Source organism: Neomonachus schauinslandi, chromosome 3 (assembly GCF_002201575.2).
Source record: "Neomonachus schauinslandi chromosome 3, ASM220157v2, whole genome shotgun sequence".
NCBI classification, from domain to species: Eukaryota; Metazoa; Chordata; class Mammalia; order Carnivora; family Phocidae; genus Neomonachus; species Neomonachus schauinslandi.
This window is the reverse complement of record NC_058405.1, coordinates 136,163,766-136,307,944: the sequence shown is the minus strand read 5'-3', so window position 1 is coordinate 136,307,944 and position 144,179 is coordinate 136,163,766. Positions and strand designations below refer to the sequence as shown.

Sequence of the window (144,179 nt, the reverse complement as noted above, 5' to 3'; positions counted from 1 at the left end):
CATGACCTGAACCAAAGTCAGACAACTGACAGAGCCACCGAGGCGTCCCTCAATCTGCATGTGTCTTTAAGTCCAAAATGAGTCTCTGTAGGCAACATATAAATGGGTCTTGCTTTTTTTTAATTTTTTAATTTTTTAAAGATTTTATTTATTTATTTGACAGAGAGAGAGACAGCAAGAGGGAACACAAGCAGCGGGAGTGGTAGAGGAAGAAGCAGGCTTCCCGCAGAGCAGGGAGCCTGACGCGGGGCTCAATCCCAGGACCCTGGGATCATGACCTGGGCAGAAGGCAGACACTTAACAATTGAGCCACCCAGGCGCCCCTTGCTTTTTTTTTTTTTAAAGATTTTATTTATTTATTTATTTGAGAGAGAGAGAGAGAGAGAGAAACAGCATGAGAGGGGAGAGGGTCAGAGGGAGAAGCAGGCTCCCTGCCAAGCCAGGAGCCCAATGTGGGACTCGATCCCAGGACTCCAGGACCATGACCTGAGCGGAAGGCAGTCGCTCAACCAACTGAGCCACCCAGGCACCCTGGGTCTTGCTTTTTTATATATTCTATCACCCTTTGACTTTTGATTGGAGAGTTTAGCCCATTTACATTCAAAGTAATTATTGGTAGGTATGTACTGATTACTATTTTGTTACTTGTTATATGGTTGTTTTATAGTTCTTCTCTGTTCCTTTCTTCTCTTGCTCTCTTCTCTCACAAGGAATTGGCTTTCTTTAGTGAGACATTTGGATTCCTTTTTCTTTATTTTTGCATATCTATTTCTGGTTATTGATTTGTGGTTACCATTTGGTTTGTATATAACATCTCCTGCATACAGCAGTCTATATTAAGTTGCTGGTCACCTAAGTTTGAACCCATTTTTTTCTCCTCTCTCTCCCACGTTTTAGGTATATGGTGTCATACTGTACATCCTTTTCTTTTGTGAGTTCCTTGGCTGATTTTTAGTTAGTGCAATATTTAAACAGCTACTGCAGGAAGATTTGAATTCTAGACAACTTTGACCTGAATTTCAAGGGCGTGGGGGGGGAAGGAAATGATACTCTGAGATAAAGAATTTCAAGTACTCTTATGCCAAATATTTTAGCTATGACTAGAAAATGGAAGACTTACGCCTTTGTCGACATGAGGAAGTGTATTCAACACAAGGCAAATTAGGTATCAACTTTCCAAAAAGATTTTGATGAGGAAATTAAGACATTTAACTGATAATTTAAAAGATTCTTTTTATATTCATACCAATAAAGCCATGTTGTAGAGTAGCATGCAAAAATCAGCATGAATTTCGAAAGTGAAATACAACCCTTCAGAGAAATTTTGTTCTTGAGGAAAGAGCTTTAGATTTCATGCCCAGAACCCTTCTCTCACCCTGTCCCCTCACACAAAGGGTTGTAGACTATTCCTGGTCACTGGGGAACTTTAATGGAAAATTTGGAGAGAACTTGCTTTTCGGAAAGTGAATTCTCATCTTCCGACATGAAAAATATCACTTTTACTTTTGAGTCAGTGCACCAGAATTTATATTCAGACTTATTACTATGTATCATAACTTTTAACTAGCTTTGAGAAGTTTATTCCACTGATATGTGTGTAAGTGAACATTCAGAGTGGCCCAGATTTATAAATTCCCAGGTGTGCGTGTATCTTGTCCTGATGTTTCAATAAATCACTGTGGGTAGAATTCAAGCATTGTACATCAATAAAATTATCTTTATGTTCCATTCCAAGCAAGGGAGGCAGTGGTAGGAGGTGAGGAATGGAGTGGGAGATAAATAAGGAGGTTCTGCCCCTAACTCTCAGGTAACCTAAGTCAAACACAACATTGGGCCATGGTGTCTTTGTTGTGAATGAAAGGTTGGAACTAGAGGCAGGCCCACAGGTTCCAAAGGTGAAATTCTTAGTAAATTATAACTGGAATGAAAATGCTATTTGTATTATCTTCCACTCATGAACCTATTTCTGGCTGTTGTAAAAACTTACCATACCTTCTATATCTCCTAAATAGGAGTGAACATTACTATTATTTTATACTTACTCTAAGTCCTTTTAGGAAAGAGAACCTTAACAACATGACCAATACAGGTATCAGAAAAATAATTTGAACACAGTAAGTGAAAAAAAGAGAGAGATGATTACATATCTAAAGGAGCTGCCATAATGAGACTCAACAATAATAAGGCTTAAGAAACAAGGCAGTTTAATTCTCTCTCAGGTAATAGTCACAGGTAGGCAGGCAGCCCTGTTCCACCTGAGACTTTCCCAGTAGCTTCCAAGGTCACTTTGGTTGTCATTCCAGCCACCAGGAGGGCAGAGCCTAGAAGTCCAGGGCCAGGAATTTGTGAGAGACAAGTTGCTCTCATCACTTCCATCTACCTTCTGTTGGCATGAATTTCACCACACAGCCACACCTAGCAGAAAGAGGGGGCTGGGAAATGGGAAGGCTCATGCTAGCCTCATCTCCATTATTACGGAAGAAGAGGAAAATGGATTTGAAAGGACAGATAATCCTTATGACCATTGGGAATGAAAGAGGCCTAAAGAAGCAAGTTAGTCTGTAGCTCAATGTATAAAAGGTATGTACAGATATATACATTTTAATATTTAAATATTTAATATTAAAGATATGGATAAAAATTCTAATAATAATAAAACAAGGTAATGACACTCATCCCCGCATTAACAAATCTTAGAATTTATAAGTTGAAGACCATAATTCTCTGCCCTCCCTTACCAGAGGGAACACACTTGTCAATTTAGTGGGAAGCCTTCCCTTCTTGTTCTTTTTTAATTTGGCTACATTTTAAATCAATAAACAATGTAAAGGTTAATTCTGTGTTACATAACATGGTACCACACTGTATCTATCATAATACAAATTATGGTCTTTAGATTTATCCATGTTAGTGATAAAAACTCAATTCCTTTATTTTGAGTGCTTTATGGTATTTGCATGTGTGGATATGGCTTATTTCTGATTTATTATTACAAGTATTGCTGCAATGAGCTTCTTTGTGTACATGGGCATCTTTTTTTTTAATTCATTCTCCTTAATTTCCCCATTCTTTCTTTTTTCTCTTTTTTTATTTAAATTCAATTATTTAACATATAATGTATTATTTGTTTCAGGTGTACAGGTCTATGAATCATCAGTCTTACATAATACTCAGTGCTCATTACAACACATACCCTCCCCAATGTCCATCACCCAGTTACCCCATCCCTCCACCCCAGTCCCCTCCAGCAACCCTCAGTTTGTTTCCTCTGATTAAGAGTCTCTTATGGTTTGTCTCCCTCTCTGATTTCGTTGTTTCATTTTTTCCTGTCTTCCCCTATGATCCTCTGTTTTGTTTCTTAAATTCCACATATCAGTGAGATCATATGATAATTGTCTTTCTCTGATTGACTTATTTCACTCAGCATAATACCCTCTAGTTCCATATCATTGCAAATGGCAAGATTTCATTTTTTGATGGCTGCATAATATCCCATTGTATATATATACCACATCTTCTTTATCCATTCATCTGTCGATGGACATCTGGGCTCTTTCCATAGTTTGGATATTGTGGACATTGCTGCTATAAGAATTGGGGTGCAGGTGCCCCTTCAGATCATTACATTTGTATCTTTGGGATAAATACCCAGTAGTGCAATTGCTGGGTTGTAGGGTAGCTCTATTTTCAACTTTTGAGGAACCTCCTTACTGTTTTTCCAGAGGGGCTTCACCAGCTTTCATTCCCACCAACAGTGTAGGAGGGTTCTACATGGGAATCTTCTTTTCCTAGAGTTGTATTGTTTAATAAAGTAGCCACTAGCCACATGTGATTACTTACATTTAAATTAATTAGGGGCACCTGGGTGGCTCTGTTCGTTAAGCATCTGCCTTTGGCTCAGGTCATGATCCCAGGGTCCTGGGATAAAGCCCCGCATCGGGTTCCCAGCTCAGCGGAGAGCCCACTTCCCCCTCTCCCTCTGCTGCTCCCCCTGCTTGTGCTCTCTCTCTGTCAAGTAACTAAATAAAATCTTGTTAAAAATTAATTATTTAAATCATGGGGCGCCTGGGTGGCTCAGTCGTTAAGCGTCTGCCTTCAGCTCAGGTCATGATCCCAGGGTCCTGGGATCAAGCCCCGCGTCGGGCTCCCTGCTCGGCGGGGAGCCTGCTTCTCCCTCTCCCTCTGCTGCTCCCCTTCCTTGTGCTGTCTCTCTCTCTGTGTCAAATAAATAAAATCTTTTTTAAAAATTAATTATTTAAATCAATTAAAATTAATCAAATAAAATTAAATTTTTAACTTCTCAGCCAACTAGCCACATTTCAAGTGGTCAGTAGCCACATGTGGCTAGTGGCTAGCATATTGGATGGTATAACCATCATCATAAAAATTTCTAATGGACAATGCTGTTCTCCAGGATATATGCAGTAGAGGAATTGCTGAGTTGTAAGGTATGCATATCCTCTGTTTTAATAGATTTTGCCAAAGTGCTTTCCAAGTCTCTTAGTTGTAAGCAACAGAAAACCATTATGGATATTTAAACAAGGAAAGTATTTTTTTAAAGGATGTTAAATAGCTTACAGAATTTCAGGAAGGGCTTGAGAACCAACTTGAAAATAAACTATCTAGTATCACACCATGGAATTGACCTAAAGAGGACAATGGTACTCTGCTTAAAGGCACAGGTACTGCCCCCTTGTATTTCCAAAACGACACAAGCCGGATGCTGGTGCTGTTTCTTGATCTATAGTCACTGCTTCCTCCAAAAATTGTACATGGGTACCATCGCTGCTCCCACCTTAATTACAGAGGTTCCACTTGGTCCCTACTTTTTAACACCATTTTCAAAGTTTGGAGCTGATGCAGCTGTTTGGCAGACTAGATCAAACACCTGCATCCCATCTTTACAGAAGGCTAGGAAGGCAAGTGTCTTGCAATTTTTTACCTCTGGGAGATTATGCAAATTTTCAGACTTACTAGTACCCAATTGGTCTCCAAAATGGATATAAAAATTTTAAGCCCTACCATAGCAAAGGACAGTTTCCATTTCTCCATGTAGTTTCCAACATGTAGCATTGTCTAGCATTTTAACGTTTTCCAGTTTAATGGTTGTGCAAAGATATCTCAATGTGGCGTTAATTTGCTTTCTCTTAATTAATAGTAAAGTTGAGAACTAGAAAGAAGATGAAGGAGGAAGAAGATGCAAAGGAAAGGAGATATACTCTAGGTGTAGAGTTTGCCTATAGCCCCATCCTTAAATAATTTGTTCCTAATTCACAACCAGGAATCTTATCCAAAGCTTCCTAACCAAAAACACTTGAACCTGAGCGATGATAGACTCTGGTTCGCAAGTCAACCTGCGGATGTCCAGCTTTTTTTTTTTTTTAAGATTTTTTTTTTTTTAATTTGTTAGAGCGAGCGAGAGAGAGAACAAGCAGGAGGAGCGGCAGGCAGAGGGGGAGGCAGGCTCCCTGCTGAGCAAGGAGCCCAGTGTGGGACTCGATCCCAGGACCCTGGAATCATGACCGACTGAGCCACCAGGCGTCCCAGATGCCCAGCTTTAAATAAGTCTGCCCAACTATCTCTTATGGAACCTATTATAACACTTGTGCTCAAATGGGTACTATTCCTGTTGGATATTACAAGATACAAAAAGATTACACAATTGCATGATTTTGTCTAACTTTATGATGACATTTATGTGATTGCTTCTTGGCAGTGACCAAGGCCAGAGTCCCTCTGATAAATTAATTTCATTTTATACCCCCCTTAATCATTCTCTTCAGAGGCTCATGTACTTCGGAATTTACTTGTATTAATTCACCTCAATAAAAAAATCTTTCTTTTTTCTTTGGCTTCACATTTATTGTGCTTCTTAAAGTTAATTTTATCATCGGAACTTCTGAAATTACCGAAGTACAAGGATGAATGTCAGCGTGTCAAGGGTTTTTAAATGAATTCTGACAAGACAGAAAAGGTCAAAGCAGATTTCTTCAACATGTTCAAATGTGGTCCTGATTATAAAGATTTTTACAAAAAGTATTTAGGTTATTCCTTAAAATGACTGCAGTATTCTGCTATACTTGATGGATTAAATTTTGTCTGGAACACTCCTCTCTCTCGGGCCCCCAACTTCTGCCTTGCTCACTTGGCTTAGATGTCATCATTTGCAAGAAGTGTTTCCAGGTCCGCCAAGATACAGTCAGTTGCCCCTTCTAACATCCTGTCCATACTCAGTGGTTACCTCCATTATTTCATTTATTACACTGTATTATAATTGCCTATTAATTTGTGCATCTCTGTTCCTCTTCCCTAAAAGACCAGCTTCTTGGGGGCAAAGACTAAACCTAAAATATTCCAGAGACTAGCACAGTGCCTACCAGAAAGTATCTGCAATGCATTTATTAAATTAAGGGACATTCTTCAAAACCATTGCCCTATATTCCATAAAAAGTGTCATGGTCATGAAAGACTGAGACACTGTCCCAGAGTAGAGGAGATTAAGAAGGCATGACTCTGATCCTATACTGGATCCTAGACCAGAAAAGTAACCTTATTGGGACAAATGGCAAAATCTGAGTAAGGGTGGTAGGTTAGGGGCACCTGGGTGGCTCAGTCGGTTAAGCGTCCCACTCTTGATTTCAGCTCAGGTCATGACCTCAGGGTCATGGGATCGAGCCCCATGTCAAGCTGCGTGTCTGACTCCATGCTCAGCAGGGAGCCTGCTTCTCTCCTTCTTCTTCTCCCTCTGCCCTTCCACCCCACCCCTGCTCCCACGTGTGCTCTATCTCTCTCTCTAAAATAAGTAAATCTTTAAAAAAAAAAAAGGGTGGTAGGTTAGTTAATAGTATCGTATAAACATTAATTTCTTGGTTTTGACCATTGTACAGTGGTTTCCCAAGATGTTACATTTGGGAAGCTGGGTGAAGGGCATATGAGAATTCTTTGCATGATTTTTGCAATCTTTTTTTGGAAGCTGAAATTATCTCAAAGTGGAAAATTAAAAATTTTTTAATAGGAAAAAATATGAATATGTTGACTCATGAATAAAAAGGGGGGGGAGGGACTGGGGAGAGGAGGAGGAAAAAGGGAATGAAAGCTAAAAGCTAGCTGGCTTTTGGAAGTATAGCTAGGGTAATAGAATATATTTGAGAGCTTTATCACCATAGGTGCCTCAAATGCCAGGTTATTACAAATTCTTAGCAGTCTAATTAGGAGATGTTGTTCATGACCACAACCTATGGAATCCTTTCTTTACTGTTTACTCCTGAGCTTTGTTCCATATGCTTTCAAATTAATCAATTGGATTTAGCAAGCACTGAGTGCCTGCTATGTGCCAGGCACAGTGATAAGCACTGAGGATAGATACATTGTGGTAAGATGCCAGTGTTTCTCATCCTCAGACAGAAACACAATCTAGAGGAGAAATAGAAGCAAAAAGAAAACCAAGCGGCAATACAGTGAGAAATGCACAAGGACCAAATCAAGAGGCAACATCGTGAGGGCATTATTTTTTTTTTGAAGATTTTATTTATTTATTTATTTATTTATTTGACAGAGACAGCAAGAGAGGGAACACAAGCAGGGCAAGTGGGAGAGGGAGAAGAAGGGGCTCAATCCCAGGACCCTGGGACCATGACCTGAGCCGAAGGCAGATGCCTAATGACTGAGCCACCCAGGCGCCCCTCATGAGGGCATTATGCTAAGCGATATAAGTCAGACAACTACTGTATGATCTCACTTACATGTGGAATCTAAAACAAACAAATGCATACATACAGAGAACAGATTGGTGGCTGCCAGATGCAGAGAGTAGGGAGGTGGGCAAAATGGGTGAAGGTAGTCAAAAGGTACAAACCTCCAGTTATAAAATAAATAACTCCTGGGGGTGTAATATATAGCATGGTTACTATAATTAATAATACTGTATTGTATATTTGGAAGTTACAAAGAGGGGAGCCTGGGTGGCTCAGTTGGTTGAGTGTCCAACTCTTGATTTTGGCTCAGGTCATGATCTCAGGGCCATGCGATTGAGCCCCAAGTTGAACCTCGTGTCTGGCTCCATGCTCAGCAGGGAGTCTGCTTGACATTCTCTCTCTCCCTCTCCCTCTGCCCCTCTCCCTACTCGTGCGTGCACACATGTGCTCTCTCTCCCTCTCTAAAATACATCTTTTTTAACAAGTTACTAAGAGAGATCTTTTTTATTCTTTGTTTTTACTTAAATTCCAATTAGTTAATATACAGTGTAATATTAGTTACAGTGTACAATATAGTAATTCATCACTTCCATACAACACCTGGTGCTCATCACAAGTGCCCTCCTTAATGCCAATCACCTATTTCACCCAACCCACACCCACCTCCCCTCTGGTAACCAGCAGTTTGTTCTCTATAGTTAAGAGTCTGTTTCTTGGGGCGACTGGGTGGCTCAGTCGGCTGGGCATCTGCCTTCGCCTCAGGTCGTGATCTCAGGGTCCTGGGATTGAGTCCCGCATCGGGCTCTCTGCTCTGCGGGGAGCCTGTTTCTCCCTCTCCTACTCCCCCTGCTCTTCTCTCTCTCTCTCTCTCTGTCAAATAAATAAAATCTTTTAAAAAAAAAAGTCTGTTTCTTGGATTGCCCCTCTCTCCCTCTCTCTCTTTCCCTTTGCTCATTTGTTTCATTTCTTAAATTCTGCATATGAGTGAAATCATATGGTATTTGTCTTTTCCTGACTGACTTATTTCACTTAGCAGGATATTAAGAGAGTAGATCTTAAAACTCATCATGAGAAAAAAAAATGTAACCATAGGTGGTTTTTAACTAGACTTTGTGGTGATCATTTCACAACATAAACAAATACTGAATCATTATGTTCTACACCTGAAGCTAATATAATGTTAAATGTCAATCATATATCAATTAAAAACAAGAAGAGGCCATACAGAGAAGTGCTTACTTTCCTGGGGGGACAGACACTTCACAGAAGAGGTGATGCACAAGCTGGGCTTTGAAAAATAAATAGGGATTTGCCAGTAGATAAAATTGGAAAGAACATTCCAGGCACAGCACACATGAGATCTCAGACTCAGCAAAGTGAGTTCAGCACAGCTAAAATGAAAAGCACCCATAGAACAGATTCTTTTTTAGTAGCTTTATTAGGATATAATTCACATATCATAAAATTCGCCCATTTAAAGGGTACACTTGAGTGGGTTTTAGTATAGTCACAAAGTTGTATCTAATTTTAGAACATTTCATCAGCCTCCAATGAAACACCATACCCCTTAGCAGTCACTCCCCATTCCCCACCCCCAGCCCTAAGCAACCATTAATCTACTTTCTGCCTCCACGGATTTGCCTAGTCTGGACATTTCATATTACAGGAATCATATGGTATATGGTCTTTTGTGATTCTTTCATTTGGCCTAATGTTTTCAGGGTTCATCCATTTTGTAGCATGGCTCAGTACTTCATTCCTTTTCATTGCCAAATAACATTCCGGTATATGGATACATCACATTTTGTTAATCCAATCAACTGTTGATGGACATTTGGATTATTCCCAGTTTTTGACTATTATTAAGGATGCTGCTATAAACATTCATGTACTAGTTTTTATGTGGACATACGTTTTCATTTCTCTTGGATATATACTTAGAAAGTGGAATCGCTGGGTTAATTGGTAACTCTATATCGTTACTTTTTGAAGAACTGTAAACTGTTTTCTACAGTGGTTGCTCCATTTTACATTTCCGCTAGCAATATATGAGGGTTCCAATTTCTTCACAACTCCACAACGCTTGTATTGCCTATCTTTTTTATTGTAGCCATCCTAGTGGGAGTGAAGGAGTATATTAGCTTTCTAGGGCTGCTGCAACAAATTACCATAAACTGAGTGATCTAAAATAACATACATTTAGTCTTTCCCAGTTTGGGGGGCTAGAAGTCGGAAATCAAAATGTCAGCAAGGTCATGCTTTCTCTAAAAGCTTTAAGGGAAAGCTATTCCATAACCTTTCTCTTGGTTTCTTGTGTTGCCAGCCAACCTTAGCATTACTTGGCTTATAGATGCATCACTTCAGTCTCTGACTGTCATCACATGAAATTCTCCACTGTATCTCTGTGTCTCTTCCCTAATATTATTGGGACCTACCCTAATCCATTGTGACCTCATTCTGACTTGACTACGTCTGCAAAGACTCTATTTCCAAATAAAGTCATATTCCCAGGTACCAGAGTTAGGACTTCAACACATCTTTTTGGGGGACACAATTCAACCCACAACAAGTGGTATCTCACTGTGGTTTAGATTCACATTGCCCTAATGGCTAATGATGTTTTGCATCTTTTCATGTGCTTATTGGCCATTTGTATATCTCCTTTGGAGAAATGTCTATTCAAATCCTTTGCCAATTCTTAATTGAACTATTTGTATTTTTATTCTTGAGTTGTAAAAGTTCTTTATATATATTCCGGACGCTTATCAGATATATGATTTGCAAATATGTTCTTCCATTCTGTGGGCTATCTTTTCACTTTTTGATAGTGCCCTTTGAAACACAAAAGTTTTTAACTTTGATGAAGTCCAACTTGTCTATTTTTTCTTCTGTTCCTTGGGCCTTGGTGTAATAGTTAAGAAACTGTTGACTAATTCAAAGTCATGAATATCTATGACTATGTTTTATTCTAAGAGTTTTATAATTTTATTGCTTACATTTAGGTTTTTTTATTTAATTAGAGTTAAATTGTGTGTATGGCATGAGATATGCATCCAAATTCATTCTTTTCCATGTGAATATCCAGTTGTCCCAGCACCATTTGTTGAAAATAATATTCTTCTGCACAGAATTGTGTGGGCACCCTTGCCAAAACATGAAATGATCATAAATGTACAAATTTGTTTCTGGATTCTCAATTCTATTCCGTTGATCTATAGTCTATCCTTATGTTGGCAATACACTGGCTTGATTGCTGTAGCTTTGAAATCAGAAAGTGTGAATTGTCCAACTTTATTCCTATTTTTAAGAACTACTTTGGTTATTCTGAGTCTCTTTCATTTTCATATATCTCTTGAGATCAGATTGTCAGTTACTGCAAAAAGTTGGCTGGAATTTTTATTGGGATTGTGTTGAATCTGGAGATTAATTTGGGGAGTATTGTCTTCTTAACGATGCTAAGTCTTCCAATCCTCATGCATGGATGTCTTCCTATCTATTGCAATATTCTTTCATTTCTTTCAACAATATTTTGTGGTTTTCAATGTGCAAATTTGACATTTTTTTAAACTTATTTTAAGTATTTTAATTTTTGATGCCATTAAAAATGAAAATGTTTTCTTAATTTCATTTTCAGATTGTTCATTGCTAGTATATGAAATAAAATTGATTTGTATATTAATCTCATGTCTTGCAACTTGCTGAATTCATTTGTTATTTAGTGAATCCCATAGGAGTAGTCATTAGTTAGTTAGTGAATCCCATGGGATTTTCTATATACAAGATCATACTGCCTGCAAATTAAGATATTTTTACCTCTTCCTTTCCAGACTGGATGTCTTTTATTTCTTAATCTTGCCTAATTGTCTTAGCTAGAGCTTCTAGTACAATGTTAAATAGAAGTGGAGAGAGTAGACATTTTTGTCTTGTTTCTGCTCTTAGGGGGACAGCATTCAGTCTTTCACCAAGTATGACATTAATTGTGGATTTTTCATAGATTCCCTTTAACAGCTTGAGGAAGTTTTCTTCTATTCTTAGTTTGAGTGTTTTTGTCATGAAAGATTGTCAAGTTTTGTCAAATGCTTTTTTATGACTATTGAGATAGTCTTCTGGGTTTTGCCCTTTATTCTATTAATATAGTATATTATATTCATTGATTTTTATATATAAGCCAACCTTGCATGCCTGGGGTGAAACCGTGAAACAAGGTGACCCCACCCTCATCTGCCAATGAGATCAAGAGGAGGAGGAATCAGATCCCAACTGGGCCAATCAGGGTCTTGCCTCCTGGAATTTGCATCTTAAGCAGTGAAATTCAAAGCAGTGAGGGCTGAACTGCACTTATACCATGTCCCAAAGAAACTGTCCTCCTACCTAAAACCCAGAGCTGCCCCAGTTTTTATCCAACCAGAGCCAGCACCTGGACTAGAGTGAAATAAGTGAGGCACTCACCTGGCGTACAAAATTTAAGAGCACTCTAAAAGACTCAGTGATCTATTCTGAGGAAACTCTATACTGTTTTCCAGATTGGGTGCACCAGTTTACATTCTCACCAACAGTGTATGAGGGTTCCTTTTTCTCCACATCTTCACCAACATCTGTTATTTCTTATGTTGTTGATTTTAGACATTCTGACAGGTGTGGTTTTGATTGTGGTTTTGATTGGCATTTCCCTGATGATCAGTGATGCTGAGCATCTTTTCATGTGTCTGTTGGCCATCTGTATGTCTTCTTTGGAAAAATGTCTATTCTTCTGACCATTTTTTTATTTGGATTCTTTGTCTCTTGGGTGTCAAGTTGTATAAGTTCTTTATATATTTTGGATACTAACCCTTTATCGGATATGTCATTTGCAAACATCTTCTCCCATTCAGTAGGTTGCCTTTTGGTTTTGTTGATTATTTCCTTCACTGTGCAGAAGCTTTTTATTTTGATGAAATCCCAATAGTTTATTTTTGCCTTTGTTTTCCTTGCCTCAGGAGACATATCTAAAAGATGTTGCTACAACTGATGCCTAAAAAATTACTGCCTGTGTTCTCCTCTATGGTTTCTATGGTTTCCTGTCTCACATTTAGGTCTTTAATGCATTTTGAATTTATTTTTGTGTTTGGTGTAAGAAAGTGGTCCAGTTTCATTCTTTTGCATGTTGCTGTCCAGCTTTCCCAGCACCATTTGTTGAAGAGACTGTCCTTTTTCCCACTGGATATTCTTTGCTGCTTTTTTGAAGATTAGTTGACCATTAGTTGTGGGCTCATTTCTGGGGTTTCTATTCTGTTCTACTGATTTATGTGTTTAGTTTTGTGCCAGTACCATAATGTCTTGAACACTACAGCTTTGTAATATAACATAAAGTCTGGAATTGTGATGCCTCCAGCTTTGCTTTTCTTTTTTAAGATTGTTTTGGCTATTCAGGGTCTTTTGTGGTTCCACACAAATTTTAGGATTGTTTGTTCTAGCTCTGTGAAAAATGCTATTGGCATTTTTATAGGGATTGCATTAAATGTGTAGATTGCTTTGGGTAGTATAGACATTTTAACCATATCTGTTCTTCCAATCCATGAGCTTGGAATGTCTTTCCATTTCTTGGCATCATCTTCAATTTATTTCATCAGTTTTTGTTGTTGTTGTTGTTTGTTTATTTAAGTAGGCTCCATGCCCAGCATTGGGCCCAAGGTGGGGCTTGAACTCATGACCCTGATATCAAGACCTGAACTGAGATTCAGAGTCAGATGCTTAACCGACTGAGCCACCCAGGTGCTCCTCATCAGTGTTTTACAGTTTTCAGAGTATAGGTTTTTCACCCCTTTGGTTAGGTTTATTCCTAGGTATCTTATTGGTTTTGGTGCAATTATAAATGGGACTGATTCCTTAATTTCTCCTTCTGCTGCTCCATTATTAGTGTATAGAAATGCAACAGATTTCTGTACATTGATTTTATATCCTGGGACTTCACTGAATTCATTTATCGGTTCTAGCAGTTTTTTGATGGAGTTTTTTGGGTTTTCTATATAGAGTATCATGAGGTATTTACATACAATAGAGTATTACTCAGCCATAAAAAAAGAATGAAATCTTGCCATTTGCAATGACATGGATGGAGCTAGACAGTGTCATGCTAAGTGAAATAAGTCAGTCAGAGAAAGACATATGGAAAACCATATATCATGCCATATGATTTCACTCATATGTGGAATTTGAGAAACAAAGCAAATGAGCAAAGGGAAAAAAGAGAGATAGGCAATCCAAGAAACAAACTCTTAACTATAGACTTTCTGTATACAACATAGATTTATTCAGATAATTAGAAATTGTTCCAAGGAAACGTTTCTTTAAGGTTGTTGTGGGGGCGCCTGGGTGGCTCAGATGGTTAAGCGTCTGCCTTTGGCTCAGGTCATGATCCCACAGTCCTGGGATAGAGCCCTGCATCAGGCTCCCTGCTCAGCGGGGGGCCTGCTTCTCCCCCTCCCTCTGCTTCTCCCCCTGCTCATGTTCTCTCTCTCTCTGTATCTCTGTGTCTCGAATGAATAAATAAATAAATAATCTTTAAGGTGGTCATGGAATAGTAATTTAGTCTATGAACTGCGTACTAACCTGAGAAGTGTATGAAAAGCATATCTAGTGTGCTGGTTTCCTACTCATAAAACTCATGTGTAGATGATTCACAAGTTTTGAATAGATTGTCTTCCCAAGCTCTTCATCCATTTCTGAGCTGTGTGCTCGACTCTTGGATCATATTTTCTCAAAGCATGTTGTACATGCTATATGAGACCATAGGCTCATTCCCCAAATCCTATTTGAATAGGGTCACAAATCCAATCTTGAAGATAAAAAGGAATAAAAACATTTCTTGAAAAATAATTATTACTAATAAAGTAAATAACACTTAATTATAAAAAGTTTTTTTTCCTTTAATTTAATTACAAAACTTGCCTTCAAGAGAAAGTACTTGTATACAGATGTTGGAGAAATGGTCGATTTGGAATTTCTCTGGAAATTGTGAGAAAAACTTCTAGACACTTTCAAGGGCTTTAGTAGCTAATGAGGAATGTTAGCTGATTCTCATTTCTGAATTCACTTTTACCTGTGATTTTCCTCATCCAACCAAGTGGGGATAACTGATGAAAAGGGTTTTCCATAGTCACAATTCATTATTTAGCTCTGTTGTTTTAGATCTTACAGCCAGAGGTTCTTTCCCCTGGAATTTGGGGTACATAGTGCTTCAGACTCCTGACAACCCAATATAAAATCCAAACATAGTAAAGAGAGAGGGCTGTCTCTTCTCATTTTTCCTTGCCCATTCATTCTCCGAGCCATAGGTTCCCATGTCCAGTCCCAGCATAATCAGTATGCTTTCTTAAAAGAAAATAATATTTTTTCAGGTCTTGTAAATCAATGAGTTTCTTTCTCATGAGTCAATGGATTTCTTTCCTTAGTATTTTACTTTTTATTTATTTATTTTAAAAAGCTCAAACAAGGGGTGCCTGGGTGGCTCAGTTAGTTAAGCATCTGTCTTGGGCTCAAGTCATGATCCTGGAGTCCCGGGATCGAGCCCCACATCGGGCTCCCTGCTCAGTGGAGAGCCTACTTCTCCTTCTGCCCCTCTGCTCATGCTCTCTCGCTCTCTCACTCTCTCAAATAAGTAAATAAAATCCTTTAAAAAAAAAGTTCAAGCAATTTCCAACCTAAAAACCAATGTTTTAATCTAAAAGTGCTCAAAGATCTCATAGCCCAGGTTTTATGATGGGACAAATAAAATAATATATACACTTAGATTTATAATCAATGAAATTGATTTATAATGTAATTGGAACTCTGTGCAGGAACTTCCCCAGTACCAATCTAACTTTATAATAGGACTCTTCTATATTTTAAAAATCAAATCAGATACTTCAGAAAACTGGTGATAAAAGGGCGGGGGGGGGGGGACCAAGCTCAGAAATAGAGTGAAAACCTAAAAAAATAAAGAAAAAAAAACTAAAAAGAAATAAATTTAAACATTTAAATAAAGATAAATTTAAATAAATATAAAAAAGATCACGACATCTACAAACAAACAAATGCAGCCGATCCACGTTTTCCAGTTGTAAAGCACTGCAGGTGTAGAGTCCTTAGGAATGGCTTCCAGCTCACCAAAGAGAGTGCCTCGCTGCATGCCAAATTACAGCGCTAAGGCAGATTGAGGGAGAATTGTTGATTATTTTTTAATCATTTCCTCAAGCATCTACAGATGTAAGGAAGCATGTGGCCTCAGGCTGAAGCTGTTTGCAAACAGCAGGATTGCCTGGCCCAAGAAATGGCACTTGCTGTGTGATGAAAGCTGCCCCTCTACAACCGTGTTTGGTGAGCACCTATGCCCTGCTGAAATTGGCATAGCGCATTCTTCATGGGCTTGCTGCCAGCCTAACAGATGGGCATGAATGTAACCCTGCCAAAGAACCAGTGTGTGCAGTGAGCTCACAACTGTGGTTAGATTCCTTTCCAAGGATGTTGCATCTACTTAAGCTGCCCAGTGAAAAATTTACGACTTACAGGTCTTCAAATGGCATTAATGAATATGTAAATTAATTTTCCAAATTAGTAGTTCTCAAAGTGGGGTTCCCTGGACCAGCAGCATTGGCACCAGTTGGCTGACTCCTGGAAATTCAAGTTCTCAGGCCCCACCCCTGACTTTTTGAATCAGAAACTCTGGGGGTAGAGCCCAGCAATCTGGGGTTTAACAAGTCCTCCAGGGGATTCTAATGCACAACTCAAGTTTGAGAACTACTGCTCTAAACCATGTTCTCAAGTGTTTGAATTATTTGAGATTTTTTTTTTTTAAGATTTTATTTGACAGAGAGAGACACATCAAGAGAGGGAACATAAGCAGGGGGAGTGGGAGAGGGATGAGCAGGCTTCCCACTGAGCAGGGAACCCAATGCAGGGCTCGTTCCTGGGACCCTGGGATCATGACCTGAGCCGAAGGCAGACGCTTAACAACTGAGTGACCCAGGTGCCCCTACTTGAGATTTTTTTTTTTTTAAGATTTTATTTATTTGACAGAGAGAGCACAAGCAGAGGGAGAGAGAGGGAGAAGCAGGTTCCCTGCTGAGCAAGGAGCCCGATGTGGAATTCGATCCCAGGACCCTGGGATCATGACCTGGGCCGAAGGCAGCCGCTTAACCGACTGAGCCACCCAGGCGTCCCCCTACTTGAGATATTTTTAAAAATACTGATGCCTATGTCTTAGGCCCAGAGATTCTTATTTAATTGGGATAGGGTGCAGCCTGGGCCTCAGGAGTTTTTAAATCTCCCCAGGGGATTCTAATGTGCAGTAAGGTTTGAGAAGAGCTGTTCTAACTACTCAGAATACCTCACACAAGCTTTGAGGACAAGTACTTCAGACCTTACCAAATGCAGGTAAGTCTTTATTGAAAGAACATTTATATAAATCTTTACTTAAATAATACTTTGATTGGTCTACCACTTTATTTTAAGCCCCTAGATAAGATGAAGTTTATGTAATCTGTGGCTTTAGGCAAAGCCCTATGTGCTCTGTGAGTTACTTTCAAGATGACTCCCTCACAGCGCCATATTTGTTTGCTCCAGATTTCAGATTTCAGTGTGCTCTTTCAATCTCATTGACTTTGTCATCTTCTAATGTAGTATCTCAAAAGTCTCTTCTACTGGTAACTAACACTCTCTGTCTCTCAAATACTGAAACCTGGCCTTCTTCCCAGGTGGGAGGAGATCTGATACCCAAAAATGTAAGCTTCAGTCTAAACTGAGATTTAGAAAAAAAAAAAAAAGCCCCTTTAAGCTTCAAACTTACCCAGCATAGTTAGCATAGTTGTAATAGTGTAAGTATTTGACTGAGTAGAAGGGAAGGGAAGAGTAGAAAAACTTGAAATATCCACCAATTGTCTGTGCTTTCACTCCCTGTTTCACATGAAGGCACACATAGACATGATCATATTTGCACATCCCAGCAGGGCGAACGGGAGCGGCTGCTGACCACCTGGCCACTCTGAGGGCGAGAGATCAGGATCTCACACACACCAGATTCACTGTTGGGAAGCTCTGAATTGGTGACAATTCAGGGTCATGGATGAAATCTTAATGTAATTTGTGGAAAATGAGACAAATATTTGGTTTCCCTTCAATTTTTCAGCAACTCATCTATTGTAAGGTGACAATGATGGCCCTTTACACTACTATTGACTTTGTTGAGGTCCAACTGAACACTGAAAAGAAAGGGAGGTGATAGGTTGAGTGCACTCAGCTTCCTGTGGCAGCATCTCAGTTCTGGCCCCTGCCAGCTGTGGGACCTGGGCCAGTAACTCAATTGTGTTGTACTTCAGTTTCCCTACCCATCAAGTGGAGAAATGATAGTTCCTATCTCATAGGGTGGTTGTGAAAATTAAATGGGCTAATGTATGAAAGCCCAGTGTAAGCTGTGATTAAGCGGTCACTATTCTTATTAAGAGTGGTTATGCGTAATGATAATGTTGTGTGGACCTATTACTAGCCCTCAGCCTCATCTTCCTTGCCTTGGTCTCGCCTGGCTCCAACAGGTGGACCTAGTGGAGTGGCCATTCAACCATTCTAGCAGATGAACACAACAGGGCACAACAAAGTCCAGGGACATGGTGAGGCATGCTTTGCCCTCAGAGAACAAGGTTCCAGGCTGGGTTCAGCACAAAGTCTCTGGGTCCTGGAGCAATATTCTGACTTGGTGGTTTTTAATTGGGGTGTCTCAACAACCTAGGAGGTGTTTGGAAATGTTTGGAAACATTTCTGGCTGTACACAGCTCAAGAAAGCTACTAGCATTTAGCCAGTGTTGCTACATTTCCTCAAATGAATGCAAACCAAAATGGCAGTAGCACCCACATTGAGAACAAAGTCAGAGCAGGACCAGTGTGATGACTGGGGCATAAGGCAAGTCACCAGAAGAGAGACATAAGAACAAGAACTAAGAATGAGCAACAAAGTAAAACTGAGGCCTATGGCAAGGTTGTTTATAAAGGAATACCCTTCAGATGAAAATCTATGGAGGGAAGGGGACTATCTATTTGGGCTGTTATAACAAAACACCACCAACTGGGTAGCTTACAAACAAAAGAAATTTATTTCTCACAGTCCTGAAGTCTCGAAGTCCAAAATCAAGGCACCAGCATTGTCACCTGTTCTGGTGAGGAACCTCTTCCTGGTTCATAGCCAGCACCTTGTTGCTATGTCCTCACATGGTGGAAGGGGTGAGAGAGTTCTGTAGGATATCTTTTATAAGGCCACTATTCCCATTCATGATGCCTTTACCCTCATGACCTCGTCACCTCCCGAATACCCGCTACCAATACCATCGTCTTTGGGGGTTAGGATTTCAACATATGAATTTGGGGGAGACACAAACATTCAGACCACCAGAGACAGAAGCAAAATTGGGCAGAAATCAGCTGCCTCAACTGACTCTATGGAAGTGCTGGAGCTAGAATGGTCATTTTTTTTTTTAATTTATTTGACAGAGACACAGCGAGAGAGGGAACACAAGCAGGGGGAGTGGGAGAGGGAGAAGCAGGCTTCCCATGGAGCAGGAAGCCCGATGCGGGGCTTAATCCCAGGGCCCTGTGATCAGGACCTGAGCTGAAGGCAGCCGCTTAACGACTGAGCCACCCAGGCGCCCCTAGAATGGCCTTTCAAAGTTGTCTCAAGATGTCAGTGTGTTTATATTCCCCATTAATCAATCACTGGACATGGGCTACCCTGGAAAGGGTATAACCTTGGGCAAGGCCGTTCTTCTTGTTAGGTAATTGCTGAAGAGGCTGACAACTGAAGGTGTCTGCTGACAACACTCCTAATAGCTGGGCTAATAAGTTCCATTAAAAGAGGATCTGAATGGGGGCGCATGGGTGGCTCAGTTGGTTAAGCGACTGCCTTCGGCTCAGGTCATGATCCTGGAGTCCCGGGATCGAGTCCCGCATCGGGCTCCCTGCTCGGCAGGGAGTCTGCTTCTCCCTCTGACCCTCCTCCCTCTCATGCTCTCTGTCTCTCATTCTAAAAAAAAAAAAAAAAAAAAAGAGGATCTGAATGGCATGTAACAGGGATACAGAAAGTATGCAGAATAACATGGAATCCCAGTAGTAAGTGCCACAACGCTCTCTTACAGGTCAGCTTTCAGCATGAGTTCCCTGACCAAACATACTAGTCCCACATTCAGAGTTCGGTTGATGGTCTCTGATATAGGGAAGTTGCATTTTCTCAGGACGATGCCCACTTAGCCTTACTTGGAATGGTCTGAAAGAGGGGATTGGTCAATAAAGCCATGGAACTTTTCCAGACTCTGCAGCAAGACACTGGTTGTCACATTCTCTGTTCTTGCATGCTCAAGCCCAGAGTTGGACAGTTAATATGTTCAGCCTTCTGGCTCAGTTCCATCCCACTGGTGTGCTAAAGAGAACCTAACATGGCTATATTTGGGTGCCGCCTCTCTCTCCTCTCGTCAGTCTTGCCCAAAAGGGACAAACAGCAGCCTCTACATAAATCTGTCATAGAAATTCAGTTGGTAGGAATGGGCTTCGGACACCAGTTCTGGTTTATTCAGTGGTCCAGATCTGCCTTGAATGCATTTGTTTGGCTTGGACTCTATCAATCCACCCAGTCTTGGTCAATCTATTTTTTGCAGGGTCTGGACCATGTCCCTGATCCCCACATGCTCTCTTTAAAAAAAAATGGGTATAGAATTTGGGAAGATGATAAAGTTCTGGGGATGGATAGTGGTGTTAGTTGCACAACAGTGCAAATGGTCTTAATGCCCCTTACTCTATACTCAAAAATGGTTAAAGCAGTAACTTTTATGTTATGTACATTTTACCACAATTTTTTAAGACTCAAAGCAGTACTATTATTCTCTCATATTACTCCTATCCTAGTTAGTTTGGTTGCAGGGGGACAAATATTCCCTCAAGTTTCCACAAGTAATGGCTGTTTATTATAAGAGTCAGGATGGATCCAGGACCACATAGCAATCAATGAACAGAGACCTGACAGGTTCAGAAACCCAAGGGCCCTCAGGGGCAAGAGCTAGGACTCCTCTCAAGTACTCCATCACAAACATGCCTCAGCCTCCCCCTTCCCTGCTTCTCCTCACGTCTTGCTACTCCTTGCACTAAAAACTGGATCCTCCTTCTCTGTCTTTTCTCCTTCTCATAGCTTCTGCTTAATTATTGTCTCACTTTCTTCAAAGTGTGGCTTCCTTTTAACCCAGATTTGATCTTGGCCTCTATTCTACATTATACCCCCTCTATACATCCTTTCTTATCAGTTCCTTTTGATACCCAGCTCATATTTTGGTTCCCATGAGTAAGCCTGTGATTAGTCTGGTTGTCCCTCATCAAATATAGCTTTTTGAGCCAGGCCACCCCACAAGCTGTCCCCAGTTTATATTGTGGCTCTCTCCTAGTACATATGAGAAACAGACTCCTATGGTACAAAACACAGCCACCTTCAACTGCCTCTTTGGCAGAGGTGGTAGGCATAAAAGACTCTGTGACAGCCATGTCCAGTACAACCTCATTTTCTATACCTTCTTTCCTTATGTTCTAGAATAATAACCACTTCCAGGCAGCCAGACTGCATCTGGGTCAGTGACATCTCTGGCGTATATTTCAGGGGCCTCTCTCTACGTGATGCAGCTAAAGGCCACATGACTGACCTAGAGCTTACATTAGCAGCAATACCTGCAGAAGCCTCCCTTGCTCTAGAGATCACCAGTCGTACCCATATCAGAGAGCATGCCCTAGGTGAGTACCCATGCAAGATAAATTTAAAATACTTAGCTTGAGGGCACCTGGGTGGCTCAATCGTTAAGCGTCTGCCTTCGGCTCAGGTCATGATTCCAGGGTCCTGGGATGGAGCCCTTTAGCAGGAAGCCTGCTTCTCCCTCTCCCACTCCCCCTGCTTGTGTCCCCTCTCTTGCTGTGTCTCTCTCCGTCAAATAAATAAATAAAATCTTAAAAAAAAAGAAAATGTATGTGATCAGTTAAGACAGTGCTTATATTCATATATAAATATACATGTTACAAATAAATATGGAAGTATTTATATGTTTAAATGTCTATATTAAAAAAGGAGGACATCAGGGCGCCTGGGTGGCTCAGTTGGTTAAGCGACTGCCTTCGGCTCAGGTCATGATCCTGGAGTCCCAGGATCAAGTCCCGCATCGGGCTCCCTGCTCAGCGAGGAGCCTGCTTCTCCCTCTGACCCTCCCCCCTCTCATGTACTCTCTCTCATTCTCGCTCTCTCAAATAAATAAATAAATCTTTAAAAAAAAAAAAAAGGAGGACATCAAATCAAATTAAAAACCTAAGTTTAAGGGCGCCTGGGTGGCTCAGTCGTTAAGCGTCTGCCTTCAGCTCGGGTCATGATCACAGGGTCCTGGGATGGAGCCCCACATCGGTCTCCCTGCTCAGCGGGAAGCGTGCTTCTCCTTCTCCCACTCCCCCTGCTTGTGTTCCCTCTCTCGCTATGTCTCTATCTGTCAAATAAATAAATAAAATCTTTAAAATAAATAAATAAATAAATAAAATAAAATACTTAGCTTGATTTTATGGCACATTTTTACCCCGCTAGTTAATTATTATGTTCCTAATTTTGGCATGGCAATAATCCAAAAACTTCTTTGGACAAACATATCATTTTTAATCAATAAATTATGCTTAGTTCTTGGTTATTAAATCTTATTAACATATCTAGCACATTTGGGCTATAGCAAGTGCACTAATTATTAATGTTTTAAATAGCACATAATAGTTTATTGTGCGGGCAACATAGTAAGTAAGATATTCTCCAAACTTGGAGACATCAGATCTGGCTGGCTGAGTCCTGGAGAGCAGACTAAATTCATCCAGCTCTGCAGGGCTTGAAGCTTCTGGGCAGGAAAACAGGCAGAAAAGCTGCATTGTGGGTGCCCCCAAGTGGGTACATTTTGATGTGCATGCTGAGGATTTTCTGGTCAGCTCCTCTCTCATTAGGTTGTGTATGTGAAGTGTTTTTAAAGGTGAAGAAAGCTATTAAAGTATGTATGTTTTTCAGCATACATCTCTTATTACATATTATCAACTGAAGCAATACTTAATGATTCAGATTATCACAAGTCATTTGTTTTCAAGCAAATATCTTACAGGAAAGTTTTCAAGTTATGCTACCATTTAAAAGTGTGGAATAGAAAAGGGATGGACTTTAGTGTCAGACAAAACTTCACTTTGAACTCTTAGCCCCTAATGAATTGTGTATCCTTGGGCAATCCACTTAACCTCCATAATCCACAATTGTCTCATTATTAAAATGGGAGTTAAGAGTATTTGAAAGAGTACTTACCTAATAGAGCTGTGTTTTAGATAAGACAATACATGTAATGGGATAAGGACAGTGTCCAGCACATTATAAGTGCTTAATAAAGTATCATTTATCATTTTTTCTTATACACAATATTGTTTGATTTATATATGCAAAGTAAAATATTTTTATTGAGATTATTTGAAATTCTAGGAGCTCCCCAATTCCCTTTTTGATTAAATTCATCTCTTGCTTAAATTAGCAATTTATAACTTATGACTGAGAACTGAACAATGTGTATGATTATGGCAGTGAAAAAGAGTGAGGTTGACCTGTATTCCTCAAAACTGTTAATGTCATGAGAGACAAAGAAGGGCTAAGGAAATGTCCTAGATTATAACAGGCTATGAGACACAACAACTGAATGCAATATGTAATTTTGGACTGGATCCTGTATTAGAGGGAGAAAATTCTATAAGGACCTTACTGGGACAACTGATGAAATTGGAATGTGGACTGTAGATTGAATAAAAATATTTTATCAGAGTTAAATTTCCTGAAATTGATAAGTAAACTGTGATTGTATAAGAGAATATATTTTCATGGTTGTATAATTGACACATTATATTAGTTTTGGTATATAGCATAATGATTCAATATTTGTATATAGAGCATCTTCTTGTTCTTAAGAAATATACATAGAAATATTAAGGGGCATGATGCATGCAACCTACTCTCAAATGGTTTAGAAAAAATGTGTAATATGTCTGTGTGTATGTGTGTACAGATGATAGATGTCTATGAATATAGATAACTATACATATGCTCTGGGTGTGCATGTGTGTTTATCTACAGACAGAATAAGAAGGAGAATATGAAAAAGTATAGAAAATGGTAAAAATCGGTGAATCAGGACAAAGAGGAAACAGTAGTTCTCTGTACTCTAAATTTAGCTTTAAAATTTTTTATATAAAAATTTGAGAAGATAGTGAAGTAGTCCTCTCAAAAAATATCTAGTAGGGGCACCTGGGTGGTTCAGTCGGTTAAGCGTCTGACTCTTGATTTCAGCTCAGGTCATGATCTCAGGGTCATGATCTCAGGGTTGTGAGAATGAGCCCCAGTCAGGCTTGGCACTGGGCATGGAGGCTGCTTACGATTCTCTCTCTCTACTTCTCCCTCTGCTACTCCCCCCCCTTCCTCTCTTAAAAAAAAAAAATCTGGTAACTATCTAGTACTTTGAGACAAACCCACAAAATTATTGCAAATTATGCTATATGTTAAAGGAATGTCTACTCTCTAAAGACTACTGGACTATATTAACTAATTCTTTTTGAAACTGAGAATTAAGGCATAAATGTTTTTCATGAGGAAGAAAAATTACAAGCTATAAGAGCTCAACGGGACCTTAGAAATCACCTAGTCCATGCTTCTTTCAAAGACAGAAAATCATTCAGATTTCCTTAAAGACACATAACTCACTCTTAATCTACAGGATAAATCACTTGGTATTCATTTGTTGATGGTTTAAATTATATATAACTCATTATTCTGAAACCTGTAAATAAAGAGAAAAGAATCAACTATTTATTCTGTCTTTTCTGTCCTAACTGTAATATAAGGTGACAAAAATAGATGATATGGGAAAGTTCTTCTTTGTAGGATAATTCCAGCTAATAAATGAATAAGAAATGATAGAAAAAGAATATCACCATACTCCAAACCTAAGGAATAATGGATCTCAGAAATAATTATCAATGACTACTAAAATCATCAAGTAAAAAGCTGATGGGGAACTTTATAATAGATAAATCAGGCTGACCTCACTGATCAATTTTAATATCAGAAAAAAGACAGCCTGACATTATGTATCTCCTAAATGGTGCACATAGGAAGTACCCAACACCACCTGTAAAGGATATTTTAAGAAGAAAAAAAGCTGACCAAGCCTCTAGATCCATCTACCAATTTACAAGAAATATAGAATTCAGATGAGGGTGCCTGGATGGCTCAGTCGTTAAGCGTCTGCCTTCGGCTCAGGTCATGATCCCAGGGTCCTGGGATCGAGCCCCACATCGGGCTCCCTGCTCAGCGGGAAGCCTGCTTCTCCCTCTCCCGCTCCCCCTGCTTGTGTTCCCTCTTTCACTGTCTCTCTCTCTGTCAAATAAATAAATAAAATCTTAAAAAAAAAAGAATTCAGATGAACATGACACCATAAGGATAAAATTAGCAAAATCCAGAATGTGGAAAATTCTATATGATAAACAACCAAGTTTCTTCAACTAATAAATCTGAAAGAAGAGTGAAGGAGAATTTACAAGTTAAAACAGATTTAAAAGACATAGTATAACTAGAACTTGTATAGATTCTTCATTTCAACCAACCAAATTTTAATATTATGAGACAATCAGGGATATCTGAACACTGGCTGCATATTTAGTGATATTAAGAAATTATTGTTCGATACTTTAGGTATGATAATGGTATTGTGCCTATGTTTTTCAGGAAAGAGTCCTTATAGAAACTCATACTTAAGCATTCATAATTTAAATGTTATGCTTTCTGAAATCTGTTTCAAAATAACATGGAGTAGACGGAAAAGAAGTGGTTGAGAGGAAGAATAGATTGACCATGTGCTAATAACTGTTGAAGCTGGGTGATGGGTAGGAATCATCATACCATTCTCTTTACTTATGAATGTGTTTGAAATATCCATTATAAAATCTTAAACATTGTTTTTAAAAGATTGAAGTAGCTATGTGTTTACTGAAACTGAAATACTACTGATACATTCATTGAAAAAAATCAAAGTACAACTTGTTTTTTATTTTGGAAAAATATATATGTAATTTACCATTTTAATCATTTTATAAAGATTTTATTTATTTATTTGAGAGAGAGAGTGCGCACAATTCCCCCTTTCCCTTCCCCTCAGCTCCTGGTAGCCTCTATTCTATTTTCTGTCTCTATAAATTTGCCTATTCTAAATACAGCATAATGGGCGCCTGGGTGGCTCAGTCAGTTAAGCATCTGCCTTCAGTGCATGTCATGATCCCAGGGTCCTGGGACTGAGCCCCGACTCAGGCTCTCACTCAGTGGGGAGTCTGCTTCTCCCTCTTCCTCTGTGATCTTTCTCACTCTTGGTCTCTCTCAAATAAATAGATAAAATCTTAAACAAACAAATAAATAAAGCATATAAGCAGAATCATACAATATTTATCCTTTTGCATTATTTCACTTAGCATGTTTCCAAGATTCATCCTTGTTAGAGTATGTATCAGAATTTCATTCCGTGTTAAGGCTGAATGATATTCTGTTGTGTGTATACACCGCACTTTACTTATCCATTCATTTATTGGTGGACGTTTGTGTTGTTTCCTCCTTTGGCTACTGTGAATAATGCTGCTGTGAACACTAGTGTACAAGTGTCTGCTTGAGTACCTGCTTTCAATTCTTTTGAGCATATACCGAGAAGTGGAATTGCTGATCATATGGTAATTCTATGTTTAACTTTCTGAGCATCCATCCCACTGTCTTCAACAGCAACTGCACCAGGTCACATTCCTACCAGCAATGCACAAGGAGTCTGGTTTTTCTACATCTTCACCAACAGTTGTTATTTTCCTTTTTTTAAATAATGGCCATTCTAATGGGTATGAAGTACTATCTCATTTGATTTGCATTTCCCTCATAACTGGCGATGTTGTGCATCTTTTCATGTGCTTATTGACCATTTGTATATCTTGTTGGAGAAATGACAATTCCTTTGTCCATTTTTTAATTGGGTTGTTTGGGGTTTTTCATTGTGTAGTTGTAAGAGTTCTTTACATATTCTAAATATTAATCCCTTATCAAATATCTGATTTGTAAATATTTTCTCCCATTTTGTGGGGTATCTTTTCACTCTCTTGACATTGTCCTTTGATGCACAAAATTTTTAATTTTGATGAACTCCAATTTATCTATTTTTTTCTTTTGCTGCCTGTGCTTTTGGTGTCCTATCCAAGAAATCATTGCCAAATCCAGTGTCATAAAGACTGTCCCTTATATTTTCTCCTAAAAGTTTTATAGTTTTATATCTTACATTTAGATCTTTAATCCATTTTGAATTAATTTTTGTATATTATATAAGGTTAAAAGTCCAACTATTTTGCATGTAGTTATCCAATTTTCCCAGCACTATTTGTTAAAAAAAGAAGATATAAGTTTTTATTAAAATTTAAACTATATTCATACACTTCCATGTAAAAACATAGTGAAAGATCTGGCAAGATATACACATACTATCCTTTTTTTTTTAAGTAGGCTCCACACCCAATGTGGGGCTCAAACTCATGACCCTGAGGTCAAGAATCACATGTTCTGTGACACCTGGGTGGCTCAGTTGGTTGTCTGCCTTCGGCTGGGGTCATGATCCCAGGTTCCTGAGATCCCTGTGGCGGGCTCCCTGCTCAGTCGGGGGCCTGCTTCTCCCTCTTCTCCCTGCCTGTGCTCTCTCTCGCTATCTCTGTCTCTCTCTCTCAAATAAATAAATAAAATCTTAAAAAAGAATCACATATTCTACCAACTGAGCCAGCCTGTCACCCTTATACTATATTGTTAATAATGATTCCTTCTGGGAAGGAAAATAATTTGGGGAGGACAATATACAAGAGCTAGAGTTTTTGCTCTATATAATTTGATATTATTTAGATTACTTATAAGCCTGTGTTCATACATTACTTATATAATTTTTAAAAGGTAGCTCTGGTGCGGTATTTTTCCTGTGAAAAAGTTGATTGGATGTTGAAGCATGGGACAAGTAGGCCAAGTGTTGATATTCTGGCAAGCTAGAGGTCCAAATTAAATTTAAAAACCTCTGAAGCAGACTTGCAGCATGGGAAGGAATTAGCAGATCTCAAGGGTAATGCTGTTTGTCTAGATAATCTGGCAGTTGCAACAGCAAGCCAAGACAGTTAAGAAGACTTGGTCCTAATTCTTAACCTTCCACCTACCCCACAATCTCTCACCCTGATTTATTTTGTTTTTAAGCTTCAGCTGTATTTGGATAGCATATATTTTGCTGATATATGTAAGGGTGTAACTGAAGACTTCAGAGGTCTCTGTGAACTTTGCCAGAGCAAAGCAGCCAGAGGTACAAAGAGGTTTTCATGTGATGGTTTTTGGAGGCTGGGAAGTGGACCATTTTGGCCAGACCAGAGGGTTTTAGTAGCAGACTGGTAAGGGGACAGGGGGAAAAAAGACTTTTAATTTTACATTAATTAGTACGTATTTTATTATAGAGTTTCACCAAAGAAATATCTTTAGAAAACAGTCTCACAATTGTGTTTAATGAATGAATAAAATGTTTGTTGAATGAATGACACATGAATCTGAAGAAGAGATGAAGACAAGTAGACTAGGTACGAGTAGACTCATACTAGCAAGACATTGGCCTAAATAGAGTGGTTTCAGTGGGGGAAGAAAAGAGACGAATACATGGAGACTTGCTGCCCTGTAGGTCCCTGGACAAGACCCCTGAATAGTCAAGAGGTGTGAATACGGAAGCCTGTGACTTTTACCCTCTAGTAAGCTATCAGCAAAACTAACTCATCATTGGACTGACACTGCCTCACATTTCCTGGCCCTCCCTCTTCTCCCATTCTGGCCAACACCCTATCACTGATGACTCTCTTCTAGCTGACCTCTTCCTACAGGGTTTTGTATACCCTAAGAGCAATGTGGAGGCCAACCTAGAGAGAGATTCCTAGCTCTTCTTCTAGAAGTCAGTGTGGTTCCGAAAGTGTTCTGTTGCTTTATGCTCAACAGCATTTCAGCAACATTATATATCAGCTTCCTGTTTCTGCCTGCCTAGAGATATCAGTCTTCCATCTGATAGACTTGTGTCCATGTCTTGGATACCTGGCTCTTTTCCTATCCTCCCAAATTTTGGGTGCTCAGGATGGGCCGGGTCCTATGACCTAGCCAGCCAGCTGATATACCTTCTATGCTCTCAGAGATCATGCCATCATTTGTCAGAGCACACCCCTGCTGCTCATCTCCCTGGCCTTGTACTAAACTAATATCTATAATGAATGATGCATCCCATACAATGCCAGGCAGTTCAGCTGCCTGAATTCCAAAATTAAGTCCCCATGCATCTTTCATTTGATTGGCTGATAACCTGTGCCTGGAATCAGACAAAAATTTGACTATATGAGTTTCCTGTGGTTGCTGTAACAAACACAAATTAATTATTTTCTGTTTCTGAAGTGGGTCTTACCAGGCTCCACAGAGTCACGATAATCCAAAAGTAAAAAAAAAATAAAGTATCACTTAGCATGGTACACTCGTACCATATGGAAACCCTATAATTCCCAAAACTGATATAAGACCCTGTATATATCATACGGCTCTAGGGCTAGGAATATGGCCCTTAAAGACCTCACCAGGGCTAGAATAGCTGAAAAGTTTGATAAGCAAGAGTCCTCTCAAACGTCTCTCAAACATTTTGTTAGTGTTGTGAAACTTATCTCTTAACCCTAAGCTGTATATCTGGTTCCATTGAATATAGATGGATTTAACTTCTTGAAGGAGACTAGGACATATAATTGTAATTGATTGTCTTAAAAAAATAGGTGAAATTGACATAATGCCTTACAATCACATACAAAAAACTCCAGCCAAGATATAGATAAGGTATATACACACACATAGTGCTTTAAAACAAGGATAGCCTGGGGCATCTGGGCGCCTTAGTCGGTTAAGCGCCCAACTGGTGATTTTGGCGATTTTGGCTCAGGTCATGATCTCATGGATTGGGATACTGAGCCCCAGGCTCAGTGGAAAGTCTACTTGAGATTCTCTCCCTCTTTCCCTCCCCCCACTCACACACGCACTCTCTCTCTCTCAAATAAATAAATAAATCCTTTTAAAAAATAAAACCGGGATAGCCTTCCATAGACAGATTAAAGTTCAAGTATAATTTAAAAAGCATTGTGTAAGGCTACATCCAAGCCCATCACCAAGAACTGAAATTCAACATTTAATAATGCTTCCCTGGGTCACCTGGCTGGCTCAGTCAGTAGAGCATGTGATTTTTTTTTTTTAAGATTTTATTTATTTATTTGACAGAGAGAGAGACAGCGAGAGAGGGAGCACAAGCAGGGAGAGTGGGAGAGGGAGAAGCAGGCTTCCCGCTGAGCAGGGAACCCGATGTGGGGCTCGATCCTAGGACCCTGGGATCATGACCTGAGCCAAAGACAGATGCTTAATGACTGAGCCACCCAGGCGCCCTGAGCATGTGATTTTTGATCTCGGGGTTGTAGGTTCGAGTCCCATGTTGGGTATGGAGATTACTTAAAAATAAAATCTTTAAAAAATAATAATAATGCTTCCCTTTAGTTTAATTAATTCAAGTACCACAGAGGGGATAATGTAATAAATCTTATCAATGATTGTCTCCAACCCCATTGTACTTAGTGCCTATTAATGGGCCAAGCATGTTCTAGACTCTGTGTATACAGCAATGAACAAAACAAAGTCCTTGCTGTCATGGACTTACGGTCTAATGAGAGAGACAAACAAATAATGGCAGGTAGCAGTAAGTGTTATGGAGATAGATAAAGATATGTAAGGGGTTCAGGAAGGCCTTTCTTAAGAAGAGACTTGAGCAAAGGCTTGAAAAAAGCAGAGTTGTAAACCAAGTGAATATCCAGCAGAAAGGTGGTCTAAGCTAAAGGAACAAATGTGCAGCTCTATGAGGTGGAATATGGTTGGCGTGTTGGAAGAATAGCAAAGAGACCAGTGCACATGAAGCAGAGTGATCAAGGAGCTTTTTATCCATCTATAGAAACTCTCTGTATTTACCCTGTGTAGTTATGATACCAATTAGATGCAGTTAAATTCATTTGTTTCATTTACTTTCAATTTGGGGGGATTTTTTTAAACATTTACTTTCATAAATGGTTTGCATATTTCCAAAATCAAATCTACAAAGCAAAGTATAATTCAAAGAAGTTTAGCTTCTATTCTTATTCCCTCCAACCTATTTCTCTTCCCATGGGTAACCATCTGTGAACCTTCTAGTTTTTAAATATAGGAAATACGTTTGTAATTCCTTCCACTTCTTAGATGCATTAACATCCACCACCATCTCCCTGCCCTGCCTTCTGAGGTAAATGGTAGCGTACTATAAAAATATGGAATATTTGAGTTTGTGTGTTGTCCTTGCACAGGGACCATGCTAATCATCTCTATCATTATAATGCTGGTATATGTGCTGCTGAAGCAAGCACTAAGAGATGAATATTTTACATGGGTAAGAGTTCAGAAGCTGGACTCTGCTGGGAGAGAGATGGCTTCAGTAGGTGCCACCGTGGAGAAACTGGCATAGTCAGTAGTCACCATGAAGATACCAGGTGCCTGCAGAAAGAGCAAGTGGCTCGGGATGGACCAAAGGCATTGAAAAAAGAAGTGACAAGGGAACTGCAGATGGACATTGCCTACTTCACAACTCCAACTTGAGGCTGCTTCAGTTTATGAACCATTCCTGCCAATATTATGTTGTCTCAAAGAATGGATCAATAAAAGGTGCTAATGTTTTGGTTTTTCAATGAATTCATTAAGCACATGAAAGTATAAACCCAGAGTCCTTCATAAACACATAAAAATGTTTGAACAAACCCATGTCACAAACCAAAAAATGTTCCTCAGTTTCTCTTAGTTTGAATTTTGCAATACTAGAAAGAAAAAGCATTCTAGAGGTTATTCTAACTTGTCCAAAGAGACTAATATCTTAGTCAAAAGAGAAGAACAAAAAAATTATTGCAAATTTCTTTGTATATACTAAGCCCCTTATATATTATTGAGCAAAAATGTATTGAGTGACTACTATGTTTAATACTCTGTTAGGTGCTGTAGAAGACATAAATATGAATTAGACCTTATCCTTGCCCTTGAGAATCTTACCATCTGTGCCAGTTATTAACTTACGACTTCTCAGCTACAAATCCATCCTTCTTTGCCTTGCTTCATTATTCTAGAGCTGGACCCTGCAGGCATTTCTGCTTTGACAACTGGCAAAATGTTAGGCATTGCCAGGAGAGGGCTATGGAAAGACTCTGTGAGGCCAGAGCTGGAGGAACCGACTTTTCTTCCTTTTGGTGTGGAGCCCATGGGTTGGTTTGCAAGAGAGGCCTGGTTATGTGCACCTCAGCAGTCTTCCTGGTTCACTTGTGGCTGGGTACCTCCAGCAAGTTCCTTCACCACAAGTTGACTATAAGTTCCTGTGACAGCCATGCCCTCTTCTCTAAATTTCCAAGTTCCTCCTCTCTGTTCACTCTTCCTTAGCCAAGGGTAGTAGCTATTCTGACAGCTGCTACTTCTGCACCCCTTAGAATCCACTCTCTCCTTCTCAGTAGATACCTTTTATTGGTTAACAATCTTTACATTAAATTTTCTTTGTCAAATTACTAGAATGGTTTTGTCTCCTAGTTGGTCCCTATCAGATATACCAGATATACCATGAATATGGAAAAAAGACAGACCTAATTAATGTAAAGTCTGTGGGAGGAGGGCTATTTCTGCTGCAATCACAGACTAAAGACCAAAAAGCATCAGAGATGTAGACCCATTAGTCTGTGTTGTGTTCAGCTGCGCACAACAGAATACTGACCTCAGTGGCTTAAGCAAATAGAGGTTTTTTTTTCTTGTATAACATGAAGTCCATAAATAGACAGTTAATAGCAGCTCTAGTTACTTAAAAAAAAAAGTTAAGAACTCAATCTCCTTTTCATTTCCAACTTCTCCATCCTTAATGTTCGGTTTCTGTTCTCACGGGTACAAGATTGTTGCTTCTCCTCCAGACATTGGATCCATATTCCAAGCAGAAAAAAAAAAAGGGAAAGAAAAAAAGAAATGAGCCAGTTGAAGCTATACCCTTTGTATACATTCTTAGGGGCAATACCAGGTAACTTTAACTCACATATCACTGACCATTCTTAACTATAAGGAGACCTGGGAAATTCAGTATTTTTTAACTGAACAGCGTTCTATAACCAAGAAAGAAAAGGAGAACATATGTTGTATAGGCAACTAGCAATATACAGATTAAGTGAAATTAAGTGAAAAATGGGTAACTTACATACTCTTTTATCTATTATTGAAGTACAGTTGACATACAATGTTTTATTAGTTTCAGGTGTACAACATAGTGATTCGACAAGTCTATACATTCCTCAGGACTCACCACAATAAATGTATGTAACCATATGTTATTTTTTTTAAAGATTTTATTTATTTATTTTAGAGAGAGAGAGTGAGAAAGATCATGAGAGGGGAGACAGTCAGAGGGTGAAGCAGACTCCCCATTGAGCAGGAAGCCCGATGTGAGACTCGATCCCGGGACTCCAGGATCATGACCTGAGCCAAAGGCAGTTGCTTAACCAACTGAGCCACGCAGGCACCCTGTTACCATATGTTATTAAGATATTATTGACTATATTCCCTATGCTGCCTGATGGACAAGAGGCAAAAGAGGGACTTGATCCCATATCTACATACTTACTCATTTTCTTCTAACATAGTCTTTCTATATTAATTATCAACTGTGACATAAAATTGTTTTTTTTCCTCAATAACTAGCATATCTTACCAGAAAAAAAAGGATGGAATAATATTTAATATATTAGTGTGTCGTTTTCATGTAATTCTTTAATATAAATTTTAGCCTGGACCATCTGGACCTCTGAAAGGCCATAAAAAGATACATTTACTTTTAATTCCTTACTAAATTTTTGGAGTCATTTAGTAAATACTCTATTCCACTATATGGCATGAAAGTAGCTAAATAATTTGTAAAGGAGTCAAAAATGAAGATTAAGGACAAAAATTTCTGCACTAGAAAGTGATTAGTAGCCTAGACAGGCAGTGTTAGGTTGTATATAAAGGATACCAAGAAATGTTTTCTTTCTTTCTTTTTTTATTAAAAGATGTTATTTATTTATTTATTTGAGAGAGAGTGCGCGATAGAGCATGAACGTGGTGGGGGGAGGGTGGTGCAGAGGGAGAGGGAGAAGCAGGCTCCTTGATGAGGGGCTCAATCCCAGGACCCTGGTCATGACCTGAGCCGAAGGTAGACGCTCAACCAACTGAGCCATCCAGGCGCCCCCCAAGAAATGTTTTCTAAACAAATCAGCCCATCTCTCCCATCCGAGCTCAAGTCAGTCTCAATGAGGTACTTTCTAAGCAGGCCAATCTCTTTTCTGAAGGTGTTTCCCTTATCACACGCCACACAACATAGTCCTAAAACAGTTACTAATTTGTGTTTTTCTCCAATTTTTTATATACCAGTTCAATTTTTCATATACCCCAATTACAATGTAAACTCTTACATTTTCTTGTATACTCACTATGTTCAAAGAGGGGACACAGTATTTATTTGGAGCTCACCTTGACTGAATGATTCTATAGCATTAGCACAGGTTTAGAGGTTCATTTTCCTAAAAAAGATAAATTGATAGAAAATTAAGGCTAATAATATGAAACAAAATTTTAATAAGAAAAGCGAAATAGTTTTATAACAAAGCCCAGAATATTTTTAACTTACTTTTCTGATTTTCATTTCCACAAATAATATATATATATTTTTAAATCACACTAATGTGAGAAGGCTGGTGAAAACTTCACAGGCTATTAAAGTGGAAACTTTCAAAAGCAGATAATTTAAACATCTTTCCATGTGTCCAGGTTAAAGCTATCTTACAATAGTTTTAACAATAACAACCCTACTCCACCCCAGAATTTCAAGGAAAGGGGAGTCAGTGCACAAGACATGTGTTTCTATCTGATTTGCTCTGAGTTATGCCTGGAATTCTGAACTGAAATTGCCCACATTAAGATGCTGCTGCCTCCTGATTACTTAAAAAAAAAATTAATTTAAAAAGGGGCACCTGGCGGGGCGCCTGGGTGGCTCAGTTGGTTAAGCGACTGCCTTCGGCTCAGGTCATGATCCTGTACTCCCGGGATCGAGTCCCGCATCGGGCTCCCTGCTCGGCAGGGAGTCTGCTTCTCCCTCTGACCCTCCTCCCTCTCATGCTCTCTGTCTCTCATTCTCTCTGTCTCAAATAAATAAATAAAATCTTTAAAAAAAAAAAAAGGGGGGGCACCTGGCTGGCGCAGTGGGTGGAGTATGCAGCTCTTGATCTCAGGGTCCCGGGTTCGAGCCCCAGTTGGGTGTAGAGATTACCTTAAAAAAAAAAAAATGCTGCTGCCTCCACATGGATCTCAAAGGAGTGAATATTTTGAAGACAATATCTTCTGTTTCAGTTATCTCTTGCTGTGTAACAAACCACCCTGAAACTTCGTAGCTTCAAACAATAACCTTTTCATTGCTCTTGATTCTGTGGGTCAGGAATTTAGGCAAGGCTCATTTCTTTTCCATGTGGTATTGGCTGGGAAGGCTTGATTAAAGCTAGAAAACCCAACATGGCCTCACTCACATGTCCAGGGCACCTCAGTTCTCTTTTATGAGGCTTTTTTTCTGTCCAGAAGGTTTCTTATGTAGTAGTCTTATCTAGTAGTCTAACCCATGTTTCTTGATGTGATGGTTGGCTTCCAAAGAGAAAATGAAAGCTCTGAGACTTCTTACTAGTCCAGAAGTCATACCTAATCACTTCTCTGGGTCAAAGCAAGTCATAAGATTAGCCCAGATTTAAGGAGAAGGAAAACAGACTCCATTACTTGATGAGTGGCAAAGTCACATTGCAAAGGGGCATGCAGGATAGGAGGGATTATTGCACTTACATTGGGAAAAGGATTTTCTATACTTCTCTTTACCACCCCATTCCTTTCTTCTCCATGCCATCTTCACTCAGGTTTATCACATGATACCAAACTATGATGTCATCACTTAAGATGATCATCTCTAGGGCGCCTGGGTGACTCAGTCAGTTGAGCGCCCGACTCCTGATTTTGGCTTAGGTTGTGATCTCAGGGTCATGAGATCCAGCCCCCCCTCCGCCCCCGCCAATGGGCTCCCAGCTCAGTGTGGAGTCTGCTTGTCCCTCCCTCTGCCCCTCCCCCAGCTCGCACTCCTGCTGGCGCATGCACACATGTACTCTTTCTTTCTCTCTCTCTCAAATAAATGAATAAATAAAATCTTTAAAAAAAAAAGATGATCATCTCCACTATTTAAGAAAAAAATACAGAAAGAATTGAATACTTCAAAAGAAGTCCCCTCTGCATCTTTATGGTCTCACTTTACTCCTCTCAGAAGGTGCCATTTTTCTTCAACCTTCCTCAGTGCAAATATTCACGCTCTATCAACATGGGTTGGTATCACTGAAGATCCACTTTGTCACACACACACACACACTCACACACAAGCTGTTCTCACAGGTAGCACTATCTGTTCTTTGAACAACTAATATTCTTCATAAATAATTAAACTTCAATTGATCGAACTCATCAAGGACCTACCATCTCCTCTTCTAGGCCAGTTTGCCTGCTTACTGACATATTGACAGTCAGAGCCTGGACTTAGACCTAACCTCTCCCTGTCATAGGCACCTAGCCCATATGCACCCTGGAAGTGATCCTCTTAGGGATCCCAGCTTCTCTCCTGCCTCCTCTTCCTCTTCAACAGTTACTGCTACTGATTTATGGCTGAGGAGATAGGAACCTCCCTTAAACCATCTCTGTACACAAACCCATTTAGGAGAGTTTGTACCTTATGAGGATCTATTATTGAAGAATGGGATATGTGATGGTTAATTTTGGATCAATTTGACTGGCCATGGGGTGCCTAAATTAAATGTTCTCTCTGGGTGTGTCTGTGAAGGTGTTTCTGGATAAGATTAGCCTTTAAATCAGCAGGCTCATAAAGTAGACTGTCCTCCCCAATCTGGGTGGGCATCATCCAATCCATTTAGGGTCTGAATAGAACAAAAGGCAGAGGAAGAAAGAATTTGCCCCTTTCCCCCCATCTCACTATTGAGCTGGGACATCTCATCTCATCTCATTCAGACTGGGAATTAAAGTGGCCTCCCTGGTTCTCAGGCCTTCAGATTCTAACTGAATTATACCACTGGTTTTCCTGGGTCTCCAGCTTGGGGATGCAGATCATGGGACTTCTCAGCTTCCATAACCACACGTGCTAATTCTTCATAATAGATAAATAGATAAATAAAAAATTAATCAATTAATCTCCTACTGGTCTGGTTCTCCAGAGAACTCTGATGAATGCAGAGCATTGTTGATTCTACTTTAGACATCACAGGATACTACATCCTTCAGGTAAGAATTGAGTGCTTGAGAAAATAATCTCTCTTCAAACTGCACATGTGAATTCAAATGAATTATCTCTATTTTATCAGCTAAAGATTGAGCCTAAAATGATTAGCTTTCACATGATTTTGAATCATTTGCATTTGAAGTTGGGTCAGTGACAAATTCTTATTCATTCTTCATGTTTCAATTCTGAGGGCTTCTCCCTAGGGTTGCCACTAGATGATACCACACCTTTGTGCTAATTAGAAAAAGGGTGATCTTCTGGGTGGACATTGTCCCATGCCAAGGCTCTAGGCCAAGTGGGTGGGATTTCAGTCCCCCGCTATCCCTTCAACTGGGCATACTAGATGATTAATCTTTTATGTTGACTTGTATCACTTCCAGTAGAACTACTAAGTAAAATTTACAGAATTTGAGGATCTACTAGAAGTTCAGTAAGAGCCATTTTTTCTGAGACATTTCTGTATTCATCAAAGAAAATGATTTGTCCAATCATTTGCACAAAAGCAGGTGTTAAAGTTGGGTTGGTGTTGAAAATACTCGAACTTTCTTTAGTCCCATTAAATACATCACATCCCTTAATTCTTCCAAGCATACAGCTGGAAGAAAAATTACCTCCCTCACTTTACCAAGAAGCAACTTTGTGCCCAAAGTCACAAAACTCTTTGACCTATTCATGTGCTCATTCCTTTGTCCCAGTACTTCTCCGTCAGGTCCTCTGTCACTCAAAGGATTAGCCATATTTTTGGAATACTTTTCCAGATTCCTTCAAAGAAATGTGTTAGCTTTGCTGGGGACCCTAATTTCTTCTGTCAAGCAGTGCATGAACTCGTTCCCCACGCACACACAGAGTCCTATTTCACAGAGCGGGAGAATGACCAGGAAGGCGGTCCCTCTAGTAAAGAGAAGTAACAACTGATTAAAAGGCCAAATCTCACAAGGTGTCAACTGAAAGAAAAAGTCGCACCATCCTCTGGCCAGCTTAGATCAAAAGAGAAACAACCTGTTCAGTTCTCTCTGCCAGGGCCACTTTTCAATTTCCTCTTTTTGCCTCTCCTTTACCAGCCACCGCCCGCCAGCCCACCTCTGTGTGGCTGTCGTTGTCCTTCCCAACTAGTTGCCAATAAAGTTGTTACAAAGTGACCTTGAGTGTCTTCCCTACTGCCCCCGTTTCCCCGCCTTCTCCATCCGGGTGCCGCGGCGCGGATAAGAGGCGGACCGCGCCTGCGCGTCTAGCGCCACTCCTTCGACCTCTGCCGCCGTAGCTGCCGCCGTCACCTCCGGAGAAGGTAAGCGGAGGGCGCGAGAGCCGGGTCTGGCCGGGGCGGAGCAGCGCCCGGTCAGGACCCATTCATTCAGCTGGAGCCTCGCTGGACGAGGGCCCAAGCCGACGGCGCGCACGGGAGCCCGCGGGACCTGGGTAGGAAGGACAGGCCCGGGAGGGCACTTGACCTTAAGCCCCTTTACCTCCGCAGAAGGGAAGCGGGAGTGGACCCCACGTCGGCCGTCACCCAGGTCCTCCAACCGCCCTGCCCCGAAGATTGTAAGATGTTCGCCTGCGCCAAGCTCGCCTGCACCCCCGCTCTGGTGCGTAGTCCAGGCTGGGCCGGGGCGCTGAGGGCGGACCGCTTGGCCTGGAGCGTCCACGTTGTTGAATGGGGCACCTCTGGGCGGGGCACACCAACCTGTGGGGACGGCGCACCCCTCACCCTCTGTGTTCTCGTCTTCCTTTCCTACTAATCCTGGGGCAACTCACTTCGCTTCTCCCCTCCACTAGTGCGGTGGAGAGCAGCAGAGGCCTAGCTGTCAGGCCCCACTCTCTGTAGGGCAAACCCTCCTTGCCCCTAGTGCCGGAGCGGCCCCCTCCCCCACCTCCTAGTGTGCTCTGCGGGGTTGGGGTCGGCGCGAAGGTTCAGGTGCTCTTAAGCATGTAGAGGGCCTCTGAGGCCTAGTTCACCGCAACAGCGTTCTCCCTTGCCCATCTGTAGGTCAAAACTCGCTGCTGCAGAGGGAGGGACTTTGCCTCACCCTGTGTGGGCGGAGGAAGAGGTGGTGGAGGAGACGAAAGTCTTTCTTCCTGCCCCTGGCTGTTATTTCCATAACCATTTTGGAAGCTTTAGGTGAAGTAGGATGTGGGGGATTTGTCTTAGAGAATCAGGTCTAGGTTCTGAAGGGATTTTATGTGATCTCAGTGTAGTGGACACTCAAGGGCAGAGACGCTGGACTTCAGTATGTCCTTATGGTGAGATATTTCACCGATTATTCTTACACTGATACAGAATTGTTTAAACTGCTTTTGTATTTTATAATTAATGGACATATAGGAATATTTCGGAAGTTGTGGGCCTCATATTAAATGAGGGGCTAATTTAAACGACGTTTATAGCAACACTTGATAAACTTGTTGGTCCACTTAAACTTACCAAAGAACGTGGGATGTTTATTGCTCTTTTTCTGATCTGAATCGTGGCACTACAATAATTGAAATTTTAAGAATAATGCTTTCAGGGGCGCCTGGGTGGCTCAGTCGTTAGCGTCTGCCTTCAGCTCAGGTCATGATCCCAGGGTCCTGGGATTGAGCCCCGCATCGGGCTCTATGCTCGGCAGGAAGCCTGCTTCTCCCTCTCCCACTCCCCCTGCTTGTGTTCCCTCCTTCGCTGTCTCTCTCTGTCGAATAGAATAAATAAATTTAAAAATCTTTAAAAAAAAAAAAGTCATAAAAAATAAATTAAAATAATGCTTTCTTTTTAAGCATTTAGAAGTTTTATTCAGATTATTATTACAAATAGGGGCGCCTGGGTGGCTCAGTCGTTAAGCGTCTGCCTTCGGCTCAGGTCATGATCCCAGAGTCCTGGGATCGAGCCCTGCATTGGGCTCCCTGCTTGGTGGGAAGCCTGCTTCTCCCTTTCCCACTCCCCTTGCTTGTGTTCCTGCTTTTGCTATCTCTCTGTCAAAATAAAGAAAATCTTTAAAAAAAAAAAAAAAAAAGATTATTACAAATAGATTATGTAGCACACTTTTAACTTTAATTAGCAACTTTAAAATAAAATTCCCTTCATGGACTGAAAATAACCAGAGAGCAAGATAAGAGACAATACAGAAAAGTCATGAGCTTTCTGATATTTTTGCTTATGGCTTTTTTAGAACTCATGGTACAAGAAGAGTCATTGAAGTCTTATCTACTCTTAACTTAATATTTGGAATGTTTTTTTCTTTAATAGATCCGAGCTGGATCCAGAGTTGCCTACAGACCAATTTCTGCATCAGTGTTATCTCGACCAGAGGCTAGGACTGGAGAGGTAATAGCAGTAATAATAGAAATTAAGTAACCCACCAAGTAAGTCTTACGGTTTTAATTAAAGGGAGGGTAAAAAACAAAACAAAACACCTCATTAGTGAATGGTTTGAGGGCAGTCTTTTTCCACCCTTGTATGCAAAAAATAGTGCAGAGGATAAGCCAATGAAACTTGGCTGAGTTGGCTAAGAAATAAAGCCAGTATATTAAGTATATAGTCTTGAGTTGCCTATATTTAAGATCATACTAGCTACAGCTATTGAAAAGCCTACCCTATTAAAAAGCATATTGAAATACACTGTTTCATAATTTTCAACAACCTTGTGAGGTATATTGTTACCCCTATTCTACAACATTGGAATTACTCTAAGCTCTTGATTTTTCCACTGTGCCACACAATCTCCTATTTGAAATCACAAAATAGAGAAGTACTTACCATTTGACAGTGTAGTAATTAAAATAGCTAACTGTGATTACTGATTTAACCTTTGCCTTTATTTCCTTTTTTCTAGGGCTCTACGGTATTTAATGGGGCCCAGAATGGTGTGTCTCAGCTAATCCAAAGGGAGTTTCAGACCACTGCAATCAGCAGAGACATTGATACTGCTGCCAAATTTATTGGTGCAGGTGCTGCAACAGTGGGAGTGGCTGGTTCTGGTGCTGGTATTGGAACAGTCTTTGGCAGCCTTATCATTGGTTATGCCAGGTAATTTCTATCACCAAATAAGCTACTTTAAGAGCATGCTTGACATAGTTGGAAACCTAGAAAACTAGTGAAATAATAAGAGCTACTTTTTATTAAGTGCCAGCTCTGTGTCTTGAATTGTATTTTGAGGGCTTTGCATGCATGATCTCACTTAACCCTCATAATACCCCTTAGAGATATACCCTAGTTTACTTACGAAGGATGAGCTTGCAGAAATTATACTAATTGCCCAAGTAGCTAGTGTCAGAAATTTTAATTCTGACTTCAGAGTCTGCACTCTTGATTGTTAAGCTATATTGGGACTAGTTAACAGCACAGTCTTTAATAAAAGTATCAATTTCCATTTTATTTAAGACCTTATTTCTAAACTATCAGATCTTAAGAGGTATAGAATGTACTTTCATGGGAATAGCAAGTATGTCTGAACCCCTCAAAATGGATTAAGACTAACCGTTTATATCGACATACAGAGATCACTTCCTACCTTTTCTCCATATGATTAGGATTGAAAAGAAAGGAATATTGAACAAAGGCAGAAGCAAAAGAGATCTAGGCAAATACTTTTCCAGGACTTGCCAGTTTACAAAGATTGCATAGTAATCTGATTCTTAGTAATCTGATTCTTTAACGTTTACCAAACGTATTGGAATTCAGAAAATATTTCAGAGTAACAATTATATGTGTTGTGTCTCTTTTAGAAACCCTTCGCTGAAGCAGCAGCTGTTCTCATATGCTATCCTGGGATTTGCCTTGTCTGAAGCTATGGGTCTCTTTTGTTTGATGGTTGCTTTCTTGATTTTGTTTGCCATGTAACAGAAATTACTGCTTGAAATGTTGGCATTCATGTTAATTACGGATGTAATTCTGTGTATCTTCCTGTGACTCCGAAAACTGTGGTATTGGTGTCATGGAAATGTACGTTATTTCCAAGGTCATTTCATTAAAGATGAAAACTTTAATTTTTGCCGTGATTTGTACTTAACCTAAATTTAGATCATCACAAAGAAGACTATGCATTCAGGCAGATGCTATACAAGTCAGGAAACTAAGCAGTTGCACTGTGATGAAAATGAGTCAATTTTTATGAGGATTCTTTTATATAATATTCTGCACATTGTAATTCATAGGGCTTTTGGTTACTCATATAAAGAAGAAATACGTGTTTTCAGCTTCTATGAGATACAATTAGTTAAACTAAGATAGTAACAGGAATTATGATACCTGGGAGCAGAATTACCTTCCGAGACTAACTTGGCTGGTCTTACACAGCTGGATCTACAAATAAGTAGTGTCAGCTTTTTGAAGCTGAAGCCTTGTTAGACTAGGTTTGGGGGTGGTTTTTGCTTTTCAGTAAGTCTCATGTTAAGCAATTAAGTATCTATAACAAAGAGTTTCTAAGAAGAAAATCTCATTAGCAGCTACTTTCTTGCATGAACAAGGCTCTCATTAGAAACCAAATATCAAATAAAAAAATTTTAAAAGGTGGGGTGCCTGGGTGGTTCTGTTGGTTGAGTGTCTGCCTTCTGGTCAGGTCATGATTACAGGGTCCTGGGATTGAACCCTGCGGCAGGCTCCCTGCTCATCGGGGAGCCTGCTTCTTCTCCCTCTGCCATCCCCCCCACTTGCACTCTCTGGCTCTATCTCTTTGTCAAATAAATAAAAATCTTAAAAATTTAAAAGTAATAAAAACCAAATACCGAAAAGTAAACTTAATTGGCTATATTTTTAAAGCCAAAAATTGCTAAAGCATTGCTTATCACTAGCATCTCGGGATGCTAGTTGGTTCAACAACAGTTTGTTTCTAATACTAGAGTATGTTTTTAAAAATGCAAAAATATCTAGGATTTGATGTCTAGATCTTGGGAACCAGTTGGGGAAGGACAGGGGATGTGCATCACACAAGTGCCGCTACCTTTCCTAGGAATTTTATGTACTTTATGTAATTTAGTCCTCATGACAACCCTGCATAATTGGGGAGAAAAAATGGACAGAAAAATAGGCTTAAGAAGGGTTAATTCCCAAAATCAGATAACCATTAAGTGGCAAAGATGGGATCCAGATTCAGACCTTCCTTGATTCCAAAGACCATGCTTTGATTTTTTTTTTTTTTTTGTATGTTTATGTCAGGGATGACAAAGGAAAAGCTGATTTGGGAGAAGTTTTGTTAACAATTTAAAGCACAAAATTGAAGCATAATCTCAGCCTTGTGGGCTTGAAAAGAGGAAAGGTAACAGTGTGTGGTATGGAGTAGATATGAACAAAAGAAGTGCAGAACCCAGCTCCAAGTGAAGAGCAGCAGAAGTGCAGAAGAGCCCAGCTATGGGTGGTAACATGAACTTTTAAGTCTCAACCTAGTTTTATGACTCCCCAGCAATGTTGGCAAGTTTGTTAACACAACTGATAACAGAGCAGTGAGGGTTATCAAGGCTGGTTACTGACGAGAAGAAATGACAGGTCAAAGGAGCTCTAAGCAGACAGCAAGCAAGGACATTGTTTAACAGGCTAACCTCTGAGCTTCAAACCTGGTAAGGAATGAGTAAAGCCACAATAGGAGTGATAAGTTGGAATAAAAGAGGGAGGTCAAGGGTATTCTGGAAAGATGGAGTGGGAAGCACCAGGAATCTCTTCCCACCTAGACAACAATTGCACTGTCCAAATCTGTCTAATTTGACTATATTGGAACTCTAGTAAAGGCTTGCAACTTCCAGAGGAAGGCTTGAACTGTAAAGTAGGGTTAATTTCAATTTCAGGTCTTCATAGAGTAGCAGCTACCAGCCCTCAGCCCCAACCGCAGGGCAGGCTGCTATGCACATCTTGGAGCAGCTTCCACACAGCTTGCGGGAACCAGGGTAAGCAAAAAGAACCCTGTCCTCCAAATATTGGTTATCAATGCTTTCTTTGATCATTGATTGTTACTTCTGGTTACAAAGGTACAGATAAAGAGGAGGGTGGCCATTGTTGCTCCCCCTCCCCTCATTGTTGCAAGCTCCTTCCCTCCAGCTGAAGTGACTTCCAGGGGAAGGTATCCATTTCCCCCCTTGTTTTTTCTCTTTTTCCCCTTTTGGGAGCCAGATGCTAAAGACTAGGACATTCAAAAACACCTGCATTTACAGGGAAAATTAGAAAGTAACCACTCATGCCCAAGAAAAGGCACAGGCTCAGAGAAGACCTGACAAAACATTAAGTTTACACATCAAGCTAATCCTTCGCACAGAGACAGTATACAACAATCAAAAATAATAATAAAATAACAGAACAATGAACCCTAGGGAAAGAGGATAATCTGATTGCCAGAGATACCACATTATTCAGATGTCCAGTTTGCAACAACAACAAAAAATCAAAAGGCATTCAAAAAACAGGAAACTATGGCCCATTCAAAGGGAAAATAAATCTTGCAGAAAAGACCTGATGATAGATCTCCTAGGGGAAGACTAAAACAACCATATTAAAGGTGATCAAAGAACTAAATAGGTGGAGAAAGTTTAAAAAATGATGTATGCATGAACATCCTTATTTCAAAACTTACTACAAAGCTGCAGTAATTAAAACAGTGGCATAAAGACAAAAGACCAATGGAATAGAATAGAGAGCCCAGAAATAAATCCTTGCATATACAGTCCAATAATTTTTGACAGGAGTGTCAAGACCATTCAAGGGGAAAATGAGAGCCTTTTCAACAAATGGTGCCTGGAAAACTGGATATTAACATGCAAAAGAATGAAATTGGACCCTTACCTAACAACGTACACAAAAATTAACTCAAAATTGATCAAAGACTTAAAAAGACTAAAATTACAAAGCTCTTAGAAGAAAACAGGGCAAAAGCTTCAGGACACTGGATTTGGCAACGATTTCTTAGATACGACACCAAAGACACAGGCAACAAAAGAAAAAAACTAGATAAACTGAGTATCATGAAAGTTTTAAAATTTTGTGCGAAAAAAGACACTGTCAACAGAGTAAAAACCAACCCACAAAATGGGAGAGAATATTTGCAAATCCTGTATCTGATAAGGGATTAATACCACAATATGGAGAGAAGTCCTAAAACTCAACAACAAAAATACAATTTAGAAATGGTCAAAGGACTTAAATAGACATTTCTCTGAAGATAGTCAAATGGCTAATACATGAAAAGATGCTCACCATTGCTAATCATTAGGGAAATGCAAATCAAAGCTACAGTGAGATACCACCTCACACCCTGGAGTATGACAACTATGAAAAACAAAACAACAACAAAAAAGTGTTGGCGAGGATATGGGGGAATTGGAACCCTTGTGCACTGCTTGTAGGAATGTAAAAATGGTACAGCAGCTGTGGAAAACAGTATGGTGGTTCCTCAAAAAGTTAAAAATAGAATTGCCATATGATCCAACAATTCCACTTATGGGTATATACCCCAAAGAACTGAAAGCAAGGTTTTGTTTTTTGTCGTTTTTTAATTTTATTTGATTATGTTAGCCACCATACATTACATCATTAGTTTTTGATGTAGTGATCCATGATGCATTGTTTGCATATAACACGCAGTGCTCCGTGCAATACGTGCCCTCCTTAATACCCATTGCCGGACTAATCCATTCCCCCACCCATCTCCCCTCTAAAACCCTCAGTTTGTTGCTCAGAGTCCATAGTCTCTCATGGTTGTCTCCCCCTCCAATTTCCTCCCCTTCATTTTTCCCTTCCTACTATGTTCTCTTTTTTTTAACATACATTGTATTACTCGTTTCAGGGGTACAGGTCTGTGATTCATCAGTCTTATTTATTTATTTATTTATTTATTTATTTAAGAGAGACAGAGATAGTGAGAGAGAGCTTGAGCAGGAAGGAGGGGGAGAAGCAGGCTTCCCGCGGAGCAGGGAGCCCGATGCAGGGCTCGATCCCAGGACCCCGGGATCATGACCCGAGCCGAAGGCAGAGGCTCAACCATCTGAGCCACCCAGGTGCCCCAATTCATCAGTCTTACACAATTCACAGTCCTCACCATAGCACATACCCTTCCCAATGTCCATCACCCAGCCACCCTATCCCTCCCACCCCCCACCACTCCAGCAACCCTCAGTTTGTTTCCTATTAAGAGTGTCTTACGGTTTGTTTCCCTCTCTGCTTTCATCTTGTTTCATTTTTTCCTCCCTTCCCCTATGATCCTGTCTTGTTTCTCAAATTCCTCATATCAGTGAGATCATATGATACTTGTCTTTCTCTGATTGACATTTCACTTATCATAATACCCTCTAGTTCCATCCACGGTGTTGCAAATGGCAAGATTTCTTTTTTTTTTTTGATGGCTGCATAATATTCCATTGTGTGTGTATGTATATATACCACATCTTCTTTATCCATTCATCTGTTGATGGTCATCTTAGCTCTTTCCATAGTTTGGCTATTGTGGACATTGCTGTTATAAACATTGGAGTGCCCATGCCCCTTCGGATCACTAGATTTGTATCTTTGGGGTAAATACCTGGTAGTGCAATTGCTGGGTAATAGGGTAGCTCTATTTTCAACTTTTTGAGGAACCTCCATACTGTTTTCCAGAGTGGCTGCACCAGCTTGCATTCCCACCAACTGTGTAGGAGGGTTCCCCTAAAAGCAAGGTTTTGAAGAGATATTTGTACACTCATGTTCATAGCAGCATTATTCACTATTATAACTAAACTATGGAAGCAACCCAAGTGTCCATCAATGGATGGAGCAAAATGTGGTATATACATGCAATAGAATATTGTTTAGCCTTTAAAAGGAAAGAAATTCTGATAGATGCCACAATGTGGATGAACCCTGAGGACATTATTCTAAGTGAAACATACCTGTCACAAAGAGACAAACTACTGTATGATTCACTTAGGTAGTTAGAGTAGTCAAATCATAGAGACAAAAAGTAGAATTGTGGTTGCTAGGGGCTGGGGTGGGAACAATGGGGGAGGGGTCTAGTTTAACCGGCATGGAATTGCAGTTTTACAAAATGAAAAGAGTTATAGACATGGATGGTAATGATGGTTGTATAACACTATGAATGTATTTTTTTTTAAGTTTATTTTTAATTAATCTCTATACCCAATGTAGGGCTCAAATTCACAACCCTGTGATCAAGAATCGCATGCTCTTCCAACTAAGCCAGCCAGGCGCCCCTCATTATGAATGTATTTAATATCACTGAAATATATACTTAAAATGGTTAAGATGGTAAATTTTGTTATGTGTATTTTATGAAAATAAAATAGAATGGTGAAGGGTCCAGGGAGCACAATACGGTTGAAGATCCATTTCAGTAAGAGCCAACAAATAGACAAGAAATGTAAAGAACTTTGGAGTAAAAGCTCTTAGAGGTAAGGTAGGTCCAAGGAATGATAAAAATTTGCTGAGTAGCTAAAGTTAGGTAGAAATGAATGTCACTAAAGTTAAGTTTAAAGAAGGATTATAGATAAATGGGAAATATCATTTGAGAACCAAAAAAATATATACTCATGCTTCTGCTGTAAGTTTTAAATTCTATTTGGTAATTTAGTCAATGTGGTTTGGTTTGGGTGTTAAGTGTTTGGAAGAAGAAAATATCAGTACTATCCTCTGCATAGCCTTCTAAATATGTGATTTCTACACCTGAAATTATGAGTTGTTGAAGTCTCTACATGCTGAGCATATATTAATTTGGTAATTTCATGGTATTACTCTATTGAAAATATTATGGACATAAGACCTAAATACATAGTCCATCAATCCTTGCCAAATTCTTTACATTATTAGGACCAAAAATTATTTTTTTTCAGATCTAATACCATCCTCCTCTGCCTCAACAAACATGGCCATTGGACTCTGTCTCTGCCAATAGCAACATTATGCCTTAGCTTGCTTTGATATACATATAGTTAGTAAGTAGTAGTCAAAACTTGTGATGGTATAGGACTTACAAGTGGTATCATCATTTTTACAGATTTTTCAAAGGTAGATAGCCTGAGTTTATTTATACTCTTCTTTTCCCTCCACCCACCCTTATCCTACCCTCTTCTCCTACAACACATACATACAAGCTCACCTGTGCATTCTTTTATAGGCTTTCTGGTGATGTGTTTATTACAATATACTACATCATTGCTACTCAAAGTGAAGTCCAGGGATCTGCAGTGTCGGCATCACTTGGGACATTGTCACAGAGTCAGGTTCTAGAGCTTCACACCAGATCTTCTGAATCAGAATTTGAATTTTAAGAAGGATCCCAGGTGATTTGTATATACATTAAGCTTTTAAAACACTGTACTAAAATACTACAATTCCCCACATGCCTTGACTTAGACTCCTTATCTTTCAAAAAGCTATCAACTCATTAATTGGGCAGTTTCTTCCCCCCTTCCTTTTGGAATGTACTGCTAATCCAGTGATTCTCAAAGTGTGGTCTGAAAACTTCAGAGGGCCCTTAGAACCTTTCAGGGGGTTCACACGATCTTCCCTTTTCCACTAACACAGCTGTGTGAGGCTAGATTGTCATCAGAACTTCAACCAAAACAACATAATACAACAGATCAAATACAGAAATAGATACAAAAATGCAGCTACTATTAAGTGTGATGTAGTTATTTACAAAAGTGAATATGATGCCATTCTATTTTTGTTTTGGAAAATACAGTTATTATTTTTTTTTAATGTTATTTATGTTAACATGTTGTTATGGAGTGCAGGGTCCCAAATCAAAAATAGAACCACTGGTATAATCTGTCAGTGAGAAAACAGGCTCCAATATGACATTTCACTTACAACTTTATAGAAACAGTTATGTAAATTGAAGGTAACCCTATGTCCCTAGGTCACATCCTTTCAGCTATCAGTCTGTTTATAATCTCTAAAAATTGGCCCACATTCCTAGTAAGAATCTGCACTTCCTTCTCCTGAATGATGCAAGTAATCTATCTCCTCTTAGATGTTCAGTAACTTAGAGCTTCTTTTTCAAGGGAGCTTAAATACTGAAGAGAAGAATTGACCTAAGATAAGATAATAGGGACTCATAAATCCAAGGGCTTTTGATTGTTCTACCTATTAGCATGAGCTGGCATCCTACAACTGATCTTGGCAGAGACTCCTAAGAGGACCATGGTTGTTTTCAGTGGCTACTTTTCAACAAAAAGCATTTAGTTAGCATTTCCCAGCCATGGAGATTCCACGATCTGTTCCTCTTACAGCAGAGTCCCAGGGTTTGCTTTCTCAAATAGTTACATAGTTTGCCTGAGTCTCTCGATGCTGGACAGCTCAGTATTATTCCCTCAAGATTTCTGTCTAAAGGACAACTCAAAGTATTTATCTACCTCTCCAGAGATATCTAAAACATCTTCAGCTCTCAAGACCCCTAAAGTCGTACAAAAGGAGTAAGTTTATACTACTGTATGTTATCACATTTCTGCTTTATTTTCTCTACAGCACTTACTACTGTTTAAATTATATTGCTGATAAATGTGTTGTGACTCGCCTCCTCTCCCATGAAAGTCTCCTTAAGGGACTGTGTCTTGTTTATAGTTGTAGCTGCAGGGCCAGAAACGGTGCCTGGCATGTTCATGCTCAATAAATATTGATACTTTATGAATAGTAAACTATAGAGACAGAGCATTAGGTTTACAGTTAACATAAGAGGCTGTCTCCAAGGTGAGAATGTAACTAGAAAGAGCAAGGTATTAGTCTATGGCCTGGGAGGATCCATATGACCAGGTCTTTCTTGGTTCCTGGCATGAGGAATTCATGGCTTTGCTATTATGTGGTCCTTGGGTTGACAGACTAGTTATCGGGAGTCATGAAGGGTAGACACTGGAATGCCAGACAAAATTCTTTACCCTAGGAGTGGTTCTATCTACCTGTATTGGTAACTTTATAGTGTGTGGAAAGCTAAGTATAATGATGATAAACCCTCTTTCAAGTTAGTGGGATGAGAGAGAGGTAGGAGGAGGCATTGATACTAAGGATAGAAAGTAGGCCTTTAAATTCCATTCTCTCACTTTGGACTGGTCTCGCTGAGACTGGCATAAGCTAAAGTATGATTTGAGGATAAATACAGCCCTCTATTTTTTTCCCCACAATGCCACACTCAATTAATTACAAACTCTTTTGAGACCCAAAGACTGGGGGTGGGAAGTGGACAAGGACCCTCCTTATACTTGAAATGTTCTGAATGGAAATTCCCATAGTGAAAACAGATGCTGAAAGGTTAACTATTATGTAGGCCATTTCAGGGATGTGCAGGGAAACCCTGGGTTGCGGGGGGAAGGAAAGAAGATCTACCATGAGGTAGAAGCTACCAAAAAATCAACTAAAATGTCTCGGGCCATGCTGTCCTCATCTCATCACTCTGTACTGGGCTGCATCTTGAAGATACCCGTGAAAATGCAGAGGCTTTCTCTGAGTCCAAGGCAGACATAAGGGATGCCCTGGAATATGCTGTGTTTTATTTAGCTATAACAGAAACTTACAAATTAAATCTTCCTTTTCACTCTATTTGTCATATATACATATTTATATTTTAGTATATTTAAATACCTTATATAAATATATATACTTGAGTAGGGTTTTAGTTGAATTCTTAAGAACCATAGCAGATTAATGGATTAAGAACCACATAATAACTCTTCTCAACAAGGTGGAAATACACACTCTGTGGCACTTGGAAGGTTTTGAGAGCAATTAGAGGCCTCCATTGTTTCTTGCAGTATGTAATAATGGGCATTTCTGTGATAGAAATAGTGTTCTTCAAATAGCCTCTTGTATCTAAGGGATACCAATTTTATTCAGAAGTCATGCTGGGTTCTTAGAGGAGGTTTACCAGATCCTCACTAATTTTCTTAGGAGTAAGTTGGGTAGATGTACATATGGAATGATAAGACAGGCAAAGTAGGGGTCCAGAACAAATTTCCTGCATTTGCAAAAGAGAAGACTGTAGAGAATTTTAGGGCTGTTAGGGGATATTGAGGCATGACAAAGAGAAAAAAATTGAAAAGCAAAGTAGTTTTGTTTGTTTGTTTGTTTTTAAAGATTTTATTTATTTATTTGAGAGAGAGAGAATGAGAGAGAGCACATGAGAGAGGGGAGGGTCAGAGGGAGAAGCAGACTCCCTGCCGAGCAGGAAGCCCGATGCAGGACTCGATCCAGGGACTACAGGATCATGCATGACCTGAGCCGAAGGCAGTCGCTTAACCAACTGAGCCACCCAGGCACCCGAAAAGCAAAGTAGTTTTATTAAGATATGGAGAGTGAGACAAGTTCACGAGATCAGAACTGAAAATAATAACTACATTCGTTTTGTCTAAGCTGAATTTTTTCTCCATTTGTAGAAAAATTATAGTAAAGGAACTGTTGTGGAATTACAAATATATAAAGCAAGACATTTTCTAACTACCAGGTTGCCAACATGGTATGGAACAGATTTGCTGCCTTTCCACCTGTTTTTTCCCTGTGATCTCCTTTATTTTTTTCTCACTTTGTTTACTTTTTAAAAAAGAAAAGTAGCTAAAACTGCATTCTCACAACAGAGCATAGTACTATTAATATTACTAAATAATTCTTCTTTCTTCTTTGAGGGCTCCTGAAAGATGTTCTTTAAAATAACATGTTCCTCTGGGGCGTCTGGGTGGCTCAGTCGTTGAGTGTCTGCCTTCAGCTCAGGTCATGATCCCAGGGTCCTGGGTTCAAGCCCTGCATCGGGCTCCCTGCTCGGGGGGGGAAGCCTGCTTCTCCCTCTCCCACTCCCCCTGCTTGTGTTCCCTCTCTCGCTGTGTCTCTATCAAATAAATAAATAAAATATTGTAAATAAATAAATAAAATAACATGTTCCTCTACATGTGCATTATGTAGATATTTAACTACTTGACAACAGACTGGAGAAGTAGGGATGAGGAGGAGAAATTTAAAACCAAATCTATTGCCAACTGAAAATGAATCAAAAGTGGAGAAAAGAATTTTGAATTTTTGATATACGTGAATGGAAAATAATTGTTTTAAGAAAATCTAATTGATGCAAATTTCTTTTGCAATGCCATAACATTTATAGTTCTTTTCCTCACATTAGACATTTTCAGAGTTGGAGAGAAGCAGTTTTAGTGAATATATACTTGACCTAACAACTTGTGATTTGCCATTTGCACATCTTGTCCATCATCATATTCAGAATCAGTAATCTGAGCTGCTGAAGTTTAACTGATATAATTAGTCCTACATGACACAAACACTACTACAGTGTCACTGATATTAGATAGGAATAGTACTTTCATTTTAACTTGAGAAGTAAACAGTGTTAATATTCTGGCTTCTTTCTGGTCTTTTGAATAATGAAATTAGTTTTAAAAGAGTGAGTTGGCTCACATATATGTACACAGGCCAGAAATCTGGTAAAAGGTTCAGTGCCATCAGAATTTCACTTTTATGCCAGATACAATTATTGAACTGCACACTTACTAACTTTCAAATACAATACCTCACAATCTTCCAATAATTTCAGTTTCACTTTGATTTGGATGTTTGAGAGTGCATTTTATATTAACACATAAACTTTATTCATAATTTATAGTCACGTAATAAATGAAAAAACAAGGCACTGAAAAAAATGGCTTTTTAAAAAGTAGTTAAATTTTCGCAGGAGCCCTTGATCATACTTTTCATTGTGCATATTTATTGAACAATCAATATCCCCACACTTAACGTTGAAATATTTGTTATATAAAGAATCATAGAACAACATTAAAAAAATATTTTCAGCACTATTCTTCTGTGTTTTCAGGAGTATATCTGTTCAATTGCAGAACATTATATATGGTCTCTTTTGTCCCTCATGTTAATCAAACGGTCTTCCTTCGCCATCCTTTTTTAAACAGCTACTTTCAAAGCTTGACAGACATTTCTTTGTCATTGTAGTAACCCAGTGAGCAGTAGAATAGTATTATGGGAAGAGATCCATTTCTATTCCATATTCTAATTTGGTGTCCTTTGGTCCTTTGTAAATGTTAATAAGGAGTTGCTGATATTTTAAAAATTTGAAATTATCTCTATTAAAGTTGATATGTTTAAAATCTGTAACTACTAAGTAAAAGAAAACTGATAAAATAGAATACACCTTATTATGGAAGATTTTCTCCTATAAACAACTCCTTGCACTGTTTTAACTTACGGTTATATAGTGGAGGGCACTGTATTTCTTTTGGTAAGTTACTTAGAACATAATTATATGCTAATATCCTACACTGTACCAGGCGTTCAGGAGCCGGAAGAATCAGTTTCAGTTATAGCTAAGGAAAATTCGAACAAATACCATCCAAAGTAAAGGCTTTTCCTTTTCTTTTCAAAACCGACTTATCTTGCTTTCCCGCCTTAGGCGCGTAGAGGCCTTGGGGGTACTTTGCTGCAAATTCCACCTCTTCTCAACCTCAGCTTAACGAAAACTCCCCGTCTCAGGCTTCAGAGTGGCAGTAAAATGGGTTTAGGCGCGCGCCTGTCTAACGTTTTGCTCTCCTTCCTACCCAGGGCCAGGAAGCGACAGCAACAAAAATACCGGGCTCCTGTGGCAGAGCTCGGAGGACTCATCGCGCTTTCTCTCCCGCCACTCGCAGCCTTTTCCAGAGTTCACCTTACTTCTCCGCACACCGTCAAACCCTTTCCGCGACCCCAACATCCAGCTGTTACAGCGTCCCACACCCACGCCAGTCTCCAGCCCCTGCCAATCGCAGGTTTCAGCAGGGCTTACGGAGACTCTCCTCTTCTGGCTCTGCGGTCCCGCCTCCTTCCAGCACTGCTTCCCGCCCTCCGGGCTCTCTGTCCAATCGTCAGCTAGTGAGTGTCCTTTGGTTCCCGCCCCCTCCTTCCCCGCCCTCCTGAGGTACCGCCCCCTCCCCCTTAAAGCTGACGGAATCACCTGACCCGCAGGCGCTCCGACGGAGAGGAGGCAAGAAGGGGCGTGTGTGTGGAGGGGAGGGGCGCGAGAAGAAAGGGGGGATGCCGGGAGTGGGGCGGGGAGAAGGTGGGGGGGGGGGGGTGTCAGTCCGATCTCGCGAGAGAGGACGGAAGCCTGTGGGAGCCCGTGGCCTTTAAAGTGCGGTTCAGCCCTTTCCTCCCGGGGTAGTTTGTAAACACGGCTGAGCTTGGGCCTCCCTGGCGACCGAGAGAAGCATGAACTAGTGTCCTGGAAAGGTGAGTCGTGATGGGGAGAAGGCCGTAGGGATGGAGACTGTAGGGATATGGAGAAAGAAGGCACTAACATGGCGACGTCGCTCACCATAGTCCCCACCCCCCGCTTCCCATCACCTCGGGCGCTCCTGCCTCAGTGCCTAGCCCTCGGGGCGACTGAGGCTGTACTGCCACCTCAGCGGCTCGCGCGGCGTCTGCTTCGGGAGCCCGACCGGCCGGGCGGGACCGTTAGGTAACTGGCATTCGTTGTTCCGGCCCCTCCCCGCTCGCGCGCTTTCCTAACGAAGAGGAAAAAGGAATAACGGCTCCTCTTAGACCCCTCCCCCCGATTTATCTTCCCCTTTCTCTGGTTAGTTCAGAGGTCTCCGGGCTCCACGTCGCATCCGCGAGGGCGCAGGGAGACCCCCTTCAGCCCTTGGATTAGCAGGAAGAGGGCTGGCTCTGGTCTCCCCACCCAGGACGCAGTGGTTGGGGACTGTGTATAGGTGATGGTGGCCGGGATGAGGATCGGGAGGCGCAGCAGAAAATAGGGTCAGGGTCTCTGCCTGTGGTGGAACATGATGGAACAAATGGTATGGAGAACCTGTGAGCTGAAAGTCTCGGCCTTTTCTGTCCTTTCTGCCCCCTCACACTCCCGCCACCCCCCACTTTTTCCCGGTGGGGCGGGGCTGAGGTGTGGGTGCAGATTGATTCCGGTATTTTCCCCCATTTTTTACCTCCCTGCATGGACTGCAGGGCCTCTGTAGGGAAATAACCTGTGCTTTTTATTGATGCCCTAGGGAACAAGGCTGAGAGATTGTGTGTGTGTATGTGTGTATTTTCTGTGTTAGCTCGCTAGAGGAAGGAGAAGGCGGAGGAGCTAGGGACTATTTTGTGTCCTTAGGTAGTATAAAATTGCCTTTGCTTAAGGGAGAGTTTAAAACTGGTTGAGGCGAAGAGCAAAACTCCTGTGAATATGATGGAATGGAAGGGATTACACCTCATGGACCTTCACCCTATTGACTAATACCTAAATTATGTGAAAGTTATAATTTCTTAGGAATTTTAAATTATGGAGACTAACAATGCGTAAGTTTAATACACATATTTGAAATCAAAACAAAAACTATTCCTCTGAGTGCACTTTTGGTCCTTTTTGAAGAAACCACTGGCACTGTCAGTAATAGCCTTTCTGGGTGTAATTCTTAAATAGCCATGTAACCTTGGTCTATTGTACCAAAAGTATAAAGGTGATAAGCTTGTTTAAAATTCAGCCCTACAGGGTTAAGTGACCTGAAAGACAAATACAGTAGCAATTACATCTTGTAATTAAATTTGTTACATTGACTTTAGGAATCCACTTAAACACTTTTCAAAACTGCGGGAACATCTTTGTAAAGTGTGTTAAAAAAAAATAGAGATGCCCTTCTGCAGATAATTAGAGTTAAGGATGTTCTTGAATCTTTGGTCATCAATAATTGAATAACAAAAATCCTAGTCTTCGTAAAGTAATTTATAAGAATTTTACAAATTTGGGCGCCTGGGTGGCTCAGTTGGTTAAGCGACTGCCTTCGGCTCAGGTCATGATCCTGGAGTCCCGGGATCGAGTCCCGCATCGGGCTCCCTGCTCAGCAGGGAGTCTGCTTCACCCTCTGACCCTCCTCCCTCTCATGCTCTCTGTCTCTCATTCTCTCTCTCTCTCAAATAAATAAATAAAAACTTTAAAAAAAAAAAAAAAAAAAAAAAAAAAGAATTTTACAAATTTACGGTTGTTCGCATGCTGCTTTCCTAAGACCTGTTTTATCTTTTTTGAGAGGATTACTGCCATTAAATTTTCAGTTATTTGAACTATATTGTTAGCACATAGGTGTTTGTATTTGTCAGTAAGGAAGGCGCTTTCAGGAACTGTGTGTGTGTTTAAGGTACACATGCCTTCTGTAGATCTGATTGCATTTCCTGGAAATTCTTTTTAAAATAACCTTATTAGAATGTTTATTTCATCTTTGGGGCACTTTACCATAATCTATTAAATATGTAATCCAGAAATGCCTATATTTACTTGGAGTATTTGCTTCATATATTTAAACTAAAATAACAGTACATATTAAGGTTATTATGTCAGCTCTTTAACATAATTTGTAGCAATGCTTTTTCTTGGTATTCAGGATTTGAAAGCTATCAATATCATTTTTAAAAATGGTATGCTATACATCAAATGTCTACAGTAACTAGCATTAAGTCTGAAGAAATAGTCTACATTTTTCCTACCTAAATTTTTGTGTTTTGAAAAAGTTGGGTTTTAATGATTTAGATGTTCTCTGCTGGTAAATTGTTAGATCATGTTAGATCAAATGTGTAGATCTTATCTGTGTCATATTGAGCAGATAATACAATCTCTTTTCAAAAACCCATTTCAAAAACCCATTGAATAATAATTGGATAGTCAACTGATCCTTATAAAAATCAATACATTTAGTACTTGCTATACTATTCACTGTAATTAAAATGTACTCTAGGAAAGCAACAAATCTGCATTGTTGTAGTCAGTAGTTTAACTTAGTATTTCTGTGTTTATCCTTTAACTCACACCTATTCCGTGAGACTAAGGGACTTACCTAAAATACTGCATGTTTTCTTAATGTAATTCTTAAAAGGTATTAATGATAGTATTCACTATTTACGTCCAGGGGAAAACCCACAAAGCATTTTATTTCTTTTGCTCTGTTTCTTGAGCTCAAGATTAAAAAGTTAGAGTAAAATATAATTTCATAAAAATTTAAGGAAGTTTGTCGACCTTTATGGCCAACAATAATTGGAGTTATTTTACATATATTACTATAAATGTGTCCTGCATTATATAATTATAGATACACGTATTTATATATACTATTTTCATTTATTTTTGACACTCTTGAAATGTATATTCGTGTACACTTTTAAGTATGTTTAAGTGATGCTTTTTTTTTTCCCCCTTGGCATTTTGGCAGTGGTAGTAGAGTGATTAAAAACTTTTTTTTGTAACAAGAAGGGATGTAAATAGAATGCTTTTGGGGCAAGGCTTATTCACCCATGTCTGCATTCTCTACCTTAAAACAAAGATAGTGATTCTCGTTTTTTTCTGTCTTAATACCCAAGGAATAGAAACTCTCCTAACAGTAGTAGTAGCTTATTACCGCAGAGATTCTCAACAAGATTAGTAGGGAAAACAGGGTGGGAATGATTAAAATTGGCAAAAAGCCAGTTGGCAAAATACCAAGTATATTTTGGTTCTTTGGCTAGTAGTGTGTATCTTTATCTATAATACTACCTTAATTTACAAATTCCTTAAATGTTCTTTAGTTTGCTTACCTGAATCTAAACTTTTGTCGTTCCAACTTTATAGCTTTGTTCTTCCAATTTTATAGCTTTGTTTTTTCTAATTCTTGTGTGTGGGCTATGTTTCTATTTACTGAACACTTAAAATAGTGTTACTAGAAATCAACTACAAGTTTGCCCTACTGACAAATAACTTTTCATTATTTTTGTCACCTTCTAATTTCTGCATATATATTATAGCTTTGACAGAATTTTATCATTAAATACGTTAATGTTTTATTTTTACAGCTTTAGCATTTCCCCATATTGTCTAACCTTGGTGATCTATAATGGTTACATGATAGTTTACCAATTGACCATTAAAATTTCCTCAATTTTAAATGCCCAACAGGAAAATGATTGTTTTCAGTTTCCATTTTAACATTGAATTGAGCATCTCTGTGCGTGTATCTTTTTATTCATTTTGAATTATTTCTGTAGGATACTAATCTCAAATGACATTACTAGGTCAAAGGATATAAATGTTCCTATATTGCCAGATTTTTGCCTCTCCAAAGAGTTGATTGAGCAAGTCTATACTGTCAGAATCTGAGTGCACCAATTTTATCGTAATTTTACCAACTTTGGAGTTACGCTGATTAGTAAAGTAGGATTGCTTAATTAGGAATTATTAATGGGAATAAGTTGCATTATTTAGCAGTTTTATTTAGTAGACCGTATCAATCTGTAGTTATTTGCCTACCAGTGATCTGTGTGCTGGGACAGATAATGTATATTTTATATTTTCTTCATTTCACTGACTCTCATAAAGATTACTGAAACTTGACAGTGTAGTAACAGTAATCCTTAAATTTGATGTAGTTTTACATGGTTTACATGTTGGATGTTTTATGCTAGTTTACTTTTATATAAGAGCTACTTTTTGACTTACGGATTTATGAGTTATTAAAAATCATAATGACATTTGTTTACAAATAGATAATCCTTGAAATGAAGAATGTGTATGTTATAGCCACATTGAGTTTTCTTTGTGTTGTCTTCTGGTACATAGTATGTATATAATCAGTGTTTTAGGGTAGTTATCAGCCGGACTGTCATGGGTCTGCCACTTATCATCTGTATCACCTTGGGCAAATAATAACTTCTCTGTGCTTCAATTTCCTTATTTTTAAAGATAATACTTAATTCATAGCTTTGTTCAAATAATTAGTGTATATAGAACGCTTAAAACAGTGTCAGAACTAATGAATACTTAGTATATGGTGTGGTAATTATTGTTAAAGTACATTCAGAGGGCGCCTGGGTGGCTCAGTTGGTTAAGCGACTGCCTTCGGCTCAGGTCATGATCCTGGAGTCCCTGGATGGAGTCCTGCATCGGGCTCCCTGCTCGGCAGGGAGTCTGCTTCGCCCTCTGACCCTATCCCCTCTCATGTGTTCTCTCTCTCTCATTCTCTCTCTCTCAAATAAATAAATAAAATCTTTAAAAAAAAAAAAGTACATTCAGAAATGATAATAATCTACCATAGCCCTTCCAGGTATGTGTGATGTAGCTTGAAGGCAGGACATCAATCATCTCTTTAGTAGCTTTGGCAATAAAGTTGAGTTTTCCATAGGAATTTATAATTTCGGTGCAACTTACTATGTTAGAATTTCCATAAATCATGTGAGAGGGTATCTCCTATTTTTTTGTCCCCTTTCTCCCCAAGTCAGACTTTTTCTATATAAAATTCATGTAGTATAGCATTACTCATATTTTGAGATGATAAAATTGTGACAGTATGATTTCCATAAAATCTAATTATCATTTTCTTCTATTCCACCAATTCCACTAGAAACATTTCCGTGAAACCTTTCATTCCTTCCTTTTCATAATGGAAGAGATGATGATTAAATAAAATACCACATTTCTAATGTTTGTTCTTTTTTTAATTCTAATTAGTTAACATATAGTATTAGTTTCAGGTGTACTATATAGTGATTCATAACTTACATACATAACCCTGTGCTCATCACTACAAGTGCACTCCTTAAACCCCATCACCTATTTAATCCATCCCCCTACATACCCCCCGTAACCATCAGTTCTCTATAATTAAGAGTCTGTTTCTTGATTTGTCTCTCTCATTTTATTTTCCCTTTTCTTGTTTGTTTCTTAAATTGCACATGCAAGTGAAATCATACGGTATTTGTCTTTCTCTGACTTATTTCACTTAGCATAATACTCTCTAGTTCCATGCATGTCATTGCAAATGGCAAGATTTCATTCTTTTTTATGACTGAGTAATATTCCATTGAGTGAGTGAGTGTGTGTGGGTGTGTGTGTATCACATCATCTTTATCCATTCATTTATCAATGGACACTTGGGCTGCTTCCATTGTAAATAATGCCGCTATAAACATAGGGGTGCATGTATCTCTTTGAATTAGTGTTCTCGTATTCTTCAGGTAAATGCCCAGTAGTGCAATTGCTGGTTCATAAGGTAGTTCTGTTAGGTTTTTGAGGAACCTCCATACTGGTTTCTAGTTGCTGTACCAGTTTGCATTCGCATGAACAGTGCACAGGTGTTCCTTTTTCTCCACATCCTTGCCAACACCTGTTATTTCTTGTGTTGTTGATTTTAGCCCTTCTGATGGGTGTGAGGGTGGTACCTCCTTGTAGTTTTGATTTGCATTTGCCTGATAAGTGATGATGAGCATCTTTTCATTTGTCTGCTGGCCATCTGTATGTCTTCTTCTAATGTTCTTTTGAGTTCTTTATTGATTATGCAACTAATGTAACATCAGTTCTCAATCACAGTGTTGAGAGTCACTGTGTCTTTTATCATTTGTAAAGAAGGTTTTAATAATTATTGACATATGATGTTGGATTGAAGGTTATTTAGTAATATCTCTTTCACTTAATTTTGATATACTTTGAGAGGAAGAGAGGAGCTTACTAGTGTTGCAGTAGGAATTATACATAATCTATACCCTATCTTATTTGTACTTTATTCATAATGAGAAATTAGTATCAATATACTCTTAATAGCAGTGATAAGTAGGACTTACTGTAATTCTTGGTGAACTGTGAATTTCTATTTTCTTTTTACTTTTACAAAAGGTAAGTTTTTAGTAAGAATACAATAATAATAAAAGATACAAGAATACAATTAGAATAAAAACAATAATAGATATGTACATTTTTTACATCTATCTTTAGGAAAATAATGCTATGGGCATTATTTTATATAACAGATGTGATTACCAAATCTAAAATGATGTTATTAGTAAAAATTTGGATTAGCACTGTTCATATTCATAACCATTAATCTGTATGGTCTTTTTATTTGTGTATTTTTTTAGATTATTTTTTTAAGATTTTATTTATTTGTCAGAGAGAGAAAGTGCATGCACAAGCAGGGGGAGCGGCAGGCAGAGGGAGAAGCAGGCTCCCGCTGAGCAAGGAGCCTGATGTAGGACTCGATCTCAGGACCCTGGGATCATGACCTGAGCCAAAAGCAGATGCTTAACCAACTGAGCCTTCCAGGTATCCCTAGATTTATTTTATTTTATTTTAGAGACGGAGAGAGTGTGTGGTTGAGTAGGGGAGGGCAGAGGTAGAGGGAAGGAGAGAATCCTCAAGCAGACTTCCTGCTGAGCGTGGAGACTGACACAGTGCTGGATCCCAGTACCCATGAGAACACGACCTAAGCTGAAACCAAGAGCCAGACACCTAACTGAGCCACCTAGGTGCCCCTGTATTTCTATATTTCTAATGTTCTGTTGTAATTTTAGGCTATAAGACAAGAACTTGCTTACCTTATATCACCTAGGGATTAGAGGTCTGGGAATAATTAAGACTCACTTAAAAAATGAAGTTTAACTTAAAAACTTACATTTTTATTAAAGGATATTTGATATATTGGGTTGATCTCAATACTCACATAGTCATACTTTCATGAATACAATATTGGGAAAAGTCTGAGGTGTTCTTTGTGTGTGCCATCAACTTTGAGGAATTTCATCAAAATGCTTATATACTCTTGGGAATTGGGGATATGTGTGAAGAACATCTGTCGTGTCTGCTGTGAGTGGGGCAAAATTAAAAGCTGCTTTCCTCATTAAAGCTGGGCTTCTATTTTTCTCACTTCTGAGGTGTTTGATTTCCTTACACAGAACTAAACATTATATACCAAATAACCTTATGGGATAACATCAAATTCATGGGTTAAAGACTAAAAACCTTTTGTTTAAAAATTAAACATGTAGTTCTCAGTTTGGGGCTTTAAAGAAGGTAATAAGATTAGGATTGATTAAGCGTTAGGAAAATGTACATTTAACGTCCAAGTAAAATACAGTAAAAGTTGTAATAATAGATACCATGTAAGTGCCATGCACTATACTATGTATTTTGTATATATTATTATCCTTTATTCTTTTTGACAACACTGAAAGTGGTGTATTGTTTCTTACTGTTGAGGATCATAGTGAAATCATACCATTTAAAAGTTTTCTAATATAGAAACTCAAAGGTACCTTAACCTTGAAAAGGAGTTACTAGCTCATAGTTACAGGTTTTCAAACTCTTAGGTTCAAGTTTTGTTACTATGACCATACTGATGTTCTCAGGACCCCAGGATTGCTCTAGGATAACTTTTTGCATTTTGTGGCTCTTGACCAAGATATAAGAAGGAAATTAAAGCACAGAGTTCTTTGTCTATAAGGTATTGCTGCCCTTGAAGCCTTGTGACACAAGCCTATCCTCCTGGGTACCTTAACATTTTTGCTCACACTGTTAATGTCCTATTCCTGCATCACAAATTACCACATATTTTGCATCTTAAAACAACACAAATTTATCTCACAGTTTTTGTAGGTCAGAAGTCCAGGTGGGCTCAGCTGGGTCTTCTGCTTAGGGTCTTACAAACCCAGAATTTATTGTTGGCTGAGCTGTATTCCATGCTAGAGTGTCTGGGGGAAAAATCCACTTCCGGGTTCGTTCAGATTCTTGGCTGAATGCAGATTCCTTTTGGACTGATAACCACTTAGATGGTTATTCAGCTCTTAGAAGCTGAAAGGCTTTCAGTCCTGTCCCCTCCAGTAATGACAAGTCAGGTCTCCCTCATGCTTCTAATATTTTTGACTTATGCTACTACTGAATCTCTGAGACTCCAGACAGAAAGTTTTCTGTTCTTAAGGGCTCCAGTAATTAGATTGGGCCACCTGGATAACCCAGAATAATCTTCCTGTTTTAGGATTTGTAATCTTTTTACATCCTCAGAGTCCATTTTGCCATATAATATAACTATTCATAGTTTCCAGGGATTTGGGTGTGGACTACTTTGGGGGACCATTCTACCTACTACACTAATGGGCTCCTGAAAAGAAATTTGATAAACTTTGTACCCTTGCACATTTCTAAGTTGAATCCTAAAATTTTTCATCTTAAGTTTAAATAGTTGAAAAAAAGTACAATTTCTGGCTTTTCTAGATACTGACACTACTTTTTTTTATAAGTACCTAATTTCAGTAGTGATTTGATGCTATCATTGGTTTTAAAAAACAGACTAGAGGGGCGCCTGGGTGGCTCAGTCGTTAAAGCGTCTGCCTTCGGCTCAGGTCATGATCCCAGGGTCCTGGGATCGAGCCCCACATCAGGCTCCCTGCTCGGGGGGAAGCCTGCTTCTCCCTCTTCCCGCTCCCCCTGCTTGTGTTCCCTCTCTCGCTGTGTCTCTCTGTGTCAAATAAATAAAATCTTGAAAAAAAATAAAACTAAAAAACAGACTAGAATTAATTCATCTTTAACAGTTGGAAATTTTCATTATTCCTCTTATTAACCTATTTAACTTCCTCTTCTTCAACATAATTTTATTTGAATCCAGTGGATTTTAATGTGTTTTAAAGTATTGATCACTTTATCATACTTCTCTGCAATAAATATAAATTGAACTTTTCTCAGTTTCTTATTGATTTCTTCTCTTCATGGAGCTCTCTCGGGACAGTGCATTTTTGGACAATATTTTGAGAATGGAAGAAGCAATCATTAAATGAAAAGTTTTTATTGTTCCTGTCATCACACTAAACAATATATATGAATTCAGAACATTCCTAAACACAGGGCAAAATGCCATTCTTAAACACAATGCTTTAGTAGAAATACTTTTTTTTTTTTTAAAGATTTTTATTTATTTATTTGACAGAGAGAGAGAGAGCGAGAGCAGGAACACAAGCAGGGGGAGTGGGAGAGGGAGAAGCAGGCTTCCTGCCGAGCAGGGAGCCCGATGTGGGACTCGATCCCAGGACCCTGGGGTCATGACCTGAGCCGAAGGCAGACGCTTAACGACTGAGCCACCCAGGCGCCCAGTAGAAATACTTCTAAGACAGGCAAAGACACAAGCCTGAGGTTAAATGGTGCCTGGGTTAAGGGAGGCTTTAAGACACTTTTTATTTTTATTTTATTTATTTTTTTAAGAGCGATTTTGTGAGCTTTTTGGTTTTTTTTTTAAGATTTTATTTATTTTTCAACAGAGAGAGAGGGAACACAAGCAGTGGGAGAGGGAGAAGCAGGCTTCCCGCGGAACAGGGAGCCCGATGTGGTACTCGATCCTGACACCCTGGGATCATGACATGAGCTGAAGGCAGACACTTAATGACTGAGCCACCCAGGCGCCCTTTAAGACACTTTTTAAATAAATCCCTTGTTTTGTTCCATGAAGGTTTTACAACCTGGGGGCAGTGCATGGTAATGAGATTTGGTATGGGTGAGAAGTATGGGTTTCTTTTGAGCTGTGGAAGAATGAGGATTTAGGGAAAGTAGACCATTTTTAGGAAAGCAAACATAGGGAAATTAAAGATACAAAAATTTTCTTAAAACTTATCCTGCTCAGGTGTCCCTTGGAATGCATTAGTGTACCTTCAGTAATACATACACCTGTTTGAACACTGCCTTGAAAAGACTGTCCTCTTCCTGCCTAGCTCCTGTCCTCTGACAAGGCCAGAAACCCATAGACTCTTCTGAGTCTATGTCAAGTTCCTTTCTCACATGAATATCTACTTTCTGAGCCTTGTTTTTGTTTTTGTTTAAAGATTTTATTTGTCAGAGAGATAGATCACAAGCAGGAGGGAGCCGCAGGCAGAGGGAGAGGGAGAAGCAGACTCCCCACTGATCAGGGAGCCCAATGTGGGACTCGATCCCAGGATACTGAGATCGTGACCCAAGCCGAAGGCAGACGCTTAACCATCTGAGCCACCCAGGCGCCCCCTGAGCCTTGTTCTTTGACACAATATCTGCTTTCCAGAATATTTACCATTAGCAGTGTTTGCCTCCTTCCACAGAGCCCATACCCCTTAGCCACAGGTTAATTATATCCAAATACAGGCATACCTTAGAGATATGGCAGGTTAGGTTCCAGATGACCACAATAAAGCAAGAGGAATGAATTTTTTTGGTTTCCTAGTGCATTTAAAATTTATGTTTTCACTATGCTGTAGTCTTTTTTTTTTTTTAAAGATTTTATTTATTTGACAGAGACACAGCGAGAGAGGGAACACAAGCAGGGGGAGTGGGAGAGGGAGAAGCAGGTCCCCCGCAGAGCAGGGAGCCCGATGTGGGGCTCAGTCCCAGGACCCTGGGACCATGACCTGAGCCGAAGGCAGACACTTAACGACTGAGCCACCCAGGTGCCCCCACTATGCGGTAGTCTTTTAAGTGTGTGCTAATATTATATCTTAAAAAAACTGTACATATCTTAATTTAAAAATCCTTTATTGCTAAAAAAAAAAAAAAAACGCTAACCATCATCTGAGCTTTCAGCCAGTTGTAATCTTTTTGCTGGTGTAGGGTTTTGCCCATGGTGGCTCTTCACTGATCAGGTGGTGGTTGCTGAAGGTGGGGTGGCTATGGCAATTTCTTTAAACATCAATGAAGTTTACCCATGGTAGAACTTTCAAAGTTGGAGTCAATCCTCTCAAGCCCAATCACTGCTTTATCAACTAATTTTATGTAATATTCTAAATTCTTTGCTATCATTTTTTTTTTTTAAGATTTTATTTGTCAGAGCACAAAGCAGGGGGAGTGGCAGGCAGAGAGGGAGAAGCAGACTCCCCACTGAGCAGGGAGCCCGACGACGTGGGACTCAATCCCAGGACCCTGGGATCATGACCCGAGCCGAAGGCAGACACTCAACCGACTGAGCAACCCAGGCGTCCCTTTGCTATCATTTCAATAATCTTCAGAGCATCTTTACCAGGAGTAGATTCCATCTCAAGAAATCACTTTCTTTGCTCATGCATAAAGAGCAGCTCCTCATTTGTTCAAGTTTATCATGAGATTGCAGCAATTCAGTCACGTCTTTAGGTTCCACTTCTAGTTCTCTTGCTGTTTCCACCACATTTGTATTTACTTCCTCCACTGAAGTCTTGAACCCCTCAAAATCATCATGAGAGTTGGAATCAACTTCTTCCAGACTCCTCTGTTAATGTTGATATTTTGACTTCTTCCCATGAATCACAAATGCTCTTAATGGCATCTAGAACGGTGAATCTTCTTTAGAAGGTTTTCAGTTTTGTCTAGATCCATCAGAGGAATCACTATCTATAGTAGCTACAGTTTTATAAAATGTATTTCTTAAATAAGACTTGAAAGAATTACTCCTTGATCCATGGGCAGCAGAATAGATGTGTTTAGCAGGCATGAAAACATTAATCTTGTTACACATATCCATTAAAGTTTTTGGGTGTCAGGTGCATTGTCAGTGAGCAGTAACATTTTGAAAGGAATCTTTTTTTCTGAGCAGCATGCCTCAACAGTGGGCTTAAAATATTCACTAAACCATGTTGTAAACAGAGGTGCTGTCATTCAGACTTTGTTGTTCCATTTATAGAGCACAGACAGAGTAGATTGAGTGTAATTCTTAAGGGCTCTAAGATTTTCAGAATGATCAAGGAGCATTGGCTTCAACTTAAAGTTACCAGCTGTGTTAGCCCCTAACAAGAAAGCCTGTTCTTTGAAGCTTTGAAACGAGACATGAACTTTTTTTCTAGCTATGAAAGCCCTTGAGGGTATCTTCTTCCAATCTAAGGCTGTTTCATCTACATTGAAAATCTTTTGTTTAGTGTAGCCACCGTCATTAATGATCTTAGCTAGATATTCTATTTTTTTTTTTTTTTTTAAAGATTTTATTTATTTATTTGAGACAGAGAGAATGAGAGACAGAGAGCGTGAGAGGGAGGAGGGTCAGAGGGAGAAGCAGACTCCCCGCCGAGCAGGGAGCCCGATGCGGGACTCGATCCCGGGACTCCAGGATCATGACCCGAGCCGAAGGCAGTCGCTTAACCAACTGAGCCACCCAGGCGCCCCTTAGCTAGATATTCTAGATAACTTGTTGCAGTTTCTATATTAGCACTTGCTGCTTCACCTTGTACTTTTTAAAAAAAAATTTTAAGTAATCTCTACAGCCAGTGTGGGGCTCAAACTTAAGACCCTGAGATCAAGAGTTGCATGCTCTATTGACGGAGCTAGCCAGGGGCCCCCTCGTCTTACACTTTTATGTTATAAAGGTGGCTTCTTTCCTTAAACCTCATGAACCAGCTCTGCCAGCTTCCAACTTTTCTTCTGCAGCTGCTTCACCTCTCTCAGCCACCTTAGAATTAAGGAGAGTTAGGGCCTTAGTCTGGATTAGGTTTTAGCTTAAGGTAATGTATATCAATCAGAATAGTCATGACCTGAGCTGAAGGCAGATGCTTAACGACTGAGCCACCCAGGCGCCTTTAAGACACTTTTTAAATAACAGTTTTCTGTCATGTATAGCTGGTTTGATCTATTCATACCACCAAAAGTTTCAGTTGTAAGGCTGTTTTATTTATCATTTGCATGTTCACGAGAATAGCACTTTTGATTTCCATCAAGAAGTTTACCTTTGCATTCACAGCTTGGCTTCCTGTTTGGTCAAGAGGCCTAGCTTTTGGCCTATCTCGGCTTTCAACATGCTTTCCTCACTAAGCATAATCATTTCTAGCTTTTGGTTTAATGTGGGAGATGTGCCCCTCTTCCTTTCCCTTGAACATTTAGAGGCCATTGTAGGGTCATTAATTGGTCTAATTTCAATATTGTTGTGTCGCAGGGCACAGGGAAGCAGAAAGAGAGGGGGAGAGATGGGGGAGGAGCTGGTAGGTGGAACCGTTAGAACTTAAACAGCACTTATCGTTTAAGTTTGCTGTCTTATGTGGGTGTAGTCCGTGGCACCCTAAAACAATTATAATAGTAACATCAAAGATCACTGATCATAAATCACCATAACAAATATAATAATAGTGAAGAAGTTTGAAATTTGCAAGAATTACCAAAAGGTGACACAAAGACATGAAGTGAGCAAATGCTGTTGGAAAATTGGCACCAATAGAGTTGTTCCATGTAGTGAAGGTTGCCAAAAACCTTCAATTTATAAAAAATGCACTATCTGTGAGGCACAATAAAATAACATGCTTGTATAAGAAATACATATACAGTAGCTAGGGTAGGGTAGCAGTGGTAAAAGAGAAGTTCTTTACATCTGTGTGTTTCAGGTTACAAAAAAAACCCCAAAAAACCCAAAAACAAACAAACAAAAATAATTGTTTAATGTCTTTCAAAGTCTGGATGATAATCTTAACATTGCATGCATAAAACATAAGCTGTATAGGCCAGGCCAGGTACAGCTTGCTAGCCTTTCTCTTGAAGTGAAGACCAGAAGTCCATCTTGCTGTTTTCCAGGGTGTTAGTTCCTGGTCTTTTGTGAGCAACTGCTAAAATAAGAACACAGCACTCCATAGGAAAATCTTAAGCCCTACTTAAAAATATACATCTCCCTGAAAGAAACAATTTGCAGAAATTTATCTCTATCTAGAAAATGTGAACCTTTACACAGAGGCATTTGTCCTTTGAATTGCTGTTCCATTTATAGTCCTTATTTTACATTTGTACAGCTAAGTATCCTGTTCAGGGCCCTTTCCCTTTAAGGAACAGTCTGTGTAAAACAGAATTTTGATGCAGCTTTGAAATGAGAGTCTTTCCAGCTTCTAGTATTCTCATCAAAGTTTTAAACATGAAGACTGTTTCACCCAGCCTTATTCAAGGTAAAGTGCAATCCTTCTTTTCAATAGTCTGTGCAATAGGGACATCTCCCAAGTTCATACATAGCCTAATAATGAGAGTTCAGTCCTTAAATAATGGTAGAGGAAAGTCTACTTTCCCTTTTAACATCTTGTTCCAGGATTACTGCCTTTTCCTAATGGAATTGGTAACTTGGTTTTCTGCCAGGTTATTACCCAGACTCCGCTTGGGCACTCTATTACTTATGTAATGGCCCTGTGTTAATCATTTCTGAGTTTTGTGGACCTCACATGTGAGTTTATTCTCCTAAACTACAACTTATTTAGGTTGTTTCTTTGCTATTGCATTATTCTTCTGGTCTTCAGATTTTTCTCTTTTTTCTCTGTCACCTACAGATTGACCTTTTATATTTAGAGAAGTTCTTTATGAACACTGGTCTTGCTCCTTGGCCACTGGCAGGACTTTCTGCTTTTGAAAGCTCCCTTCAGTGGACTGCTAAGACATTTCTACAAGGTATCCCACCATCCTATATTTTAGGGTGAGAGAGTATGATGACAGAAATGTTGACCAGTATTCATTTTCTTCTTTTTCTTTATTATTGATGCTCCAGTTTTTAGCTGAGCATATGGTGAAATAAAGAATTTATTTCTCAGCTAGGTATAGCTGTTGTGACTTAAGTTCTGGTGTATGGAATGTAAATAGACGTTTCCTGTGAGCTGTTGGAAAATTTCCTAAATAGGAGACTATTGCTCATCTTCTCATTCTCCTTCCTGCTGTCTGATCAGCAGGTGTTATGGTTAGACCTTAAGCAGTTATTTTAAACCATGAAGGGGATACCACATGTTGAGGATGGCAAAACAACAAAATAGAAGGAGCCTGGGTTCCTAATGATCATGGTTTGGGATTGCCTGTGCTTTTACGTGAAAGAAATAAACTTCTGAATCATTTAAGCTATTGTTAACAAATTCTGAGTTTTCTGTCACTCATAGCTGAACCCAATCCAGCTGATATAGGTATAAAAAAATCAAGCTGTTTCCAAATGAAAAGCATATGAACTGGGTCCCCTGGATGGTATGGTGCAGCACTGACCCACAAAAAATTTTCATCTCTAAATAAAAACTTGGAAGAAAAGAAAAAAAAACATATATTATCATCTCCACTTAGAATTTTGATGCTCAGATTCAGCACTGCCATTTCACCAATTATCTATGACTACCCCTCCCTTCTATTAAAAAGCTTCATTTTTCTCCTTTCACCAAGATTCCGCTGCTGTACTTCCGTCTTTGAAGCCGTTACACCTCTAGGTGGCATTTTGCTAGGAGTTACAGGCAACCACAGGATAAACATCTTCCTGGAGCATTGAAACTTTTGGAGGGAACCTTAATTTTTATATCAGAAAATAATGGAATGAAAGGCAAACTTCACATACATTTTTAAATATAAAGCAAATGCTTAAAAATTTTTGTGTAGGAGTTCAACTGCATGAGCCTATTTCCTCAGATCTCACGGAGTAAGGAGTTCAATCTCTTTTCTGCCTTTCCTTTGCCCTAGGGAGACTCAGATGGAAACTTGAGAAGCACTGCTTACTTGATTAGAGCTAAGGGATTCCTGGCAGCAGTGAATAAAGCTCATGGCCCACCAGTTAGAAAGGTAAGAGATTTTAAGCTTTTAATGCAAAAGTGGTTTTTTATTTTCCAATTGTCTCTCACATATTACTGAATTCAACAGATGCTTCCACATAGTATCCTCAGGGTGCTAGTGTCCTACCATATTGATAGTATTTAGTAAAAATAGCCTGCTTCTCCCTCTCCCTCTCCCCCTGCTTGTGTTCCCTCTCTCGCTGTCTCTCTCTCTGCTGAATAAATAAATAAAATCTTCCAAAAAAAATAAAATAAAAAATAAAAGCACATTGAAGACTTAATATTAAATTGTTTAATTGTTTTTGAAAGATTTTATTTGTCAGAGAGAGAGCACAAGCAGGGGGAGCAGCAGGCAGAAGAAGAAGCAGGCTCCCCACTGAGCAAGGAGCCTGATGAGGGACTCGATCCCGGGACCCTGGGATCATGACCTGAGCTGAAGGCAGACGCTTAACTGACTGAGCCACCCAGGCGTCCCAAATTGTTCAGTTTTAACTCAGAGCCTCCTAAACTTATCTGACTAGGGAATTCTCTATAGCAAAGGGTCCGCATATGAAAGTCCCAATTCTTCTAGGATTTTATAACAGATAGTAACAAGAGTTACTCCTTGAAGTGTTTTCTTTTTTTTTTTTTTTTAAGTAAGCTCTATGCCCAATATGGGGCCTAAACTCATGACCCCAAGATCAAGAGTCACATGCTCTACCTACTGAGCCAGCCAAACACCCTGAAGTATTTTCTATAGTCCAAAAATATTTTGGACAAAAAAAGTATTGCCCGTTTGAAGGCTGTACATGCTAACTAAAATGTCAACATTTACTTGCTTTTTTTTTTTTTTAAGTTTTTATTTATTTATTTGACAGAGACACAGCGAGAGAGGGAACACAAGCAGAGGGAGTGGGAGAGGGAGAAGCAGGCTTCCCGCGGAGCAGGGAGCCCGATGTGGGGCTCAATCCCAGGACCCCGGGATCATGACCCGAGCCAAAGGCAGATGCTTAACGACTGAGCCACCCACGCGCCCCAACATTTATTTGCTTTTGTATTGAATTAAATCCACTAAATTTAGTTCCATGATTATTCACACTGATCAGAAACATTAATAGGAAGTTATATAGTCCTCAAATATACCTTTATTGAAAGTCTTCTGTGTGTCAGCCACAGTGTGGTGAAGTTAAAAATATAAAATACAGTGGTTTCTCATTCCAAGCCATTTATAGTTTGGGGATATAGCTTCTAAAAATGGAAGGAAATTTTTGATAAATTAAATGTGATCTGGCATACAAAATCTTTCAAAGCATGGTGGTCTAGTGATAGACTTTGTCAGATACGTCAAGATACACAAGCAGATTGGCCTGTGCTGTTGTACCTGAATCTGAAGGTTCAGATCAAAAGAGAAACCATGTGTAAATGTACAGTTACTCTAATTTGGACGAAATTTAGAAAATAAATATATATGTATAATGTATTTGAAAAATAAAAATTTTTAAGCAGGGAATTTTTCAAGGAGGAAAGGATGGCAAACTTTTTCTTACACACTGATATATATAGGTTAAATAATTTCTGAGCTGCTTGACCAACTTAAATGTTCAAATCCTGATTTGGTTAGAAGTATTCCATAAAATGTAATTCCAGGGACACCTGGGTGGCTCAGTCAGTTAAGTGTCCAATGTTTGATTTCGGCTCAGGTCATGTTCTCAGGGTTTTGAGATTGAACCCAGTGTCAGGCTCCGCATTCAGTGGGGAGTCTGCTTCTTCCTGTCTCTCTCTCTCTCTCCCTCTCTCTTCCTCCCTCTCTCTCTTCCTCCCTCCCTCTCTCCCTCAGCCCCTCCCCCCACATGCGTGTGTGCCCACCCCCCCCTCTAAAATAAATAAATCTTTTTTTTTAAAAATGTAAATTCCGTGAGGGCAGGGACTATGTCTGTATCATTGTACCCTAGAGTCTAGCACAATTCCTGCCCTCTTGCATGTACTCAGTAAATATTTATTGACTAAATGACTAAGTAAATGAGTGATCTGAACTTAAGGGTAGAGAGATAGTGGATTGAGGGTGAACAGTGTTTACTAAGAAAGATGGGTAGGTGGGAAGTGAGAGCATTCTAGGCTGAGAGATGGATTGGATTAAAAGCCTGCATGAGACTAGAGCCAAAGGATTAAGGAGTAGCATAAGACTGGGGTAGAAGGCAGGGGTCAGTCCATATGCAATGGTGTGGAGGCCTTTTGAGGCCTTATCCTAAACATTTATTTTATAACTGGTTCTTTCCTCTCATTTTGACGGGTACTGTTGGTGTGCAAATCATCATTCTCTTTTCTGAATTTAGCAGTAATTTGTACTGGCTTTCTTATGCATAGTGTTGGCCTTTAATCCATCCTCCATACTTCTATTAGATCTTGCAAAAATTTCCCTTTGATTATCTAGTTCAGCATCATAAAATCTTTCCATTTTTTTTTTACAGCATAATTAAGCACACTTATTCTTTTAAGGGGCAGATAGTGGATATTTTAGACTTTATAGGGGCCACATATGGTCTCTGTTGCTTATTCTCCTCCCACCCCCGCCCATTTAAAAATGTGAAAAACTTGCTTAGCTCAACATTTTGGCACAGGCTTGTATTTATAACTTCAGAGTAGCAGTGGGATGGGGGTGGTGAGGGTGGAATCCAAACTCCTTGCCAGGGTAATAAAGGCCCTTCAAGATTTGCTTCTCTTTCTGGCCTTATCTCTCTTCCCTTCAGCCTTATATCCCCATGCTTCAGCCATCAGAAGTTCTTAAAGATCTCTCAGTGTAGGGCGCCTGTGTGGCTCAGATGGTTAAGCGTCTGCCTTCGGCTCAGGTCATGATCCCAGGGTCCTGGGATCGAGTCCCACATCGGGCTCTCTGCTCCTTGGGAGCCTGCTTCTCCCTCTGCCTCTGTCTCTCATGAATAAATAAATAAAAATCTTAAAAAAAAAAAAAAAATCTCTCCGTGTACTTCTACTTCATTGTGATTCTGTATGCTTGCTGTTTTCTCTGCTGAAAAAACATCATCCCTCACTGCCTGATGCCTCTACCTTTGAGACTACTACTACTTCAGTAGTAGCCTTCCCAGACCCTCTCTCCACATTTGGCAATGTACTTGTCTTAAGGGTTAGAAACTTAATTGGATAAATCAGGTTAAAAAAAAAAAAAGAGATCATACTCAGAATATAGAAGACTTGCATGATTCAGTCACAGAAAGCATAAGCATTACAGAAACTACTTTCCTTCTTGGCTGCATGGTTTCTCATCTCTTTTTCTGTGCCTGCTCTCTTCTGGGTTTCATTAATTTCTTATCAGTATGAATGTGATAGTAAATGTCTACCAGTCCTGAGTATGATTTGGAATCTTTGCTGCCCACCTCTGTTTGGCTTTTTTCTTTTTACAAATTTTCTGAAGAGGTAATCTGATTGGCTTAACTTAAGTGTCTCCCCTGGTGTCTCCCTGGTTCACCTGAGGCAGGTATGTCTGGGTCATGGATATTCTAGGATTGCCCTTCACTGGTAATCAGGCTGTCTAAGGGGGGGAGTGTGGGTGCTGAGGAGAGATGACCAGCTCCATAATCTTAATCCCCTATGTTCCCATAGTGCCTGTGTATATCTTTATTATTATATATATATCACAGAATTATACTTGTTGGTTCTTACTAATCTGATTTTGAGGGCAAGGACCATATTTCTTATTCTTTTTTTCTTTCCATATCTCTTACTCTTTTTTTTTTTAATTTTATTATGTTATGTTAGTCACCATACAATACATCATTGGTTTTTGATGTGGTGATCCACGATCCATTGTTTTCGTATGACACCCAATGCTCCATGCAGTATGTACCCTCCTTAATACCCATCACTGGGCTAACCAATTCCCCCTCCCCCCTCCCCTCTAAAACCCTGTTTGTTTCTCAGAGTCCATAGTCTCTCATGGTTCATCTCTCCCTTCAATTTCCCCCCCTTCATTTTTCCCTTCCTTCTCCTAATGTCCTCCATGCTATTCCTTATGTTCCACAAGTAAGTGAAACCATATGATAATTGACTTTCTCTGCCTGACTTATTTCACTTAGCATAATCTCCTCCAGTCCCATCCATGTTGATGTAAAAGTTGGGTATTCATCTTTTCTGATGGCTGAGTAATATTCCATTGTATATATGGACCACATCTTCTTTATCCATTCATCTGTTGAAGGGCATCTCGGCTCTTTCCACAGTTTGGCTATTGCAGACATTGCTGCTATGAACATTGGGGTGCATATGGCCCTTCTTTTCACTACATCTGTGTCTTTAAGGTAAATACGCAGTAGTGCAGTTGCTGGGTCATAGGGTAGCTCTGTTTTTAATTTTTTGAGGAACCTCCACGCTGTTTTCCAAAGTGGCTGTACCAAGTTGCATTCCCACCAACAGTGTAAGAGGGTCCATATCTCTTATTCTTAATATGGCATAAGGTACAAAATAGGCAGTCAGATATTTTCTAAATACATTTTGTAAAGTAGTTGTATTAGAAATGTTTGGGAATGCTATACATTGTAACATTTAGTATTATCCATATTTTAGAAATCTGCTTTGAAACTTGAGTACATACTTTAAAGGTAAGAAATTATAACATTTATAATTCTATGGCTAACTAGAGGGTCAGTAAAATTAACATTTTAGAATCCAGAGATTTTTGGGGTGCCTGACTGGCTCAGTCGGAAGAGCGTTCGACTTTTGATCTCGGAGTTGTGAGTTCGAGCCCACATAGGGTGTAGAGATCACTTAAATAAAAAAACTTAAACTATTTTAATTAAAAAAAGAATCTAGAAATTTTTGAAGTTAATCACCAGAAATTGACTTGCTCCCTCCCATTTTTTTTAAGATTTTATTTTCAGGGGCGCCTGGGTGGCTCAGTCGTTAAGCGTCTGCCTTCAGCTCAGGTCATGGTCCCAAGGTCCTGTGATCGAGCCCCACGTCGGGCTCCTTGCTCAGCGGGAAGCCTGCTTCTCCCTCCCCTGCTCCCCCTACTTGTGTTCCTACTCTCGCTGTGTCTCTCTCTGTCAAATAAATAAATTAAATCTTTAAAAAAAAAAAAGATTTTATTTTTAAGTGATCTCTCTACCCAATGTGGGGCTCAAACTCACAACCCTGAGACCAAGAGTCACATGCTCCACTGACCGAGCCAGCCAAGCACCCCACTCCCTCCCATTTTTAAAGCTTCATTTACCCACCCTATTTTCTATGAAGTAAATTGGTTTCTTTCTTTTTTTTTTTTGCTTCTGATAGAGATTGAAGAAACACCAAGTATTTTTTTTTTTTTAAGATTTTATTTATTTGTCAGAGAGAGAGAGAGACAGAGCACAAGCAGGGGGAGTGGCAGGCAGAGGGAGAAGCAGGCTCCCCGCTGAGCAAGGAGCCTGATGTGGGACTCGATCCCAGGACCCCAGGACCATGACCTGAGCCGAAGGCAGCCGCTTAACTGACTGAGCCACCCAGGCATCCCAACACCAAATATTTTTATCAGCTGAATCATTTGAATGATACTATTCCCATGCCATTTTGAATTCTGATGTTATGACCTAAAAGATCATCTTGCTTAACACATTCCATATTAAAAAAAAAGGAACTATTAGGACAAGTAATTGATATCATCTCTTGAGTTTTTATTCAGGTATGGTAATTGTTCTGTCATGATTCTGTTTTCTCTTAACCTTGCAGTATAGAAGTGATTTTTTTACTCTCTGACATCCAATAACATGAAAGTTATAAACCAGAAACAAGCAGAGAATCGTTAGAGAATCCATGTTGTATAGTATTTTTCTCATAACTACTCCTAAACACTACATAACACTAATTATATAATGGTTATATAGTATATTATTATAGTGCAGATGACTATAATTTGAACTTCTATAAGTTTTCCATTTTTAATTTTTTAGTTCAGAACCTTTTAAGAGTGAGTTGCCAGCAAGATGTCCCATTACCCCAAATACTTTATTTTCTACAGTAAGACATTTTCCTACAAAACCACAATACATCCCTGAAAATCAATAAATTGACATTGATCTATTGCTACCATCTAATCTGCAAATCACATTTAAATTTTACCAGTTGTTCCAATAATGTCCTTTTATAGCAAAAGATTTGTCTCGAATTCACATTGCAGTTAGTTGTCATGTCTCACTCATCTTTTTTCATCTGAAATAGTTCATCAGTCTTTCCTTGAGTTTGATGACTTGGGCACCTTAGAAAATTAAAGTCCAGTTATTTTGAAGAGTTTGCCTCAATTTGGGGTTGTGTAATTTTTTTTTTTTTTTTAAGATTTTATTTGCGAGAGAGAGAATGAGAGACAGAGAGCATGAGAGGGAGGAGGGTCAGAGGGAGAAGCAGACTCCCTGCTGAGCAGGGAGCCTGATGTGGGACTCGATCCCGATCCCGGGACTCCAGGATCATGACCCGAGCCGAAGGCAGTCGCTTAACCAACTGAGCCACCCAGGTGCCCTGTGTAATATTTTTCATGATTAGATTCAGGTTTATGTATCTTTGACATGACTATCATAGAAGTGATGCTGTGTCCCTTCTCATTGCATCCTACTGGAGTACATGATATTGGTTTTCCTTATTTCTGATTTTGTTAACTTGGATCATTTGAGTAACATAATATTTGCCAGACTTTTGTAATTAAAATATATTTTAACGGGATATTTTGGAGGATATAAATGTCCTGTCTTATCGAATGTTGAATTTATTCTTTTATATCAGTATGGATTAATGGAATCCAATTTTATTCAGAATATGATCCATTACTATCATTATTTTGATTCTGACATTGTTCAGATTTGACCACTTTATGGCCAAATTCGTAACCAAGTCTTTATTTTCTTGCAAAAGATATTCAAGGCCCATCCTGTACTTGCCCTACCCTAGCCCTGGAGCCAGACAATTCTTGAAGGAGCCCAGGTTCCTTTTGGTAAAGAATGGTATTTAGACATCAAGATCTGGGTGCCTAGCGGGTATATTGCTTTGAGGGTATCAGTGTTCTCAGTAGACACAGCTAGGGAAATATATGAACATATATGCAGATATATACACACATATTATCATATATACCTTCATATCTCTATTGCTGTACCTTTATATCTCTGTTGAAAGTCATGAGTTCACACCAGTATCTCGAAATTTCATCTGATTACCAAGATTCATTCTGTGTAATTACCATCACCTATAGTGTGAATTTACCTTTACCCACTACATCCTTGATATATCTTTGTATTCTGCCAATCCCTGTGTGTGTATATAATGAATCACCTGTTGCCACCAGGCCCACTCCTTCTCATCACGTAGATGTTCTCCAGCTTGGGCCCTGGTATCCTGTGCTGGACTGGTACCATCTCTATCCCTCACCTCATATGGTTGCCTCCTCCTACTTCCCTCCAGCTACTCTCCATTCCCATGAACAATTTTCTCTCTCCTCCCCAGCAGTGACACTCTGGACTGTCTGCTCCCCAATAGCCTGTCTAAGCTGCTTTTCATAAAGACATCCTTATATATGTTTTTTATGGAGGCTTGGCTTTTGTATTTTAAGTTATAAGAAATGGTTTGCGAGTTAATTTCTCCCACTTTCTTCTATTCATTGTTCCTTGAAGTGTTCTTCTTTACTATTTTCTTATTGGCATCTCATATTATGTGTGATTTTATTTGATAGGTCTGTTGAATAATTCCAAAAGTCCTAAAGGGTCTTTCTACACTACTTTTTTTAGAAGTGGTTTACATAAAGTTTCTGTATTGTTGGTAGGCGTAGAATAGCAAGCTATAATAGTTGATATACATAATGTATGGCAAGGCATATCAGCTGGCAAGCACAATATAGCATTAAAAATGTTACTGTCCCATTTCTTACCTTGAGTAAGTCACCCTTTGGGACCTCATTTGTCAAGGTTAGTTAGTTGGGACTAGATCAAGAATATAAGGTACATGATCTGTTCCTTCATCCAGTTTCCTTATCTGAATAGAAACTCATCAGTTTCTGTAGAATTTTGACTATAGGACCAGACCAACAGAAAAGTCTGAAATACCTAAAAGTCATTTGGCTGGAGAAAAGTGTTTTCTTGAGATTTGGAAGCAGTCATTCATCACTTTGTAGTTAAATACATCCTCAGTGAGCTTCTTCTCTACAAGTCTTTAGAATAAAGCACGGGATCTGGGCTTCTGGAAGGGGTTGCTTCCAGGTGGAACACCTACCGGCAGGGTATCCTTGCAGGCATTCTGCGTGCAGTACTACTGAAGCTCTGCAGCCACTTGGGAGACCTTGGTCCTCTCCATGCCTGCCTCCAGCTTGACCTGCTCCACCAGGCCACCACCACATGGCACTGGCCCTAGAAGACATGCCAGAGATGCTGGGCTCTTTAACCTAGTAATTTCATTTCATTTCTAGAAATTCTTTCTGTGAAAATTATTATAGATATTGCACAGAGATTTGTTATCAAGGATATTTGTTGATGATAAAAATCCACTAATAATAGTGGTTTAAGCAAAAAAAAAAATCCACTAACAGAGAATTAGTTAAAAATATATCATAACCTGTATGGTGGAATACTATATAGCCATTAAAAATGACATCTAGTATTTAATGATATTACTATTTAATGATGTGGCAGAATTTAGGTAATTGTATTTTAAAGAAAGTTGTAACCCTGCTTTTACAATTTGTAAAGCTACATGTCTCCATACATTAGTAAGACTGGAATATGTACCCTGTGGGATGTTGAACAATAAATGATATTTTAGGTGACTTCTATTTTTTGTTTTTGCTCTTCTGTATTTTTATGGGAGCAAATTTAAAGTTCCTTACTATGTCTTAGTTCAGTGGGTATAATTTAGTTCATTATTATCAGGAAATAACAGTGACCTCCTTCTGAACCCCAAGCTTCTGCCTTAAAGGTTTTTTAGAATTATGTAAGACTGATCATTTATATGGGATACCTAATAGTGGAACTTGCTCTGGCTATGTTGTAACAAAATTCAAAGTATATCAACATTCAAAGTATACCTTAAAGCTTGGGGTTCTAAAATAAAATGCCTTAGAGCAGTGAAATAGAGAAACATTTTGAGGGGAACATGTACATGTTTACACATGGAATTGTCTTAGGAACCTCGAAAGAAGTCTGCACCGCATGCTTGCTTAGCTGATGTGAACTCCCTCACAATCCTGGAAGCTTCTTGAGGGCAGGTACCTATCTTAGTTCACCACTACATCGCTAGCATCGGGCAGAGTGCCAAGCCCAAAGTGGACACTCAAATATTTGTTGACTGAAAGAAGAAAAGGTGAAACTGATGGCACCAGATCATGAGAGCAAGGAAGATAAAGGACTGTTAGAAGAAGAGTTAAGACTGAGATTAGAGAAACCAAAGGACTTTTAAATTTTGTCTAAAACCCTCTTGTGTATTCTTTATGACAGTGATTCTTCTACCAGTATAGGTTTGGATGCTTGCCAAAGAGTGGTGTGGTATATTAACAATTCTCTATAGTCATTGAATTCTCCAACAACTTGGAGTTTAACAGAGCCTCCTTTCCCTGTGAGCATATTTCTAACCTTGCTGTAAAAGGGAGATAAGCATGGGGGCACCTGGGTGGCTCAGTCAGTTAAGCATCTGCCTTCAGTTCAGGTCACAATCCCAGGCTCCTGGGATGGAGCCCTGCATCAGGCTCCCCGCTCAGCAGGGAGTCTGCTTCTCCCTCTCCCTCTGCACCCCCCTCCCCGACTTGTGTTCTCTCTCAAATAAATAAAATCTTTATTTAAAAAAAAGGGGGGGACATAAACCTAGATGTAGAGACTTGAGATTCAGTTTAAGGAAGAGATAGCATTTAAGCCTCCTAAAACATATACCGTCATTTATGTCTCAAGGTGCTTCAGCTGTTGTATTTACAACTACCTCAGCTAGGTTTTAGAAAATCGTAATAAGGAATGGAAGTTTTTATTGGTTGGCTAGGAAATAGGCTGATGTGTAGGTAAGGAACTTCTTTTGTGGAGAAAGGGGACAGTTGTGGTGGGGGAGTGGAAAAGATGAGAGAGAAAAGGGTACCACAGGCTGCTTCACTCAGAAAGCATTCCTGGAACTCTCAGTTTGGTCCCTGCACTACCTTTGTATTCTCATAGTGTGTTAACTTCTATTCTTACCAAAGGAGTTGAAATTTTATTTCTGTATTCCCTTCTGCTAGACTAAAAGTCTCTCAGGTGCAGGGACTGTTTTTTCATCTTTGTGTCTTGGCATATATTTGGTGTTTAAATGTTTCTTGAACTTAACTGAATTTAAATTTTGCTTTGATTTTTCATAGCAATATGAACTGCATTTTCTTACTGGTTTTAGAAGAGTTTTTTGAGGTAGACTAAACTTATTTAGTCTTGAACAAGTCTTGATTTGTTCATATCATATGGCTATTTATTCATTCCTTAATATTTAATGAGTAAATGCTGCTGTAGGTAGGCACTGTTTTAGGTAGTTAACCCAAAGTTAAGTTCCTTGCCCTCATTAAGCTCACGTTCTGTGGGTAATGACAGAAGCATAACTTTTATAGATTTCCTTTGGATTATTCTAGTGTTCTTTTCCCTTTTCTCACGGACAGCATGGTAAAGTTGGATGTGAACGGAGGAATAGAACCCTACCAGATACAGGTTTTCCTGGAAACCAGGGAAAAAACTTTCTTCTTCCTATCTCCTATACCAAATTACCCATACCTCCAAGACTCAGAACTGTGGCTATTTATACATTTCCCCACAGGAATTGTCCAGTTTTTCTGAGCAAGACATTCTTGATACCACATTTATAAGCAAAATTATGAAAAATAATTTTTTCTCTATGCATCACTGTCTTATTTGAATAAGCATATAGTTACTCTTCACCATTGGATGGAGTTTCAGTGAATGTAAGATGAAGTATTTGCAGAATTATTTATTATTATTTTTTTAGTAATCTCCACACCCAGTGTAGGGCTAGAAGTTGTAACCCCGAGATCAAGAGTCACATGCTCTTCCAACTGAGCCAGCCAGGCACCCCAGCAGAGTTTTTAAAATGGGCCACTGACCTGGATAGTTTCAACATGTACTTGTTCTTAAACTAATACCAGCGGCGCATGGGTGGCTTAGTCGGGTAAGCATCCGACTCATCAGCTTCTGAGCTCATGGGTCATGAGATCAAGCCCCATGTCCAACTCTGCACTCAGAGGGAGTCTGCTTGGATATTGTCTCCCTCTTCACCTTCCCTTTCTCTCTCTCTCAAATATATAAATAAATCTTTAAAAAAAAAAACCCTGATATCAAATAAATAAGTTATAAGGCTGTGAAGAGGGAGATGCTTATATAGACCAATTATGTTACAGGACAAATAGAATTTTGATGAATTAGGCTGAGAACTTGATCACCTCTGACTATATATTTTAAGAAGTTAAAAACTTTCCAAATAGATGTTCTAAAATTCTGCGTCTCCTCTTTTTCATCAGACTTCCAAAGTCAGGAGTTTTACTCTTTTAATAGCTGTCTTTCAACCACAGCTCTAAGGCTGAATTAAATGTTTTTTCTCCTTTTACCCTCTGTGATGGAGTTGGATATATACATACCTATGTTTAAGGCATTCATATGGGTGTTCATGTTGTAGGAGCAGTATTACCTCTTATAAAGATTCTTAAGAGTGACAGGGTTTGGGGTTGGCAGTAGTCCAAAGAGTAAAATTATTCAGGTGTTTTTATTTCCTTTGTTTCAAGTAGTGTTTCAGAACTATTTTTAACAGTGTGAAACCACTTTGTTTTTCAGTATCCTTGCCATGAAAAAGAGGACGTGATAAGTTGTTCAACTTAATGAAATTCAAGTTACATGTGAATTCTGCCAGGTATGTATGCATTATTTGGTATGTTTACCAATTTTTCATATTTTAGATCATAAAAATTTTCATAGTTATTTCTTGATAAATATTTCAGTATTTTTTTCGATAATTTAAAAAAAAAACTTATCCAGTGTATTAGTTTAGCTGCTACTCCTATTATGTCTTTTTTTTTTTTTTTTAAGATTTTATTTATTTGAGAGAGAGCACAAACTGGGGAAGGGGCAAAGGGAGAGGGAGAAGCAGACTCCCTGCTGAGCAGGGAACCCAACAGCGGGGCTCGATCCCAGGACCCCAATATCATGACCTGAGCTAAAGGCAGATGCTCAACCAACTGAGCTACCCAGGCGCCCCCTATTATGTCTTTAAATTATCAAATAGAACATCAAAATGCACTTAACTATGACAAACATAAACATATTTTAGGGTTTGATTTCTAGAGTTCCGAATAATACTAGTCCCATGAGATGTTCTATGACAAAGCATTTTGAATAGCAAATGGATGTGTCAAAAATGCCATATTCTAGGTGCTCCTCTAGTCATTTCACTTGAACATATTAAAGGCTCTGAAAAGTCCTATAAAAGAAAATGTACTCCAGCATTTCCCAAAACTGTTTGATTACATACCTTTTTTCTGTAATAACTATTGTGATCCCTGTTGAAGATGCTTTGGGAAACATTGCTTTGAATGGTTAACAAGCTAATGTTGAAAAAGGAACAATGTTTCCGGATTTTTAATTGAGTCAAATACAGTTGTTATATATAATTTCTAGAAAGAAAGCCAAGATAAAATTTAAAACCTACAAGTTGTTGGAAAGAATGATTGGGAACTTTAAGTCTAAATCAAATATAGGAAAATAATCTTTACTCACAAATTTCTTTTTATAGTTATTTTGTTCAAATCAGGATCCAAAAAGGATTTACATTTCGTTAGTATCTTTATTTTTTTTAAAGATTTTATTTATTAGAGAGAGAGAGAGAGAGTGAGCACACGAGTGACAGGGGCAGAGGGAGAGGGAGAGCAGACATCCCTGCAGAGCAGGGAGCCCAATGCAGGACTCAATCCCAGGACCCTGGAATCATGACCTGAGCCTAAGGCAGCCCCTTAACCACCTGAGCCACCCAGGCACCGCTGGTTAGTATGTTTATTAAATCTCCTTTATCTATAACAGTTTCCACCTGCTCTTCTCTTTTTTAGTTCTCCATTACATTTATTTGTTGAAGTGACCAGGTCTTTGTCATAGAATTTGGCTGATTGCTTCCAGATAGTGTTGACAGGTTTCTCCTGTATTTCCTCTAGCTGAATCTAGAGATGCTTAAGTTCAGGTTTGAATCCCCATACTGTCCACACACACACACACACACACACACACGCACACCCCACTACCCCACCACCCCACCCCCGCCCAAGAATACTTCTCATGCTTTCTATTGTGTCATATCAGGTGGCACATACTGTCTAATTATCCCACTCTTAGTGATGTTAATTTTAAGATTGACCTGTGAGTTCATTATAAAGCTCCCGTCACCTTTTTTTCTTAATGGTTTTATCATGTGACCTAGATCCATTATTTCATTGGACATTAAAGTGGTGATTTTTCCAATTACTTCATTCTTTATTCACTTAAACTATTGAACAGGAAAGATTTAGCCTAATAGACCCAAGGTTCCTAACCCTTTTTTTTCTGTAGTGTAAAATCTGCATGTTACATGTATTTGTCTACTCATTATAAAAAGATGGAAGGGAAATAGAGCTAAAATGTCAGTAAAAGTATTTTATTTCACACTGAAATAGAAAAAGTAATAAGCTTAGTGAAAATCATATAATATTACATTTAAAATTATTCTTTATTTAAAAATCTGTACTGTCGGGGCGCGGTGGCTCAGTTGGTTAAGCGTCTGCCTTCAGCTCAGGTCATGATCCCAGGTTCCTTGGATCGAGTCCCACATCGGGCTCCTGGCTCGGCGGGGAGTCTGCTTCTTTCTGCCCTTCCCCCTGCTGGTGCGCACGCTCGCTCACTCTCTCTTTCTCAAAAATAAATGATCTTTAAAAACAAATAAATAAAAATCTGTACTGTAAAACACTAAGCCATTGCTTAATGTTTTATTATAGGCAGTACAAGGACCTGTGGAATATGAGTGATGACAAACCCTTTCTATGCACTGCCCCTGGATGTGGCCAGGTAATATATAAATTACTTTAAATCATTTTGTATATTCATATTTATTAAAACATTGATGAAAGTTTATGTTGTCATTAAAAGGATTCTCCTACAATTTTTTGTAAAATTTTGGAGTTAGAATGTAAATAACCCAGAAAAATTTTGGGAAGAAATTTTTTTTCCTCAATAGTATATTTGAGTTTTTAAAAACACAATCTAATATGGAAAAAAAAAGTTAGAAGTCTTGTAATGGAAAGGTGAATACCTAGACAAAATCCAGGGCTTAATAGTATCTTCATTTGACCATTATTGGTTGAAAATAATTGTAAATTGCTTAATTGGAAATCAAATATACATTATCTTGTTTGAAAATTATATTACTTGCTGAACTCTTATGAAATTAATATTTACCTCTGACAGTGTCACTAATGCATTAATGTTCTTAATGTACCTAAGTCTAACATCTTCAGAGCATGTATGAAAGCATTTTCAGAAAATAATCTTTCTACATTGTATCAAAAAATATTTCAGTGTTTTTAACAGGCCATTAAATTATTAATCTGTTGCTGTTATAATAATTCTAACTTTAAAATAACTATAGACACAAGAAATGAAAGCATAAATTTAATGTGTAGCCAAATTACAGAGTACTTAAATACACAAACTATAAATCATAAATAAGCATTAGTGTTTCATTGGTTCTTACTTGTTTTTAGTTGATGTTTTAAATTGAGGTATAATTGATATACTGCACATACTTACACAATTTCATGTTTTAATGTATATATGCTCATAAAACCATCACCATAATTAAGATAGAGAACATACTCCTCACCCCAAAAGTTTTGTCATGCCCAGTTGTTACTGCTCCTGCTGTTGTAAAACACTACTCTGCCATATGTTCCTATAGATTAGTTTGCATTTTCTAGAATTTTATGTAGAGTCATACAGTATGTACTTTTGTCTGGCATTTTTTGTTCCTTATAATTAATTTGCGATTTCCCCATGTTATGTGACCAATAGTTAATTCCTTTTCATTGAGGAGTAATATTTCATTATTATGCAGTTGTGGACATTTGGCTTATTTCCAGTTTTTACTTATTACAGATAAAGCTGGTATAATTGTGTACAAGTCTTTGGTATGGATGCATGCTTTCTTTTCTCTTGGGTAAATGCATAGGAATGAAATGATGCGATCGTATGTTAGATATATATTTACTTTTGAAGAAATTGCCAAGCTGTTTTCCAAAATGGATGCACTTTCCACCAGGAGTGTATGAATCTTGTGCCATTTCTTTGCCTACATTTGGTGTTGGCAGTCTTCTAATTTTAGCCATTTTCCTTGTGTGTATAGTGATATATCATGTGGTTTTAAATTGCATTTCTTTGATGAAAAGATGAGCACTTGTTCATGTGCTTATTGGCCATTTGCATTATTTTTTGTGACATATCTCTTCAAATCTTTTGCTGTTTTTAAAAGTCAGGTTGTCTTTCTTTTAATTATTAACTTGTAAGAGTTCTTTATATATCCTGGATACCAGTCCATTGTCAAATAGTTTCTCCAAGTCTGTGGTTTGCATCTCAGTTTTCGTGATAAAAGCTTTTGATCCACAGATCTAATTTTAATGAAGTCTAATGTATTAATTTTTTCTCTTTTATGGTTGTTGCTTTCTGTGACTTGCCTAAGAAATCTTTGCCTACCTTTAAGTCACAAAGGCATTATTCTCCTTTGTTTTTGCTGAAAGCTTGTTTTTCATTTAGGCCTCTGTTTCATCTTGAATTCATTTTTCCACATGGTTTTTCAGATATTCGAACATCATTTGTTGAAAAGATTTTTCTTTCTCCATTAATTTGCTTCAGCTCCTTTATTGAAAATCAAATTATGGTATAAGTGTAGGTCTATTTCTGAGCTTTCTACTCTGTTCCTTTCATCAGTCTGTCAACTTTTATCTAGTACCACAATGTCTTGATTACTCTAGCTTTACAGTAATGCTTCTAGTCAGGTAAGGTAAGTTCACCAGTTTAGTTCTCCTTTTTGAGATTGTTCTGGATAGTCTTTTAATTTTAGTCATTATGGTGAGGATGTAGTGGTATCTCATTATGATCTTAATTTTCATGATATATATCTAAAAATGTTGAACCAGGGTAAAGATAGGAAGTTACAGGGTTGGTGCTACTTAGATAGGTTTGTCAGGGAATGCCTCTCTGATAAGGTGACATTTGAATTAAGACATGAAAATGTAGGAGCAGAGCTCTGGAGGAAGTTTTTCAAACTGAAGGAACAACAAATATAAAGCTTCTAAGGAGGGAATGGGTTTGGGTGTATTTAAAAACAGAAAGACGACTATTGTGGCTGGAGCATATAGTGACCAACAAGGGTAAGAGTAAGAGATTCTGTCAGGTAGAATAAAATAGTCCATACCCTGTAGGGCTTTGTAGACTGTGATAAAGTGTTTGGGCTTTATTCACAGAGCAATGAAAGCCATTACTGAGCTAAGAGTGGAAACGGGGAATAGAGACTGACAGCTGTCAGGTGAGAGATAATGGTGGCTTTGTCTAGGTGCTAATAGTGGACAATATAGAGAAATAGAGTCATTTGACATATATTTTGGAGATATATTAGATATTCATTTTTCTATAAATTCAAGAAAGCTAAAAAAACTACACTTCCCAGAATTTTTTGTGAATAGTATTTCTTAAGAAATCGAAAGTTCAAATAAGAATTGATTTTAGAAGCACCAATTTGGTGGTGGTGGTACAAGTTATTTTTTTGTCGTAAGTATTGATATTACTCCAAATTTGAATTTTAGCTTTAATGCACTTAAATTTAAATTTTCAAATTTTAAATTTTTTAAAATACATTTTGTTGATAATGTTATTTTGGAGAGAGACCTATAGAAATCAATGCAAAGAATTTTAACTGTTTTTTCTTGCTATTAAAAAATGTTTTTATGTGCCTCAGTCACTATTAGGTATTTCACAGAAAGAGTTCTGTTAATCACATTTGTTTTAAAGTAATGTTCCACTGAATTTGGTGAAAGAGACAAAGTGTGATAATTTAGTGAAAGATTAATTTAACATTGCAACTCTTCTATTTTATGTGTTAATATCTTTGCTTTTGGTGATGCTTTCATTGAAAATTATTTCTACATAGAATGTTTATACATTATAAGCTGTTTTACAAAGGAGATAAAGATTCATTTTATTTAGTCTAAAGTTTCACTGGAGGTGTGTAAATGTGTGTGTGTGTCTAACTTCCTGTCGTTGAATAGATTCCTTCAAACTAGTAAAAGAAGCAGTAAAATGAGCTATTGGCTTTATGGCTTTATAACTTAGTTGTACCTATTTATTCTGTTAAATAGGAAAAAGATCTATATCATGGATGTGAATGCATGTATTAAATGCAGAATGACTGACTTCTTAGGAAGTTAGTTCTGGTGAGTGTTCAAGCCTTAGAAACACAGATCTCTCAGATATCAGAGTTTCAATTCATTATAAAAGCAATTGGTTTACCTCCCTTCCATCTGTCAGGTTACCCTTCCTTTTTAACTTTATAAGAGAGATGGTTATCCATCCTACCTTTCTTGACTGCCTTTCCCATCGTTGACTCAGCTGTATGCTCAAAGTCTTGTTGTTTAACAAAATACTGTGTATTTTGCATTGGAGTTGTGCTGTAAATTGCCTGGAAGAAAGAAATTATGAATTTAATATGTTTAATATATTGTTATACTACTAGTATCATTATTTTTCTACAAAACTTATTTTTAAAATAAACTTTTTAATTTGGCTCAGAAAGCAATTCAAATAGATTCTGCAAAAATTTTATCTTAGCATATAGTAGTAGCTATTTTATAAGTATTTGTTGAAAAAGTTTATTTCATTCATTCATGTATGTATCTGTATATATATATATATATATGTATATGTATATCTTTTCCTGGTGACTGCCTTTTGACAAGATGGCCTTTGACATTGTTTTTTTGTTTGTTTGTTTTAAGTTTCTTGTTAGAGGTAAATAAATTATTTCAAGTGATAGCTAAGGTTAAACTCATCTATTATCAAGTGCCAGTTTCAGTGTATTTTATCCAAGTACATCAATAATATCATAAGATCAAAAATCTCTTAATAAATAGCATTTTGGTAAATTTGATCTATAGATCATATATTAAACTTTGTAAATTCATATTTCTTGCATTCACCCTTTTAATATTCATATGATCTTGAATGTTTTTTTAGGGCCCTTTTAGCTGTTCCTTTTCACTGAGGATCAGTCTTGGTACAATTTTCACGTTTTGTACAATTCTATATCTGGTTCCTCTTTGATTTGGATATTTAGATATTTGGTCAAACCAATCCAAGCAGAGAATAGTTGTAGAATAAATTCCTAGGAGATAACTTTCCAGGTTCTTATCTGTTAATTATGACCTCTACCAAAATGCGTTTATTCACAAGTGTTAACTATTACCTTCATGGAGAAACTACATTGTTAGGTTCTTTAGATGTAAAGTGAATCCTGCTTTAAGATACTTTTAGTGTGGAATGTAATACACGTATATTTAAAACTCTAATGGAAAATAATGAAATAATGCCTACATTATTCTATAAACTCTACACATATGTTCGTTCTCTAAGAGCTGTTATTCAGCAGTTTATTGAAAGACAACTACTACTTCCTCCAAATTTGGGAAGGATTCTTGTAATGATAAAGCAGTAGTTACAAAGCTAGTACTTGGTTGGGAAAGAGCTGGATTATTTTTAAATGAACTGCTTTGTTATCATATTGGTTGTTCTTTCTTTGCTGGATTATAGGAAGCATTTTTTAAAATATGGTAACATAAAGAACCTGATTTACTTAATTTGTCCAGGAGTAATATTTCTATAAGAGAAGGAATCTGTTTGGTGTTTTTTTTAAAGATTATTTATTTTAAAGCTCACGCACAAGCTGGGGGAGGGGTGGGGGAGAGAAAGAGAATCTCAAGCAGACTCCCCGCTGAGCATGAGCCGCCCCCACCCCAATGACTCGAGGCTCAGTCTCACGACCTTGAGATCATGACCTGAGTTGAAATCAAGAGTCGGATGCTTAACCGAATGAGCCACCCAGGCACCCCAGGAATCCCATTTGGATAGTTTAGGGGAACCAAGTTCAAATATACATAATCTTAACATCCCTATTTAATAAGGATGTAGGGTTAGAGAGTTTATATCTTAATTTGGCATTTTATAATTATTGCTCTGAAATAAAATGTAAGTTCTCCTTATTTTCAGTTATAATTGCTGCTTGATAAGGAGCATCTTCATAAAGGTTGATGTCAGACATTATTTTAAAATGAACTGCTTTGTTGTATTGGTTGCTATTTCTTTGCTGGATTATAAAAAAAGCATTTTTTTTTTAATGTGGTAACATAAAGAACCTAATTTACTACTTAATTTGTCCAGGAGTAATATTTTTATAAGAGAATTCTCATTTTAAAAGTGGTAAGTAACCTGAAGTCTGTGTAAATACAGTACTTTCTTCAAAAGTCACTGAACCATGGAATACATAGTTCTATGATATGGCAAAAAAAATCAATAGTGGTCTATTTTTAGTGTCCAAATGAAATTTATATGAAGTTTCTTTGCTTCAGGTTTAATTTTTAAATGCTCTCAAATGATTTATGTGACTTATTAATACATCAGTATTGTTTATTCTTGGGTAATGGGTTTTCTATAATTATTTGAAGTCTTGTATGTTTATACTAACAATAGATTCTTTTATAGTTAACAAACTGTTTCATTGTTAATGGTGGTTTTACATGTTGTGGAAATGAATTTCCTTATCATTTTACTTATTTGATCAAATTGAAAATCTTAACTATATTTTAAAACTTTTTGCCACAGCGTTTTACCAACGAGGATCATTTGGCTGTCCATAAACATAAACATGAGATGACACTGAAATTTGGTCCAGCACGTAATGACAGTGTCATTGTGGCTGGTTAGTATATGCTTTTATTAATAGCTTATATACATATTTCACCTGGAATGTGCACAATTTTTGTGTATTCTCTGTAAATAATATAGTCTGGTGATACTCCAATTACTTCATTTACAGTAAATGTTGGCAACATGTATTTTACCCATTACATTTCCATGTTTACTTCTGACCATTCATTTCACTTTTCTGTGTGGTTTTCAAATGTAGATTTCAATGTTTTGTGGAAGTTAATTAGAACCCCGGGAGCATTTATAGCATCTCCAAAGTTTACATTTAATTGATAATTGAACTAATGTGATGTTTAGTCAATGTTTCTTTTAGCTTTTTACACCTGGTTTGCAGTGCTGTGGGAAGAGAGGAAATGATCAAGCTCCTCCTGTTGGAGAAGGATCAATTAGCAGACTTGTTCACTAGGATTTTGTTGATATTTCTTTTGGGACTAAAACATCTGTGTTAGTAAAAATACTCTCAGTAAAGGGGCCTAAAGTCAGTCAGTGCTTTTTTTGTGTGTTTTGATCCTGTGAACATACAGTATCACATAAGCAGATGATTATCTTTCACAGTATGTGAAAAGAGAAAATTTCATGCATTGTTTTATTGTCCTTTCATGCTGTATTAGCTGCCCCTTTTTTGGTATTTAAATATATATGTACACACATCTATGTATATGGACACACACATAATATGCATAGTTTTACTGCATTTTGTATATTTTATAAGTATTGTTATAAGAAGAGAAAGTTTTATATAAAACAATATATTTATATAAATTTCAGACCCTTTTGTGTCATAACCACAGAGTCACATAAGTATTCAAAATCAACCCTAAATTATTATTTTCTCTTTTGAAGTTTGGGTTATACTATTTGTCAGTCTGGAATTAATCCTGAAATCTGAATATTATTAGTATTTTGAAATTATTACCCAACATACAGATTAAATTATCATATGCAAGCCTTTATAGTGATAATGAGGTAGATGGTTTTTCCTGTACTTTCAGTATCATAATTTTTGTAATGAAAAAATTAGAGTTAACAAAAAGTTGGTAATTTGTCAAAAACTACTTAGGAAAAATGAAAGAGCATGTTGAGCATTTCTTTAGTTCCATAAGTAAAAGGAAGCAGAGAAGAGTGAGGTATGCACTTCTTTAGAATATCGTACATCAGATATTAAGAGCTGGAACCCAAAAAAGTAGTCAGACAAAGTAACAACAACCTGGACAGTTCACTCTCCTAGGGATATAAATAAGGTCTTTGCTTGTCTGAAATTTATTGCCCTAGACCAACATCTGTAACTTTTCAACTCAAAAATGTTTTGAGATTGGTTTCTAGAAATTTCCTGTTGGTTTACCTTTATTATAGTAGAAAAACAGAACACATTCAAACACAGCATTTAACCATTTTTTTACTAACATGTTGAAATTAGTAGTTTAGCATTACTGTATAAGTATGATGCATGATGTGTGTGGTATATATTTGATGATCAAGAGCCATAAGCCACTGCATGTTTAAACAGTTGTGCCTGTATTGACTTTCCTTTTCTCACACCTGATCATTTTGGTAATCACTGATAACAATGTTTTATGCATATGCATTTTATTTGTAAGACTTTTCTCCTCTCCCTTGACCGCACATTAGGAGCCTTTTGTTGAGCTGAGATAGACAAACTCTTTCATTATGAACAGAGGAGACAAATTTATATTCACTTTACTAATTCACCTATAATGGACTTAAGCTGATATGTGTACCCTGAGCCCTTGCTGTAGTAAATTTCAGAAGTCTTTTGAGGGTTTAGTGAGTATGTATGTTGTAGACTAATAGGTAAAATGATGACACAAGAGAGTCCCTTTAGTAATTTAGATAATACTAGTCGTGTTTGAGATAGGCTTACATTATAGCTAATGTGTATGACATATAGGTCATTTTGGTGTTAAATATATTTATATGTAGTAAGCATATTAGTACTCGAGATACATGTGGGGCAAAGATGAAATAATAAGTAATGCCAATTCTGGGGACACAATATTTAACAAATATATGAATTTTAATTTTATAAAAACCAGGAGTCATCCTTATACTTTTATTTAGCTTAGACTAGATTCCTGATAAAACCTATAACTTGATGCCCTAAAATACATAAAATGTGAATAGAATTTCAGTGTGCCACCAGCTCTGGTCAATATGAATAAATAGCCTGGCAAATAATAAGACAAATAGGCAAAATCCATAAGTATACTATTTTTCATTCAACATGGACCTTAACTAGTATTTATTCCATAACCAGTACATGTGTTAATGTACATAGCATGAGTACATAATCAAGTATAGTTAAAATATTTCACGTTGTGAGAAAGTAGAGTTGACTGTTCCTCTGCTGCCTAGAGATTAAGGTAGAACATTCCATAAATATGTAACTTATATAGCCCCTTGTTCCAAGCTTGAAAAATGCATTAAAATAGAAAATTGGCTTCTGTGGATAGTGATAAAGGAGGGTTTTGTTTTGGTTTGTTTTTGTTTTAGGGCTCTTATTTTAACCTTCTTTTTCTTCCTTGTAGTATTTTGATCTACCTACTAAAAATTCTGTTTTATCTTGAGCTTGCTTTCGTAATAGATTATGAACACTAGTGGAAGGTCCAAGCTAGAGTGAATGAATATACATGCTCTTGTCCTAGTTTTCCCCAAACTGCATGTATTTTAAACAATCATAATTTTTAATAATGTAAATTTTTAAAAATTCTTACTGCTCTAAATAATGATAATAGTTGATCTCTGAGTAGAAGATGCTTATGTCATTCTACTAAGAGAGAAGGTCTGGACTAAGGAACAAGAAGGACTTTTTTCTCATACTTCTTTGGTTCATAAAGTTGGAGGAAATATCTTGAACTGCAACAAAAACTTAACCAAATTTTGTTTGCTTTAAAGGAAGAGGTCTTTCCAAAGAGAGAATTAACAGCTGACTGAACCAATCCTGCTAATTTGTTAACTTACTAGCTGTATTTCAGGGTCCTGTATGATATTTAAATCTATGGGATTGCTTCTTGACATTTATTTCAGATCAGACCCCAACACCAACAAGATTCTTGAAAAACTGTGAAGAAGTGGGTTTGTTTAATGAGTTGGCAAGTCCATTTGAGAATGAATTCAAGAAAGCCTCAGAAGACGACATTAAAAAAGTATGTTATTAACCATGAAATTAAGAGTATTTCTAACAAAACAATAGTCATAGCTTACACTTCTTGCTTTCTTATTTTAGATACACTGGCACATTTTGAACTTCTGATATTTTCTTTAATGTTTGTATTTTAGATGCCTCTAGATTTATCCCCTCTTGCAACACCCATCATAAGAAGCAAAATTGAGGAGCCTTCTGTTGTAGAAACAACTCACCAGGATAGTCCTTTACCTCACCCAGAGTCTACTACCAGTGATGAAAAGGTTAGAAATTTATATTTTTGGGAGAAACACAAAACTTAGTGTAAAAAAAAACAGTACCCCAAGTAAAGTTTAATATTTGATTTACCTAAAATGTTAATGTAAAAAAAAAAAAAAAAAAAAAAAAAATGTTAATGTAATAAGTTGTACATAATTGAGTATCAGGTTGTATCTTATTGTGAAAGCCTGTGAATACTCCTAGAAATTTCAGGGAAAGAAGCTGTCACCTTTAAAGATAATTGGCTCTTTATTACACACAGAAAAATTACAGGGGAGAACAGCAATCATTTTAGATAAAACTTACTTTTTTTAAGGCTGCATAAATTTATAAAGTGAATTTAATTTTTCTGGGTTTTGCTATTTTATCCTTTGCCGCTTTTATATAGTGACAGCTTTTTCTTTACAACTAAAAATTGCTTGAACCAAGGTTATTTAGGCTTTTTAAGGGCTACATGAATAGTTACTCATTCTTGGCAATGGGTCTTTGGTACTACCAACTAAGATGATGATGATACTGTCTTAGTACAAGCCTTTTGTAGGTGGTTTAGGGCCTCATTCCTGGATCTTGAATACCTTGGTAACTTGGGAATCCCCTGGGCTATATAGTGTGTGTTGAGTAACCATTATTGTGGTTCTTTTTTTTTTTTTTTTTTAAAGATTTTATTTATTTATTTGAGAGAGAATGAGAGAGAGCATGAGAGGGGAGAGGGTCAGAGGGAGAAGCAGACTCGCCACTGAGCGGGGAGCCCAATGTGGGACTCGATCCTGGGACTCCAGGATCATGACCTGGGCTGAAGGCAGTCACTTAACGCGAGTCTGCTTCCCCCTTTGACCCTCTCCCCTCTCATGCTCTCTCTCATTCTCTCTCAAATAAATAAATAAAATCTTTAAAAAAAAAAAAAAAAAGAGATGGGGAGAGAGAGGGAGAGGAGTGGGGAGGGGCAGAGGGAGAAAGAGACAGAGAATCTTAAGCAGGCTGCACGCCCAGCACGGAGCCTGACACGGGGCTCAATCTCAAAACCCTAAGATCATGACCTGTGCTGAAATCTAAGAGTTGGATGCTTAACCACCCAGGTGCCCCATGGGTATTTCTTGATCACTTTTTATTCATAAGCACTTATAATGAACAAATATGTGGCACAATGAAGAGGCACTGACAATATCTTTTTCTAGCTTATGTTATTCTAAAACCATAAATGAATTAATGGACTTCTGTCATAGCAAAGAATTTAGAAGTAAGGCAGAAAAAGTAACTTCCTACTTAGGAATAAATGCTTTGACCTTAGATGTTTTGAAGGTTTTTTTCCTCATTTCCTAATTATAAAAGTGAGTCTCATTATAAAAAATATGAGGAAGACAACCAAAATCACCTCTTAGCCCATAATTGAGTGATAAGAATTACTAATATTATGAAACATTTTTCATAGATATATGCATGCATTTATACAAATATCCATATATAAGTGAATAATTAGAAGGATAGGTGGATACAAAGAAAAATGCAAAGAAAGAGCCTAGTTTACTTTTTATTTTTTTTTAAAGATTTTATTTGTTTGTTTTATTTTATTTTTGAGAGAGAAAGGGAGAGACTGGGCACAAGGGGAGTGGGAGAGGGAGAAGCAGACTCTCTGCTGAGCAAGGAGCCTGATGTGGGGCTTGATCCCAGGACCCTGGGGTCATGACCTGAGCGGAAGGCAGACCCTTAACTGACTGAGCCACCCAGGCACCCCTACTTTTTAATTTAAAACAAATATTTAAAAAAAATTTTTAAGTAAGCTCTACACCCAACATGGGGCTTGAACTCACAACCCCAAAATCAAGAGTCACATACTCTACCAACTAAACCAGGCAGGTGCCCCAATCCTAGTTTACTTTTATATTGTGCTTTAGACATTCAGCATTAATGAACACTTTGCCATGTCATTAGAAAATTTCCAAAATACTAATTTTTAATGGTTGTACTTTATCATTATCTTAATGTATCTAATTATCCTGTTCTTTTTGGACAAAAAGATTATTTCCACATTATCACAGTTATAGGAAATGCTCTTAACTCTATGATATAAATATCTTTTTTTCTAAAGAGCTTTCTAGTCCCATCACACTCAACAGTTTTTCCCTCTTCACTGCTGCTTCAGCATCTTTCAAGGGTAATCCTTCTTCCCGCATTCCTGTCTTTAGCCTCCCCATGGGCAGGGCATAATCACACCAAGTTATAAAAGTCTGTTCTGGGCTTCCTTCACTTCTTTTTCTCACTTTTCTTCATACGTGATCTCATCTGTACTCATAACTTTAAAAACCAACTAAATGCTAATGATTCTCAAACTTACATCAACCAAGATATCTCCTGAATTTCCATATTCATCTCCAACTCCCATTGTGACATTTCCCTTTCTGTATCTAATAACCATCTTAAACTTAATATATCTAAGTCAGAGCTCTTGATTCTTTCCCTATCTTGTAAATTTTCCTTTTTTTTTAAAATTTTTTTAAATTAACATAATATTTGTTTCAGGGGTACAGGTCTGTGATTCATCAGTCTTACACAATTCACAGTGCCCACCATAGTACATAACCTCCCCAATGTCCATCACCCAGCCACCCCATCCCTCCCACCCCCCACCACTCCAGCAACCCTCAGTTTGTTTCCTGAGATTAAGAGTCTCTTATGGTTTGTCTCCCTACCTGGTTTCATCTTGTTTCACTTTTCCCTCCTTTCCCCTATGAGGCTCATATATCATATACCCCTATGTGCCATTATATCAAGTGCCCTCCTCTTGCATCACCCAACTACCCCATTCTCCCACCCACCATCCCTCCAACAACCCTCAGTTTGTTTCCCATGATTAATTGTCTCTTATGGTTTGTCTCCTCTGATTTCATCTTGTTTTATTTTTCCCTCCCTTCCCCTATGATCCTGTTTTGTTTCTTAAATTCCACATACCAGTGAGATCGTATGATACTTGTCTTTTTCTGATTGACTTAACTTCACTTAGCATAATACCCTCTAATTCCATCCAAGTTGTTGCAAATGGCAAGATTTCGGTTTTCTTTTTGATGGCTGCATAATATTCCATTGTGTATATGTATATATACATATACACAATATGTGTGTGTGTGTGTGTGTGTGTGTGTGTGTGTATATATATATATACACACACACACACATCCATTCATCTGTTGATGGACATCTAGGCTCTTTCCATAGTTTGGCTATTGTGGACATTGCTGCTATAAACATTGGGGTGCACGTGCCCCTTTGGATCACTACATTTGTATCTTTGGGGTAAATACCCAGTAGTGCAATTGCTGGGTCATAGGGTAGCTCTATTTTCAACTTTTTGAGGAACCTCCATACTGTTTCCCAGAGTGGCTGCACCAGCTTGCATTCCCACCAACAGTGTAAGAGGGGTCCCCTTTCTCCACATCCTCACCAACATCTGTCATTTCCTGACTTGTTAATTTTAGCCATTCTGACTGGTGTGAGGTGGTATCTTATTGAGGTTTTGATTTGTATTTCCCTGATGCCAAGTGATTTGGAGCACTTTTTCATGTGTCTGTTGGCTATTTGGATGTCTTCTTTGAAGAAATGTCTGTTCATGTCTTATGCCCTTTTCTTGATTGGATTATTTAATCTTTGGTTGTTGAGTTTAATAAGTTCTTTATAGAATTTGGATACTAGCCTTTTATCTGATATGTCATTTGCAAATATCTTCTCCCGTTCTATCTGTTGTCTTTGGTTTTGTTGACTGTTTCCTTTGCTGTGCAAAAGCTTTTTTATCTTGATGAAGTCCCAATAGTTCATTTTTGCCCTTGCTTCCCTTGCCTTTGGCAGTGTGTGTAGGGAGAAGTTGCTGCGGCTGAGGTCAAAGAGGTTGCTGCCTGTGGTCTCCTCAAGGATTTTGATGGATTCCTGTCTCACATTGAGGTCTTTCATCCATTTTGAGTCTCTTTTTGTGTGTGGTGTAAGGAAATGATCCAGTTTCATTCTTCTGCATGTGGCTGTACAATATTCCCAACACCATCTATTGAAGAGACTGTCTTTTTTTCCATTGGACGTTCTTTCCTGCTTTGTCGAAGATTAGTTGACCCTAGAGTTGAGGGTCCATTTCTGGGCTCTCTATTCTGATCCATTGACCTATGTGTCTGCTTTTGTGCCAGTACCATGGTGTCTTGATGATGACAGCTTTGTAATAGAGCTTGAAGTCCGGAATTGTGATGCCACCAGCTTTGGTTTTCTTTTTCAACATTCCTCTGGCTTATTCAGGGTCTTTTCTGGTTCCGTACAAATTTTAGGATTATTTATTCCATTTCTTTGAAAGAAGTTGATGGTATTTTGATAGGGATTGCATTAAATGTGTAGATTGCTCTGGGTAGCATTGACATCTTCACAATATTTGTTCTTCCAATCCATGAGCATGGAACGTTTTTCCATTTCTTTGTGTCTTCCTCAATTTCTTTCATGAGTATTCTATAGTTTTCTGAGTACAGATCCTTTGCCTCTTTGGTTAGATTCATTCCTAGGTATCTTATGGTTTGGGTGCAATTGTAAATGGGATCGACTCCTTAATTTCTCTTTCTTCTGTCTTGTTGTTGGTGTATAGAAATGCCACTGATTTCTGTGCATTGATTTTATATCCTGCCACTTTACTGAATTCCTGTATGAGTTCTAGCAGTTTTGGGGTGGAGTCTTTTGGGTTTTCCACATAAAGTATCATATCATCTGCAAAGAGTGAGAGTTTGACTTCTTCATTGTCAATTTGGATGCCTTTTATTTCTTTTTGTTGTCTGATTGCTGAGGCTAGGACTTCTAGTACTATGCTGAACAGCAGTGGTGATAGTGGACATCCCTGTTGTGTTCCTGACCTTAGGGGGAAAGCTTTCAGTTTTTCCCCATTGAGAATGATATTCGCTGTGGGTTTTTCATAGATGGCTTTTATGATATTTGAGGTATGTACCCTCTGTCCTTACACTTTGAAGAGTTTTAATCAAGAAAGGATACTGTACTTTGTCAAACAGATGCTTTTTCTGCATTTATTGAGAGGATCATATGGTTCTTGTTCTTTCTGTTATTAATTTATTGTATCACATTGATTTGCAGATGTTGAACCAACCTTGCAGCCCAGGAATAAATCCTACTTGGTCCTGGTGAATAATCCTTTTAATGTACGGTTGTATCGTATTGGCTAGTGTTTTGGTGAGAATTTTTCCATCCGTGTTCATCAGGGATATTGGTCTGTGATTCTCTTTTTTGTGATGGGGTCTTTGTCTGGTTTTGGGATCAAGGTAATGCTGGCCTCATAAAATGAGTTTGGAAGTTTCCATTTCTATTTTCTGGAACAGTTTCAGAAGAATAGGTATTAATTCTTGTTTAAATGTTTGGTAGAGTTCCCCTGGGAAGCCATCTGGCCCTGGGCTCTTGTTTGTTGGGAAATTTTTGATTACTGCTTCAATTTCCTTAGTGGTTATGGGTCTGTTCAGGTTTTCTGTTTCTCCCTGGTTCAGTTTTGGTAGTTTATACATCTCTAGGAATGCATCCTTTTCTTCCAGGTTATCTAACTTGTTGGCATATGGTTGCTCATAATATGTTTTTATTATTGTTTATATTTCTTTGGGGTTGGTTGTGATCTCTCCTCTTTCATTCATGATTTTATTTATTTGGGTCATTTCTCTTTTCTTTTTGATAAGTCTGGCCAGGGGTTTATCAATCTTATTCTTTCAAGGAACCAGCTCCTAGTTTCGTTGATCTGTTCTACTGTTCTTTTGGTTTCTATTTCATTAATTTCTGTTCTGATCTTTATTAATTCTCTTCTCCTGCTGGGCTTAGGCTTTATTTGCTGTTCTTTCTCCAGCTCCTTTACGTGTAGGGTTAGGGTGTGTATTTGAGACCTTTCTTATTTCTTGAGAAAGGCTTGTATTGCTATATACTTTCCTCTTAGAACCACCTTTGCTGCATCCTAAAGATTTTGAACAGTTGTGTTTTCATTTTCATTTGTTTCCATGAATTTTTTAAATTCTTCTTTAATTTCCTGGTTGACCCATTCATTCTTTAGTAGGATGCTCTTTAGCCTCCATGTATTTGAGTTCTTTCCGACTTTCCTCTTGTGATTGAGTTCTAGTTTCAAAGCATTGTGGTCTGAAAATATGCAGGGAATGATCCCAGTCTTTTGGTACTGATTGAGACCTGATTTGTGACCCAGGATGTGATCTATTCTGGAGAGTGTTCCATGGGCACTAGAGAAGAGTGTGTATTCTGTTGCTTTGGGATGGAATGTTCTGAGTATATCTATGAAGTACATCTGGTCCAGTGTGTCATTTAAGGTCTTTAGTTCCTTGTTGATCTTTTGCTTAGATCTGTCCATTTCAGTGAGGGGTGTGTTAAAGTCCCCTACTATTATTGTATTACTGTTGATGTGTTTCTTTGATTTTGTTATTAATTAGCTTATATAATTGGCTGCTCCCATGTTAGGGGCATAGATATTTAAAATTGTTAGATCTTCTTTTTGGATAGACCCTTTAAGTATGATGTGGTGTCCTTCCTCATCTCTTATTATAGTCTTTGGTTTAAAATCTAATTTGTCTGATATAAGGATTGCCACCCCAGCTTTCTTTTGATGTCCATTAGCATGGTAATTTCAATCTGGAAGTGTCTTTGGGTCTAAAATGAGTCTCTTACAGACAACATATCGATGGGTCTTGTTTTTTTATCCAATCTGATACCCTTTGACTTTTGATTGAGGTATTTAGCCCATTTACATTCAGAGTAACTATGGAAAGATATGAATTTAGTGTCATTGTATTGCCTGTAAGGTGACTGTTACTATATATTCTCTCTGTTCCTTTCTGGTCTATGTTACTTTTAGGCTCTTTCTTTGCTTAGAGGACCCCTTTCAATATCTCTTGTAGGGCTGGTTTGGTGTTCACAAATTCTTTTAGTTTTTGTTTGTCCTGGAAGCTTTTTATCTCCCCTTCTATTTTCAATGACCGCCTAGCTGGAGTATAGTATTCTTGGCTGCATGTTTTTCTCATTTAGTGCTCTGAATATATCATGCCAGTCCTTTCTGGCCTGCCAGGTCTTTGTGAATAGGTCTGCTGCCAATCTAATGTTTCTACCATTGTAGGTTACAGACCTCTTGTCCCGAGCTGCTTTCAGGATTTTCTCTTTGTCTCTGAGACTTGTGAGTTTTACTATTAGATGTTGGGGTATTGACCTATTTTTATTAATTTTGAGAGGGGGCTCTCTGTGCCTCCTGGATTTTGATGCCTGTTTCCTTCCCCAAATTAGGGAAATTCTCTGCTACAATTTTCTCCAGTATACCTTCTGTCCCTCTCTCTCTTTCTTCTGGGATCCCAATTATTCTGATGTTGTTTCGTCTTATGGTATCACTTATCTCTTGAATTCTGCCCTTGTGATCCAGTAGTTGTCTATCTCTCTTTTTCTCAGCTTCTTTATTCTTCATGATTTGGTCTTCTGTATCACTAATTCTCTCTTCTGCTTCATTTATCCTAGCAGTTAGAGCCTCCATTTTTTATTGCACCTCATTAATAGCCTTTTTGATTTCAACTTGGTTAGGTTTTAGTTATTTTATTTCTCCCGAAAGGGATTTTCTGGTATATTCGATGCTTTTTTCAAGCCCAGCTCGTATCTTTATAATCGTCATATTGAACTCTGGTTCTGACATCTTACTAATGTCTGTATTGATTAGGTCCCTGGCAGTTGGTATTGCCTCTTGTTCTTTTTTTTGAGGTGAGTTTTTCTGTCTTGTCATTTTGTCTAGAGGAGAATAGATGAATGAGAGAACAAAATGCTAACAGGGTAACAACAACCCCAGAAAAATATACACTAAACAAATCAGAAGAGACCTGAAACTGGGGGGGGGGAGAAAGGGAAAGAAAAAGGGAAAAAAAAAAAGAATATGATCAGGCTGGTGAATAGATCAGAGCCACACACTAGATTTTGGGCATATTTTGGTCTGTTCAAAGAAACTGCCTCCCAAAATTTTAAAGAAGGAAAAGCTTATATATATACAAAAATAAGGGTAGATACGATGAAGGAATGGAATATGACTGTAAAGATGAAAATTTAAAAAGGTTTTAAAAGGATTGATAAGTTGTTTGAAAAAAGAATGAAAAACAATGAAAGAAAAGAAGGTGATCAGGTGGGAGACTAAAACAACATCATACACTAGATTTAGGGTATATTTTGGTCTGTTAGAAGAAACTACCCCAAAATTTTAAAGAAAGAAAAAAATATATACAGAAAACAAGGTTAAATACAATGAAGAGATAGAATATGACTGTAAAACTGAAAAATTAAAAAAGATTTTAAGAAACGAATTGATAAGATGTTGGTTGAAAAGGAAAAAAGAAAATTCAACTAAAAAAATAGAAAAAGAAAAAAATAAAGAGAATTTTAAAAATTAACTTTGAAAGACTAAAGCATCATGGGAAAAAAGCCGTGAATTCTATGTGCTCTGTTCCCCTAGCGCTGGGGTTTTGCCATTCTCATTGATCAGTAAACTTGGTCTTGGCTGGATGTTCTTGCTGATCTTCGGGGGGAGGGGCCTGTTGCACTGATTCTCAAATGTCTTTGCCGGAGGCAGAATTGCACCGTCCTTGCTGGGGGCCACACTAAGTAATCTGCTGGGGTTTGCTGTCGGTAGCTTTTGTTCCCTGAAAGCTTTCAGTAGAGCTGAGAGCCCATGCCTCGGCTCCGTCTCTGCAGCCAGCTTCCCTGCTCCGATCCCTGGGAGCTCTGCTGCACTCAGGCATCCCTGGTCTTTCTGTGACTCCGTGGGTCCTGAGACCACACTGTCCCAGTGAGGGTTCCACCCCCCACTTAGCCACTGGAGCAACATCCCTCAGAGGAGCAGACTTCTAAAAGTTCTGATTTGTGCTCCACTGCTCTATCACTTGGGGGTAGCCAGCAGACGGAGGCTCCCTCCCCCCACGGTCTATCTTCCAAATATTGCCTTGGATTCACTTCTCCGCAAGTCCTACCTTCCAGAAAGTGGTTGTTTTTCTGTTCAGAGAGTTGTTGCTATTCTTTTCTTCGATCTCCTGTTGAGTTTATAGGTGTTCAGAATGGTTTGATAATTATCTAGCTGAATTCCTGGGACCAGAAGAAATTTGGGTCTCCTACTCCTCCAAAATCTTGCTCCTCCCCCATCTTGCTCCTCCCCGACAGGAACCCTCCCCTATCTTAGTAAATTTTCTCTCCATCCCATCTAGTTGCTCAAGCCAAGAATCCTTAATTCCTTCTTTTTCTTTCTTTTTTTAAAAGGTTTTATTTATTTCTTAGAGAGCACAGGGTGGGGGGGCAGAGGGAGAGGAACAAGCAGACTCCCCGCTGAGCAGGGAGCCTGATGCAGGGCTTGATCTGTTTGATCACCTAAGCCAAAGTCAAATGCTCAACCGACTGAGCCACCCAGGCACCCCCCTTCTTTTTCTTCACACCAAAGCAACAGCAAATCTTATCAGACATACCTCCTGAAATATCCTTAATTTATCTTCTTCAGTCTTCAGTGTCACCACTTTACTCCAAGCCATCATCTTCTTTTACGTGGATTATTAACAGTTATCTTCTAACTGGACTTTCTGTTTCCATCTCTAATTTTCTATAGATGGCTTTGTTTTTAATACATTATAATCACTTTTCTGCTTAAAATCCTTCAGTGGTTTGCCATTACTTTTAAGATAACTAATACTCCTCAGTGCGCCTGGATGGTGAAGTCTCTTGGGTGTCTCTTGGTTTTGGCTCCTGTCATGATCTCAGGGTTCTGGGATCGAGCCCCACATTAGGCTCCACACACTCTTTCTCTGTCTCAAATAAATAAATCTTAAAAAAAAGAGAACAAATACTCCTTTCATAAGGCCTCATTGATCTGAGCTTGTCTACCCATTCAGCCTTCACCTCATGCCACTCTAATATGTTCAATTATTCTAAGTTTTTTCATACCTCAAAGACATTACTCCCAGTATTCTTCCCTCTCCCTCGATAGAATTCTCCCCTTGTTATCTTTCCAGTATCAGTTCATTCAGCACCATTTTTGCAAAGAAGCTCACCTTGTCTCACTTGCTTTCTGAAGTAGCCAACTCCAGCCTTCCCTCAGTTAATCTTTCATGATTTATTATGTTGTACTATTACTCTGTAACTATCTGAAATTTTCTTGTTTTACCCATAGTCTCTTCTCAGTAGCCCTTGAGGGTGTGCTATAAATTCCCAAACTTGTTGAATAAGTAAAGTTCCAATAGTACTAGTTGATCTTTCTTCCTAGGTAGCTTAATAACATTTTGATAATAAGCAGCATAGAGATCAATTCAAAGAACATAGTAGGCTCAGTTTTTACTCTAACTGGTTAAGAAGTTCTAGGTAAAGCCCTTAATCTCTTCCTAATCTGTAAAACTGGGGAAAACACCATGTTTAAGGTGCTGGCTAACTCGCAGATTCTGTTTTCCTTTAATTTGGAAAGATTTCACTCTAATAATTATTTTACATTCAGGATATTAATCAGTATTACTTGGCCTTTTGACATTGAGAAATTATTGGTAGTGGGGGGTGGTAGCTGTCTGAGATTAGTAAACATTTGTATTGTGTTAAAATTTTTTTTAACCATTTCTATTACTGAATTTGTGTCAACCATAAACCCAGTCTCTCTGGACCTGTTTCCTCTTTTTACAGTATAATGATGGAGTAGGACTAGGCAATCTCTCCTAAATTTTAAGCTCTACAATTCAATGAGAATGGATTATATTTTTACTTTTTACAGAAGTTCTCGTGGAATCATAGCCAAGTTGCCCAGCCTATTTCTGGATTGATAGGAAAATAAGTTGTACTGAAAACAACAACAACAACAACAACAAAAAACCACTCAGATGTTTTTAAATTAAAATATGAACAGTGCATTTGAAACTTTATAGCTACTTCCAGAATTTTCTTCTAAATAACTTTAGACATAAATTTACTTTGTGGGAGGATATTATTCTGTGGATGCTTTTAGAAGTGTATTAACATTCTCTTCACTCTAAGGTACATGGATAGACTTCAGTTTTTAAATCCCACCCTTTCTCTGTCTCATTATTAAAAAGGAGGTACCATTGGCACAAACAGCACAGCCCACATCAGCTATTGTTCGTCCAGCATCATTACAAGTTCCCAATGTGCTGCTTACAAGTTCTGACTCAAGTGTAATTATTCAGCAAGCGGTACCTTCACCAACCTCAAGTACTGTAATCACCCAGGCACCATCCTCTAACAGGCCAATTGTGTAAGTGATGATTTGGGCCAGTCGTTGACCTATTTATGAATTAGGTTTTTCTTGTCAGAATTTTTCTTCAGGCATTTAATTATTCAAATGTGGCCTTAGTTGTCTGTGTGTGTGTGTGTGTGTGTGTGTTTGTGTATGTGTGTATCATATTCTGCATGCTTTGAAAAGACTTGTGCTGTTTTTTTTCTTTATATTATAGATTAGAAAATAAATATCTAAAATTTAATTGGGGGGGCAGAAGGAGAGAAGAGAGAATCTTAAGTGGGCTCCACACTCAGCATGACGCCTGACATGAGGCTCGATCTCACAACCCTGAGATCATGACCTGAACCAAAATCTAAGAGTCACACGCTTAACCAACTGAGCCACCCAGGCACCCCAACTAAAATTTAATTTTAAAAACAAATCAACATTGGATGTTAATTTAAGGTGGTTTCTTATTTTCATGCTGTTGCACACAAAATACGTAAAATTACTCCATCAGATGACATATCTTTCAGTTCTTACACATCTCTCTCAAGCTTTTCTTTTTCTTAAGATTTTATTTTTAAGGAATTTCTCCACACAGGGTGGGGCTCATACTCATAACCCCATGATCAAGAGTCGCATGCTGCATAAACTGAGCCAGTCAGGTGCCCCTCAGGAGCTTCTGATAAAAATTTTTCTCATTTAACATTGGAGATTGTCCCAAGTAAAACCATAACTTTTCCTATTTTTTCCTCTCTTGTTTTTCCACACTGCTTTATACATTATGCATTTAAGATACAATTAAAGATAGTAAAATTTTGCAATTTGCTTTGCAGTGGCTAGGAAATGTATTTTAAAATGATATGATAATAGGAGTAAAAATACGCTTGTATTTTTAGAGATGACTAATAAAGATTTCTTATCTTTAACTTTCCTTCCTCTGTTTTTCTTAGTCCTGTACCAGGCCCATTTCCTCTTCTGTTGCATCTTCCTAATGGACAGACCATGCCTGTTGCTATTCCTGCATCAATTACGAGTTCTAATGTGCATGTTCCAGCTGCAGTCCCAGTAAGTTTGAGATTCAGACTCTTTAAATCTTTTCTTCATAGCAAAACTGATCTTTGTAATCAGAAAATACACCTAGGGCTGCTTGACTGGTTTATGAAACTGAATCCAACAAAAAATTTATTAGTGGTTAGTAGTATTTACTCATCTTTATAGTAGTATTCACTCATCTCTTTATTAAAGACAAACATAATTGGTTAGAAAATGTTTTTCCATCCTCCCCAAATTTTGTTTTCCTTGTATTGTTCATATTAAGAAATTTAATCCTTATTTAATCCATTTCAATTTGACTAGATTTGTAGAATTCAAATATTAACACAAATTTCCGTTCTTTAGGGAGATATTTATACTAGAACACATGTCCGGTAACTCCATATTTCGATTATTGTAGGAATTGTCCATAAGAACACTCTTGTGAACTTGTATGGTCTGGTTGGGTTTACAGCATTCCTTTGCTGGCCCAGGCATGTGAAAATCTAAACACTCTAAACCAGTAGATAGTCCTTCACTTTGCTAATGCAAATGTCTCTGAGAAATTGACCATTTTGAAAGATAAATCAGGATATAAGATCCAAAAGAGAAGTTTCTTGAGGAGCATGTTAAATATATAAATTTTGGAAGTCACGAACAAGTTAAATATCTACTTATAATAATTAATAATTCAGTGAATATTTAAAAGCACGTTCTTTTGAATAAGTTAGAAATAATACTTTCTTACTTTTCTCATTTTTCATAAAACAATTTTATTCAAACTCTTCAAATGTGTCTTAGTGTTCAGGTTTTCATCATTAGGATCATTTTTTAAAACATCTAGCACAATTTTCCAGAACATGTTATTTTTATTTTCACCTGAGTAATTTCAACATAACACTTTCGGAGTCTGTATCTTCCTAGAAATCTCACCCAAGCCCTAATACTCATTCATATAATAAAAAGTTTCTTTTTTTACCTTATAGATAGGTATTTCTGATCTGTACAATATAATCATTTATTGCATAGCTCTTAAAAATTATTTTTTTTAAAGATTTTATTATTATTTGAGAGAGAGCGTGAGAGGGGGGAGGGTCAGAGGGAAAAGCAGCCTCCCTGCTGAGCAGGGAGCCCGATGTAGGACTCGATCCCGGGACTCCAGGATCATGACTTGAGCCGAAGGCAGTCGCTTAGCCAACTGAGCCACCCAGGCACCCCTTAAAAATTATTTTTAAAAGTCTGTGTACAATAACTTCCAATACTTTGATGAGATTAGAACCCCAGGAAAATTATTAAAATTAATGTGAAATATTTACTTTTTTATTAACACATTCTTCCAAGTAACCTAAGTATTGAAAATTAGCATTGATTGGAATAATTATAAGATAATGTATCATCTTCAGGCAGAACTTTGCTGTTAAAAATGCATTGAGTGACTTTATAAGGACTCAGATATTAGGTGACTGCTTCCTCTTTTCTAGGATATTTTTGAAGGGGGAAACATTCTTGCCTTTGTATTTGAGATTATATGGTTATCCTGTTAAATGTAAATGTGATGAAAAATACTGAAATGAAAGAAGAGAGATACTTTAGCTATATAATAACTAATTACTCAGTGTTAATATTAGGTGTTTTAGAAAATGAAAAAATCTGTTCCAGATTATTGTTTTTAGAGAAATTATTAGGGGTAACTAGGTTCTTTCTTTGTCATCATTTAGTATATTAGTATATCAATGAACCTTTATATATTTTAGAAATTGCGTATATATATATGTTTTTAGAAGAGTAAATTCATTGTGAATTTACTTGTATGCCTGATTGTCACAAGTTTTGACATTTTTTCCTTTCACATCCAAAATGGCAGTGTGACAGATCTTTGGGAAATTTTGATCAATTACTTTGAATATTATGAGTCCTATATAAGAAGAAACCATTAAAAAAAAAGGTGAAAATTAAAGATTAGAGAAGCAAGTGTCTCAGAAATTGACAAGTTTTAAAGGATAAATCAGGACAGAAGATCAATAGGGATTTACAGTTTTCTGGTTCAGAACTCTCAAATTTTTTAGCCATTGTGCAGATATAGCACAATCGTTTTGAATATATTCTCTAGCAATTATTTTTCAATATATTTTGCATAGCTTGTTCGACCAGTCACCATGGTGCCTAGTGTTCCAGGAATTCCAGGTCCTTCCTCCCCTCAGCCAGTACAGTCAGAAGCAAAAATGGTAAGCAAGATTTAATTGTTCTGCACATTTCTTGAGCCTGTTTTGAATTAGTTTTTCCATTAAAGCCTGCTTCAAATATACAATACCACATTTTGTAAAATTTTGGAATGTATCACACTATAGAAGAACCAGAAAATTTGGAGAAGTTTCCATTAGCATAGTGACTTGTTAGTGATACTTTAAAATAAGACATGGATGGAACTGGCTGGAGGGTATTATGCTGAGCAAAATAAGTCAATCAGAGAAAGACATGTATCATATGACCTCACTGATATGAGGAATTCTTTTTTTTTTTTTTTTTTTTAAAGATTTTTATTTATTTGACAGAGAGAGATACAGCGAGAAAGGGAACACAAGCAGGGGGAGTGGGAGAGGGAGAAGCAGACTCCCTGCCGAGCAGGGAGCCTGATGCGGGACTCGATCCTGGGACTCCAGGATCATGACCTGAGCCGAAGGCAGTCGCTTAACCAACTGAGCCACCCAGGCGCCCTGATATGAGGAATTCTTAATCTCAGGAAACAAACTGAGGGTTGCTGGAGTGGTGGGGGGGGTGGGAGGGATCGGGTGGCTGGGTGATAGACATTGGGGAGGGTAATGTGCTATGGTGAGTGCTGTGAATTGTGCAAGACTGTTGAATCACAGATCTGTACCTCTGAAACAAATAATACTTCATATGTTAAAAAAAAAAAAAAAGCAGGAGGCGAAGAATGAAGGGGGGGAAATCAGAGGGGGAGACGAACCATGAGAGACGATGGACTCTGAAAAACAAACTGAGGGTTCTAGAGGGGAGGGGGGTGGGAGGGTGGGTTAGCCTGGTGATGGGTATTAAAGAGGGCACGTACTGCATGGAGCACTGGGTGTTACACGCAAACAATGAATCATGGAACACTACATCAAAAACTAATGTAATGTATGGTGATTAACATAATAATAAAAAAAAGAATAAAAAATAAAATAAAATAAAATAAATGGATGGATTTGGGAGTAAAGTTCTAGTTCTTGTCATTGGTTTGTCTGGTTTTTGGCTGTAGCTTTTGAAACAAAATCTCCTCCTGGTGGTGGCTAGGAATATTACAGCTGAAACTAGATGTAATCATCTGAAGGCAGTATAGATGGTTTTATAAACAGTGACACAAATTAGTAGACCAGTGTTAACAAGAATTCTGAAATCATATACAAGTGAGCAAATGTTACACATAATATATAAAGAAAAACTGTATTTGAGTTGTGTTTTGACACTAAGAAATTAGTGTTGTTTAAGGGATGAGCTATAGATTAGGAGTCAGCAGGCATGTGTTTTAATTTTAATCCTAACTCTGTTATTCACTACCCTTAATCAAGCCACTTTAACTTTGAGGAAACTCAGTTTCCTTATCTGTAAAATGAAAAGGTGAACTTTGATTTCTAGAGTTTCTCTTAGCTCAGATTCCATAAACGTGCTAAATTCCTTGGTAAAAAACCTAAAACTGCTGCTTTTTTTTTTTTTTTTTGGTCCTTAATCCATGTAATTCTCCCTTCTATAGCCTAACACACTTCAGGGCTTCTTAACATCAGTTGATGACTGCATCCTTAGAAAATCAATAGATAGTTATTAAACAGCTGTTATTCAAGTTCTGTGCTAGGCACTATACTAACAATATAAATTTGTATGTGTAAAAACCATTATATATTGCAAAGCTTTAACTTTTTTACCTTTATTCTTCATTATAGCAAATAATCTGAAATTGGCATGTGATGACTTTAACAATAAAACTTAACACATCATCTGAATGAACAGTGGTTGAGTATAAAAATTAGCTGGTTATTGATTGTGGGGAGAGAACTTTTGAAAACCCAAGAGGGAATTTTTTTTGCATAACAACATGTTTAGCTCAAAGCTTTGGAAATATTAAGATGAATCCTCTTCACTTGATAGCAAAAAAGTTTCGTTGGGAATGTTTTTTACACTTCCTACTTTAAACATACTATACTAGTAAAAAATTCAATTAGTTGTACACTGCATCTAAAAATACTTTTCCATATTCACTGGACTTTTTTCCCTAACAAATTAAATATGATTTGTTCCTTTTTTTTCTTTATTAACATATAATGTATTATTTGTTTCAGGGGTACGGGTCTGTGATTCATCAGTCTTACACAATTCATAGCGCTCACCATAGCACATACCCTCCCCAGTGTGATTTGTTCCTTTTGAATTAAAGAAATACTTTTGGCTATAAGAAGAGTAGGCCATATTTGTAGAAACTATTAAATTTAATACTTCCTTGAATAACTTTTTCTTTTAGGTCACCAGGAAATTAACAATAATAAAAGTGTTTTGTATGCTTGTATATTAGAAAAAAATCAAAGCTATAACTTTAATAAATTTATGTATGGAAAACAATTAAATTTATTAGAATTTAGCTAATGTAAAATAACCATATTTAGGTGATTGCCTATTTTAATTGGGGTAGTAAATAAGATTGTCCTGTTTTAATTAAATAAAAAGACTCAGAAATTAGTCTGTTTCCTTTTTCTTCTTTCTAACTTTTCATTATGGAAAATCTCAAACATATACAAAGTAAACAGTTACAGTATAATGAACCCCCATGTACCCATCACCAGCTTCAATTATTAGCAGTATAACTGCCATTCTTGTTTTATCTGTCCCTCAGACCATTCCCTGCCCAATTCAATTATTTTTTAATAGACTCTTCTTAATGTAAAATTTATATACATTGAAATGAACCAATCTTAACTTTGATATAAGTGCATTAATGTAACCCACACCGCTCTCATGGTATACAACATTAACATCTACTCAGAAAGTTTGTTTCCCTCCCCAATCAGTATACCTTCCCAGTTGTTCTGATCTTTGTCACCAGCAATTAGTTCTAGAATTTCATACAGATGGAATCAATTTATATTCTTGCGTCCAGCCAACCTTATGTCTGTGAGATTTATGCATGTTGTTGAATATATCATAATTTGCTTCTTTTTATTGTGAGTAATATTCCATTGTGCTAATATACCACAGTTTCTTTATCCATTCTCTTGTTGGTGGACACTTGAATGGTTTTCAGCGTTGAGCTTTGTGAACAAAGATCCTATGCACGTTTTTGTATAACTGTTTTTGTGGGTGTTTATTTTCATTTGGTCTATCTACTGAAGAGTAGAATTGCTGAGTAAGAGGGTAGTTATACATTTAACTTTGTAAGAAACTGCCAGACCCTTTGCCAGAGGTTTGCATCCTCACAAGCAGAGTATGGGAATTCCAGTTGTTCCCACATTTTTGCCAACATTTGGTTTTGTCTGTCATTTTCATTATAGACATTTCTAAGAGTTTGTAGCACTATCTCATGGTTTAATTGCATTTCTGATTTTGCCAGACACTTTTTGTGATATCTTCTACTGATTTTTTAAATTGGGTTGATTCTTATTATGTTATAGGAATTGTTTAGATAATAAATAGAAAATTTTTGTTACATATATTTTACAAATATTTTCTCTTAGTCTGTAGCCTGCCTTTATTTTTCTAAATGGTATACTTGTACTATCATTGATTGCTGCTTTTATCTCTAATACTCCTATCTCCTAGTTAATTGGGTTTAATTTGCCTGTGTTTTTTAGGCTTAAAGTGGAAGCTTAGATTATTGATTAAATCTTTTTACCTTTCTCATATAGGCATTTAAAGCTATAAATTTCTTTCTGTTCACAAATTTTTATATGCTATATTTTCATTATCATGTATCTTCTAATTTCCTTTGTGATTTTTTCTTTGAGGTTTGGATTATTTAGAAGTATACTGTATAATTTCCAAATATCTGGAGGCTTTCTTTTTATCTTATTGGTTTCTATTTTAATTACATTGTGATTTGGGAACTTACCACCTTTGGTGTACTTGATTGTCTTTTGTTTCCATCTTCTAATATATCTTACCTATTGGGCTCATTTGTGAAAATAGACATTGCCATTCTATCCAGGTAACATGAACTGGTAACAAAATATCAATTGCCTGGAATGCTAAGGGAATTCTGATTAATTGGGTTTTTTTGGTTGTTATAGTACAGAAATTATTTCACATTTCACCATTGGCTTCATATATATATATATATATATATTTTTTTTTTTTAAGATTTTATTTATTTGACAGAGAGACACAGCAAGAGAGGGAACACAAGCAGGGGGGAGTGGGAGAGGGAAAAGCAGGCTTTCCGCTGAGCAGGGTGCCCAATGCGGGGCTCGATCCCAGGTCCCTGGGATCATGACCTGAGCCAAAGGCAGACGCTTAACAGAATGAGCCACCCAGGCCCCCCCCCCTTTTTTTTTTTAATATTTGACAGAGCACAAGCCGGGAGAGCAGCAGGCAGAAGGAGAGGGAGAAGCAGGCCCCCTGCTGAGCAGGGAGCCTGACACGGGGCTTGATCCCAGGACCCTGGGATCATGACTGAGCATAAGGCAGATGCTTAACCGACCGAGCCACCCAGGTGCCCCTGGATTTATATTTTTATCAAATATTACTAGTCTGTTTTCCCTATCTTAATAACATAAAATGAACATTGTTGACTATCTCTTTAAGAATTTTCAGTCCTTGCATGTCATCATCAACTATACTTATATATTGTTATAAGTACAAAACCAATCTACCACCATTAGGAAATAACCTGAAAATAGTTTGGTTTTTGTAGTTTGACTCATCTTCATGTATTTTGCCCCACCCTCATTTAACAATTATTTCTTTCGATTGTTTATTTATTTAACAAACATTTCTCGGGTACTAAGAAATTCAGCAGATACGGTCTTAAATCTTGAGATTTTTCTTGCAAATGGTTCTGGTGATCATCAAAAGTCTTTTTACCTTTTTAAGGCCATTACTTATGTTTTTCAACAGTTAGGATTATATCATATCAGTGATGTTTGTTTTTTGTTTTCTGGTTTTTGGATCCCTTGATGATAACTTGTGCATAAAAACCATTATTCAGGGACTATTTTTTAACAAAATATTAGATTTTTTTAAAGTTGCCAATTCAAAAACTTAGTTCTTCCTTGAATTCTCAAGGCCAGTTTACAAATCAGTTATATAATGATTGTTTTTAAAGGTCTTCAAATATAATTTTAAACATGCTAAACTTAATTTTAAACTTAACATATCCTGTTTTCTATATAGGACCCTCAATTAGCTAACAAACTTCCCTAAGTACTTTAATAACTTTAAAGTTTGATTAAACTTACAGTGGGGCTTGTTTTCTTAAATAGTCTAGTATTAGAGGATTAGAATGTCTTTGCTCTTCCAACTGAAGTCACAGACTAAATTGATCTCTTAAATATTTTAAATTGAAATTCAAGGGTAACCTGTTACTCTGTGGGAAGTTAATCTAATTACTTCTAGGACAATAAAATACCAAATAGCTACAGATTTTTTCTAAATCTGAATTAAAATGTCAGTGTCATTAATTTACCTTATTAAACTCCAGGGGGCTAAAAAAGACTTAGCAAATGAGGAAATAATTATATCATCCCAACTAAAGAAAGTTGAGACTGGGCTCATATCCCAATGTGTATAGGTTTTATAATGACCAGATAAACGATCACAGGACTTGACCCTTCTCCATCAGTGATAGGACTCCAAATCCGTGCTCTCCAAATGAGTGATTCCTAGCTCCCTTAGATTCATGTTACACATTAAATAATTTTTCTGGGCGCCTGGGTGGCTCAGTCGGTTAGGCGACTGCCTTCGGCTCAGGTCATGATCCTGGAGTCCCGGGATCGAGTCCCGCGTCGGGCTCCCTGCTCGGCAGGGAGTCTGCTTCTTCCTCTGACCCTATCCCCTCTCATGTGTTCTCTCTCTCTCATTCTCTCTCTCTCAAATAAATAAATAAAATCTTTAAAAAAAAAAAAATAATAATAATTTTTCTGTTTGCCAGTCTGCTACACCCCTAGTAAAACTTAAAATTTCTTTCATGCTTGAGTTGGATTTTGCTTTGTTGTTGTTTTCAAATCTTATAAAATACTTAAGCATCCTCCCCGTTTGATTCTTCATCTCTCCTAAGGATTTATTTGACCTATGTCATCATAATCTCTTAATGACCTGCTAAATAGTGTTTGCTAAAATGACATGTGGTTCAGAAGATGTTATATACAAACATAATGATAACCACAAATCAAAAACCAGTAATAGATATGCAAAAAAAGAGAGAAGTCCAAATATATCACTAAAGAAAGCCAACTTATGGTGAGAGAAGAGAGCAAGGGAAGAAAGAAACAGAAGATCTACAAAAACAAATGACAGAATGCCAGTAAATACATATCTATCAGTTAATCCTCTGAATGTAAATGGACTAAATGCTCCAATCAAAGGAAATATTGTGACAGAATGGATAAAAAAAACAAGACCAATCTGTATGCTGCCTACAAGAGACTCACTTCAGACCTAAAGACATATGCAGATTGAAAGAGAGGGGATGCAGAAACATTTATCATGCAAATGGATGTGAAAAGAAAGCTGGGGTAGCAATACTTACATCAGACAAAATAGACTTTTTTTTTTAAAAGATTTTATTTATTTATTTGACAGAGAGACAGCGAGCAAGGGAACACAAGCAGGGGGAGTGGGAGAGGGAGAAGCAGGCTTCCCACCAAGCAGGGAGCCCGATGCGGGGCTCGATCCCAGGACCTGCGATCATGACCTGAGCCGAAGGCAGACGCTTAACGACTGAGCCAGCCAGGTGCCCCGAATTGTTCCTTTAATGATTAAATAGTGTCTATGTCTCTTGTTATAGTTTTAAAGTCTATTTTGGGGGTGCCTGGGTGGCTCAGTCGTTAAGTGTCTGCCTTCGGCTCAGGTCATGATCCCAGGGTCCTGGGATTGAGCCCCCGCATCGGGCTCCCTGCTCCGCGGGAAACCTGCTTCTCCCTCTCCCACTCCCCCGCTTGTGTTCCCTCTCTTGCTGTGTCTCTCTCTGTCAAATAAATAAAATTTTTAAAAAATAAAGGAAAAATTCAACAAGAAGACATAAAAATTATAAATACTTATGCACCCAACATAGGAGCACCCAAATACATAAAATGGTTAATAACAAATATAAAGGAACTAATCGATAGTAATACAATGATAGTAGGGAACTTTAACACCCCACTTACATCGATGGACAGATCATCTGAACTAATAATCAATTAGGAAACAGTGGCTTGGAATGATACATTGGACCAGATGTTTTAATAGACATATTCAAAATATTCCATCATAAAATAGCAGAATACACATTCTTTTCAAGTGCACTGGAACAGAATAGATCACATATTAGGCCACAAAATAAGTCTCAAATTCAGAAAGATCAGAGTTCTACCATGCATCTTTTCCAACCACAATGCAGTGAAACTAGGAATCAACCACAAGAAAAAATCGGAAAAGGGCACAAATATAACATGTTTCTAAACAACGAATGGGTCAACCAACAAATCAAAGAGGAAGTAAAAAAAAGTACATGGAAACAAAATGAAAATGGAATGGTACAAAATCTTTGGGAAGTAGCAAAAGCAGTTCTAAGAGGAAAGTTTATAGCAATACTGGCCTATTAAGAAACAAGAAAAATCTCAAATAACCTAACCTTACACCTAAAGGAGCTAGAAAAAGAAGAAAAAACAATACCGAAACCCAGCAGAAGAAAGTAAATTATAAAGATTAGAGCTGAAATAAATGATATAGAAACTATAAAAATATAGATGAACAAAATCAAGAGCTGGTTCTTTGAGAAGATAACAAAATTGATAAATCTGTAGCCAGACTCACCATAAAGGAGAGGGGGAGACTCAAACAAAATCAGGAACAAAAGAGGAGAAATAACAACTGACACCACAGAAATACAAAGGATTGTAAGAATATTACGAAAAATTATGTGTCAACAAACTGGGCAACCTAGAAGAAATGGATAAATTCCTAGAAACCTATAACTTCCCAAAAATGAATCAGAAAGAAACAGAAAATTTGAACAGACTGATTACCAGCAATGAAATTGAATCAGTAATCAAATAACTCCCAACAAACAAAAGTCCAAGATGAGACAGCTTCACAGGTGAATTCTACCAAACATTTAAAGAAGAGTTAAAACCTATTCTTCTCAAACTTTCCAAATTCATTCTAGGAGGCCAGTATCACACTGCTACCAAAACCAGATAAAGACACCACAAAAAACAAAAAACAAAGAAACTACAGGCCAGTATCTCTGAAGAACATAAACATAAAAATCCTCAACAAAATATTAGCAAACCAAATGCAAAAATACATTTTAAAAAAATCAGTCACCATGATCAAATGGGATTTATTCCAGGTATGCAAGGGTGGTTTAATATTTGCAAATCAATCAGCATGATACATCACATCAATAAGAGAAAGGATAAAAGCCATATGATCATTTCAACAGATGCAGAAAAAGCATGTGACAAAGGACCACATCGATTTGTGATAAAAACCCTCAACAAAGTAGGTTTAGAGGGAACATACCTTAACATAATACGGCCCTTATATGAAAAATCCACACCTAACATCATAATGGTGAAAGACAGAGCTTTTCCTCTGAGGTCAGGAATAAGACAAGTTTTATTCAACATAGTACTGGAAGTCCTAGTCCCAGCAGTCAGACAAGAGAAAGGAATAAAAGGCATCCAAATTAGTAGGGAAGTAAAACTTTCACGGACTCCACCAAAAAACGACTAGAACTGGTGAATGAATTCAGTAGGTTCACAGGATACAAAATCAGTGTACAGAAATCCATTGCATTTATATACACTAATAATGAAGCAGCAGAAAGAGAAATTAAGAAAACAATCCCATTTACAGTTACACCAAAAATAATAAAATACCAAGGAATAAATTTAGCCAAAATGGTGAAAGACCTGTACTAAACAAACTATAAAGCATTGAATAAATTGAAGATGACGCAAACGGAAAGACATTCCATGCTCATGGATTGGAAGAACAGTATAGTTAAAATGTCTGTACTACCCAAAGCAATCTACAGATTTAATTCAATCCCTGTCAAAATACCAACATTTTTCATGGAACTACAACAAACAGTCCTAAAATTTGTATGGAACCACAAAAGACCCCAATAGCCAAAGCAGTTGTTTTTGTTTTTTTTTTTAATATTCTCTTTATTTATTTGTCAGAGAAAGAGAGTGCACAAGCAAGGGGGAGCAGCAGGCAGAGGGAGAAGCAGGCTCCCTGTCGATCCCAGGACCCCGACTGAGCCACCCAGGCTTCCTGCCAGAGCAGTTTGGTTTTTTTTTAAGATTTTATTCATTTATTGACACAGAGAGATAGTGAGAGCAGGAACACAAGCAGCGGGAGTGGGAGAGGGAGAAGCAGGCTTCCTGCGGAGTAGGGAGCCTGATATGGGGCTCAATCCCAGGACCCTGGGATCATGACCTGAACCGAAGGCAGACACTCAACGACTGAGCCACCCAGGTGCCCCCACAGCAGTTTTTAAAAAGAACAAAACTGAAGGTGGCACAATTCCAGACTTGAAGTTGTATTACAAAGCTGTAGTAATCAAAAAGTATGGTACTGGCACAAAAATAGATACACCGATCAATGGAACAGAATGGAGAGCCCAGAAATAAACCCACAATTATGTGGTCAATTAATCGTCAACAAAGGACGCAAGAATATGCATTGGGAAAAAGTCTCTTCAACAAATGATGTTGGCAAAACTGGACCAGTTTCTTTCATCATACATAAAAATAAACTCAAAATGGATTAAGGACCTCAATGTGAGGTCCATAAAAATCCTAGAAGAGAGCACAAGCAGTAATTTCTCTGATATTGGCTGTAAGGACATCTTTCTAGATACGTCTCCTGAGGTGAGAGAAAACAAAAGCAAAAGTAAACTGTTGGAACTACATCAAAATTAAAAGCTTTTGCACAGCAAAGGAAACAACAAAACAAAAAGCCTACAGAATGGGAGAAAATATTTGCAAATGACAGATCTGATAAAGGCTGAGCGTCCAAAATATATCAAGAACCTATACAACACCAAAAAGCACAAATAATCCAATTTAAAAATGGACAGAAGACATGAACAGGTATTTCTCTGAAGAAGACATACAGATGGCCAAGAGACACATGAAAAAATGCTCAACATCACTCATCAGGGAAATGCAGTTCAAAACCACAATGAGATACCACCTCACACCTGTCAGAAGGGCTAAAATCCAAAACTCAAGAAACAAGTTGGCGAGGATGTGGGGAAAAGGGAAACCTCATGCACTGTTGGCAGGAATACAAGCTGGTGCAGTCACTGTGGAAGACAGTATGGAGGTTCCTCAAAAAGTTAAAAATAGAACTACTCTTTGATCCAGTAATCTCACTACCGGGCATTTACCCAAAAAATACAGAAACCCTAATTCAAAGAGATATGTGCACCCCTGTGTTTATTGCAGCATTATTGTTACAGTAGCCACATCATGGAAGCAGCCTAAGTGCCCATCAATAGATGCATGGATAAAGAAGTGGTATGTATATACAATGGAATATTATTCAGCCATAAAAAAGAATGAAATCTTGCCTTTTCCAACAGTATGAAGGATCTAGAGGATATAATGCTAAGCCAGTCAGAGAAAGGCAAATACTATATGATTTTACTCATATGTGGAATTAAGAAACAAAACAAACGAACAAAGAAAAAAGACAAACCCAAAAACAGATTCTTAACTACAGAGAACAAACTAAAGGTTACCAGTGAGGGGGTGGGGGATGAAATAGGTGAAGGGGATTAAGAGTACACTTATCTAGAGGAACGCTGAGCAAAAATGGAATTGTTGAATCACTATATTGTACACCTGAAATGAATATACTATTGTCTATTAACTACACTGGAATTAAATACAGTGGAAGATACATTAAAAAATAAGTAATGTAAGAGAAATGGCATTAGAACATACAAGAATGACTAGCACACTACAGCTGAAGAGAAACTTATTTGTATCTTAAGGTAATCAAGGATGCTTTTGTGGGGCCCTGATTTTCAGATGTCTAGTGCTTATAGGTAGACAAATATGCATTGTTTGTGTCTACTGTAGATGTTGAAATGGATCCTTTTATTGCTAAAGAAATTTCTTCAGAGCAAGATTTTTTTGTTAGAACTTTAAGTCTTTGGAAAAGTGAGAATGTGGTAAGAAAAAGGAGTGTAGGTGGGGGTCCATAAATACAAGATTATCTCGTATTTTTTAATACTACAGAAAAATTCCTAGGCTCTACTGTCTTCCACAGAATTGCAGTGGACCTCACCAGATTTAGGTTTAGGAGTTTTGTCATTAAGCACATAAACAATAGATACTTTCCATCTGTGTTACTCTTGTAATAAGAGTAATATTTTCTTATGTAATATTTGTAATCAATAAGTAACTTGTCTGAATAAGAAAATATAACCATCTAGGAGTTTTGTTAGGAAGATTTAATAAAGTATTTAGGTAGCGTTTTCCACAATCGTTCCTTTAAGTCTTGTGTGACAAACTGAGAAATACCTTTGCACACAGTGGGTAGCCAGTAGGTTTTCTGCAGGGGGTTTCTACCGAGAGTTGACAGAGGGCATCTTGGCAAATGTTCAGAAACCTACATTAACGTAGTTGGGCCCTGCATGGAACCTCATGTTCAGCAGAATTCTTCTGACCTGCCTCTGCATGCCAAGCTAATCAGCAAACACCTAATGAGCCCACTCCAAAGAAACAGACTCTCTCCCAACCTACTTCATTTTCCTATGTTCTCTGGGGGTGGGGAGACAAGACTTCATGAGGACTGATGATGCTGCAAAGACCACAATAATGATAATTAACTTGCTGAATTTGGAAGATTATGCTGTTAATTAGTTGCAAAATAAAGATAAGTAATAGAGCAGCAGATGGTAGGATAACACCCAGGAGAAGGAGGGTTATTACTCTGATGAGCTTTTGTGGCACATATGAAATATGGATCTGACTTTTTCATAAATTGTTTCTAGAGAACATTGTTTTTTTCTTTGAACTATGATGGAGTAGTTTGTTCCTACTAAGTTCTGACAGATGTGATAAAATTTGTTTTCAGGAGTGTGAAATATAACCTAGAATTTGAATAGCAAATTATTTTTAGCAGATTACTTCTTAAAATGAGTAAGTAGTATCGGTCAGCACAACAGACTATTGACTGACACAGTTTATTTCTAAGAAAAAAAGTTTTCAATGTAGTAGTTGAATTTTACATTGCTAGAAGTTAATTCCAAACATTGAAACAGTAGTCTGCTTAGAAATATCGTATTAAAGATACTTTAGTTTTCTTTCAAACAATGCCTCTGGTTTAAAATTAAAATTATGCTTAAGCTTTATTGTACATATTGGAGAATACAGACATTTTGGATCTTATGAATTTCTCTGAGTACTCAATCTTTTTATTAAATTTCTGTATTGAGAGAAATATCTGATACTCTTCTTACTGATTGCTGATATACTTAGAATACTTCATATAGGCAAAAGCTCTAGTTTGGCAAAACTTTGAAGATATGTTCAATGAATTAGGAGTTAACGGACAGAATATCTGATCCTTGCTCTGCTTCTAACTTTTTGATTCTGGGAAGTAACTTCATGCACTCTTTGGACCTTAGTTTGCCTTTGTGTAACAAGCTGATGATTGGACTAATTGATCATCAGTATATCTTCTAGTTCCAAAATTCTATTGTAAAAAAAAAATCCATGGTATTTATATATCTTTTCATTAATATTTTTGAACCACACTATTAGTCGTTCTTTTAAGATGTCTCTAACAAATATATATGGGTGGATTGTAGATATCCTTATATTATAAAATTTTCATGAATCCTATTTAGTGACATCTTTTTTCACCTAACCCATTCTAAATTTTTTTGCATACGTGTATTTTTTTACTGCTCTTTAAAATACATATATGCCGTTCAGAGCAGGTAATTAACCCTTGAAAATCTTTTTCTTAAATTTTGTAACCAGTGGCACACTTTCTAAGTCAGACCCACTGTAATCAATGTAACAGCATGGAGCAAACATTAGAGCTTCCTCACTGGGTGAGTACTGTATATACTAGGGCAGTCAAGAGAGGATAATGAATGAATACTGATGCTGCTTTTAAGTGCTCTATAAGGTAGTAACTTGCCCTACTAAAGATTATTCAAGAGAGTGATGTTTATGTACTTCAGACTCCCCTATGTGCAGTTACTGTATTTCATTAATTCTAAGAGTTAAGCTCTTCACTATAAAACTTTAAATGCTCTTCAGTTCTATGATGTTTTCTACCTAAGGACTTAAAAATGTTTTATCAACACATAATTTACCAAACTTCACATCTCAACTACTACTTATATTTTTGCACATTTTATATCCAGAAATGAAAGCCCTGTAACCTAACACTGTAGACTGGGTACTGTTTACTGTATTTTGATGTGTAACACTCTTGTTTTTAAAAGATATACTTATGCAGACTGCCCACCTCCCCTGATTTTCCTCCTTTGTTCTGTTTATATTGCCCTACACTTTCAAACTCTTATCTTTCTATTTTGAGTTCTTTGACCACTTCGCCTAAGTAGTCGTTTTGGTTGCAGCCGACTACTCCTTTAATCCATTATCTAACTTTAGTTTAATCCATCCATGTCCATATTATCCCATCAGTTATGAGTGTTTCAATTTCCTGCGTCGTAGGTACTTATGTGACCTTAGGCAAATGATCTCTGGTTTCCTAATCTATGAAGTAGGGACACTGTCCTATTAGAAACTCATTGAAAAAATGCTGATAACACGGATGAATTTCAAGTGCATTATGCTAAAAGAAAGAAGCCAAATTCAAAAGGCTGTTAACATCGTATAATTCCATTTATATGACATTCTAGAAAAGGTGAAACTTTGGGGATCAGAAAACAGATTAGTAGTTTCTAGGGGCTGGAGGTGGGAATAGGGTATGACAGGAAAGAAGTGTGAGGGATTTTGGGGAAATAATAGCACTGTTCTGTATCCTGATTGTAGGGGGTGGTTACACAACTGTATGCACTTGTTAAAGCTCCTAGACTTCATCTTACTCTATGTAATTTATACCTCAGTAAACTTTTTTTTTAAGATTTTATTTATTTGGGAGAGAGAACTTGATGGGGGGGAGGTGGGTGGGCAGAGGGAGAAGCAGACTCCCCGCTGATCAGGGAGCCCAACGCAGGGTCTCTATACCAGGATCCTGGGATCATGACCTGAGCTGAAAGCAGACACTTAACTGACTGAGCCACCCAGGCACCCCAGTAAACTTGTTTTTTAAACTACGGACTTGTTTTTAAAATCATACCCAGAAAAAAAATAAATAAATAATAAAAAATAAAATCATACCCAGAAATCTACAATGAATAGCGGCAGAGAGAGAATGTTCAGTACCACTTGTCTAGGTATAATTACTGCCTTGGGAACTTTTAGTGACCTTTTCATGTATGCTTCAGTTTTTCAGGGGTCTGGATCACTTATAGGTGGTAAGGAGATATACATAAATGAAAACAAATTACAAATTTGGAGATAGTTGTACAATTTTCTAAGTTGTTCTTAGTTCGAGTAAATGAAAGCAGTTGTACTAAAATCATCTGGGGGCCTCTTTCAAAAGCTCTTCTCTCTTTCCCACCCCTCCCTGTGTTAGGGAGGGAGAGAGAAAGTTTGCTACAAATCTGTTTGTAATGCCCAGCCAATTACTACTTCTGAGAAGTTTGGGAAGCACTGGATAGACTATAACACATTTCTCTTACCAATTTTGTAGCCTCCTTCCCGTTCAAATATGCACCTGAGTGTGGATCTTAGGAAAATGTAATGGACGTATCTGTATCAAATTTTGTGATGAAAATTTATTTTGGGCTTAAGGACTACATCTCAGTTACTAAGAAAAATATCAACAATAATAGTCCCTGGTCTTTTGGGTCCCTTTCATTTCTTTTTTTTTTTTTTTTTAACATTTCTAAGATGATATAGTATGATTATCTTGTGCTAATTATTTCATATTTATATATTTTTAACAAAAAAACTAACCCAAATATCACTTGTGCCATTTTTGCCAATGAATCCAATTTCTATCAATTAACAAATACATGTGTTGCTCGGTCATGTAGCAAATCAATATACCAGTTGCTTAAAAGGGGTGCAAAGAAAGATGAGGCAATTTCTGTTCTTCAGAGAGCTTACTGTCTGGTTGAGGAGATAAGATACTCATATATGATACATTTTTGCTGGTAGAATAATAAGCTTCATGCAAATTGTATCTTTATTAAGAGGTAGCCATAAATGTTTAGGGCCGCCTCCTAACACTAGATCACTCATACTCTGACAGTGGGTCAGGTGCAATTCAGTTAACTGGCAAATGGAACATAGTAGAGGGGATAGACTTGGAACTAAATCTGCTTATTGGAAACAGGGAAGACCTAAGGGAGGTAAACCTAGCTGTAGGTTGTAGGAGGAGGTTCAGTCTGACAGTTAATATAGTGGCCTAAAAAACCTATTATCAATAAGTTAAGAGGATGAAGAACATCAGGTCGTTGTCCAAATAGGCACTGACATCAAACCATCAAGCAGAGATCATTTGGGCCCAAATTTGGAAGAGGTTTAGGTTTAAGAATCTAGGGAGAGCCTGAGAAGATGGAAATACAGGAAGAGGTGGAAGAAAATAGGTGAAAGTGTACATAATTTGAGTTGCTTATTTTAGTTGAACAAATCACAGAGGTAGATTATTTTCAGTCAACAGTGTTTTTATTTTTCACTCTTTTCTCAAAATTGATTAGGAACAGCAGAGTATAAAATCCTCTAGTAGTACTAGACAAAAAGACTCAGAAAAGCTTCTCGGTGTCTGTCTTATTAATTGTAATGATAAAACTAATTTTAAAGCCAAATGCATTCCTTAACAAATATTTTGTTGTTGTTGTTAACCAAAGAATATGTTGGGAGTTGGATTTGAGTGGAAAGCAGGGAACTTTTTTTTTTTTTAATTGGTATTTGCATTTCAGAGATTAAAAGCTGCTTTGACCCAGCAACATCCTCCAGTTACCAATGGTGATACTGTTAAAGGTCATGGTAGCGGATTGGTTAGAACTCAATCAGAGGAATCTCGACCACAGTCATTACAACAGCCAGCTACATCCACTACAGAAACTCCGGTATGTGTGTTGTTTTTATCATTCGTACTTTATCATCTTTTAAAAAACAAACACAGTGTAACTTAAATGACTATTTTATATGCTTTGAAAAAAATTATTTCTGGTCATAGTTCAAAAGTATACCAGAAACCTTAGGAAAAAGGTAGTTCAGCATAAAAGTATTGGTACTCAAAAATAAATAAGTAAATAAATAGTCGAACAGTTGTTACTGATCAGGACACCCTGTAAATGCTTCTGTAGGTGTCTGTGTTTGTTGGCCTGACATGACATAAATATCTATCGATACTTTTTTAAATCATTTTTTTTCTGTTGATTGTATTCAGCAAGTAATGTGTGCATGTGGGTGTGTTTATTACATTACTAACATAAATCAAATGATTCTTGAATTAAAATTTGAGAAACATCAACCAAAGTAGCAGATATATATGCTTTATAGAAACTCTTTATACTCGAGGTCCTTTTCATTTATCTCTAGTTTGTGACTGCATATTAGATGACTGATATGTCTGTTATGTCTGTAGTGCATTTCTACATGGAAGGGTTACTGGATTTCTGCTAAATGTTTTAGAACTCTCTTTAGAACTAAATTTAGAACTTTTAAGATAAAAGATACTTAAGGATACTTTATACTAGCATTGGCATTAAAAAACAAAACTTTGCAATTAAAGAAACAGGTAAATGGCAAGTTTAGATTGCCTCACAATCATTACTTTTTAGATAACTCTATTTTATCTTCACAAAACTTAGAATAAAATGGAATATAGTTGTGGTAGTCATCCACTAAACAACTGAAGGGCCTAGAGAGAAGGAAAGTAAGTGTGTATGTTTTAATGTCATAATTCAGAGATTAGCAAACTGACTCAGGAGCCAAATCCAGCCCATGGCTGTTTTTTCGTATGGTCTGCAAGCTATGTGTGGTTTTTACATCTTTAAAATTTATTTAAAAGAAATGAGTATATAATTTATTTTCTTATAGTAACTATAGTTTACCTGGATCTAATTTTTATTTATATCCTTGTATTGGATGGGAGCTTCATGAAGGCAGGACTTTATCTGTTTGTTTACTATTGTATCACTAGTTTCTAGGATAGTCCCTTTGTTCTTTTTAATAATGTGAAATGAATGAATCAATGGAAGGAGGGAGAGGAGGAAGAATATATGCTTTTTAAGGAGCCTTAAATCCTTGTTAGGTATAAAAATGTACAAATATAACTCTGTATTAGTTTCTGCTTATAATACTTGTGATTAGCCTTTGCTGTAATAACTGAGTTGTCAATTAAAAAAAACTGTTCTTTCCTATTCAGCCAATGAGTAAAAGAAAAAACCTGCTATTATCAATAAGTTAAGAGGATGAAGAAAAGAAAATATTTCAAGGTTGCCATTCTTGAAGCAAGCCATAGAAATATTTTTCTAAAAGATTAACTTGCAATTATGTACGTAAAAGAAATGATCTAATTTAATACTTAATCTTTATTACAATTAAAATACAGTATAAATTAAATTACCCTCAGAATTTTTAATGCTAGTTATTTGGAAAAGGAATTAAATGATAACATATGTTTCTTGGAGTTTGTAGAGTGAGAAGTAGTTTGGTGATTTCCCTGCAGAACTTAGGTTGAGCTTATATATAAGACTTTTGCATATTATGTAGATTAGGAGAAGGTAGAAGTTTTATTTGTTTACACCATTTTGGAATATAATTATAGGTAAAAGATTGTTTTCAGGCTTCCTTGGGTCATATGCCTGTGGTCACAAAGTGCCATTTCCTTTGCCCTATTTCCAAGGGTTCATTTCCTATCTCCCAAGTTCAAGTGTTTTGTGGCACAATTTTGGGATTTGAGAGAGGCTTGGAAATACTGTTCTGTAGTCCCAGATACTAGGCAATATCACTAGTGACTGAAAACTGTCTTTGGCTGATCTGAAATAACTAGGCTGATCTGTTGAGGGGCAAGGGGAACCAATTAAAATTAGAATCTGAACTCCTGTGGGATTCTGCCCACCAGGAAAATGAGCATCAATAATGAACCTGACCCTAAATTTGAAAAACTGAAGAAAAGCTGAGTATACCAAAATATGTACATGTGGTAGTTCCCTCTTACCCACGGTTTAGCTTTCCGAGGTTTCGGTTTTTCATGGTCAGCCGTGGTCCAGAAGCAGTTGATTCTCCTTCTGACAGATTGTTAGAAGGGTCATTCGTAGCCTAGCACTATGTCATAATGCCTTTATCATTCACCTCACTTCACATCATGACGTAGGCATTTTATCTCGTATCATCACAAGAAGAAGGGTGTGAGTACAGTACAATATTTTAAAAGTGAGAGAGACCACATTCACATAACTTCTATTACAGTATATTGTTATAATTGTTCTATTTTATTAGTTATTGTTGATCTCTTATTATATCTAATTTATAAATTAAACTTTGTAATAGGTATCTATGCATAGGAAAAAACATAATATATATTGGGTTCAGTACTGTCCATGGTTTCAGGCATCCAGGGGAGTCTTAGAACATATCACCTGCTGATAAGGGGGCACTACTGTACTTTTACTCCTCAATTTTTTGCTCCTCAATTTTAGAGAAACCAGTTTTTAAGAGAAAATTTTAGTATTTATTTTTTAAATTTTATTTGAAAAAATAGCAAGTAAATGGTTTTTCATAGTGAATTTAAGTAAATTATTAAATTTTTTACTTTAGTACTGTATCATTTTTCTAGTACCTTACAATTCTTCAAAGGACTGTATTATACCATAATGTTAAAAAGTACACTTGGAAAAATATAAGATCTGTACATGCTTGTTTGTATTGCATTTTCAACTTCTTCATATTATTTCTATATAAATGTTATACAAAGTTTAAAATATTCACTCTGATAGTGAATTAATGAGAATCTTATTTTAGCAATGCTTATTTATTTCAAGGAATTTGTTAAAGCACAGGGTGATTTTCATGTCACCCAAAATATTGATGTATACAGTGAGACTTAGAAAACAAAGTTAGTAGCTCTTCCTTTTCTGCCACTCTGTACTGCCTGTGTTCTCACTCACTAGATACAAACATAAAAAGCTTCCATTTGTGTTTATTATAGGCTTCTCCAGCTCACACAACTCCACAGACCCAGAATACAAGTGGTCGTCGAAGAAGAGCAGCTAATGAAGATCCTGATGAAAAAAGGAGGAAATTTCTAGAGCGAAATAGAGCAGCAGCTTCACGATGCCGACAAAAAAGGAAAGTCTGGGTTCAGTCTTTAGAGAAGAAGGCAGAAGATTTGAGTTCATTAAATGGTCAACTGCAGGTATGGTGCATATATGTAAATGTCCTATTTTTAGTAATTGTGAACTTAGCTCTTCCCTGTTTTTTCCAGTTAGCCATCCAGACATTTTAGCACACAATATTGGGTGTGTATGGAATCTATAGTAAAGCAGAGTTTTGTAAACCTATTTGAATAAAACTTGCAACACTGACACAATAAGGAAATGTTAAATATAAGTTTTTACTTATATTTACAAAAGTACCAAAACTATCTGGCTTAAACTTTGTAAAGTTGTGGTATATAAAGTTCAAAGAATCTTAAAATTTAAAATATCACTGGTATTTCACTTTTCTGTTTTTATTGGTTTCTATCACAACTGTAAAGTTGCTTCAGTAGTAGTTTTAAGTTCTTTGGTTCTTTGAATTATAAATTTTGTTTATTTAGAGTGAATGTAGTGCTTGGAAAAAATGTCAGATTGACAGCTTTGGAAACTGAAGGGCTCTAATTATCCACAGAACAGGTACAATATGGCCAGTGGCAGTAGAAATCATTTCATACTCCCTGCCAGTGTGCCCCAGATAGGTTTCTTAGGAACCTCATGGGATATAAAGGTTTTAAGACTCCTTCCTGTTCAGTCTTTGCTAAGATTTCCGGTGATGGTATCAGACAGCACTAAGATTATTTCCTTCATCCTGTTTTTTCTTTCTTCCTTTCTTCCTTTTATTTTTCTTCTGTTTTGTTTAAAGATTTATTTATTCATTCATTCATTCATTTTAGAGCAAGAGGGGGGAGAGAGAAAGAGCTAGGGGAGGGTCAGCAGGAGAGGGAGAAGGAGAGAAGCCGACTGACTCTCCACTCAGCAAGGTGACATGGGTTTGGATCTCAGTACTCTGAGATCATGACCTGAGCTGAAATCAAGAGTCAGATGCTTAACTGACTGAGCCACGCAGGCATCCCCTAAGGAATGTTCTTTAAAATACTTATGCAAAAAAAAGAAAAAGAATGAAGTTCATATGTATGTATTAACCTGGGAAATTATCTATAATATATTGTTAGGGGTAAAAAGAAAGTTGTTGAAAACAGCCCAAATGTCCATCAGTAGATGAATGGATAAATTATGGTATATACATACAATAGAATATTATTCAGCCATAAAAAGGGGAGTGCATGTGGATGGACATGCTAGAATGTGGAACCTCAGAACATTTTTGTTTAAGTTAAAGAAGCCAGAAACAAAGCCACCTATGACTCCATTTATATGAAATACCTAGAAGAGGGGTGCCTGGGTGGCTCAGTTAAGTGTCAGACTCTTGATTTTGGCCCAGATCATGATCTGAGGGTAGTGAGATCGAGCCCCACATCAGGTTCCACGTGGGTGTGGTGCCTGCTTAAGATTCTCTCTCTCTCTCTCTAAGAAAAGAAGAAAAATACCTAGAACAGAGAAATCCATAGAGAGAAATGCAGATTGGTGGTTGCCAGGAATGGGGGCAGGGGGTGGGGTGGTAGAAAATAGGGAGAAACTGATTAATGGGTAAGGAGTTTTACTTTGGACTCACAGAAGTGTTTTATAACCAGATTGAGGGAGGTGGCTGCTGTACTGAACACCACTGATTTGCTCACTTTAAAATGGTTAATTCTAGGGGCGCCTGAGGGGCTTATTCAGTTGGGCATCTGCCTTCTGCTTGGGTCATGGTCTCAGGGTCCTGGGATCAAACCCCGCATCGCATCAGGCTCCCTGCTCAGTGGGGAGTCTGCTTCTCCCTCTGCCTGACGCTCCCCCTGCTTGTGCTCGCTCGTGCTCTCTCTCTCTCTCTCTGACAAATAAAAAATCTTAAAAAAAAATTAATTAAAATGGTTAATTTTAGCTCATGGGAATGTCACCTCAGTAAATTACTCAAAAAAAGAGTTGTACACTAAAATAGCACAACTCTTTTTCATTAATAAAAGGTTTGTAGTTAGATGGATAAATGTGTAGATACAAAAATCGGTATAGGAATGAATCCCTAAATTATAAGTAGAATTTTAGGAATGACATGTACCAGGAGTAAGTGGTGAAGAGGCTGTTGAGAGTATGAACGGTTTGGGAAGAAAGGAGCTTCAATTATGACTTTCTTTATTGTTTCAAGTGGATAAATGATTTTTATTTTTTGTTTTTTAGTTATCAAATAAAACAAAAACAGTTTAAAAAGTGACATTCTGGTTATCAGAGTGTAAAGAGTTAATATCATGCTTATGATAGACTCAGGGAGAAAAAATTTCAGTCTGCCAACAGCAAAACCATTAACTGTGAAGAACAGAATGACTTGTAAAGAAAATTGAATGTCAGAGAAATAATTAAACTCTACTTTATGTGAAAACATTCATCAATTCTACATTTCCTTAATAATCCTTCACGTGACATAAAGGCTTAGCTGATCAGTATAGTGGGCAGTAATGACCCATGGTTACTTATATATTACAAATAAATCCTAACGAGTGTTGAGGTATGACTGTATGTACATATTTTTACCAAATACATATTAGGTTTTAAGGAATATTAATTATTCAACTCTCTTGCCCCACTCACTGAATTTAATTATATTTTAGCTTTCTAAAATTGTTGCTAAAAAGACAGTTTCATCAAATTGTATTAGAGACATGGCAATCTAGACCCAAACTTGGATACTGTTGATTATCAATTATTATATTTTTAAAGATAATATATGGTTTTGTCGTCTTTTACTTGAAAGAGTTTTCACCTCTTTGTGGCTTTGTTTTTCATTTATATTCATTTTGGAATTTTGTTTTCAGCTTACAAATTCATCATGTTTCCTTTAGGCAGATTCTTTACTAATAGTAGCTCCTTAACAGTTACTCTTTGTATAAAACTTGGGAGTTTTTGTTGTGGATTTTGCTTTTAAAACGGGTATTGCAAAATGTGTGTGGAGTAGAAGCTCAATAAATTAAAAAAAAAAGAAGCATTCTTTCATAGCTGGATATGTGAGGAGTTTTCACAGTGAAACATAATGATACAGAAAAGGTTTTGTTATTGCTCTCTTGAGTTAAAAGGGATCAAACCTCTTACTTCTGATACCCAAATAGTATTTTATTTCAGTATTTATCACTTGAAATATAAAGGAATGGTGACAATTGAAAGATGTTAAACCGGGTTTTTTTGGGGGGGGTTATTTATTTGACAGAGAGCGACACAGCGAGAGAGGGAACATAAGCAGGGGGAGTGGGAGAGGGAGAAGCAGGCTTCCCGCTGAGCAGGGAGCCTGATGCGGGGCTCGATCCCAGGACCGTGGGATCATGACCTGAGCAGAAGGCAGAGCTTAATGACTGAGCCACCCAGGCGCCCCCATAGAAATGAGTTTTCTAAGCAGCTTATTCTTTTAAAGCAAATCTCTAAACTCTAAAAATTTCTAAATTCCTAAAAATTTCTAAAATTTTTTTAAAGCAAATCTCTAAACTCTAAAAATTCCCGTTTTGTATTTTTGATCACTACATACCCATTCTTGTCTCAAATACAATATTGTAAACACAATTTAGCCTTTAATGTTTAAAGTTACTGTGAGCATCAGGTTTTGTTCTGTGCTTTAATGTATTGTTGCAGTTTGTTGTTATAGGGGTGCAAGAACTATTTGAACCAACAGACTTGCTTAACTTTTATTCTTTGAATTTTTATGTTTCTGTCATTGATCACTTAAGGGCACCTAATGAGTCTAATCTAAATTACTTTACATCCAGCTTTCTGGTTAGGAGACCAAGGGATGGAAAACAAAGTGCCTGAGCTTTTACAAAAGTACATATGCTTATTATATTTCTTTAATTTTGGGTTCATAGATGAAATCTGAATACTTAAGGTTAATGTAAGTTCAAATAAGTAGTGGTATTTGTAAATTGAGAATTCTTTACCATTTTATTAAATTCCTATGATTTCTAACTCTTGAATATTGGTAATTATCACTAATTTATGCATCTTTAATATTTGGGGGTAACCAAAAGGAATTAAATGGAATCTCTTAATCTGGATGTTTTATATAGAATTTACCAGATTAATGCATACAAAACAAAGGCTGAAGTGCTCATTTTTTAATAAGGACTAGGACAGGGGTGCGTGGGTGGCTCAGTCAGGCGTCCAACTCTTGGGTCATGATCTCGGGGGTCATGGGATCGAGCCCCATGTCAGGCTCAGTGCGGAGTCTGCTTGAGATTTCTTCCCCCTCCCTCTTCCTCTGCTCCTCCCCTCGCTTGTGCCCTCCTTCTCTCTAAAATAAATGAATAAATAAAATAATTAAAAAACGAACTAGCACAATTCATTAATTTATCAGATTTAAATTTAGATGTGTCCAAATTACCTAGATTGAGGGAAACTAAGCCACTTAGATATTACATCTACTTTCATTGGTTCCATGTCCAACACAGTGCCTTGCTCCATTTTAGGTGTCCATGATTCTTTCGTTATTGTGGTTTCCCCTGTGGAGCTCTTCATAGTTTCTGGAAAACTAGAAAGTTGCCTAATTGAAATTCCAGGATAAATTTTTCATTTTCAAGTGCACAGAGTCAGTGAAAATTCCTTCTGACTCCCTTGATGTTTCTAATTTTTCACATAATCAAAAGAACATGCAACATAAGTAAAAAATACCTTCTGTAGGTAACCTGTAATATATAAGCAGTCCCAAGGCAAATGGTAATGTGAAAACTTTGAAATATGTTATCCAGTCATGTCGTTATCTCATTTAAATTTTTATACAAGTTGCAGTCTTTGTACAGATGCTAAAATATGAAAACTGATTTGTACTGATTAAACCTATTTAAGCAGTATATTTTGTTTATTCCTTGATATTCTGTTAAAGATAATCAGTATTCTTAATTTTCACTTGTTATAAACAGTAAGAAATGTTTAGTCTGATGCTGTTAAGGTACATAAGTTGTTTCTTTTCTAGAGTGAAGTCACCCTGCTGAGAAATGAAGTGGCACAGCTGAAACAGCTTCTACTGGCTCATAAAGATTGCCCTGTAACCGCCATGCAGAAGAAATCTGGCTATCATAGTGAGTAATGTTCCGTTACCTATAGCCTTAGGCTACATCAGTGAAATACTGCCAGAGCGAACCAAGCTACCATTAAAAAAAAAAAAACAAAACCCGAGACTGCAATTCTAATATTTAATATTAAATATCAGAACTTCTGCAAGGTTATTATGGAATGGGGAATATACTTCTTAGAATCAAGAGAGTTTTTGGGTTTTCCTATTTCTAGCTTTTTTTTCTAGGGATTATTACACATCAACAAAACAAGTTAATAATTTAAAATATACTGTAAGTACTGATGATATTTTGTCTTCCCAGAGTAACATTTTGTCTTAGAATGACAGAGTGAAACACTACTTCTCCAGCCCTCCATTCAGTAATTTTTTTTTAATTTAACTGTCTTCACTTAACAATATATAGTACCTGTTTACAGTATCAGATCCTTTTGTTCTTTATTAAATATCAGCATTGTGTGATTTTTATATTGTTGTAAATCTTTATATTGAGGCTTTTAGTCATAAAAATGCTGAAATAGAACACTATTTAAATTATCTGCTTGTAAGTTTTCTCTTACATGTTTTCCCCAAAATGAGATTCTTCTCTTTTCAGTATTTTAGAGGTTAATTGTGCTTTTTCCTTCTTGTAATGTCCTTCTTTTTTGAAAAGATGCACAATATTGGAGCCAGCTGTTACTCTTGAATAAATGGCCAATTTTGTCCATCGTACACAAATTTGTAACAAATAACAGAGCTGGGGATGCATTAGGCAACATTCATAATATATAACCCACAGCTTTCGTTTTTATGATTTAGTGATATTTCAGGATATTTTTAAATGTGAAGATTGTTTCAACCATATGTATCCACTTCATTTTAATTTGCCAGTGTCAGTAATTCAAAAGAAAGAAACATTTTGTATTGGATGCAAACAGTTCCTCACGTGCTCACGATAAAACTTAATGGCCACCATCTTTACTTGTAGTCATTGTAAGCAGTTTCATCAGAATGGGCAATATTTTTTAATTTAAAAGATTCAGTAGATTTAGCAACTCTGTATTGCCATATATATTTAGAACATTGATTTTTGTCAGTTTTGAGCAAATAAATCTCAGCCCTTTGATATCTAGTCATTTTCAAGGCATGGTGAAACACATTGTGGAGTAAATTGGACCCATATAGAAATATGTTTGGGGTTTGTATTAGCAATGATTGCTGCAGGGATGAGGCCATTATGACTCGCATCTGACTTAACAACATAATTTCCTATAGAAGCTACTGAGTTCAGCATTATGCATATATGATTTTCTTAACAAGAGAGCTCTCTTGAATTTTGATAGTTCAAAAAGAAATACACGAATGATTCTACAAAATTAGAAGGAAAATGAATTTTTCAGTTACATCCAACTAAAAATTTATCTCATCTGCAATTTTTTAATCTTAGATAATTGGATAATCCCAACAGTTTTAGCTCTATAATCAAGGCAGTATATGCTCAGCAAAGGCAAGCCAATTTTTCATTTTAAGCAGCAATTTATAAAAATGTTTTTATAAAGATTATAGATGTATGGGTTTATATGCCATACATACCCTTAAATAAACTGAAAGTCTAGATTAATACGTTTTTAGGGAATATGTATTATGCTAGGTTGTATAGACTGTAAGAAATGAATAAGACATTTTTGATGTTTGGAGTTATTCCCACCTTTTTTTTCTGTCTAGTCATCTAGATAATCAAATAGACTGAAGTAAAAATTTAGTTTTAGCATAAAATTAGTTCTTTAGCTCTTGGGAGATAATTGGGTTTTATAGAAATTTTAAAGTAATTCCTCTTTTCATACTTGAAGTCTTAGGAAAAAGTGTGACTTCTCTGTTCTTTGGTAGTCCAGGGAGATAGATTGACTAAGTGAATATTTAAATCTTAGAGAAAATGTGGGGAAATTCATAGATACCTAACACTGTTCATGTTGTAGCACGCAGCTATTGCTAATGGTGGTGAACTGTAATAGTTAACACTTTCAAAACATTTGTGAAATTAAGGTTTAATAGAAATTAAGGAATATTACAAAATCTTTTAGGTAAAGGTGACAGTATAAAAGCACACACCATAGGGTCTCAGTTCTAAGGCTCAAAATCCCCACCTTGTAGAATGAAACCCCTAAGTCATGGGAAAACCCTGACAATTGGGGTCACACTAGCAATCAAATAGTATAAACCATGAATGAAAATATGAATACATTTTTAATGTTTGGATTCTATGAAGAATAAAGCACAAGAGTGATCTTATTACCATTAATTGATATTTTCTAGATCTCTGGGCCTAATTAAAATGGTATTTTACTTGTTTCTATAATCTTAAGTGGGAAGGAAAGCTTCTTGGGCCCTAAATGTAATTGAGAGCTTATATTTTCATTAATGAAAATATGTATGAACATAGGTAGAAAACTTCATAGTGTGAATTGTCAAATAGCTGGGGGTTTTGTAGCTTTAGGGCTGAAAATGGCTCTTGGAGTGCAGTAAGAGTATACTATGTGCTTATGATTATACTAATGATTTTTCTCTCCTGACCTTCTAGAAGTGGACATAGGTACAGGTATATCACATTATAAAGATATTGTATATATATATAAAATTTATAATTATGTCATTTATAAGTGAGTACCTGATGCTTTGTACAGCCTAAGGATTTGCTTTACCTAATTCTGAAAGTCTGGAGATAGGCACTTGTCCTTACAATTTACTGTTTCATTTGGAGTCCTTGCCTCCACTATATATTTGAATTTCCTTATACCTCTCATCACAGATCAGCCTCTTTATTTTTGAGAGCAGGTGTATCCCTAGAACTTAACATTGAGAGAAAGGTCAATTTTCCTGTTGAAGAAGAGTGGTGCAAAAAAGAGAACTCTTTGGTTTTCTTTTCAGTTAAAGTGTCATTGCCAGGGTTTGGGTTTCTCTGAACACGTAACTGTTGTATTGGCTGTTTAACTGAATTATAAATATTTTATAACATTTGTTATTGCTTCATCAGAAGAGTGTCCTTTCTGCTTTATATAATTTTAAAAGGATTATTGATTGTGATTTTTTATTGTATCTTGAGGTCAAATTTTTATCTTGAGGTGTGATTTTGCATTTATAGCAGATTTATAGAGAAGATGGGATTCTGTCTAATACATTTTAAAAACTGCTTTTCAAAAATGCATGGATTTGAGGCAAACTTGTCAAAATTCTGTAAGTACTGTATTTCAGAAAACTCTCAAAATGAGGAATTTTATTTGAACTGAAGTCAAGCTGGCCAGGTTCCTCCCCCTGTCTTCTGCATCACAAATCATAGGATGAGTCCTGCTTTAAGGGTCCACAGTCTTTTAATAATTGATTTTCATTAGTAAGCAGGCCAGTTTGCATTGTCAGATTTGATAGAAAGCCTGCTTGTTACTTTTAAGCACTAAATAAAAATTATTTTAATGCCCAGTGAAAAGTACAAAAACACATCAGTATGATACTGTTTTCAGGATGTTCAAAGATAAACAAAGCTAAATAATATTGTACAGGGAGACATACCCATTTGGTAAAGTTTCAAACAAAAAACAAGGGAATGGTTAAAGAACCATCAGAATGGTGATTACCTTTGATAGGAAACGAGCCTCCAGAAAGCATCGTTGTTATTGGCAGTGTTCTCTTAAGTTTGGAACGGGGTTCACAGTTATTGGTTCATGTTATCATTGTATCTCCTAAGTTACATATGTTATAACTGCTTGTGTGTTGTGCATATCAAATTTTTCACTAAATGAAGTAGCTGGATTCCATCCTGTTAAAATGAGAAAGGTGTAGGAGATTCATTGTTCAAGCCTTAAAGTTGGTAGCTTTTCATAAATACTTAGCCCCTTTCTGAATATCTTTTCCATTGCAGTGTTTAGAGTTTTATATAATTTTTTATTTGAACCCCAATTAATTCATGCAGCTATAACAGCTGGTGGCATTGAGATTCTAAATATTGCTTATTCTCATGTGGATGCATCGTTAGAATCAGGTGTTGTAATCACCCATTGCTGCAGTAGATGGAAAGTCAGCCAGAATAAATATAGTTCTGGAGAATGCAGAGGGAATAATTGGAAAATGTAATTTGTATGTAAGAATTCATTTTGTTTATGCATGTGGTTGTAAATTTTTTTTTATCTTTTAATAAGAATGGCATGTAGGCAAAAAGACTGGTTTTGTTAAATGTGTTACTTGATAAGTGTTTGATCATATCTGTAAGGACAAGGCTATCTCCCAAATTCCTACCTGATTTTCTTAACACTATTTAGCAAATACTTCAGCTCTGTTCTGTGAGGCACTGGGCACGCACATGCTTCCCTGTGCCTGGTTGTACCTTCATTTGACCTGTTGTGGTGAAATTGCCTGCTTCGGACTAACAGGCACCTTTCACTTACTCAGGCCCAGTCATAGCAACTTAGCTCAATAAGCGACTTTGTAAAAGCCTAACTTTTCACTCTGTATACTGACAAAGACTGACACATTCTCAGAGAGATGTCTTTAAGAAACAGTAACTTCTCTTTTTTCCACTCAGCCGCCGATAAAGATGATAGTTCAGAAGACCTGTCAGTGCCAAGTAGTCCACATACGGAAGCTATACAGCATAGTTCTGTCAGCACATCCAATGGAGTCAGTTCAACCTCCAAGGCCGAAGCTGTGGCCACGTCAGTCCTCACGCAGATGGCGGACCAGAGTACAGAGCCTGCGCTCTCGCAGATAGCTATGGCTCCTGCCTCCCAGTCACAGCCCTCAGGAAGTTGATTAAAAACCTGCAGTGTGGCAGTTTTAGATACTCATTAGTGACTTCAAAGGGAAATCAAGGAAAGACCAGTTTCCATTTATGCGAAATCTGTGGTTGTAAATTTTTTTTTTTTACTTGAAATTAAATTTGGCTCTAAAGTTGGTGTAGCAGCAGTTGATGATCAGACTGAACAACAGTTTTTAGTCTCTGGAAAAAGACTGATTTTGCTTTTTTTATAAATATTGTTAGATTTATTAATTTCCTGTGCTCAATGTGTAAATTGTATTATAATTCATTGTGGTTTATTTCACTTTTAATTTGGTGGTGTTTTAATAAATGGGGGTGTTACTGAATCTCTTCCCACTTCCATTTCTTTGACCACCTCTAAATCCTCAACTGTGATGGTAGTATTGTTTATCATTTATACCAAAGTTCTGCGTAGTCCCTATTGACTTTGTAATGTTAACAAGGTCATAAAGCACTAGCAAGAGAAAGATAGAGATTTGCTTTTAATCTTTTTGCCTTTTATTTTGCACATTATGCAAAAGGAAAAACATTAGAAAACACTTTTTAAGTGACTGAAACATGGTAAGAGACATACGATGCTTTTATGCACACTCTGAAACTAAATCAAGATCATTAATCGTGTGTTTTCTTTAAGATTTTAAGTGGACATGAATTTGGAATCCTTTATCATTTCAGAATGACTATTTTTCAAATCCTCAGTGTTTTAAACCCTATGTTTTGAGGCTATTAAAATATGAAATTATATAATCTACGATACAGGGTTATCCAATATCTTAATAATTTTTTGAAATTAGGTTTTGGTTTTGGGTTTTTTTTTGCAGATTTCAGGTTACAAACTGAGAAGTTTATGCATAATCAAGTATGGTATGGTTGCCAGAAAAAGCCTAAAAATTACTTAGAAAATCTAAGACTGTTTACCCCCATTGTCTTGTACTTGCAAGCTAACTTGTACTTATTCTTGTGAAAGCACTGTCATCTTTTAGTAGCAAATTTTGATAAAGTTTCTCGTGGGAAAAAAATCAGTATCTATCTTTAGAACAATGTAATTATAATGTGGGAAGCAAGAGTGGATGAGAGAGAGAGAGAGTGTGTGTGTGTGTGTGTGTGTGTGTGTGTGTGTATGTTTCTTTCAATAGTTTATGCCAGCAGTCTTTGCTTGAATGTTTAATGATGCCTTCAGTGTGATGCTGGCCAATAGATGATTGCAATTTAAAATGTCATTACTGTGCAGGCTTGGATAACTAACATTCCATGATGTAGTTTGTTTCTGATGAGATGATTGTAGGTACACTTTTCTCATTATCCAATCATCTGTGGGATACTGAGTTTTCTAATGTGCCATTATCTATTTTTATTCTGCAGTTATGTTCAAAATACAGTACAATATTTTAAAATAGACTCAATTGTTAAAAATAAAGTAGTAGATGTGTGTAAGAAAACTTTGTAAAATAGTTATGAGTCCTACCCAGTAGCAACTTCTGGCATTCAAGCAGGATTCCATTATGTAAATAACTGTAATGCATTTATAATAAGTTGTGTAGTTTGTTCTGCATCTATACTACACTATTTACGAACGTCTCAGTGCCATCTCCTAATGAGACTGACATTTAAAAAACCTATATCGAATATCCTTGATAATTCCAGGAAATATCCCACCTGCCTAAGTTCCAAACTGGGAAACATTCAAATTATACAAATGACATTTCAGGACTTTTAGGTATGAAGATAATAGGATTTTTATTGTTTGGCTTATTAAAAGTGAGCATTTTTAGTTGATAATCCTACTTCTAATTTTTTTTTTATTTTAAACTGATTTTATAATTTTAAAGTAATGAATTTCTAATCGTGACTTTGCCATAGTTCTGCAAAGGAGTTGATCTCAAAGGCACAAAATATGAATTCTGCAAGGCGGCTATTTTTTATTGTAGTTTGGATGGGTTAGGAAAAGCCTCAATTTTTTCATTCTCCTAAGTCCTTCAGTACATTTTTCTTTTATTATTTATGCAAGTTAAAGTTTTTGGGTAACAGGAATTCTTGCAACTGTAAAATAAAACTACATAGATGTAAGAAGTCATGTAAACGGTTAATGAACTTACCAAGGTTAGCAAAACTTTCATTGTAAATCAGTCTGTATTCAGCAAATAAAAATCATTATTAGTTGTATACACAAATTCCATTTTGACTTTCAGGATGTCACACTACTTCTGTACCTAGCATTTTGAGTCCTTATATTTGCAATGTTACACAAACTGTACTACTTTCTTTTATGTGCAGTTTGCATGAGTAAACCATCAGAGAATAAATTCTATCTTTAAATTATGTTCATAATTTGCTTGTCCTTACCTATCTTTCATAAAGTAACATCACCTGATAATAATATGGGTGTTTTTTTTTTCTTCAGGACGTTTATTACCTGAGAAGAACCAGGTAGTCTTTCTGTTTATGTTATAAAATTCATTGCTTCTCAAAGACTTTTCAGCTGCAGGGTGCTCAGGCCTTGTTCTTCTCTGCATTCATTAAACCCCATTCATATACAGTGAACCTCTAATGTTCCCCAGCCAGGAACCTTCCCTCAACTACAGCCACACACAGATCCACCAGCCTTTGGCATCTCTTGGCGACTGCCTAACAAAACATCTTAAACATATCGTGTCCAACTTTGTGTGTTAAGTATAGTTCAGTATAACATGTCCAGCACTGACTCTTCATCATGCCCCACCTTCCCTTCAAGTGTACTTCTCCAGCAGTCTTTCATAAGGCACTGATGACAGCTCCATTCTTCCAGTTGCTTAAGCTGGGACAACTCTGTTGTGATCCTTGATTCCTCTTTTCTCACAGCCCACCTCCAGACTATCCAGAAATGCTATTGGCTTTTCCTTCACAACGGTCGAGAATTCAGCCGCTTCTCATCCTGTACAGTGCTATCATCCTGATCCATGCCCTCATTTTTTGTCACCCAGGTTACTGTATTTGCCTTGTAACTGTCTCCTTGCTTCCCCCCTGCCTACTGTAGACCATCCTCAGTACAGCAGTTAGAGTGGTGCTTTCCAAATGTGAATCCGCTTATAGCACTTCTCTACTCCAAATCCTGGAGCCCCCTCTTCATTGTAGTCAGAGCTTAAAGTGGCCTGCAAGATGATTTGCTCCCCCACCCCCGTGCTGTTATATCTCTGAATGCATTTACAACTTTGTTTTATTCAGTGAATGAGTGCTTAACTAGGTGTGTTGGTCATTGTTCTGGGCACTTGGAAATCCACCAGTAGCCCAAACACAAAAATCCCTGCCTTTTGGAGCTACATTCTAAAGTGGGTGGGCAGGAAAGTGTTGGGGGAAAACAATAAACATACTAAATACATTGTATATTATGTTAGAAGTGGTCAGGTTTAAGAAACAGAGGCGGGAGAGCATGTGAAGTGATATTTCAGTCTTCTCTTTCAGATTGAGCCAATCTGAAGAGATGCAAAAAATCAAATGGCCAATTTTCACATTAAGTTACACATTCTAACGAATGTACTTAATCTGGATTACATGATTTTAGATAAAAGATTTCATGAAGACAAGGTGATGTTCTCCTCTAACAAAATTTGACGAAATATTAAAAGGTCAAAATCATGTTGGCATTGATTTGTTTCAGAGGACAGGAAAATAATCTTGTCTCTGGCGTGTACTTAATGTTAAATGTAGTTTTATTAATTCTGCATCTCAGACTGTAGCAAATTAATGCTTGACATTAAGAATTTACTTATGAGAGTATAACTATGGGAGAATCCTGTTTACTCCTAGGCCTTCGTTTATGTAAATATACACATGCACAGATACACAGAAAAAAAATGCCTAGATGACACAGTTATCAAAGCAATTAGTTCTAAAAGACATTTAGAAGAAAAACATTTTAAATCTGATATTTCTAGATTATCTTGACCATAGGTTAATGGTTACTTTTGAAGGAAAGTTGTACCATTTTGTCTGATGTAGTTATGAAAAATCATTTCTTTAAACTATTAATAAATACAAATATATTCCCTAATTCTCACATGGTTTTAAAAAAAAGTACAGGTCTCTCCAGACCAACAACTGACTGAGACATGGTCGTTCATTGAGGCAAAGTATTAAGATCCTAGAGAGTTTAGCATCCTTCTATGTGGAGAAAAATGCACACAAAATTTAGAATAAAAACTTTTCTGGAAAAAGCATTCTACCATTTAAGTAAATGGTAAGTTGCCGTAGAAAAAGAACAATCAGTGAAAATGTTTCAAAACTAAAGGATTTATTAGTTCTGAAATAACAAAGGCCATGTGACATTGGAACCTACAATAAAAGAGAAAATATGCATAGTTTTATTCTGTTGTAGCAGTCCAAAGCACCAAATCAAATGTTAGTTGAATTACCAAATATGTCACGGCACTCTGACAGGGTTTTGTTATTCAACAGTGGTCCAGTGAGTTGCATCTTTTTTCCTCAAATATACATGAAAATTTTTCCAGTGGCTTTCTGAGAAGAGGAAGTCCTTGGTACAACCTGGTCATGGTCACAATGCCTTCCCTTGCCTCTTTATTTTGCATTAAATTTTACATTTGAGACCATTCCTTGAGCTAGAATTTGTTTAACAAAATAGTTGCCATGGCTTTATCATGCATTACCTCAATTATTTGGGAAAGTATTTGAGTCTGAATCTCATTTTTAACTGTCAGTTATGTCAGATAAAGATTGGTTTACTTTATTCACTTACATTAGAAATCACTTTCTATGAAAGTAGACCCCCACCACCACCAAAAAAAAAGAATGTTCTCCCAAAGAGGGCATGTAAATTAGGAAGAGATGCAGTTTTTTATAGCCTGACACAAAAATTAAGCAATAATTATTTAATGGGGTTTACTTAGCAGAATTTAAGATGATAGAGTTGTCTATTGTAAGGTTCTCCGAACTGGGAACAAATGCATTGTTTGTGAGGAAATAAACCTTGTCAATACATCTGTCTTCAAAAGTAAACCCTTTGCATTATCCATTATTACTGTATTGTTTGATTTTTTTCTACCAAATTTTTGTAATTTAAACATGTAATTTAAACGTAATTTAAACATGTAGCTTTTAAAGTCCATTTTGGGAATTGTGCTTGTTAAAATTGTCAGAGGGTCTAATTAAATAACATCAGTGAAAAATAAAAGGTAATAATACTATCCTAGCATTAATTAATCTGGACATTTAAAAAATCAGATAATTATTGACTTTCCGCAACTACTAAATTTTTAGGAAAGTACTTCTTTTACATCTCAATTTATTCAGTTCAGCTAATGGTTTCTGAGGTGACTTCCAGCACCATGAGGCAATCTGCTAAAGCATAAACATCCTTGTCAATAGCTTATCTGTAGATGCTATAGGAGTGCCTCAGAAGCAGTGCGCTATCATTGAAAATGACATTGCTCTGTAAGAGCTTGCATAAAAGACATCTGTATGCCTGCTATAACTAGTAGTCTAGATTATAGAGGGCCTTCAGAGTTGATTGGGACTCTAAAACCTAGCAAACCATCGACTTTCAGAAAAGGGACATTAGGAAAGTGGTTTAAGGAACAGACAATAATGGGAAGGCTGGTCCACATGGAAATCAGCTACCAAGTTGCAGTAATTCAGGCATGAGTTGTAATAAGCACTAGGGAAGAAGGGCCAATAAGTAGCAAAAGGAATAGGTGTAAGAAATATTTTGCAAGAAATACCTATAGAGTTTATAGACTAAAAGGGAGATGATGAAAAGCAAAGAAAGAAGACTCCCATTTTTGAGGCTTGAAAGACAGGTGGTATCACTTGTAAGAATAAGTAAGTTGGGAAAGGGAGCTAATTTGGGAAGGACAGGTGTTTAGTATTTTGGAGATTAAATGTCCAGACTCCACCAAAAAAACTACTAGAAGCAATGAATGAATTCAATAAGGTCACGGGATACAAAATCAACATATAGAAATCTGTTGCATTTCTATGCACTAATAATGAAGTAGCCGGAAGAAATTAAGAAAACAATTCCATTTCTAATTACAAAAAGAATATAGTACCTAGGAATAAATTTAACCAAGGAGGTGAAAGACTTGTACTCTGGAAACTATAAAACATCAGTGAAACTAATTGAAGATGACACAGACAAATGGAAAAGATACTTCATGCTTATGGATTGGGAGAACAAATACTGTTAACATACTCCCCAAAACAATCTATAGTTCTAATGTAATCCCTATCAAAATACCAACAGCATCGTTCACAGAACTAGAACAAATAATACTAAAATTTGCGTGGAACACAAAAGACCCCAAATAGCCAAAGCAATCTTTTTTTTTTTAAGATTTTCTTTATTTATTTGACAGACACAGCGAGAGAGGGAACACAAGCAGGGGGAGTGGGAGAGGGAGAAGCAGGCTTCCCGCTGAGCAGGGAGCCCAATGCAGGGCTCGAGCCCACGACCCTGGGACAATGATCTGAGCCGAAGGCAGATGCTTAACAACTGAGCCACCCAGGCACCCCAATAGCCAAAGCAATCTCAAAAAAGAACAAAACTGGAAGTATCACAATCCCAGATTTCAGGAAATACTACAAGGCTATAGTAATCAAAACAGTATGGTACTGGTACAAAAATAGACACACAGGTCAAACAGGACAGAATAGAGAGG

At 37.5% G+C, this 144,179-nt stretch overlaps 2 protein-coding genes and 1 non-coding gene across 6 annotated transcripts; 2 read left to right on the top strand and 1 right to left on the bottom strand.

The window, feature by feature from the left end:
• Nucleotides 1-31,169: 31,169 nt before the first annotated feature.
• Nucleotides 31,170-31,271, bottom strand: LOC123324442. Its single transcript, XR_006539814.1, has one exon. It is a non-coding gene; the product is annotated as a U6 spliceosomal RNA (small nuclear RNA).
• A 7,177-nt stretch (nt 31,272-38,448) lies between these two features.
• ATP5MC3 (ATP synthase membrane subunit c locus 3) lies at nt 38,449-42,223 on the top strand. Of its 2 annotated transcripts, none has more exons than XM_021702799.1 (5): nt 38,449-38,552; nt 38,722-38,850; nt 40,485-40,562; nt 41,071-41,264; nt 41,963-42,223. In XM_021702799.1, exons 2-5 carry the CDS (start codon nt 38,812-38,814, stop codon nt 42,075-42,077), a joined length of 426 nt encoding a protein of 141 aa, XP_021558474.1. In that variant the 5' UTR covers nt 38,449-38,552; nt 38,722-38,811; the 3' UTR covers nt 42,078-42,223. The 2 variants fall into 2 exon arrangements, with proteins under 2 accessions (XP_021558474.1, XP_021558473.1); XM_021702798.2 differs by having other exon boundaries at nt 38,504-38,552; nt 38,739-38,850.
• Nucleotides 42,224-54,293: 12,070 nt separating this feature from the next.
• ATF2 (activating transcription factor 2) lies at nt 54,294-139,845 on the top strand. 3 transcript variants are annotated; one of them, XM_021703359.1, is made up of 14 exons: nt 54,294-54,419; nt 70,330-70,428; nt 82,199-82,274; nt 84,379-84,448; nt 90,305-90,401; nt 93,455-93,573; nt 93,707-93,835; nt 104,921-105,099; nt 106,020-106,134; nt 108,240-108,326; nt 124,316-124,465; nt 127,555-127,761; nt 132,648-132,753; nt 137,296-139,845. In XM_021703359.1, the coding sequence occupies exons 3-14, from the start codon at nt 82,243-82,245 to the stop codon at nt 137,520-137,522; spliced, it is 1,518 nt and encodes a 505-aa protein (XP_021559034.1). In that variant the 5' UTR covers nt 54,294-54,419; nt 70,330-70,428; nt 82,199-82,242; the 3' UTR covers nt 137,523-139,845. The 3 variants fall into 3 exon arrangements, with proteins under 3 accessions (XP_021559034.1, XP_044769268.1, XP_044769269.1); XM_044913333.1 differs by lacking the exon at nt 70,330-70,428 and having other exon boundaries at nt 138,351-139,845; XM_044913334.1 differs by lacking the exons at nt 54,294-54,419; nt 70,330-70,428; nt 82,199-82,274; nt 90,305-90,401 and having other exon boundaries at nt 84,382-84,448; nt 137,296-137,845.
• The last annotated feature ends 4,334 nt before the right edge of the window (nt 139,846-144,179 follow it).

Excerpts from the sequence above, each read along its gene's own strand:
- ATF2 (XM_021703359.1), top strand. The coding sequence starts at position 82,243 with ATGAAATTCAAGTTACATGTGAATTCTGCCAG. Across the intron at positions 82,275-84,378 it reads TTACATGTGAATTCTGCCAG|GCAGTACAAGGACCTGTGGA; the intron begins GTATGTATGCAT and ends GTTTTATTATAG. Across the intron at positions 105,100-106,019 it reads TCCTCTAACAGGCCAATTGT|TCCTGTACCAGGCCCATTTC; the intron begins GTAAGTGATGAT and ends TGTTTTTCTTAG.
- ATP5MC3 (XM_021702799.1), top strand. The coding sequence starts at position 38,812 with ATGTTCGCCTGCGCCAAGCTCGCCTGCACCCCCGCTCTG. Across the intron at positions 38,851-40,484 it reads TCGCCTGCACCCCCGCTCTG|ATCCGAGCTGGATCCAGAGT; the intron begins GTGCGTAGTCCA and ends TTTCTTTAATAG. Across the intron at positions 40,563-41,070 it reads CAGAGGCTAGGACTGGAGAG|GGCTCTACGGTATTTAATGG; the intron begins GTAATAGCAGTA and ends CCTTTTTTCTAG.